The following is a 144,179-nucleotide window of genomic DNA, read 5'->3' on the forward strand; positions in this document are numbered from 1 at the left end:
AAATTGTTGTATTTTGCTCCACAGCTAGACTTGACTCTTTTTTGTGTGGGATCATTGTTCTGGTATAGAGCATATGGTTTTATTAATATTTCTTTGTAGTGCTCATAATCTTGATCTGTATAGCTCCCAGGCCTTTTCCTAGTCATCAGTTCCCACAATCCAGGTGTTCCGAGATACTTAACAAAACCACCTTTTTCTCCAAGATGAGATTCTGAATATACAATCAGATCATCTCCCATAAATGTTACTCTGAATTTGCAAATTCTATGTATGATGCTACCATCACGCTCTGTGTCGGCATATAAGCCAAAGACCTCATCTTTGTTGTCTTTAGGTGTGCTTAAATATTTTTGAGCAAGAAGACCCAATTCAATAGGATCAGGAGTAGCTTCAATTCTTCGAGGAGCAACAGGACTAGGTGTATGAATACTGGAAAGTGGGGTGATTGGATAATCTAATATGTATCTTGCAGCTACAGGTACAAGCTCTGTGATCAAATTTTGATTTTGCTCTGTAACAGTTTTGATATTTTTACCTAATTCACTAATAACATCAATAATAGGCTGTTCTGTTTGTTTGTGTTGTTCATAAATTCCTCGGTTCTGTGATTTCCATCCCTTAAATCTTTTTTACAAGATAATCTCTTAATTTAAGATCATCAATGATTGGCCTTTTCATGGTTATTTATATATGTTTCAATGTCTAGAAAATTGTTGATTTTATTTCTGTATTTGCCACTATTGGGTTTTCTTGTCATATCAATTGTGACAAACCCATAACTGTCCTGGTTCCAGCACCTACTGCAGAACTTAGAAAAATCATTGTAGCTCAAGTCCCCACCTACATATTCATCATGTATGTGTTTGAGGTTGGTATGATCTTGATGAAACACACATATAAAATTGCTGTTGTCTCGGATCAGCTGCTTCGGAATTTTAGAAAAAGTCTGTGCAAGGTAGAAGCAATCAATGTTTTTGTGTCGGCCCTGTGTAAAGAAATTTCTAACCTTCTTTTGATTATCCAGTATAATGTCATCAAACACAACAACAGAATTATCGAGACATTCATGAAGTGGGTTAACATCTGATTCAAAAGTGGCAACATCCAATCCATCATATAGTTTCATCAGCTGCTGATATTTTAATTGTTCCAAGCTCTTAGAGAAGACATACAAGTGCCTGTTTTTCCAGTCTAACCAGTTGGGTGCCAATAAAAAATTATCAATCATTAGTGTAGTTTTACCACAAGCCGATGGCCCAACAATAAGACATCTAATATTTTCAAGCAGCAACTTGCCATTTCTCTTAATCTGCTGTTCAGGTTCTGGCAGCCTCTTCATAACATCCCAGGTGCTCATATTATCACTTTGTCTGCATCGATCCAGCTGTGTTCTGGAAGTCCTAGCCATTTGACAAATAACTTGTTGCCTTTTCTGCGTATGATTTTTTCTATGAGATATGTGTCAGGCTGTTTAGTTTTGCTGAGTTCTTCTTCATAGAATCTGCCTTTGAGAATTTCTCCTCGGTGGTCTTTTATTATATATGTGTTAAGGGCCCCAGGTTTAATTTGAACCACTGTAAATAATTCAGTGCTCCAGTTTCTTGTAAAGCCTCTTTTGAATAAATGCTTATATTTGCTGATTCTTACTTGATCACCCACCTTGTATTTGGCCTTTTTTGTTGTTGGCTGCTATCTAGGATAATAAACAGTCCTGATCAATTTTTGCTCATCAGATAAAGTTACTTCAGAGGGTTTCATGTTGATTGTAGAATGGACCGAGTTGTTATATTTATGTAGAAGTTCTGGAAGAATATTAATCCATTTATAATTACCTTGAAGTGTAAATTGTTTATACATAAGATTTTTTAGGGTTTTGTTGAATCTCTCTACAATTGAGGCTTTGAGATCACTGTAACTCGAATAATGTTGTATTGACTGGCTTTTAATAAATTGTTGGAACACAGAATTATAAAATTCTTTGCCATTATCTGTTTGCAAATAGCGCGGTGATCTTCCACTCTGATTGATGATTGTCCTGATGGCTTCTGTAACACATTTTCCAGTCTTGGATTTGAGTGGTACAGCCCAGGCAAATTTTGAAAATGTGTCTATTACAGTAAGTAGATACTTGTAGCCCTTGTTGATTTTGTCTAAGTTTTTCAGCTGTCCACTTGCCATCTCAATCAAGTCGCTCTGCCATAAATCATCTATGCCTTTTGTGACTACTGGCAGTCTCTTAAAATTATGTCTGGCTTGTCTGTGTAATTCATCAACAATAATTTGTCTAGACATAATATGAAAACAAGAATATTGCAACTATGGGGTGTTCAGCAGCTGATACTACAGGATTTTCTAAATATAATGTGTCCCCTATTTGTATTTTAAATTCCAGAGAGCCATCATCTTCAGCATAGGCTGTTTCTAATGTATTGGGGTCTGTAAAATCCTCTAACTCTACACTGGTGATTTTTGCTTTGTTATCAGCATTTGTTATTCATAAGGTAGGGTAGTGGTGTGCCTGTGGTTGAAGCCAATATTTGATCTTGATTGGTCTCAGTGTGCCCCCAACAAAAAACTGGTAATAAAATTGTGCAGGGGACAGCATATATATTTTGCCACCTGGTGTAAATGGTGAATCATATTCTTTGTTGGGGATGCTGTACAATTCAAGAATTACTGTATGTTTTGGATTCTCGATTATGCCTGTTATTTCTTTTTCTGCTGTTAGCAATCTGCTTGTTACAGATTCAAGATGTTCATTGATGGTCCTAACAACATCATCATGGCCTGGCTTGATCTTTATGTCCACAACAAGTTTCTTGTATTGTTGCACAATCTCTTGAAGCTGGGTGGCAAAAACAGACAGAGCATTTGCTTGATTGGATTCCATGGTCCCGAGCTGTTGCTTGATATTAGCTACAATTTGTTGCAGATTTTCAATAACTACCAAATTTTGAATTTTGAGCAGTAAGATCATGGACCTGTCTTCTGATATCCTCAAACAGGGCATGCAGTTCATTAATATGTTGATTAGTTGGTAGAGTGGCCACTGTCTGAGTAAGTTGTTTGATCTCTGTCAGGATATTCTTGATATCTTCTGATTTCAATATCCTATTCACTGCCCTCTTAATATTTTTATGTTCCTGTGATGTAGGTAGATTTGTTACAGTATTTTGCAGAGATTCAAGTGCCAATTTCACATTGTTTAATTCAGATGCATCAGCCACATTTTGCATAGCATCTTGGAGCAGGGCTATATCAGCCTGAGAGGGTGTTGATTGTTGTAAAATTTCAAGCTTTGTTTGGATATCATCAATCAAGTGATGAAAATGAGATAGCTCAGATTCAGTGTTGAGGTTTTCAAGTTTTGTGATCTGTTGCTGGACACTAACAAGGGTATCTACAATACCGGGCAGGCGGGATTCTAGAGATTCTTGTATATTTGTCAAATCACTTTGCACTGCTGCTATTGTACCCTCAAGATGGGTTATGGTACTTTGAATTTTTCCAAAATCTTCATATGTTTCAAGTTGCAGCTTGATATTTGCAACACTCCGAGTTATTGCACTCAAAGCATCAGAAGATGGCAAGTTGTTCATAAAATTTTCAATATCTCATTTTTTTCTTTAACCTCGGCTATGCCATTGTTCAAGGGGTCCAGATTAGGTATTTGGAGTGAGTGAATCTGTTCTTTTAGAGTGGAAATCACTAGATCAAAATCTTCTTGTGATTTTATGCTTTTGACAATTGTTTGGAGCTGTGCCTGGACATTATTAATCTGTTCTTCTAATTGTTCTTTCAATTGCTCAGAGTTGTTAGCCTGGCTCTTAAATTTGGCTTGAAGAGCTGCTACAGCTTCTTCTAAATTTTGAAAATTATCTAATGTGGCCAAATCAGTATATTTCTGAAGCAGCAATTTGAGTTCAGAATCAATTTTAAGAAGAGGGTCCATGCATTGTGATTGTAAATTTGTAATTTCTAATTGAAGACTGGCATTGAGTGTGGTTTGTAAAGCTTGTAAATCACTTCTTAATTTCTTGACTCTAACATCAAGCATCAGAATCTCATCACTGTGATCTTCATGCCTTGTATGGCCAAATATATCATTAGGCATTTTTGTTTTAGTGGTTATTTATTATAGAGTATCTGATTCTTAATTCTATAAAAAAAGGTATAAGCTTGTCACATGACCCCGGGACCTCAATATATAAGCAGTCACCAGCAGAAACAGTATATACAGTGCCAGAAACCATGTTTGAGTGCTTAATTCTATAAATATTTCTCCCTATTGAAATCTTGACATTACCCTCAGGGGTTGTAATAAATTGCAATTGACCACCTACAGGTAATTGGTAATGATTTAAATTATTGTTAAATATGTACAATGTTTTACCTGTTTCATCATCAACATCTGTAAATATGCTGTTCAGATGAATAATTAACAAAGCACTCAGTTTAGATATCATATCAGAAGAGGGTTGTGGTGTTGGCAGCTCCATAATAGCCTGTTTTTTGAACCCAAATAAGTTCATAGGCATGTTTATTTATTTCAAATCATGCTCTGTAATTGTGCATTGATTGCCATTTTTCAAATCACAATGCCCCCATGGTAGAGTATGTATGCCACATGATAAAATGCATCTCTTATCATCATGTGGATCCAGAGCCACTTTTCTTACAATATTGCTAGTCAGCAAGTGATCCACACTCTGAATTCTGGATTCTGATGTTCTGATTGTGCCACATGATTTGAGACAATTTTTGAAATCCTCAAATTCAAGCTCTTTGTCCACAATTACTCTGCCAATGCCCTTGGCCTTTTTGGCAACAACACCACTACATGTTTCAAAGCTGTACATCTTGGCCCTTAACCCAGCAAATGCCACAATAACATCACCAAGTGTCTCATCTTTTAACTTGCCAGGCACCTTTTTGTTGTGGGGTTGAATCTTTGTATGTTCACTGGTATCAAAATATTCAAGCAATGCAGGCTGTGACATATCTTTATAAACATCTTCTGTTTGAATATCAAGAACAAAACTATCAGTGTCCATGTACATCAATTTTACACAATCACCATAAAAAGGTTTCAACACATCATAATACAATTTTAACATGTGTAATTTGGCCAATTCCAATATCACAGCCCCCACATAAATAGGCTTATCAAATTTGATCTTTGTTTTTTTCATGTTGAAAAGTGCCATATTTTCATCATAAATTCTTCTGTAATTGAAGTTGGGCTTTGCAATCAAATTTTTGCTCCGGCTGGGGTCAGTAATTATTTTAACATCAATATGTTTTCTGACATTTTCAATTGTTTTGCCATACACTGAATTGACCATCAATTTAAACAAGGTCTTATCAAATTGGCTCATTGCAGATGTTCGAAGCTCTGTGTTTGTATCAATATATGGCTTCAACCATCTTGAGTGCCTGAACCTCAAAACTTTAACAACTTTGGTCACTTGAACACCATGATTCATCAGGAACTGGAGGTTTTTGTAATATATGACATAATCCTGTTTCGCCTCTAGAGTCATCATCAATTTCTTCTGTTTAGAGCCAGGTGAGCACTTAACCTCGGGAATTGGGGGCAGATCAGAAAAGTTATTGTGTAAATTATCTGGAATTGTCAGATCAACCTCTAAGAAGAGGCCATAGTTACTGTCATCAAAATCCTTAAGATCTTCAATATTGAAATTTTCAACCCATTCAAGCCCTGCATATGGCAGTTTATCCATCATGGCATAACCATAGAGGCTGTTTGCATCTACATACAGTATATAATTTGATGGCAGTGCTGGATCATAATCAGGAATATATTTGTTATTTGCTCTGGCATATCTCTGAGAGCATTGCACCATGCCTCCTCTTATACATTGTTCCATAAACAGATACATATCTTGATCCTGGATCAGATCCAATTGCATTTTAGTGTTTAAAAACATTGCAGACCATGCTAGGCCCGGAGCACTGTAAAAATACATTGGATCCAGTTTATAATTTTGCATAGAAGATTTTCTGAATGCCTGAAGTATATCAGCTAAGAGGGTCACATCAAGTTACAAATATGCCATGTGATAATCACCAAATGTCTGGCATTTTAAATTGTTCCACATCAATTGGGCATGGTGATAATCTTCATCAGTGATTCCAGATCCTCTGATTTTTGCTGTAAAACTCTTGTTGTGGTGGCAGAGAACACTCATCAAATTTAGAAAAATCTGTAACATAGTCATATGGTTATACACCCTTCCGCCTAATTAATTTCAGGTCCTGATTTGGAAACAAAGCACATGTAATTTTGAATTGATCATCAGATAATTGAGTGGCCAGTGTAGCCAGGCTAGCTGATAAAATTCTGTATGAATCAAGAAATCTTAAGTGAATAGGAACACCATTAACTTTAATTATTTTGCTAATGGCAATATATTTCTCATCATTTTCAGCTAAAATATTTAAATTCTGCTTGTCAAACCCCTCGTACCTGATCAATAGATGAAAATCATAATTGGATGCTCCATGGCAAAATATAGGGACAAATTTTGGTCTCTGGATCATAATATTGCACAGGGCCATTAAGAATTTACCATCTGTATGAGAATGGTGATGAATCTTGATATTTGCATCTGAAAATTCAGAATCACATACCGGGCATTTTTCTGCATTGTTGAAATCTTCAATCTGTTTCTCTGTTAAAGGCAACATGGGTTTTGATTTTAATAAAATATTAGATGCTATGTCATGGCACTCATTTTCTATTCTATGTGCAAATTCTTTGATGGCATCTGCTCCCATGTATAAATATTCTTTACTAACCACACCACCCTGTACAACCACATAATAAAAACTGGAAGGTTCATGTAGCTGGTATGGTGTAATTGAAGATTCATCAGGATCTGGGCTACAGAATGCAAGAGGTTTGAGGTTTGATTCAAAATCACAGACTATATATGCTGGGTGTTCCAACAAGGCTTCAAACTTTTTGAATTTTGCATTTTCACTTGGCATTGGCATCTCCATATGAACAGGTTTATGGTTGCCACAGTATTTCAGATGCTCAATTAACTTGTTTTTAGCAATTTCTGCATTCTCTTCACAAACACCATTCACCATTTTTCTACCATCAAATACAGACAAACATCTTCTGCACAACTTGAATATTTTATGAGTTTTGTCTAGTTGTGTTCTGACTAAAGCTTCAAGATTATGTATCAGAGTATAATGATTTGTGCCATCCTTTTCAATTAAGAGCAGATCAATCGGAACAGCAGATTCATCATCAAGTGTACTGATTTTGAGAGGATCTATCAAGCAATTGTCACGGCCAGTAGAACAAGTAAATACATTAATAGATAATTGTTTGCCATTGATGTGCCTGGCCTTTTTTTCAAATTTATCAATATTCTGAACAGACATTGGATATTCTAAACCCTCCATTGCTTCATCAAAATCATTTTCATGTTGTTTATAATAAGTTATTCTCTGAGGATCCCTTGAAACTGGATACAAAGCAGCTAAAATACACCACAAAAAGCATTTCTCGTCATTATTTTTTATATTAACCACGGCTGTTTTGTTTTTGATATTGGCAGGTAATGGCACATAAGTGGAACCTTGTAATGGGTTGAATTCAGAAATATTAACATATAACTTGTGTGGAGAACCGCATAGGCTCCATCCAGACTCTTTTGCTGCAAATTCAGAGTGTTTAATATTCAATTGATCTATCAAACTGCTTATTATTTTGTCTGAATTTGCATTTGAATATACCGGTACAGTTTCTGTTATGTGGGGCTGTGTAAATTTTGTGCCATTTGGCTTCTTATATTGTGTAAACAATTTCAGAGACAGCTTATAAGAGCCATTTTGTGCATTTAGAATTGCCTGCACATTAGGATTTACACTGTTCAAAAAATTCTTAATGTCACATCTTGGCTCTGATACAAACCGGTGATCCCTTAATTGGCCATTAAAACTGCTATGGATGGGTTCATAGCGTGGCTGCTTTGCTGGTCCAGCATTAACAGGTGTTTCATGCTTCCTTTTTAGACCAGATGTAGATGGTTGAGGGGGCAATATTGATGACTGTGCAGAGCAAGTACCTTTACGTGTATATGTGAAGTATTGCATGCTATATTCTCTATGGCATTTAGGGCATATTTTTGTGGGAGTTCTGCATTTGTCTGGATTACAAATTTTTTGATGCTTAGCCCAATTGGGGCTGGATATATTCTTATTGCATTGATTACAATGTTTTTGATTTGGCATTTTTGTTGTTGTTTATTATATACAATTTCCTGGGGTCCAAATCAAAATTCTATGCTTAATAAAAAATATCAGTTGGGTTCAGCAGTGTGATTTGTATATTTAGTGTATGTGTGTATGTATGTATGTGTGTTAATATTTTTGGCTTTGGTATTTATATAAAATTTCTTGGTGCTCAAATCAAAACTCTATACTTAATAAACCTATGACAGGTTGTCAAAAATTCTGTCTATTAAATCAAATAGATTTGTAATTCAATTTATATAAATTTGCAATATTTTTGTGTTTAAAAAAATATGAGCAGCACTGCAACAACACACCCTTACTCTTCAACAACTCTCACAATACTGGCTGATATGCAATGCAAAATCTCTTTATATAGCCTAAGCACAGACCGCATTGAAAACATCTGAAACAATAGGCCAATCAGAATATAACACATCATTACATTATGTCATAAGCAACCAATCAGAAAACAACACATGTCTAATAATTTGTTGCTTAATATTGGGTAATAATTTGTTGCAAAACATGATGCAATATAAATAAACCAGAAATATGCCACAAGTGGACCGGAAGTGGACCGGAAGTGGGCAGAAATGGGTAGAAATGGCCAAAAATAGACCGGAAGTGGGCAGAAATGGTTAGAAATGGCCAAAAATAGACCGGAAGTGGACCGGAAGTGGGCAGAAATGGGTAGAAATGGCCAAAAATAGACCGGAAGTGGACCGGAAGTGGACCGGAGGTGGGCAAAATGGGTAGAAATGGCCGAAAATAGACCGGAAGTGGACCGGAAGTGGGCAGAAATGGGTAGAAATGGCAAAAAATAGACCGGAAGTGGACCGGAAATGGGCAGAAATGGCCAGAAATGGCCAGAAATGGACCGGAAATAAATATGTGTGAATATGGGTTGGTGTGGGTGTGTGTGTGTGTGTGTGTGTGTGTGTGTGTGTGTGTGTGTGTGTGTGTGTGTGTGTGTGTTAATACGTTTGGCGTAGTTTTAGGTGTAGCCAAAAAAAATATCAAGAGGGGCATATTTTTAACAAATTTATGGACAACAATCTCACAGAAGTGCCTTTTATAAGTGTAGGCAAATCAATCTGAGGGGGGTCATACTTTCTCAGGAAATTCCCGAGGGCATTTTTACAAAAATCTTGGATTAGACAGGGTTCCACACTTGAGCAAAAAGCTCATATGGGCATGTTGAGCTAGTTTTAAGTGTAGACAAATCTGCATGAGGGGGGGTCATACTTTCCGGCGCTGGTTGTACCACAAATCACACTACTCATATAGCTGGAAATATAACGTAACGAGACTGTTTCGTAACGTTCCCACGCTGTTTTGGAGCTTCGTCGCGTTGAAAAAGAACTCTGTAAAAAGTTCCATATGCAAGGATGAAAATCCTGTTCACTTAATAAATCAAAGAGCTGTCAACATTTAAATTTTCATAGAGGAAATGCATGGACCAATCACTTTCCTACACGACACCACACTACACAAATAACATATTAGATAAACCTTTCGGCTGGCATGTGTGCAATATGGATTAACATATTGCAAGTATGGCATATTATGTTAATAACTTCACCGTAAACTTGAAAATTATCTTCGTCACTGTGGGAGACTTTTTATTCCAAAGAAGACATCAGATTGTAATTGATGGACACAACAATATTAAAACCTTTTGGATGTTGCTTATTAAAATCATGTGGTCAAGCTTATGGCATGTGAACATTACTCCCTAGACGTCACTACGATCACTATTCGTTATCAAAGCGTAAGGGGCATTTTAATGTTATTTTTAGAAAACACATAAAAAATGAGACGATGGTTACAAGCTAGACTTCATAACATTTTACTGGTAAAATATGCGTGTATGTATATGTGTATGTATATATACAGGGTGTTTCAAAACACATTCAACAACGTTGGTAGATATCATAAAAACAAGTAACTTTTCCTTATAAACTTTACCTCGAGAGCGCTTAGTTTCGGCGTTAAAAGCGCTTTAAAACTATCCTGTATGTATTCAACCCAACACAACAATCGCCCGCTCTGGCATAACTTACAGGGGCGCGAGGCAAGGTTGCCACTAGCGTCACTTGGCGGTCTTACCTGAGCAAAATACAAAATACAAAATAATAATGATACTTGCGATGTTGTAAGAAGTATTTACAGTAATTACAAACTTACCAAGGCAAGGGATTTCCAATAATTGAGGACTGAAATTCAAGAAAGCTCATTATGAAAAGTCTCCATCCTGTTCCGACTGTCATGAAACATGAATAATCTCAAGAGAGGCTTGCGACAGATGATGAAATCGACAAACGAGCAAATGCTAAAATTATGTGGTCGCAACACACAGACTGTAAAAATTAATTTAGAAATTATATCTTGGCGAGTAGCGTAATTTCTAATAGAGGCCGTCACATAATACGGGAGCAAGCTCCTCACTGAAAACAAGATAATGCTAATGTATTTTGCAAAAAAATGAAAAATGTCGTTGGAAAATACATTAATTCAGAATACAATTAATAAAGAGTGGGCCTCCGTGGCGGAGTGGTCCTCATAGCGAGTTCCAACGAAATGGGCCTTGGTGCTTTTACTGACCTGCGCATGGATATTCTTTGCGAGTATTCCTTCGTCAATTTAATCAAATCATCATTCATCCTCATTTTAGCGATTAGCCAAAAGAAGCAGAAATGCGAAGTATAAAAACCGAATCAATCGAGCAATCAATAAATCCTTATTAGGAACTAAAGCCAAATTATCCATACTTATGTCAAATTTCGAGCTATATGGGGTGCTTAGAAGGAATAATCAGCAAGCAAAAGACAACTTAAAACGACGCAATGGAATATTCTGGAGCCGCCTCAAGGACCGATTACGTATAGATATAGGAACATGTTCTCACCACAAAGGTTTCGTATTCTAGTTCCTGCCTGGACATAGGTGTCACTGCTTCATTTGTCGTATTTGCCTGGAAAGGCAAAAATGTTAAGTAAAATAAGAAGAGTAGAAATACATGGGGGTTACCCAAGAAACTGATCCCCGTGTCAGAAACTCGTCTTCTGCAAAACGCGACTTTGAAGGTTGAATTGAAAATTGGATGCCTTTCACTACCATGTATGAAGAAAAATATATGTAATTTATGCAGTGTTTTCAGTTTTCGCTTGTTGAACATCTTTCTCTTTCGATTAATAAATAATCAACTACAAAAACACCAAATAAGGAAACTAATTCCCACATGTAAATACAGTATGAATTACGAGAATCTGTTTATATACACCAGTCATTTGATACCTTAAACGCACAGACAGGCATTCAACTCGCTGTAATTCGTTTCGATACAGAAATGAATTCTTGATATAACCTCATTAGTAGAGAATTTGAGATGACCCAGTTTGCCTAGTTAGATAGATAAAGAGCGAGAGAGAGAGATCTTGATGCAACACAGTTTTTAATTGGTATGCTCCTATGGGATTGACACTACAGTATTAAAAAATTAAAAAATCTTGAAACCCTCTGTAGAATCACCAAATAATTTTCCTCACATGCATATCACTTGTCACTGAAGTTTGATGGCAGTACTCGTTTCGTGAATCCTTCTTGCCACTTTTTTCCAGAATTCCCATTTTATAGTCGATTGTCGTTATTTCGTGACCCTGACCTCATACTGCTTTGCTCTGTGTTCCTTATGAGGGAGCTGTATATACAAATCCCGAAGTTTCTTAGTACGTTTCGAATTACTCCAATTTCGTTGAAACCTCTTTTTCTGAATGTACACAGAATACTTTACTTGTGTGAATAAGATGTTTCGTTCAAAAAATGATGTTAATTTACTTTTATTTAAATATTATCTTATAGAGCTCAACACTTGACAAAAGTATGGAAATACGTCTTAATATTAATTTTATTCTGAATTAATGTGTTTATAGTTTTCTTTCATTTTATTGCAAAATACATTAACAATTTGTTTATTATTTCTTAATTAATTGTTACAGTGTATGTGTTGCGAGCACATTATGTTAGCATTTGCTCGTTGTCGATTTGATCAACATCTGTCGCAAGGCTCTCTTGAGATTATTCATGTTGCATGACAGTCGAAACACGTTGGAGACTTTTCATAATGAGCGTTCTTGAATTCCGTCCACACTTATTGGAAATCCTTTGCCTTGGTAAGTTTGTAATTACTGTAAATACTTCTTACAACATCGCAAGTATCATTATAATTTTGTATTTTGCTCAGGTAAGACAGCCAAGTGACGCTAGTGGCAACCTTGCGCGCGCCACTGTAAGTTTTGTCAGAGCGGGTTGCATACATACAGGTAGCGCCTAAACTAAGCGCTTTCAAGATCAAGTTTATGAGAAGAAGTTACTTGTTTTGATTATATCTACCAGCACTCAAACGTTGTTGAAGTTGTTTTGCGACACCCTGTATACAAACACACAGGCTGTCCCAAAACAACGTCAACAAGGCTTGATTGCAGGTAGATATCATAAAAACTAGAAAATTATCCTTATAAAAATTACCTCGAAAATTCTGTTAGGTGACTGTAATGCACAGATTGGCAAAGAAGAGAGATTTAAACCCACGACTGGTAAAGAAAGTCTTCATGAATTAAGTAATGATAATGGTATAAGATTGATTACTTTTGCAACCTCAAAGAATTTAATTGTGAAAAGTACCACTCTTAAACATAAAGATATCCATAAATATACATGGTATTCTACAGATGGTAAAACTCATAATGACATAGATCATATTCTCATTGATAAGAGAAGGCATACTAGTATAATTGACGTACTATTAAAAGGTTAAAGAAGAACAAAGGACCTGGCATTGATTTAATAACAGCTGAGTTAATTAAATATGGTGGAAATTCCTTAATATGTCAAATTCATAAATTAATTTGTTTAATATGGAATATAGAAGAAATCCCTCAACAGTGGAGAGAATCCGTAATTGTTCCTGTGTTTAAAAAAGGTGATAAAATGAACTGCAATAACTACCGTGGAATTTCTGTACTCTCAACAACATATAAAATACAGGGTGACAAGAAATAACCCGTACAAAGTTTGACGTATCCTGCCAAGAATGTAGTGTACCGTAGCCAAATAATTGTTGTGTTATTGGATTCTCCATAGTCTTTTGTAACTGTACCTGTTATTTCGGCTTCATAACGATTAGTTTCTTTGTGTTTGAGAATTTCAACCAAACGCAGTACAATTTTGGAACTGTGGCGTCAAGGAAAGTGTCAATGTGAAATTGTTTGTTTGCTGGGTGTTCCAAAAATGACAGTCTCAGATGCAGTTCGGCGATTCAAGAAGCTCGGCCATGAAGGCGACCGTTCCGGAAGAGGAAGAAAGCCTACCGTCAACACGTCCCAGAACCGCAAGATCACCAAAAAGCGAGTTCAGCGAAATCCGAGGGTCTCCATGAGAAAAGTCGCCCGTGAGATCGGGATCAACCGCGAATCGGTGCGGAAAATGGCGAAAAAGAACCTCAACCTCAAGGCGTACAAGCTCCAAAAAGTTCAGCTTCTCACGAACGAAAACAAGCGCCTGCGACTCAAAAGATGCCGCCCTCTGAAGCGCCGGGCCGCAGGTCAGCGATGGGAGCGCATTCTCTTCACAGACGAGAAGCTGTTCACCGTGGAGCAGGCACACACCCACCGAAACGACAGGACCTGGTCTGCAGAGGTTCCCGGTACCTCAGCCATCGTCGAACACCACCAAAATCCGAAGTCGGTCATGGTGAGGGGCGGAATTTGCGCAAGCGGCAAGACGCCCCTGGTTTTCGTGGATCAAGGGGTCAAAATCAACCAAGAAGTGTACCGCTGCGACATTCTCGAGAACGTCGTCCTTCCGTGGGGCCAGCAGCACTTCGGCGATACGCAATGGACATTCCAGCAAGACTCCGCTCCGGCCCACAAGGCGAAAATGACGAAAGGGTGGTGCAGAACCCATTTTCCGAACTTCATCGCATTGACGGAATGGCCGCCCTACTCGCCGAATCTCAACCCAATGGACTACAGTGTCTGGTCGATTTTGGAGGCCAGGCTATGTGCTAAACACCACCACAGTTTGGAGTCGCTGAAGCAATCGCTGCGTCATGAGTGGAACCGATTGTCGCCCGAGGACCTGCGGCCCATCGCCAAAAATTTCAAAGCCCGTTTGGACCTCTGTATCGCCGCCCAGGGAGGCCACTTCGAAACCGGCTGAACATCTTTTTCCCAAGGTCCCATGTCATTGTTCTTCAGTGTTGTTTTGCTCAATTGTTTCGGTTTAATAAATTTATGATCATAAACATTAGTACGGGTTATTTCTTGTCACCCTGTATTATCTAACATTCTTCTAACAAGACTAAACCCATATGAAAATGATAATGTAGGTTATTATTGATGTGGATTTAAATGTAATACGTAGATCAACTACAGATCAAATTTTTCACATTAGACAGACACTTGAAAAAAAGTGGGAATATATTCAAAATGTCCATCAGCTATTCATTGATTTAAAAAATCATATGATTCGGTCAAAAGAGATAAATTATATAATATATTAGTCGAGTGTGGAATACCTAAGAAGCTTGTTAGTATGATAAAAGTATACACCAGTGAAACAGAAAGTAAAATTCGTGTGGGTATTAATGTGTCTGACAAATTTACAATTCATGATGAGTTAAAACAAGGAGATGCATTATCTAAATTGCTCTTTAATTTTGCCTTAGAATATGCGGTTAAGAAAGTAAAAGAAACTAACGAAGGACTAAAATTTAATGGTGTGACTAAGTTGTTAGCATATGCAGATGATATAGACTTATTAGGGGTTGATATAAATACAATTAAGAATAATGTTAAAATATTTTTCAAAACTGCTAAAGAGATAGGTTTGAAAGTTAACAGGGAGAAAAATAAATATATGCTTACAGGCCGTAATCAAGTGTTAGGTAATAATCAATTTTGATAACAACTCGTTTCAAAGAGTTTCCAAATTCAAATACTTAGGAGTAATATTAACAAGTGAAAATTATATTAAAGAGGAAATAAAAAGTAGGCTTAATTCAGGAAATGCATGTTACTTCTCTCTTCATAAACGCTTGTCTTCTCGTTTAATATCTAAGAAACTAAAAATTAAAATATAAAAAACAGTAATTTTGCCTGTAGTATTATATGGGTGTGAAGCTTGATCCCTTACATTGAAAGATGAACATAAATTGAGTGTATTTGAAAATAAGATCCTTAGGAAAATATTTGACCCTAAAAGGGATGAGGAGACAGGTGAGTGGAGAAGGTTGCATAATTTAGAACTACATAATTTGTATTCATCTCCAGATATTATTAGAATTATTAAATCAAGAAGACTTAGGGGGGAAGACCAAAATGCACGAATGGGATAGGAAAGAGGAGTTTTCAGGATTCTTGTTGGGAAACCTGATGGTAAGAGACCTATAGGAAGGCCAAGACGAAGATGGAGGGTCAACGTTGAGATAGACCTGAAGGAAATCGGTAGGGATGAAAAAGAGTATATAGATCTTGCTCAAGATAGGGACAGATGGAAGGCCTGAGTTGCTGCAGCCATGAACCTTCGGGTTTAAGAAGGCTAGAGAGTTAGTTAGTTAGTTATTTAGTTGTTAATAGCTTTGCATTGGACGAGTATTTTCTTGTGTGCTCCATTTTCTACAGCCTTCCTTGCTCATACAATAATCTGTCTTCAAAGATTGACATATTCTTGCGAGAATAGTTTTAGAAAATTTTTAACGAAATATGTGGAATTGTGATATTTTCTGTGCCATCTTGTACTCTATCGTTTTGTTCATATTTTTGTTTTTCTGCTGTTTCTGTTTCAGCATAAAATGGTCATTCAGTTTTGTATCTGAAACTTTACGTGAAATAAATAAATAATAATTATTTATAAATATTACTGTTTTTATAATCCATCAGAATATGCTAAATCGGAAATCCAACTTGAACTATTAATTACCGTAGTATAATAATATCTGAAGAATATTGGGAAACAAATAAAAAATGAATACAACAAAAAAGATGAACTGTCCTGTAGGGAATCCCTTCCTAGTATGGAAAGCATGTAGGGAAGTAATATTTGAAAAGTATTTATGTTCAGTATTTAATTTAATGGTCGTAAATCAACCTTCCCCAATCCATGTAAATTAACGCAAGTCTAAAACTTTTTTAAATTATGAGATTCTTGAAAAATAATAAAGTATATACGTATTTCAATTTCATCTGCACCAGCAAAAATATTTTAAAATAAATTACATAGACTATGTGTATATTTAATCACGCAAAGAGCAATATAATAATATATGGAACAAACAACAATAACTTTTTCTTGTAGGTTGACAACGACAAATCTAAAATAATTTTGTTCAACAAGCACATAATGTATTGTATGATCGTTCCGGTACGTATATATGTTACAGGCGTTTTCCAAAAGCATTTGATAAAAAATTATTCATGATGTCTTGTTAAAAAACTTTAAAGCTTTCGGTTCACACATTCTTATTTGTCGATAATGACTCGTAGGTACTTCAATAATAGGAAAATGTACGCACTAATAAGTAAATTGATTCATTGAATTTTAAATTTTGAGTGCGACAGCACGTAGACTGCTTGGCACCAGTCACACGATACATGATCCAGCAGCTTAACTTATTTAAAATACAGGGTGGGTCAAAAGTCAGGAACCATTGGACTAATGTGTTTCAGGTGCTAAGATTGTGCTGACCAAATACGAGCGTGTTGAAGTGTTACTGCTAGCTGGCAGTCTCAGTGCAAGATATGTTGCTACAGAAATCAACCGCTTACACCCCTTTAGACACCCAATCACGAGTAGTGCAGTCGTGAAGTTGCTTCAACGATTCAACAATACTGGCAGTGTTCATAATCAATCTCGCTCAGGTAGACCCCGTATGTCGTCTGAACATTCGCCTTGCTGAAGGTGGTAACATATTGAGCATATCATGTAAACAACATAGGCTGTGCTCGTGAGAGCAAATTTCCATCATGGTTTTGACGGAAGTGATTTCACCTATGTAGCTTATATCCCAGCCAAGGGATATGATTTTATATTAATGACTGTAAAGTATGAAACGATAATAATTAAAGTTTATAATATAGAAAGTAAGATTTTATGGTATTTAAAGGCTATGAATGGTGGTAATGGTTAATGGAATAGGGTCCGATTTCGATTTCGGTCGGTCCCGATACTCGAACCCATGATATGTACTGCTAATAATTATAGTGTATTGTGCATTAATAATATATGTTATAAAAGAAGTTGATCCGAGACGCTAGATGGGAGTCGGTTAACTCCACGCAGGTAGACGACAAAGGATTTTGATGAATTTACGGTCAAGGTCAAATGAAGTTAGAACGCCAGAACAAAGAAAGAACCCGGTTGACAAATCAGAAGACGTGTCGGAAGATTTTTAGAACCGGTTTTTCAAAGGTTAACCAGAACGGAAGAACAGGAGAATTGTGTGCAACACTGTACCACAGGATAAGGTGGGGATTGAACCATACAACAAAGGATGCGCGGTCGAGGTCAAACACGTATTTGAAACTGCGCGTATCTTTTAGAACCGGTTTTAGTCAATTTATATTCCGCTCATGTTTGATTCAAAGGCAAAGAATGGTGTATCCTGGAGTTTAGGGTAGAACGCTTACATGTTGGAACATGTTTCTGTCAAAGTAGGTAAAAAAAAGGATATTGGGAAACAAAATTAGATTGTATGCGAGAATTTTACCGTGAACAAGAAGAAAGAAGCGTAAGGGTTTTATCTGAACTAGGTAGAAGGGAAAGCTATAGCCTAATGTTTTCACTATTTGCTTTTATCACGGTTGTGTCAAACCTCGGACAATTTGATTATTAATTTAGTTAGCAAATTTATTTTACTCAGTGTTTTTAACATGATATTGAGTTTATTTTTTATCAAACTTTCACTTTATGTCAAATATTGTACAAGCTTTTAAGTATTTTTGCTTAAGTAACAATTAAATGTATGTAGTCAACATTTGTTATTATATTTTAGACTCACAGAGACATTTTTCAACATTTAAATTATTATTTTACAAGTATATCCTTATTTGTAGAAAAATATGACAATTTCATCTATTCAGGCAACATTTTTTTATTATATTTTAGAATAGCAAATATTTTTTTTCAACTCAACTTTTAACTTATTATTTTACACGTATATGCTTATTTTATGAAAATAACACAATTTAATCTATTCAGACAACAATTTTTATTATTTTTGATTCACAAATAATTTTCTTCAACTTTTAACTTATTATTATACAAGTTTATGTACCTAAAGGTTTCACTATTTATTTTTATCACGGGGTGTTGAACTTCGGGCTCTTTGATTATTGGTTTATATCAAACAGGATGTTCATTTAACTAGCGAATTTCTGTTAGTGCGTGATTTTTAATATAACATTGAGTTTCGTTTTACCAAACGTTTATTTTACTTTACAAGATTTTATGTATTTTTACTCAAATAACACAATATAAACGATTCTAGTATGAATTTTTATAATACTTTGGAAAGAAAAATACTTTTTCCAAGTTTCACAGGATTATTTTACAATTTCAGGTTTATTTTTGCCTAAGTAAATCGATTTAGTCTATTCAGGAAAGAGTTTTTATTACATTTTCGACAAGTTTTGTCTGTTTATTGTCAAGTTTAGGCTTATTTTTAACAAATTAAGTTTTGTTTGGATACTTTCAGAGTTTATCCTAATTTTTACTCAAATAAGAAAATTTAACCCATTTAGGCAAGATGTTTTATTACATTTTGGACGCACAAAGGGTGTTTTTTCAAGTCTTACTTTTTATTTTACAAGTGTTTGTATTATTTCTTGTTTATTGCGTTTTGTGTCCAATATTCACTAATTTTTAACTTACAGTTTGGTTTTTATGTAAATATTTTCTAAACACTAAAGAGATAGTGTAACCGATCTTGATGCACCCCTTATAAAAGTTGACCCGCCCTCGCTGGGGAAAAAAAGGCGGGAAGAGACGTTAACGTCTTTTCTAGGGAACGTTTGATGTGCGTTGCAGAGAGGACAGTCCGGCTCAAGCATTGATACGGTTAGGATCCGTGTTACGTTGGTTATTGGTTTCGCGAGCCGTGAAAAACTGTAATGGCATGATCTCTGCCGGAAAGAGAGATAGTGACTAAAGAACAAACTGGAAGTGAACTATCGGCCATAATCTCAGCCGGAAAAAGATATAGTGTCTAAAGAACGAACTGTAAGTGAACTAACGGTCATGATCTCTGCCGGAAAGAGAGATAGTGTCTAAATAATAAACTGTGTGTGAACTAACGGCCTGTGCAGTATCTCTACCAGAACCTTAGAAAAGGTTACTAAAGCAGAGAGGCTACATGTTTATTATGAACCAACGACAGGAGGATTAGGAGATTGAAGACGTCGAACTCGGTATCAGCAACATTTGTGCTTTCCCCCAACTCCCCCTAAGTGTACAACGTTAGTGTTTTTCAGCATGTTTATCGTCAAGTGAAGTAAATATTTAAGTCGTTACATCGAAGACGTAAGTACTCTGTGAAATAACCTCGAAGAACTAAGTTTGGTCTAATATCTCAAAAAATTCACACCGGAAGCTGACTAATCTGTGTATTCCGGAATCGTTTGTAAACCACAGACGTCAGATGCTTGGGCCTTTAATAAATATTAATACTGTATTTTGTGGTGTATAAATACTTAGATACTTAAATATAAAAATTCACTGCTAGTCTCCTTTTGTGTCATTGACGTTGTTCGACGGCAGAAGAATAACAAATTACACTAACAAAGAAAAAATGTTATATGTTGCCGCAACCCGGGAAATCCTTCGGTTATTTGTTGAAATACTATGTTAGATTTAAGAAATCATGTTGATCTTGGATTATTTGTGTGTAAAATATTTGGAGTTCTAAGGAAGAAAATGGAAGAAAAAGCTGTACTGTTTCATCGGAAGAGCAGGTTTCTTTTTTCTTCTCTCCCTCTCGCTGCAGCTGTAATTGATTAAGGGATTAGCAAGCTAGCGATAAGTAAGTCAGTGGTGCGAACATGGCTCGAATGATATGAAAAGGTCCCTGTTGCGGCAATTTGAGGATTTCAAACGGCGGAATTGTTTGTTCAGTCTGTGAACAAATGTTCCACAGAGATAGTGTGGGAATGAACAAATGGGAATTCAAAGATGATCAGGCTGATTTTTGCTGTGAACAATGTAAGGGTCGCGTTGACAATGAAACTTCAATTGAACTAAAAGTAGAAGAAAGTGCACAGGGTGTCCAAAAATTAACTGACGAAAATGAAGGGAATGTTAACCTCATGACACTTTTGTTATTTATGAAGCAGATTACGCAAAAACAGAATAGGAAATTGGATATCTTGTGTCATACTATGGAGAAGAATAAACAACAGCAATTTAAATTTAGAGAAGAGGATAGGCAAGATCAACTTAAATTTAGAGAAGAGTATAGGGATGAGCAGAAAAATAGAATGTGGAGGAAAGTAATCGAACTATGCAAGAAATGAGCGTTCGGCTGGAAGATAAATTGGACAAGTTAGAAGTTAAAGTATCTAAATTGGAACAGTTACGTAGTTTACATGATCATAAGCATTCTTGTCAGATTATGCATGAAGAACCAAAGACGAGTTCAGAATTCAGAGAGGAGGTTTTTGAAAGTCCAGTGAAGACTCAACACGAACAAATGAGTGTATCAGAAACAATACTGAATAAAGTTGAGGATATATTACCCAATGAGATGCAGCGAAATAATGAGCTGATAAAAAATGGAAATGAAGGTATTCCTAGAGAAACGAATGCGAAAAATGATGATCTGTTGTCCAACTTGAAAGGAAGTGTAATTTCAGACAGAACATTTCAGGAAATGATTATGATCAATAAGAGGAAGAAAAATAGAGCAAGACTTAGATATGGTTTTGTAGAAAAACTGAAAAAACTGAATCAAAAGAAACTGAAGGTGGCTAAGAATTTAGAGAGAGCTGAAGAATCGTCGAAGAAAGAAATAGGGAAAAGTAGCGAAGGATCTAACAATGCCAACACAGATGAATCAGATTCAGACACTACGTTGCCGGAGAAAAGTAAGAAGAAGGTGAAACAGAAAAAGCAAGGAGTGTATGTATTTTATGAAGATGTTGAGCATGATGCGAGGCCCCGACAGAAGCTAGACTGGAAGAAGAGAAAGAAGAAATATAGTTTCTTGAAGAAAGTTGGAAGAAGAAAAAGATTGTCTTAGAAAAAGAAAGAACAACAAGCTCTAAATATCGAACATAAATTTGTGATTGTTATATTATGTGTATGAAAAGCTGTTAATAGAAATAAGCTACTAAAAATGTATAAATGTTATCAAGAGTCAAGTAATTATAATGTAAACTGTAAATATATATATATATATTCTTTGATAGTTGTTTTGAACTAGTTATGATTCAATGATAAACTGTTCTGTTACTCATACATTTGGTAAAAGCACTGGTTGTTATTAATCTCAATATACATTTGAACGAGTGGGTATATTATGAAAATGATAACGTAGCTCTAAAATTTAATATTTCATTAAAAAAATGCGAAGAGTAAGATTTAATAATGTAAGTAAACCTCTACGTTATCTATGATTATGCACAGATAGAGTGAAGAACGAATAAGAAAGAATATCGAACATTTACGGTCAAAGGAGATACACTTGGGAAGTTCTTTAAAATGAAAGATGATATAGCGTTAATGGAATGATAAATAGCATTAATAAAAGAAAGAAGTAACAAGAGTTCTTGGACATACCGACGATAAAAGTCAGTGTTAATTAAGAAAAAACGAAAGTGCGAGAGATGCACAAAAGTTGAAAATAAAGTCGAAGGCGAACCGGAAAATAGTTCTTTAAAATAAGGTCGAAGATGGACCGGAAATTATTACAGTTGTGTATTAAAGTACATGCTGATCTGACGTAAATATGAATGTTCAAGATTCTGTTACTCACAGAAGATATATGCTATTAAGCGGTGAATCGTAAAGAAATTGGAAATTTCCCAAAATTAGTGATCTGGGCTTTATGATACTTTGTATAAGAGAAAGGAAAGTAAAGGTTATGGTAAAAGCAAGAAGGTTTACTGCCACCGTGTAACTATAAATATATATCTTCTGGGCCAATCCGATTTTCTTGTTACTGACCGACTGTGAATTAAATGTGTATGCATAATATCTCAATACAATTGAAATTAAGCCCATTGTTGAGGTTTTTGTGGTGTGTATGCATTTCTATACACGCGGCGTAGGTTTTCAATTTGACGTTGTATGCCACGTGTATATGATTTCATACACGTAATTATTCCCTTTGTGTTACCACATTTTGTCATGTTCTTTCCGAATATCACGTTGTTTTAAAATTTTGTGGTGAAATGTAGCTCGTAGCTTCTGACAATTGTTATAAAATGATTTTGCAACAGTGTCAACTGTTACAATTTAGCAACAATGCCGTAAAAGTTGCATGTTGTGTTTCTGCAGCAATGCTGTTGTAGATAGTGTTCTTTTCCTCAGTGCTCTTGTGATACAGCCCTTTTTACTAAGACCGTCGCCAACACTTGGCAGCGAGAGTCATAAGAAGGAGAAGAAAAATTAGATTGTGTTTATTGCCCTCTGTATTTCGTATGAGAAATGGATGAAGACCAGATTAGACTTTACCTTCAGGGTGATGAAAATTTCAGTGATATGAGTGGTGAAGACCTAAATTACGATCTGGACCCTGAGTATTTTCCAAGTGATGCTTCTCATGACGATTCGACTTCCTTAGGATGGGTGGACTTGGTCAAAGTACCAAAATTATCAGACTACTGGAGCACTAGTGCTTTGTATGATTTTCCTCTTCCCCGAAGTATAATGAGTAGAAACAGATTTGAACTGCTTCTACGAATGTGGCATTTTGCAGACAATTCACGTGCTGTCCCTAATGATAGGTTACATACAATTACGAACATCACCAACAAACTCATTTCACGATTCCAAGAAATATACACACCAGGGGAAAAAAATTGTGTCGACGAAAGTATGATATCATGGCGGAAAGATTTTCATTTCGGCAGTACATCCCTTCCAAAAAGAATAAATACGGAGTGAAAGTTTTCAAGTTGTGTGCCAGCAGGAGCTATACATGGAACATTATTCTTTATTTTGGATATATAAACACGTCCGGTAACATGTCAGTTCCTGAAACTGTTGTGTTTCACCTTGTAAGAGATCTTCTCGGCGAAGGCCGGCGCCTTTACACCGATAATTATTACACCAGCGTTCCTCTTCCTTATCTTCCCATTGATAATAATACCCATCTGATCGGTACAATTAGGTCTAACCGTAAATATTTGCCAGCAGATGTTGTTCAAGATAAATTGAGAAAAGGTGATGTTGTAGGAAAGGAAACTCAGGAAGTTGTGACTATTGTGAAGTGAAAATATAAGAGAGATGTGTTAGTCCTATCTACAGCTCACTCTGCTGAAGAGGTAACTGTAACAGAAAGACGTGGTTCAGAAATTAGAAAGTCTACCGCATTTGTTGATTACAATACTGGCAAGTCCTTCATTGATGTAAGTGATCAGTCAAAGATCTGTGAAAGACTACAAAATCATACAAGAAAGTTATTGAATTTATATAGGGAGCGGCTCTCGTGAATGCCTACATTCTCTACAGTGACTGCATCCAGTCCAGTAACATACACGTAAATGAATTCAGGTAACGTGTAATCCTAAGTATTCTTTCTGAACAATTACAGTAGTGTATTTAGCCGGTTCAACGCAACACTTGGTACGAGCCCTCTTTTTTTATGGATTTAACCTCAGTGGTAGCATATTTTGACGATTTTTTTGTTGATTTTATAGCGTTTGACGACTTTTCAGTGCAATTTTCACCGCATCTAATTTTTTCCCCACTCACACTTGGTACGAATGCCACGATCTTACGTGATTTAACTTAACCTATCCTTTTTTTTCTTACAATTTTTTTACGATCTTCAGTGATATAACTTAACCTATCATTTTTTTTTATTTACGCACCGACATTGGACTCTGTTTGTTTTAATATTTCAGTCGAGAAAAATAGAGGACATGAAGACGATACCTTAGGAAATAGTTCTAGTGTTTGCTACTAGATGTCGCCACCGGCGATGTGGACGCAGTGTTGCCACACTATGAGGGCACAATTTCCCTTCCCAAGGGGCAAAATTTCCCTTTTTGGACCATTTTTTCCCTTCACCTAAGCAAATGACATAATAGAATAATAATTAGTTGTGGTAGTAAAAGCAGCATTATTAGCGGTGGTGCAGTTGCGGTATTGTGGTATTTTTAATCGAAATTTCTCTTTTGGCTAAAAATGTCGGTCATGTGGCAACACTGCGTGGATGCATAAAAGAACAATTATACACAACCTTTTTCGGTTCTCCTCTAGCCGTGCGTGTTAAGGCGTTCACTCGTTCTTGTCATTGTTCGTTCTACGTGTGGCCTATAGGTTCGAACTCGGTCGTGGTCGAAAATTTTTCAGCGTGTCTAGGAGTCCTTAACAGTGTGTATATTTACTTCTCTGTGTTGAGTCTACGGATTCTGAACGGGGTTGTTTAATGTATATGTTGTTCTTGATATATATATATATATATATATATATATGGTGTTCATGTATGTATCCAAAGCACATTGGAAACAATATTCGATCATTAGCAGCGTTCAACCACTGCTGCAGAGGAGTGACCACCCCCTGTCCCCGGGGGTCCCCCCCTGTCCCTGGACCCCTGTCCCCGGGTTCCTATTCCTGTCCCTGGGCTCGTGTTCCCGGGTTTCCTGTCCCTGTTCCCGGTTAAGTTAGGTTAAGTTGTCTAATATCTATGTCTAATGTCTATGTCTCTGTCTTTGTAGGTTTTCGACAGATGGGGGTCAAATTTGGTTCCATGACGACCTATGTTCATTTTGGTATGGGTGTACAGAGGACACCAAGACTCGACCAACACACTAAACCCGACCTCTCTACGACTATTTGTTCGGAAGTTACGAGTGATCAAAGATTTTGGGGGTTGGGCTAACTTCTTACCCCTTGGCCCCAGGACCACCAAAACTTGGTACACGTATTCTCCACCTCCAAAGTCGACAGGGGGGGTAGCTTTGCTACCGGGAAGAGGGTGTTTTCCGAGTATTTTTTCGATAACTCTTACCATTTTCGAGATATTTGCAAATTTAAGATTTTTTAACACAGGACTTGGAAAATTTTCGGAACATTTTTTTTTGGTTCCATGACAACCTACGCCAATTTTGTTATGAGGAGAGAGGACACCGAGACGATGCTAACGCAAGAAATACCAGCTCTCTATGATCATTTTTTCGAAAGTTACGAGTGATCAAAAACATTTTTGGCAATTGGCCCACCCTTGACCTCCAAGAACCTCCGAAAACTTGGTACACGTACTCTGCATCACCAAACTCGACAAGAGGGTCAACGGGAAGGATATTCGCGCTATCTCTTACTGTTTTCGAGACATGTTGGAGCGTGTGTGTCATGAATGGGAATATCGCCTTGATGTCTGCAGGGGCACTCGTGGGGGGGAAGGGCACATTCAATGTCTACGAGTTGTAAAATAAAATATTTGAGTTTTTCTTTCAAATATCACCAATTTCATTTAAATACGGTTATCCAAAGCGACGTAATACTAATCTGCGAGAAGGGTTAGAAATCACGTAGAGGCTCTCGTGTAGTTGAGCACGTAATAAAAAAAAAAAAATGCAAAATACCCCAACAACGTTTCAGCTACTAGGACCTCATTACCATGAGCCTAATCCTAGTAAGCCACATACACACCTGTTCTTCGTATCGCATATGCTAGTAAGTCAGATGACATCATTGCAGGATCACATTTCCCCCAATAATCCCACCACAACACACGTCGCACATGCTAGAAGAAACAGAATCAGGATATTTTATGCTAAATTTACGGCTGCTTGTATGCAGTTATAGGCAAATCATTAAAAGAGCGCTCTAATATACAATGATTTCTCCTACCATGTAACATACAATTTAACACAACAAGTAAAATTTCGATTCGTCTATATATACCCAACAAAACTCAGAAACTGTCATACGCGAGAGCTAATATTTTGCAACAACTATAATTACCCAACACTAGCAACAAGAACAAAAAAATATATATCAATTACTTGTATAATATTAATTAGTAACTTTAGATAATATTAATTATTAGTTTTCAGTTGTAATTAATTTTTAAAAACAATTAATAACATGTTAGGTGATGATAACCAAGTGCAAAAAGCATTGCATTTTTTTTACACACAAACAAAGCACCACTTGGTTCATCGAGTCTCGGTGTCCTCTCTCCTCCCATACCAGGTCGTCATGGAACCATTTTTTTTTTCATCAATCGAAAATTTTCTAAGTCCACAGCGTTAAAAAAATCTTAAATTGCAAATATCTCGAAAATGGTAAGAGTTATCGATAAAAATATATCGAAAAACACCGCCATCCCGGTAGCGAAGCTACCCCCCTGTCGACTTTGGAGGTGGAGAATACGTGTACCAAGTTTTGGTGGTCCTGGGGCCAAGGGGTAAGAAGTTAGCCCACCTCCCAAAACTTTGATCACTCGTAACTTTTGAACGAATAGTCGTAGAAAGGTCGGGTTTAGTGCGTCGGTCGAGTCTCGGTGTCCTCTGTCCACCCATAGCAAAATAAACATAGGTCGTCATGGAACCAAATTTGACCCCCATCTGTCGAAAATTTTCCAAGTCCAGCGTTAAATTGCAAATATCTCGAATTTTTGACAAAAACCTACAAAGACAGAGACATAGATATTAGACATAGACAACTTAACGTAACTTAACCGGGAACAGGGACAGGGACCCCGGAACACGAGCCCAGGGACAGGAATAGGACCCCGGAGACAGGGGTCCAGGGACAGGGGGGGACCCCCGGGGACAGGGGGTGGTCACTCCTCCGCAGCAGTAGTTGAACGCAGCTAATGATCGAATATTGTTTCCAATGTGCTTTGGATACATACATGAACACCATATATATATATATATATATATATATATCAAGAACAACATATACATTAAACAACCCCGTTCAGAATCCGTAGACTCAACACAGAGAAGTAAATATACACACTGTTAAAGACTCCTAGACACGCTGAAAAACTTTCGACCACGACCGGGTTCGAACCTATAGGCCACACGTAGAACGAACAATGGCAAGAACGAGTGAACGCCTTAACACGCACGGCTACAGAGGAGAACCGAAAAAGGTTGTGTATAATTGTTCTTTTATGCATCCACGCAGTGTTGCCACATGACCGAGATTTTTAGCCAAAAGAGAAATTTCGATTAAAAATACCACAATACCGCAACTGCACCACCGCTAATAATGCTGCTTTTACTACCACAACTAATTATTATTCTATTATGTCATTTGCTTAGGTGAAGGGAAAAAATGGTCCAAAAAGGGAAATTTTGCCCCTTGGGAAGGGAAATTGTGCCCTCATAGTGTGGCAACACTGCGTCCACATCGCCGGTGGCGACATCTAGTAGCAAACACTAGAACTATTTCCTCAGGTATCGTCTTCATGTCCTCTATTTTTCTCGACTGAAATATTAAAACAAACAGAGTCCAATGTCGGTGCGTAAATAAAAAAAAATGATAGGTTAAGTTATATCACTGAAGATCGTAAAAAAATTGTAAGAAAAAAAAGGATAGGTTAAGTTAAATCACGTAAGATCGTGGCATTCGTACCAAGTGTGAGTGGGGAAAAAATTAGATGCGGTGAAAATTGCACTGAAAAGTCGTCAAACGTTATAAAATCAACAAATAAATCGTCAAAATATGCTACCACTGAGGTTAAATCCATAAAAATAGAGGGCTCGTACCAAGTGTTGCCTTGAACCGGCTAATATACACTACTAATTAACTCCTGGACAGCAACTCTCTTTACCTGTGCAGCAAGGCAGAAAAACTCCAACCCATCAATTGATAGACAAAGTAGGAGATAATGGAAGAAAGAAGCAAGGACGCTTGTACATTGCTACAAAATCTATGGCAGAAGTGGAAATTCTGACTCGACAGGGAGGAAGTTTGCCAGGTGGGTGAAGACAGTATGTGACAAATGTCCCAAAAATTCTTTCATGTGCCGGGAGTATTTAAAAAAAAATCATTGAACTTCCAAAGTGTTCGGTACAAAATATGTCATCCTTATATCTATACATCTATAAGGAACATAAGTTTACAAAATAAATAATATATAACGAATCGTTTTGTAAGAATTATGATGTACTAGCAATGTACTCCATAATGTATAAACGTTTACTGTGAATTCCAACCATAAAAAAAATGTATTTACACATTTACCCTTCTTTTTTGTTGTCAAAACATTCGTACTAGTGAAAAGAATACGTAAGCGTAAATAAAGTTTTGAAGATTTTTTTACTCTTGTAAGATATTACAGAAATTAAAATTATTACTGCCCCATCTTAGCTGTACGCCATTGCTATTTAAAAGTCATATAGTTTTGCTTGAACTGTGTATGCGTTTCCATACATGCGGCCAAGAATCAGGTTCTTGTTTGTGTATGGAGTAGCATACACGTGCCCCAGAAGCAAGAAGCCATGTGTATGACATATCATACACATGGCAGTCAATGTGTTAAGATTAATTTGATCGACATGGGGGATATTTTTTAAAGATAAAAGCAATAAAGTTATTTTTGGAACAATTCTATCGAAGCTCGCTCAAGTGTTTATTTCAGGTTATGAGTGTTAGAAAAAAGAAAAGCTGGTATATTTAACAAACTTACAAAACGTAAAAGAGGATGTTAATGTGATAAATTAGTGGTTATGAAGATGATGCAGTAAAATCAAAATAGAATTGAAAAAGAGTTATATGTAAAATAAATAGAACAACCGATGAAGGGATGAAGAACAGTCTGAAAATTATTGAAGGGTTTATGTAAAATGAGACAAAAGAAAATAGTTGAATGTTAAATATATGAAAAGAAAAATATTATTTTAATAATTTATGAAAGCAACTTGGTTCATACAAAGGTGATATATTTAAGTTAAAAAGAGCACTCAAAATTATTGATTTTACGTAATAGCAATTTACAGCAATAAATCATTAAGTATTATCTGATACTAAAGAAAATCTGCTTTTGATAAATGTTGTTTGAGAATGTTTTCTAAATTTGTGTAAGCATACTAGTGTCCATATAATTATATTGTATGTGGAGTATATATGATCTGTACTTGATTCAATAATTGGATTAATATGCAAGATTTTTAAGTTTGGGAGTGGAAAAATGTTTGATTTGTAAGTTTCGCTGTTATCTAGATTGGCGCCATAATGCCAACTTGCGTATTGGATGAGTAAAGAAACAAGAGAAACAAATAAATCTCTAAAGATGTTTTATAAAAGTAAATATAGTTTGTACTTTCAAAAAAGAGAAAATTGTATGTACGAGGCTAGTCTAATAATTGAAGGTGTCGTTTAGAATTATAATAGTTTTTAAGATATTATCTTTCATAAATGTCCATAAAATAACTTTTTGGAGGAGGGGGCTGCTGTAACCGATCTTGATGCACCCCTTATAAAAGTTGACCCGCCCTCGCTGGGGAAAAAAGGCGGCAAGAGACGTTAACGTATTTTCTAGGGAACGTTTGATGTGCGTTGCAGAGAGGACAGTCCGGCTCAAGCATTGATACGGTTAGGATCCGTGCTACGTTGGTTATTGGTTTCGCGAGCCGTGAAAAACTGTAATGGCATGATCTCTGCCGGAAAGAGAGATAGTGACTAAAGAACAAACTGGAAGTGAACTATCGGCCATAATCTCAGCCGGAAAAAGATATAGTGTCTAAAGAACGAACTGTAAGTGAACTAACGGCCATGATCTCTGCCGGAAAGAGAGATAGTGTCTAAATAATAAACTGTGTGTGAACTAACGGCCTGTGCAGTATCTCTACCAGAACCTTAGAAAAGGTTACTAAAGCAGAGAGGCTACATGTTTATTATGAACCAACGACAGGAGGATTAGGAGATTGAAGACGTCGAACTCGGTATCAGCAACATTTGTGCTTTCCCCCAACTCCCCCTAAGTGTACAACGTTAGTGTTTTTCAGCATGTTTATCGTCAAGTGAAGTAAATATTTAAGTCGTTACATCGAAGACGTAAGTACTCTGTGAAATAACCTCGAAGAACTAAGTTTGGTCTAATATCTCAAAAAAATCACACCGGAAGCTGACTAATCTGTGTATTCCGGAATCGTTTGTAAACCACAGACGTCAGATGCTTGGGCCTTTAATAAATATTAATACTGTATTTTGTGGTGTATAAATACTTAGATACTTAAATATAAAAATTCACTGCTAGTCTCCTTTTGTGTCATTGACGTTGTTCGACGGCAGAAGAATAAAAAATTGCACTAACAAAGAAAAAACGTTATAATAGTAGTTTTGACTAAAAGTCATTTGATAATTTACAGTTTTCAGATTTGAAGTATGCTATTTTTTGTTTTCTATATTTATTTAAGTCAGGTTATGTATGATACGTAAGAAAGTTTGTTTATTTTAGAGTTTCAACGGTAATTCGGTATTTTTTACTGTTAGGGTTGTTAAAGTTTCCTAAATATATGAGGTATATATATATATATATATATATATATATATATATATATATATATATATATATATATATGTGTGTGTGTGTGTGTGTGTGTGTGTGTGTGTGTGTGTGTGTGTGTGTGTGCATATATATATATATATGTATATATACATATTATTGATTTTGATATGATGTGATCAGCACCATGCTCCAAGTCTTTTTACTCCATATTTCCATTTTATTGAGGCTTAGTGATTTCTAGAGCCTATTTTGCAGGAGAGAAGGCTAGAAAATTTTGCTCTTAAATAACCCACAAACTTATGTCCGAATATTTTAAGCTATATTTCAGATTTATTATGTTCCACTAGAATGTCACTGCTTGCTTAATTTTTATGGCCGTAACGCTGCTTTTGTGTCTTTAGGTAAGACTTACTGGATAAAGTTCACGAAATGTTTAACATTTCGACCATTTGTCCTTATACGAGGCCAAACGTTTACTTTAACGAAAAAAATCGTGTGTCTATAAAGACTGAAATCCATAACTGGACGCTTACCAACATTGTTTTTTTCCTTTCTGTATAACCATTTAACAATATTATGACAAATCACAGGACCAGACGACGTAATCATCATATTTCATCAAAATCACTTCACATGTATCTGTTTTGGAGCAAAACAAAGCTGTGTAATAAATATCATTAAAATCGGTGACTATGAGGGTCAATTTCTGCCTCATTTGACATGGAATTACCCATATAAATTAATCTACATACGTATATACATGTGTGCGTGCGTGCTTGTGAGTGAGTATGTGTGGTGTGTGTGTTTGTGTGTGAGTATGTGTGGTGTGTGTGTGAGTATGTGTGGTTTGTGTGTGTGTTTGTGTGTGTGTTAATGTTTTTATCCTATTATGGTTCTGTTTGTTCTAGGCAAATCTAATCTACATATGTACATGAGATATGTCATATACGTTATTGTGCTATGCAAACCTCCTGAGCTATTCAGGAAACAGGTAGTTTCTTCTGCCTATGGAGTCAGCGGTTTGCATAGTGGCAATTAAAAACACGATTCGGCATGGAGGAAGAGCTCCATGGCCTAAGGAATATAGAGGTGAGACAAGCTGAGGGGTGACTGACTTGGTTTGGAAGGTAAAATATACTAATGGAGATTTAATATTAAACTGTTTGACAAGGTGTTAACATATACAGATGATGTAGACTTAATAGTGTAATATCTAAGAAACTAAAAGTTAAATTATACAAATCATACATTTTGAATACGGATGTAAAACTAGGTCCCTTACATTAAAAGCGGACCATAAATTTAGAGGATATGGAAATAAAATCCCTTGGAAAATATTTGGACCTAAAAGAGATGAGGAGGCAGTTGAGTGAAGATGGTTAAATAATTTAGAACTGCGCAATTTGTATTCATCACAAGATATTATTTGAATAATTAAATCAAGAAGACTTAGATGAGTAGGCCATGTGGCAAGAATGGGAGGGGAAAGAAGAGTTAACAGGATTCCTGTTGGGAAACCTGCTGGTAAAAACCTGTAGGAAGTTTAAGACGAAGATAAAGGGATAACGTTGAGATGGACTTCAAGGAAATCGCTAAGGGTGGAAAGGATTGAATTGATCTTGCCAAGGATAGGGACAGATAGGGCTTGTGTTGCTGCAGCCATCAGCCTTCGGGTTTAAGTGGGTTAGAGAACTGGATTTAGAATAGAAGTCTTCATAAGTATGTAAAAACAGTAATAATAATAATGATAATAATAATAATAATAACCACAACAATTTGGAATAATATTGGTTGATAATGAAATTTTAGAATTTATATAAAAGTGATTTTTTAAAAAAATATTCAATTATTGAAATTTCTGGCAATATGTATGGGAATAATTATAAATTACACACCTCCCCAAAAATTTTCCTCAATACAGCCATGAACAGAACACATTTTTATCAAAATGCTCAAACATTTTAAAGTGCTCTACACTTTCTATAAAAAAGACATATCTATTGGTACTGTGCCGAAAACAGGCAAGTAATTTTAAGGATTTTTTTTAAATACAAAAATCGATTTAAATAAAGAATTATGAAATATATTTTTAAAATAAATATTATGATATTTGTTCACCTTGGTACGAGTTCCCTCCAAACACACTTATTTTTATCATATGTCGCAGCAGATACATGCATTTATAATGCACAGATGTGTTACGAAAATAAACGTTTATAAAAAAATAGACTGAATACATAGAAATTGGGAAGTAAAAAATTATTACTCCAACTTTTCCTGACATATTCTCTGCAGTGTAAGATTGTTTAAAAATCGAAGTGTGAAAACATTCTGAAAATTCAACATTATGTATACAATTCAGATTCTGTATTTAGTACTGGAATTTTCAACACACATTATTGAAATTAATTGCTGCAGCAAAGTCCCTAATAATACATGTATACATACGGTTAAAACAAAAGAACGAGACTAGTACAAAAAAAATCTCAAGATATAAAAGTAGGCTTTTCTCGACCTATTCATAATATCAGAAGCAAGTTACATGATATTATAATTTGCTAACATAGTCAAGATATCGCTGTCGGATCATTAGACAGGTATAAGTTACAAGTGAAAGGTTTTCGTAGTTTTAGTTTAGAATCACAAACGTAATGTAAATGGAAGAAAATGAGCATGGTTAGATGTATATTGTGGTGGGGATTTAACGTTTGTATTATTGAAAATTGCATGGATGAAAGTTCTAAGTCAAATTATTTTACATTCTGATTAACGGTTGGAAGATTCATGGTGGAAATAATTACGTTTTCTGAAAATATCGTCACTTAGGGCGATCTAATTCCACCTGTTAAGTTTCAAGTGTATTAAAGTCCGATCCTTAATGAATAAAGTTCGCTCCTCCATACATCTTGCAAACAGAATGTATCTTTCATTTATCTATATATAGTATCCCACTACGTTAATATTGCAATACATTGTTCTATCTATAAAAGAAGTAAAGTGCACCCTTGTGCTATGCACCACGCCTTGAAAGCGTATAGGGGGGTGTGGGGTTAGGGTAGTTGTGTAGTAGTTGTGCTGTCTAATGTGTTTGTGTTTGTCTTGTGTAGTAGTTCCTCCATTCATATTGGGGGTTAGGCGTAGAGCTGACAACTCTGCACTGTAAAAAGCCATGTCAAGAATCAGCAATATAAGGCCATGGATGTTCCCAAAGTTAAAATATTCCGGAGGTAAAATAGTCCCCCGTTCGGATCTCCGGGTGGGGACTACTTTGGGAGGTCCCTGGACTAAGGATAAGATCTACGTTAGGAATAAGAAAAATATTAAATTAGGCACCTGGAATGTTCTGAGCCTTTACCGGCCTGGGGCATTTCAGTGTACAGTTAACGAGATAGTCAAGTATAAATTAGATGTAGTAGCTGTCCAAGAAGTTAGGTGGCCAGGAGAAGGGAATTGTAAAACTAAAAATTATACTTTTTTCTATGGTGGTACTGAAAATCATAATTTTGGAAGAGGCTTTTTCATAAATAATAGAATTATATCGGCTCTTGAAACAATAGAATTTATTAATAATAGAATATCATATGCAGTTTTACAAGGTAGGTGGTGTAAAATTATTTTAATAAACATACATGCACCAACGGAAGATAAAGATGATAATACTAAAGATGATTTTTATACAGAGTTAGAACAGGTCTTTGATAAATTTTCTCAGTATGATATGAAAATTCTGTTAGGTGACTGTAATGCACAGATTGGGAAAGAAGAGACATTTAAACCCACGATTGGTAAAGAAAGTCTTCATGAATTAAGTAATGATAATGGTATAAGATTGATTACTTTTACAACCTCAAAGAATTTAATTGTGAAAAGTACCACTTTTAAACATAAAGATATCCATAAATATACCTGGTCTTCTCCAGATGGTAAAACTCATAATCAGATAGATCATATTCTCATTGATAAGAGAAGGCATACTAGTATAATTGACGTTCGTACACATAGAGGTGCTGACTGTGCCAGTGACCATTATTTAGTAATTGCTAAATTAAGAGAAAGACTCTCAGTGATAAATCATAAGCAACAAACTCTAAAAGTTATAAAATTTGATACAGGAAAGGTTACTGATGAAAGAATTAAGAAAGATTACCAAATTAAACTGTCAAATAGATTTGATGTTTTGCAGGATTTAAATGATGATGAAAATATAAATGAAACAGACGTAAATAAGAATTGGGAGAACATACGTAATGCAGTAGAATCAGCAGCTAAAGAAAGTATAGGATACCATAAACCGAGAAAAAGTAAGCCATGGTTTGATAATGAATGTCATAATCTAATAGAAATAAGAAATCAGGCTAGACTTAGGTGGTTAAATAACTCTGATGATACAAATCTAAACAATTATAATAGAATAAAGCGAGAAGTTAACCGAACGTTTAGAAGTAAAGAAAGAGATTACTTGAAAAGCAAAATTAACGAAATTGAAACAAACAGCAAAAATAAAAATATCAGAGATTTATATAAAGGTGTAAATGAGTTTAGAAAGGGGTGGCAACCTAAAGTAAACTTGATAAAAGATAAAGACGGTGATTTTCTACCTGACCCAAGCGATATTCTAAATAGATGGAAGAACTACTTTAATGACCTTTTCAATGTCCATGTAGGAGATAAATCAGAAGTGAATGAAGTACACACAGCAGAACCTTTAGTCCCAGAACCTAACTTGACTGAAGTTAAAGATGCTATTAAAAGGCTAAAGAATAACAAAGCACCTGGCATTGATTTAATACCAGCTGAGTTAATTAAATATGGTGGAAATTCACTAATTTGTCAAATTCATAAATTAATTTGTTTAATATGGAATAAAGAAGAAATCCCTCAACAGTGGAAAGAATCCATAATTGTTCCTGTGTTTAAAAAAGGTGATAAAATGAACTGCAATAATTACCGTGGAATTTCTCTGCTCTCAACAACATATAAAATATTATCTAACATTCTTTTAACAAGACTAACCCCATATGCTAATGAAATTATAGGTGATTATCAATGTGGATTTAAACGCAACAGATCAACTACAGATCAAATTTTTCACATCAGACAGACACTTGAAAAAAAGTGGGAATATAATGAAAATGTCCATCAGCTATTCATTGATTTCAAAAAAGCATATGATTCGGTCAAAAGAGATAAATTATATAATATATTAGTAGAGTTTGGAATACCTAAGAAGCTTGTTAGTATGATAAAAATATGCACCAGTGAAACAGAAAGTAAAATTCGTGTGGGTATTAATATGTCTGACAAATTTACAATTCATGATGGGTTAAAACAAGGAGATGCATTATCTCCATTGCTCTTTAATTTTGCCTTAGAATATGCTGTTAGGAAGGTAAAAGAAACTAAAGAAGGACTAAAATTAAATGGTGTGACTCAGTTGTTAGCATATGCAGATGATGTAGACTTACTGGGGGATGATGTGAATACAATTAAGAATAATGCTAAAATATTTTTCAAAACTGCTAAAGAGATAGGTTTGGAAGTTAACAAAGAGAAAAATAAATATATGCTTACAGGCCGAAACCAAGTGTTAGGTAATAATCAAAATCTAATTATTGATAACAACTCGTTTGAAACAGTTTCCAAATTCAAATACTTAGGAGTAATATTAACAAATGAAAATTATATTAAAGAGGAAATAAAAAGTAGGCTTAATTCAGGAAATGCATGTTACTTCTCTCTTCATAAACGCTTGTCTTCTCGTTTAATATCTAAGAATCTAAAAGTTAAAATATACAAAACCGTAATTTTGCCTGTAGTATTATATGGGTGTGAAACTTGGTCCCTTACATTGAAAGAGGAACATAAATTGAGAGTATTTGAAAATATAATCCTTAGGAAAATATTTGGACCTAAAAGGGATGAGGAGACAGGTGAGTGGAGAAGGTTACATAATTTAGAACTACATAATTTGTATTCATGTCCAGACATTATTAGAATAATTAAATCAAGAAGACTTAGGTGGGCAGGCCATGTGGCACGAATGGGAGAGGAAAGAGGAGTTTTCAGGATTCTTGTTGGGAAACCTGATGGTAAGAGACCTATAGGAAGGCCAAGACGAAGATGGAGGGACAACGTCGAGATGGACCTAAGGGAAATCGGTAGGGATGGAAAAGAGTATATAGATCTTGCTCAAGATAGGGACAGATGGAAGGCCTGTGTTGCTGCAGCCATGAACCTTCGGGTTTAAGAAGGCTATAGAGTTAGTTAGTTTTTGAAGTACGAATGCACCTTATCGTAATTTTTTTCTAAGTCCGGGACCAATGTTTATATATCGCGAGCTTTGTAAACCTCTCGCGAACGATGTGCCACACACACACACATATGCGCGTGCGTGCCTCTCATTATTTCCGTATTGTGACGCAAGCAAACAAACAAAATAATAATTGTTTTTTTTTAGGATTCCTGGCCCCCATAACCTCGCCAGGGTGCGTGGTGGTGAAATCGTCACTAGTTTGGATTTGTATTGCGAATGCTGCCAGAAATTTAATCAACGTTGTTCGTTCTCGATGCTGGAATCTTACGTAGATTATTCCATGAAAAACAAATTGATAATCCTGTGCGAAGCCCCCAAAGCATTCACGCAATTTTTGATGTTTGCGTGGATAGCGACGCTCGGTCGAACGAATCTTTCAACCCCTAGAGAGAAATTGTGTTCCATCGCTCAACGCAACGTCTTCATCACGGACCAAACGCTTTCGAACGATCCAAATTTTCTGCAAAACGTTCGAGAAAGAATTCCAAAATATCGAATGTCGCTCGAGAGTGTGGGAGAGAAAAATTGAAATCGATTTTCGATTCGATGAGAGCATCACCCCAAACATTAACCATTCCGGAGCTTGCACGGCAAGAACCCGACAGTTCGTCCAAGATGGAATTGTTTTCGCACAACGTGCGAAGCATCTCATGCAAGCGTTTCCGAAACTATCGTCGTTGAACGACGCAACTTTTTAGAGGCGATATGTGCGGGTGATGCGGAAATCGAACGTTCGTGGCTTCGAAACACATCACTTGCTTTTTCTGCTCCGAACCTGCATACTGGAACGATTTGCAATTTCGCTCGCAAGCTTTTTTGTCTTTCTTGCAAGCGTGTGTGCTCGATTGGGGAACAATGTTATTTTTTCGAGGGCGCAAGAAATAATCGTTTCGCCCGCACTGCCCATGCTACCCGCTTCCGCAGCGGACGACCCCACCTCGAAAACCCCGCCGCCGCAACATCAACGGCAACTCCCCGAACCCATTCAGCTCGCATCCGCTTCCACTCGAAGCAAATCTACTTTTTTCCGCCTCCTCGGTCATGAATGAAGAATCCACCACATCCCCGATAACAATCGAATCAGAAGCAGATGCGGCGGAAGCGAGCACAGCAACATCCGCTTTGGAAGATTACCAATCCACATTATGCTCGACCAAAAAAGCTGCATTGTTGCACGTGGAATTTTCCAACCTTTTCGCGTATTATTTTTATGGAATCACAAGCACGAAACAAGTGGATACTTTGTTTCAGGCATGGTTGAGTTTCGTGCTGGTTCTCGCAGAGCGGAGCCACCCGTTTCTCACGCAATTAGAGTTTGGCCAAACCCCTTTGGGATCGAAACAAAAAAAAACGCTCGTCAACTTGCTGTTTCGGAATTTTAAACCACATCACCCCTGACGGGCGTGGAAGAGGCCGAGGAAATGATCGACAACATGCATGGGTGGAACTGTCAACGCCCGTTCATTGCCATTTGTCCCCCAGGATATTGTGTGCATCAAAAAATAAGTATTTTGTTGAAAAAAAAGTATAGCATTTTTCGTTGTACCAGGGCAACACACACACACACACGCACACACACACACACACACATGCATGAGTGAATCGGTCAACGGGGGTTCATTGACTATAGCGCTCATTGTGTTTTAACCAATAGGGGTCGCGTGGGGTGGGGTTCCTATATAACGTACCAGTTTCTCCTTTTGTACATCATTATCATAGTGAACGTCAATCGTGGCAGTTCAGTATTCTTAATTGTTTGTCTGACAGTATACATATATATCATCGTGGAAGTTTTTTAGTGAGCTACAAGTTTTTTTGAAGTCTCTCTATCTCTCTTTGAAAGGTAAGTTTTTTTTTGTTTTTTTTTCAAGTGTGTTTTTTCACGATATATATTTCTTTTGTTTTGCGTCTGAAACACACACATATTCAAAGGAGTCATAAAAATTGACACACACCTCCTACAACAGTGCACACACTGTTCGCGTCTAATATATATATGCACTTGTGGAAGGAAAAATGTCTAGCATTTTTTTATATCTATTTTTTTCCTTCTGTTTCAGTGCGCTTTCCCCTACCACCACCAACCCCAAAAAATTTCTCTGTATATATAAATAACAGAGAAAAATGGAACCGCAACCAGGCCCCTCCGGTCTTTGCGGTAAAATGACGGCATGTCGCAACTGCGGGAAGTTGATTTCGAAATCGAACATCTCAAAGCATTTGAAAAAATGTCGTCTACCGGAACATGATGTCGTCCCCCCGGCAAAGAAATCTCGCATTGATGCGCATGAAGGCGGTGCTTTGAATAAAAGTGCACGCATCATGACGTATAAATCTGGAAGTGACGAAAAGTGTGACTCGAGCACCTTCCTCGACAATGTGAAATCTCTGGTAGTTGATAAATTACAGGATTGCCTCGTTAATGTTGCAGTTAAAATTCATCTCGTCTTGACCCTGCTGTATGAGAAAGTTGTCTCGTCCAAGACAAGCACTTTCAGCTTTTACGTAGGGTGCGAAGGCTTACATCAGGGCAATCACAACGATCTTGACGAGATTGTGACGCGGCTATTTGAGCATCTGGGACAAAAACAAGAAGATTTTGAATAACGTGGAAGCGGATGGAGTCTTCGCGGTCGCAACCACATGTTGCAGCTTCGAGTGTGCAAGTTCAAAGCCTTACGCGGTCCTCAAAAAACAAAAACAAAAAAATGCTGCACCAGACATTAAAAAAAAAAGCCGTGTTAAACATAGAAAGTAATGATGCGAAGAGTTTCTTATGGTCTATCATCGCTGCACTACACCCAGCTAATAATAACCCCCAACGCCTGTCCAATTACAGACGATACGAGAGGAAATACAAGAATGTCATGCGAGGAATTTCCTATCCTGTGCCCCTGAATGAGATCGATCAATTTTAAAAAAACTATAGAGAGGGAAAAAGAGAAGATATCGATATTTCTGTGTTTGGGGTTGACGATTGCGACAACATTTGTGTGTTAAGACCTGCGAGAAGCCAGAATAATGTAATTCGACTCTTGCTTGTAGATGGCCGTTACAGTTTGATTCGCAATTTTTCTCGCCTACTAGGAAGACAGATGAGCAAGAATCACGATAAGATTGAAATTTGCGATCGGTGTTTGAGAATTTTTCGCGAGGGTAAGAAGATGAAAGAACAGCACAAGTGTTTTGGCTCCGTGAATGCAGAACCCGAAGATGTCATGCCGGAACCCGGAACCAAGATGAAATTTCAGAAACACCAGGCTCTTCTCCACCATCCCGCTGTCCTTTATGCCGACTTTGAAAGCTTCCAAGTTCCCATGACGTCTTGCAACCCTGATCCCTCTACCTCAAGCACAATGCAAATTTTTCACCACGAGCCTTGCAGTTTCTCCATTTACGGAGAAAAATTAAATGATGTCATCTTGTATTGTGGACCTGATGCGGCAAAAAATTTTGTTAAATAGATAGCGGAATGCGCAAGAGAACTTGAACCCAACCTGAAAGGCTCTTACGTTTCTCCACCTGCTCTCACAACGGAACAACAACGGAGACATGACACGGCGACAAGATGCGCGGAGTGTAACCAGGCTTTCACCCCCGAAAATCACAAGGTCGTACACTATGACCATCAGAATGGATTATTCCTGAACACCATCTGTAATTCGTGCAATCTTAAAATTAAGGAGTCGCATTTTGTTGCCGTGTTTCTGCATTACACGGAAAAATATGATACGCATCTGTTCATCAAAGAGTTGTATAATATCACGACTCGAATCAGCATCATCCCTAGAACGAGCGAGAAGTATATTGCAGTAAGAGTGTGGATCCCTCTCGAAGAAGGAGGAAGTGTGGAAGTTAGAATTCTGGACTCTTACAATTTCCTGTCCTCCAGCCTCGCCACCCTTGCATCTCAACTTGGCGACGAAGATCTTGTGGCCACCAAGCAAAAATGTTTTTCTGGGAGAGATGAAAATTTGAATCTGTTGCGTCGCAAGGGCGTCTACCCCTACGAGTACGTCAACGATTTCGACAAATTTGACGAGACGGAACTTCCACCCCGGGAGGCATTTTATTCTCATCTCACGGAGGACGTCTGTTCCGAAGAGGACTACGAACACGCTCGTAGTGTGTGGACGGTCTTCAATTGCCAAACTTTTCGTGATTATCACAATCTCTATCTTAAATTAGACGTGACACTTCTCATGGACATTTTCGAATCGTTTCGCAAGAGATGCATCTCGATCTACAAGTTGGATCCTGCGTATTTCTTCGCGACGCCGGGATTGACTTGGGAATCTATGATGAAATACACCAACGTGGAACTGGGGCTCATCGCAGAGAAAGAACAGTATGCCTTCATGGAGAATGCGATACGCGGTGGCATCGTCCAATGTCCCCGACGCCATGCTCTCGCAAACAATCCTCATATGCCTGGTTACGATGCATCGAAGCCCAACACCTACATTGTCTACTTGGATGTCAACAACTTGTATGGCCATTCCATGTCCCAGTGTCTTCCCATCAGCGACTACGAGTGGATGACCGAAGAGGAAATCTCCTGCGAGGATTTTCTCAACTGGAGCGAAAATAACGAATGGGGCTGTTTCTTGGAAGTGGATCTTTTATCCCGAAACGCTCCACGAGAAATATCACGGATTGGCCCTGGCCCCCACCAAAAAGAAGCCACCTGGAGGATCGGAGCCAAAACTAATACTAAGCATGGAGAACAAGCGGAATTACGTTCTGCACTACCGACTCTTCCAATTTTACGTGAGTCACGGCTTGCAGCTGAAGAAAATACATAGAGGTATAAAGTTCCGACAGAGCAAGTGGCTCGAACTCTACATAGCCGAGAACACGCAACGCAGAGCGCAATCAACATCGCCTGCAGACAAGGATCTGTACAAACTATTTAACAACGCCATCTACGGCAAGACGATGGAGAACGTGCGCAATTACATCGACGCAACGTTGGTCACGGACGAAAAAAAATTCGTGAAGATCGTCGCGTCCCCCTACTTCAAAAACTTCACCATTTTCGACGAGAATCTGATATTTGTCGAGAAGAACAAGAAGCAAGTGATGCTCAACAAGCCGATTGCCATAGGTGCCACCGTCCTTGAACTCTCTAAATTGCACATGTACCAATCCTACTACGATCAGTTTCAACCCTTTTATGGAGATAACATTGAAATATGTTACATTGACACGGATAGCTTCGTTTTTCTAATCCAAACACCAAGCCTCGAACATGATCTGAGTTCGATGAAGCATCTTTTTGATTTTAGCAACTTACCATCAGGCCATCACTTGCATTCGACAGAAAACAAAATGACGATTGGTAAATACAAAGATGAAGTTGGCGGGAAGTACATCAGCGAATTTGCGGGGCTTCGTGCCAAAATTTACTGCGCCAAGATTGCAGAAGAAAAAGAGATCAAGAAAGCGAAAGGGGTGGGAAAAATAAGTACCAGTAAATTTAGCATGAAAGACTACAAAGAATGCCTGTTTCAAGGTAAAAGAAAACTTAGCACAGATCATCGCATTGCGAATAAATTACACGAACTATATACGACGCGCGTAACCAAGGTATCATTGGATGACAGAGACAACAAGTTACATGTTCTCGATTGTCAAATCCACACGAGAGAGTGGGGCCACTGCAATGGAAGCGATAAATGTGACGTGTGTTAACTGTAACCCCATAGCCATGAAGTCCGCTGTCTTTTGCCATTCTTCAAAAACATACGGAGGAAAAGAGGAAAAGGGAAGCCCTCGGGCGATGAAAAGTTGGAAGTTGTTATTATGTCGTTAAGCTCGCTCTAAACGAGGCCTCATTAAATTCAACTCTTACTTTTTTTCCTTCATCGTGATCTAATGACATCATTACATGTTCGAGTCTTTTGAATTGCATCGCCGCAGATAAAATCGTCTCTTGTTTTTTTTATTCGATCTACAAGGGGGGGCACAGCATGTATAAATTTAAATAACTAACAAGGACAATGAATCTTTTTGGTTTCCGAAAGCAGACCATCATGGAAACTGCACAACAAAATTCCAATAACCTCTTACCTTCCGTGTTATCTAAACTCAACGGTCTACTGATTGTTCACCTCAACAGTATTTGGACGAAATTGGACGATGATGTGGGCAAGACTTTTTACGTCTTCAATAACAATTTACATTTTTACGAGATTCCGATCGACGGGAAACTTCGGATCACCGTGAATCCGGAGAACGAAGGGCGAAATATTAAAATTTCTAGCGGCAAGAATATTTTTCGAATGAAGCACATCAAGGTGCTTTCTAACATGGCGTACGATGTTTCAGCAGGACATTGTCTTTACGTGGAACTCCTAGGAGATTACGACAAACTCATTCCTCTCTTCGTAGAATTACGAATCGTCTATCCTATAATAAATAACCGTTAACAAAATGCCTAACGACATTTTCGGCAACACCAAGCGTGTAGACCACGCAGAAGAGATTCTCATGTTGGATATTCGAATTAAAAAGTTGAGGAGCGATTTGATCGCTTTGCAGGAGACCTTAAACAAAAGTTTAGAGTCGGAGATCGCTACGCTCCAAACGCAATGTCTCGATCCTATTCTGAAAATCGATTCCGAACTGAAAACGCTCATAAAAAATTATGTTGACGTACCTTCTTACGACAACGTTCAAAATATACAGTTGAGCGTGGATTCGCTTCAAAATGACTTGGCCAAATTACAGCAATTTCAATCGAAAAAAGAAGATTTGGAAAAATTGAAACTCGAAATCGAAGAACGAACTTCCGCAATCGAAAATAATTTCTCTGAACTTCAAACCGTCGTGAATGATATCTATGTAGAACGCTTGCATGTCGTCGTTTCTAAATTACAAAAAGAATTCACCGGCACGTTGGAAGAAATTAAATCCAAGTTACAGACATTGGAAGATACCATGACGAACCTACCATCGTCTGACGAACTGCAGGTCATCGGTAAAAGCGTCGCGAACATAAAAATTCAATTGGAGGCTTATCAAGATTTCGAACACATTCAAACCACCATCGCTACGCTTCAGGCGTCTCTGGAGTTGATCAACGAAGAAATTAAAAATATTCACGTACAAGCAAGCGCGTTGACGAGCATTCAAGACACGTTAAGCACGGTTCAGCAGAAGATCGAATATTTAGAAAATTTGAACGTCGAATCGAACCTTGCTCATTTTCATCACGTACTCGACAACATACAGGGTGACTTGGAATCGTTACGGACGAGCGTGCCTTCGAAGGAAGATTTGGAAAAATTGAAAACGGCGGTGACGGCATTATCCGATTCGAGTGACATCAAAAGTTCATTGAGCGATCTCGAAAGTACGGTGGCCAATCTCCCCACCTCCAAAGAATTACACGCTTTGAAAAGGAACATATCTCGAATGCTGAAACGACTAGAAACGGAAACGGCAAACGTGGAACAGATTCGAGATGAAATTACTTCGCTGGTGTCGACGTTGCCCACTTAGCAGAGCGTCACGGATCTTCACACGCAGTTTACAGAGATGCGAAGCATCGTGAACGATCTTACCGAGAAGAGCTCGAATTTGAATCAAGTTGAGAACCTTCAGAACATAGTCGTCAACATCAGAGATCAAGTTGGAGTGCTGGAATCCACGCAGGAATCGACGCTGGCCTCTTTCGGTGCCAAGTTGCAAGAACTCAACGAAAACTAGAAGCAGTTGAACGTGGAAGTGAAAATCAAACCGTCATTTTCTGCCGTAACGGATACCATAGTCGAGCATTTGTTGCCCATTGAAAATAAACTTGGACACGTTCACAGTAATCTACTTAGCGTCGATTGTTCACCTTGCAAGCCATCGAAATCAACAGCGTACCCAATCAACAGAGAATCTCCACGTTCGTCGAAGGTAACAAATTGTACGTGTTACATCCTTATCAACCGTACTACAAGTTTCTCCTCGATGGCACGATTCACGGCAGAAAAGCTAGCGTTCCCACCATGACGTTGATATCGAATCGTGGTGTCCAGAAAGCAGGAAACATTCCTCTGGCACGTTGGAACGAAACGCACAACATATATGAAATACACGAAGACGAAGTTCTTACCGTTTTCGACGTGAGTGCCGGCGATAATCTGATCGTTCAAAACACGAGCGAGGTGCCACCCTCTTTGAATCCCATCACGCTCGTGCTTCTCTTCAAACGTAATCTCTAAAGAAAAAAAATGTCTAGCGAAGCCATCGTCCAAGAATTGCATAAACCTGCACGCCGCAACTACGAACGTTTAGCGGTGGTAACCAAGGGCATCGACGACCTCTGGGAAAGTGACCTCGTGGAGATGAGTAGCGGCAAGTTAAAAAATGTACATAAATTGAACAAGGGCAACAAGTACCTCCTCACCGTCATAGACACATTTTCGAAATTCGCATGGGCTCTACCTTTGAAGGCGAAAACGGGAACATGCGTCACGGAAGCATTCAAATTCATTTTTCGCGAAAGCGGCAGACTACCTCGGTTTCTGCACACGGACAAGGGGAAGGAATTCTACAATGCCGTATTCCAAAAGTTTATTCGGAAACACGACGTTCAACATTACTTGACCTTCAGTGACGTCAAAGCCAGCATCGTGGAAAGATTTAATCGCACTCTGAAATCGCGCATGTGGTCACGCTTCACGCTTCAGGGAAGCTACAAGTGGGTCACCATTCTTCCGGAACTCGTTAACGACTATAATCACAAGGTGCACAGAACGATAGGCATGAAGCCAGCTGACGTTACCAAGTCCGACGAGCAGCGATTAATTTCTAGCGTTTACTGTCCAAAGTACACACCCACGACCAAAAAAGCTAAATACAAAACTGGAGACCAGGTGAGGATCAGTAAATTGAAGCGAACGTTCGACAGGGGTTTCACATGAAACTGGAGCACGGAACTTTTTACCGTGGTTCGAGTTTTACCCGGGAACCGTCACACGTATATAATAAAGGACAGTGGCGGTGAAATTTTATTGGGGCGCTTCTACGAGGAGGAACTCTCTGAAACTAAATACCCCGACACGTACCTTATCGAAAAAGTTTTGCGTAAGAGAGGTGACAAACTTTTGGTGAAATGGCGGGGACTTCCGGGAACAAGTTTGATCGATTCGAACGAAGTGATTCTATGAGTACGTGGAATGTAGTGAAACGTTTACCTGATTCGGAAAATCGAACGAAAAAAAGGAACGGCGAATTGCTCCCCGACAGCATACGATGTCTGATCGTAGGACCTTCGGGGTGTGGAAAGACGACACTGCTCATTGATAATTTTATCCTCGCACCCAATTGGTTAGACTGGGAAAACAGACACCTCTACGTATTTTCGAAAAGTCTCGAACAACCGAAATACCAGCAACTTATGAAACTGTACGAGGGACTGGGCATTGCAACTTTCGCATCTGAAATCATTCCACTGGACGATTGTCTCGAGAATTCCGTTGTGGTGTTCGACGACATGATCTTGGAAAATCAAAACGAGATTCGTAATTTTTTCACTCGAGGACGTCACAAAGGATTAGATTGTTTCTACCTGGCACAAACTTTTTCCAAGGTTCCGAAACAACTTCTACGCGATAATGCTAATTTTATTTGCTTGTTTCGACAAGACCACACCAATTTAAAACACGCACACGATGATTACGTAGGGGCTGATATGAATTACAATCTATTTTCTAAATTCTGCTCCCACTGTTGGAACCAAGGTGATTTCGGATTCGTGACCATTGACATGACTCGTAAAGCAAACCGTGGAAAATATAGGAATAAAATAAACGATTATCTAGACGTCTCAAAGGCTAACAAGAGGACAATTTCAGATTTGCAACAAGAAGAAAAAATCCAAAAAAATCAAAGGTCGTGAGAATCTAAAAAACAAAATTTGAAAAAACTTTTTTTTTTTTCAAACGTCTGACAAGCATATATAAAATCACCATTACAACAAAAAGTGAGTGTTAGAAAAAGTGGATAGTCTCAAGCGGGTGACAGCAAGAAAACTACGAGAACCGAACGTATAGGCTGAGAATTCGACGTTTCAGAAACGTTTCAACTTATATAGAAAAATGTCAAAACGTCAATTTCAAGAAGAGGACAATCTCAAGTTGCGTGAATATCTTGTGAAGCGATTCAAAGGTTGGAAATCCGAGAATCGCGAATCCTACGAAGAGAAGAAACGTAAGGATCAACCTGTGATCGATGCCATCAGCGGTCTAGGTAAAGAAATTAAAAGTGTCACGGAACAAAATAAAAATTTGATCAACGAACTCGTACCACTCGCAGCTAAAAGTTACGCTGTACCCACGCCCATTTCGAGCATTCCTTCAACGCCGTTCTACCTGAAGGAAGTACCGGCCCGACGTCGAGCCATAGGTAGCACGTCGTCGTCTTCGGATAAGATCGAGTTGGGACCTTTGGCACGAAACTACCTGAGCACGGGGAAATTCGACAAGGATGAAGTGTTCGGATTGTATCCGAGCATGGAAACCAACGAAGGCGGTGTGGTTTGGAAGATAGGGAAATCGAAAGTCACCTTCGAAGGCAACGACATTAAAGTTAATTTAGGCGATAAGAACAGTTGGACCAGGTATCCGGGTACGGTGGGACTGTGGGAAATCGTTGCCAAAAAGCAGCCGAAAGATTACACCGACGAAGATTACCAGAGTTACAGGGAAATTCTAATCATGACGGATGCCATGTACCAGAACAACGATGCCTCGCAGAATAGGGTGAAATAGAGCAGCGGCGAGAAGTACAGGAATCTCATCAAACCGATTTGGAACGATGTGAAGAGTGGAAGCGGCGTCAAACGCTACAACACGCTACCCAAAGAATTCGTTTGGGTGGACGACGTGAGGAAGGTCGTGGACCGATTGTTGGTGATAGCCGGAGAAGAAAATGCAGGCAATCGTAATTTCTACAACGAGAAGGTTGGCATCGTGGACATGATCAGCACGAAACTTTCCAACTTCATCATGAACGACGACAATGGCATAGGTTACCTCATCAAAATCATCAACACGCTGCCTCCGAGATTCTGGAACGTGGCCGAAGGAAAGGGACTCGTGAACGACATCATCAACAAGTTACCTTTCGAGATGCATTTACCTGGCTACCAGTACTGCGGACCCGGTACCAAACTCGAGAAAAGATTGGAGAGAGGAGACAGGGTGTGAATCCGTTGGACGCTGCATGCAAAGATCACGACATCGCTTACAACAACACTCGCACGGATCTGGATGCACGTCACGAAGCAGACAAGAAATTGGAACATGCCCCTTTCGAAAGATTCGTGAGCAGAGACGCTTCTTTGGGTGAATGAGTTGCAGCATTGGGCACCACCATCGCCATGAACACGAAACAAAAATTTGGATGGGGTGTGTAGGAATGAAAAAAGTTCTCGAACCGTGAAAAAAAATTTCTTCGGTATATAAATAACACTACGTGAAAAAAAAAACTCCAGTTGTGTTTGTCATCTTATAATAAAAAAAATGAGTAAACAATCACTAGACGCCCAAGCATTAAAACAAAGCTAAATTCATCAGTCGAATATGTAAAAATTCAGGAATTGGAAGTGGACAAACCTTACACGATAACTTCCGGTTCAATTGTTTCTACCCAGTATGGTCCCAAGGTGCGTCTGTTGCTCAACGGACAATACAGTCTATTTTTACCAGATCGATACGCTATCATGTTATCCGACGAGAAGCTAGCTATTTTAATCGAGAACAAAACTCAAATCGTGTACAAGGGGACAAAGGTATTTCTTGGCAAGAAAACGAAGCACGTAATAGAATTTGTTTAATCACAGACACCCACCCCCGGAATATATATATAAATAACATGACTACTATAGGGGGCCGATGAGGACACTTTTCAAAATATGCTTTATATATTTCAAAGATCACCAAAAACATAAAGAGAAATATTCAAATTCAAGGTAAAAAGTATTAAAAAATAAAATAAAAATTTTGTTATATTTTGTCACTTTCTAGAGCAGTACAAAAAATAACCAAAAACATAAAGAGAAATATCCAAAATCAGGATAAAAATTAAAAAAAAACAAGCTAAAAATTCTGGCCGATGAGGACACTTTTCAAAATATGTCTTATATAGGATAAAAATCACCAAAAATATAAAGAGAAATATGCAAAATAAAGGTAAAAGTGTTAATAAAACAAGGTAAAAATTCTGCTATATTTTTGTCATTTCTAGAGCAGGCGCCAATAAACGTAAGCTAAAAACCCAAAATCAGGGCAAAAATTGTTAAAAAAACAAGGTAAAAATTCTGCTATATTTTTGTTATTTTCTAGAGAATTTTTATTTTTGGAGGAAACCGAAATATAAATGGCGTTGTTTATTATTGTATATTATCTGATTCCGCTTTGATCTTATTATGAAACTTACACATACAGCCATTTGTTACACATATCCGATAAAAAAGTAATTAATTCATGCTTACAGTCACAACAAGAGCATTCTTGTCCATCATATTTTATATAGTGTTTCTCAATTTCTGAGACAGGGTGTGACTGATTTATTACAATTACACTCTCTACGTGAATTACATTGTGTTCATCAATACATTCATATCCACCAGTAATTTTATAAAATAAGTATAAAAGTAAACAATTATTTAATAACCATAAGGAATCGTGTCAATAACACCATCTTTTTCCGGTAAGATCACCCATTTATCGTATTCCAATTTAAATTTCTTTTAAGACCACTAAGAAACCTCTTATGAGGAAACCTCACCAGAGACTAACTCCCTTAGTTAGGTTTTTTGAAAGCTGATTAACTTACGAGACTTTACGCCCACGCCAGAGGTTTCAGCTGTGCCCACACAGGTTTAGGGAGAACTTAATCTCTCGCCAGTGACCTTCATTTACTCATTACTTGATTAACTTACGGGACTTTACGTCCACGCCAGAGGTTCAATTTCTCTATGGTATGATTATGTGGTGAAGTTTAGTTGAGATATGGAGTTATGCAATGATTTTTATCTATGATTATGTGGTGAATTTTAGTTGAGATATGGAGTTATGCAATGAATTTTTACCAGGGCTGTTATTTACGGAAGCAAAACTCCGTGTTTGGAGAAACCTGGATGTCCATCTGAGAGGACCAGCGCTGTTTTTTATTATTTTTCCCCCCAGATGGACACCCAGGTTTTTTGTCATTACTTTTTGAGGTCTGTAAGTGTACCTATAGCTTTCCACCCAGCATTTTTATCTGAATACGAGCTATAGCATCCACCCACACAGCTCTCACCTTTTAGGGGCCCCTCACTCACCCACCAATAACTCAGTAACATTAAACAGTCACGTGGAAGTAAATTTATACCCGGCCGGGTGTATAAATTTGTTCTTCCTCAGCCGGGTTCGAACCTACATTATCGGTTGAACCAAGCTTACTAGACTGTTGTCTTAACTCTCTGAGCCACAGAGTCAGGCAAGAATAATATGTTATAAATCGGTCTTCATAGTTCCAAGTGTGTGTACATCTAACAAGTTCCACAATTCTCTACTAGATGTCACTATAAGGTAAAATATTCTCACTTTGCCGTCACGGCGGCGAAGATTTGCTACGATACATATATTGCGCAATATGTCGAGCAGGCGGTCTAATTCTAAGGGGCATGGCGCCAAATTCAAAAAATGTTGTGTATATATAATGCACAGCGGTCAGAAATAAGAAATTCATTATTTTGGTTCCTATTAGATATTTCGGCAATCTGACATCAGATTTGGGTAGACCACCCATGTATTGCGGGTTGCATGTTTTCAGGGGCAAGTGTGGTGTGGTTGCATACCATCTGAAAATTTCAGGGGCAAAATGAAAAACTTTAATATTTTTGTTATTTATGAACCGATTTTGAAAATTCCAACGGATATCAAAAGAGTGTTAAAAATACTAGTTTCCTAATGTCTTGCTGGGTGCATAACTCTAAGGATAAAATTATATAAACTTGAATATCTTTCTTATTTATGAACCGGTTTGAAAAATTCGAACGAAGATGAAAAGAGAGTTAAAAATACTAGTTTCCTAATGTGGTGTTGGGTGCATAACTATAAGGATAAAATTATAAAAACTTAAATATCTTTGTTACTTATTAACCAATTTTCAAAATCCAAACGCCATCTAAATCTTTTCAGTGATTCGTTGATTTTTGATGTCATACGATAAAACGTTGTAGCTCAACATTATGATATAACACAGAGTTTTATCAGCCACATCCTCTTCGAAATCAAGAACGAGATGTAAACTGGTTTTTTGTTTATCTACAGCTTTCATTCGTTTAGTCGAGTCTATAACATACATGGGTCTTTTTTCGATGAATTCTTCAAATGTGTAATATGAGTCATCATTTACACCATCAAGTCTTTTAATCTCTGTGTACGCATGATACATTTTTAAAAATTTTCCTTTTGAAATGTCTAAATTCTTTAGAGATGAAGAAAATATTTCGTCTCTTCCGTTTTCTAGGTAAGCAGATTTTAATTTACAGTGATCGAAATATGCTGAATAATTTTTCTGGTTAGTATTATTTCTATCTGTTTGAAATACGATTATAACCCACTCTGGCGTGTCAGACATACCAGCTGTAAAAGAATTTGTTAAATCTATATCTGAAAACTTTCCACTTATAGACTTTCTAAGCGTTTTACTTTTCATAAAGCTGATAGGAAAATCTTGCTTGATTAGATCATTCTTTAACTTTATATCAACTAATGGGTCATATTTTACTACAGGCATTCTGATAACCATACTTTGAATCACTATTTTTCCAGGTTTTCCATCTTCCCAGACATGGACAGCCATATCATCATTGTTATTTCTTTTAAACGTAATTTTCAACCCTCCTTTATATAATACATCCTGAAATCCACTAAAGAACCCACCAAGAAGCCTTAGTTTGAATAATACCTCTTTTGTTTTGTTTGCATTTTTAAGTTGCCCATCTGTTTCAAATCCACACATTTTATATGTTCTTGCTTCTGCTTGAGAAAGAAAGCATGTTCCTAAAGCTGTAGAAGTAATACCTGGATAATCAATTCTGTCAACAAGATACTCACATTTTTCAATTAATATTTGAAACCAAAGATGACAGAAGAAATTGTCAACTATCCTAACTTTATCGTTATCGCTGTATTGTGTGCCATCCTCTCTAACAAGTGATTTGTATTGCATGTATACATCAGCGTTCCAAGGATGTATAAACCCATCACCTGAGTCTATTTCATAAGTAACGTCTTTATTCGGTGAATTTAAGTCACCTTTAGTCTCTTGTGTTGGTGGATATTCTTGAAAACTATACTTGATGATATTATTTTCCATTTATAATAAATAAAATTTATAATTTTTCTAAAAATCTAATGCTATTCGCAAACTTTTAAAATGACAATGACGAGACTATATCCAAAATGAATTGCATCATAATTTTCATCTAAAATAGACACTTCTATATAATCAAATTCCATATGTTGAAGTGGAAAAAATAGTGGATATGTTGGTTCGTAAATAATAGATTCTTTAAACTCTGCGTTAGTTTTAAATGATGCAATGATATCTGTATTTTTATGTCTATAAGCTCGCTTCTGCAAGTAATCATCATGTTTTAACATCATTCCCTTTGCTAAATTACAATGAATATTGATTGTATCGAATGGATGAAATTTTGGAATCTTACTTCCAATATAATCTTTATTAGGTTCCAGTTCTATATCGAATCCAAGTACTTCACCGATAGCATTGTTAAGATTCAATTTGAATGGTGATTTTATCTCAACTCGGTTAGTAACATCATTGCCTTTTATTGATATATTTTGTGAACTGAGTGGCGATTGTGAGTTGATGTATTCTTCAAGTGCGGTTATACTATATTGACCAGGTGGAATAACCAATTCGTTTGTAATATTATTTTCTTCATAGAATAATGTATTATTGTGTTTTGTTATATTGGGAGTGAGATATGTAGTATAAAAACCAATCAGTGCTACTTTTAAATTGTCATTAGTGATAGAATGACTCAAGGTTTTTTGTAAGATGGAGTTTCGTTCAGACAATTTGAATACATAGGCCATTTAGTAAGATTATTTTTTTTAAATTTAAGGTTTGTAATAGTTTTTCCAAATATGTCTATCGGCATTTAATAATGATAAAATATGTTTAATCTTGTAACCTCCATCATACATTTTTAAAAATGTAACACACAAATGACCACACGTAACTTCATCAAAACCTTGTACTCTATCGTTATTATATTTAATATTGTTATTGTTATTGTTAAGCTGATCGCTTTGATTTTTGATCTTATTAAGATAGATTACTAATTTTTTAGGAGGAACGCCCCCAAATGAGTCAAATACAAAACTTTCATCACGAACTTTAATATAACATATCCAGTGAGTACCTATATTTTTAGACACATCAAGATTAACAACTCCACATTCATAATTGTTAGGTTTAATTCATCTATCATGTAAACGCCTCTGAAGCCTTTAATATCACTACACAATTTTATGATATCATAGTTACTTAGAGGCGTAATCCTATCAAGTTTTTTGTTGTGCGTGTAACAGTATTAGTTCGCTTTCGCGTACCAGTGCCAAGTATTACGTTCGAAGGTTCAGATGTTTTTGATTCTATGATTGTATTATGTCTTTTCATTTCCGCAAGTTGTGCATCATTTTTCTGTTTATTATGAACAGCACTTGTAATAGCAGCAGCTCCTGCTGCCAATGAACCAACAGCAGAAAGTGCATCAAACAATGTGGCAAGAGTAAATATGAAGCCGCCTTTCTGTATTTTTATTCCACTACCTATTTTTAGTTTTTTGAGGTTATTAACTGCTTTCATGTATGATGCTAATGTAATACCACTCCCTATTTTGGGGAGTGCTAAGATTACACCACCACTCCCTAATTTGGTTGGACCTAAAAGTTTTCGTAATTCAGAAACACTATATAGTAGTAAAGGCAATGTGAAAATAGTACCGCCTTTTTGTATTTTAATACCACTACCATTTTTTATATTTTTAAGAAATTTTTCTGTGATCAGCAAATCTGTCATCATTTATATAATAATAAAAATTACTACATTACATTGGCATTCCCCTCCCCCAACCAACTTTTTTATTCATTACAACAGCGGTTCCTAAAGAGGTCAGTTTTTCACCAATTGAGGTATCTTTGCTAAACAATCTACCTAATGCTTTATGTTCCAATTCTTTATCAACCTTATGTCGACTTTCTAAATCTTGGTTATCTCTATAAACAATATCGTGTTCTTTAGCTGCTTCGTCTAATGGATTTATTTCTTTGTCACCCCGAGCCAATTTTTCATCCAGCTTCGTATACGGCCCCAATAAATTGTATCCGGGTAAATGTAGCTCAGGCATTCCTTTCATAGTAAGTAGATTGTTAACGAACCCTGCTCCTTGTTTATCCCAAAATCGAGGAGGTAGTATGCTAATTATTTTTATTAAGTGACGTATATTTTTAGGATTCTGTAAAATGAAATTAGTTAGCGTATCGCAAAACATTTTAATTATGCTGGCTTTCTCGTTATAAAAGTTATCGTTACCTGCCTCTTCCTCACTCATTATAACAAACAGTCTGTCTACTAGTTTTCTAACATCATTCATCCAAACATATTCTTTAGGCAAGCCTTTGTATTTGCGCAATCCACTTCCACTACTGAATTTTTTCATTCTCATATCCCATATGGGTTTAATAAATGTAATATATTTCTTTGATCTACTTGATTTACTATGTTTAGTGTTGGGGTCGTTATTCTGATAAATTACATCTGAATCGAATAAGATGTTTTCGTAATTTCTTGCGTCTTCTTGTGTTACATTTGGAATATTATTTATTGTTTACAAAGCCATTAGTCCTTCAGTTGCTTCATATTTTGTACCTTTAATAATAAGATTATCGTTGTCAAAAGTGACTTCAGCATTACCAATGTAATTCTTACCATCATTACCACCAACTATCCCAAATGACTTATCATTTCTAGTGTTTAGGTATTTGGAAACAATCGGGCCTAATGACATTGTGGTATAATTAGTTAACGCCTTAACACGTGTTTGTGCTGGTGTTTGTGTTTGTGTTGGTGTTTGTGTTTGTGCAAGCTTTGCTTCTGCAAGCTTCGCTTCTGCATGCTTTGCATCTGCATGCTTCGCATCTGTTACTGGAACAAGTGATGTGTTGTCAACAACTTTTTCAATTTTATCTCCAAGGTGATTAATAGCATCAATAATGGGTTGATCTTGTTTTTTGTATTTGTTATATATTCCTGTTTTGGATCTTTTGATACTTATAAATTCTTCAATTAATTGATCTCGTAATTGCAATAGTTTATGCGCTTCTGCAACATTCGCTTCTGCAAGCTTCGCTTCGGAAACAGATGGTTTCATTTGTTAAGAATAATTTTCAGTTCGATATAAAATATTTTGTGCTATTAAATGACGGACTGGGATATCAAAACCATTATACCTAGATCATCATTGAATCGAAAAAATAGTGAATATTTACCAAATGATGATTACATGAGGTGTATTATAGTTGGTCCATCGAAATATGGCAAGACGACTCTAATGCTAGATAACTTTTTGTTGTCACCAGGATGGTTGGATAAAAAGAACAGACATGTGTACATATACTCAAAAAATTTAAATCAACCAGAGTACGTGTATTTACAGAATCTGTTTAAAAAAGTTGAACAAGTGTTAGGCGAAGATATATGTACATTCCGTAATAGCAATGAAAATGTGGTATCACTTGATGATTGTAAAAGCAATTCTATAGTCATTTTTGATGATTTTATACAGGAGAACCAAGATAATGTGATAAAATCATCTTTGATTTTTCTACATTCTGAGAGACTATTACACACGTGGTAGACGTAAACAGATTAATTTGTTTTATCTAGGGCAGACGTATAGTAAGATACCAAAACAGTTAATTAGGGACAATGCTAATTTTCTTTGCATATTTAGGCAGGATGAAACCAATTTAAAACATATACACAAAGACTTTGTTGGTGGTGACATTGGCTTTGAGGAATTTAGCTCTCTGTGTAGTGATTGTTGGAATCAGGATTATGGTTTTATTACTATAGATCGCACATGCAAACGAGATGATGGGAAATACAGAAATAAAATAAAATATTTTATCAGAATGTAGAAAAATCAAAGATGATTTTATCAGAATGTAGAAAAATCAAAGATGATTTTATCAGAATGTAGAAAAATCGAAGATGTTTTTATCCCTTATATAAATGGGAGTTGATATTTATGGAAACACATCAAAGAATGTTGCTATCAATAGACTTAAGAAAGATTTTGACAGATTTAAGGATAAAATATTAAACGATCAGGTGTTGACTGATGTTGTGAATACAGTGGTAACTGATCTTGTGAATACAGTGGTAACTGATCTTGTAGATACAAAAATTACAAATGCAATTAATGAAATAATGAATTCAATTTATCGAAAAATTGATTATTCTGAGTTCATAAATTCAATTAATGAAACGAATAATAAAATTTCAAATGTAAATTTCCAGCTCCATAATTTAATAATGCGAAATACAAAAATTAATAAAATAAATTTAATTGGTAAGTTAAAAGGTGATAAACCAGGTATATTTAAATTTACTCACGGTACTACACAATTCAAATTTCCATACAAAGGAGCACTATTACACTTCGAATCTGATCATGATGCTCATATTCATGCTTTTATAAATTCAAATATAATTGAAAATTTTCCATATCAATTTGAAAAGTGTGATATTTTACATTTTGAACCACATAGGCTAGCAGAAATGGAAGAGCATACCGTTGTTTATATTGTTCTTCATACAATGATTGAATAATTTCAAATATAATTGAATAATTTTAATACGCAATTTCTTTGCATAATTGAATAATTTCAACATGCAGTTTTTTATGCATAATAAATGATCACATCATATTGCGTTAAATGCAAAGACAAAACTAACAGCATTAATTCTGTTACTAAAAAATCTAAAAATGGAAAGTCTTATACTCTATCAAAATGTACTGTATGTGGATCCAAAAAATCTACTTTTAAAAAAACTTAGGTGAGAGGGAACAGACCATTGATGAGAGGGAACAGATTATTGGTGTGAGGGAACAGATCATTGATGAGCTACATAAGCCAGCTAGAAAAAATTACCCTACAAGATAAGTTTTAACTTATGGAATAGACGATGTTTGGCAAGCTGATTTGGTTGAAATGGACTCTGGCAATCTTAAAGGAATTTCTAAAATCAAAAAAGTGTGCAAGTACATGATAACCATTATAGACGTCTTTTCTAAATATGCTTGGGCTGTTCCTTTAAAAAATAAAAGTGGAAAGCACGTCACCGACGCGTTCGAACACATATTGAATGAGCGAAAACCAAATAATATTCAAACCGATAAAGGCAAAGAGTTCTACAACAAGAACTTTAAGGAGCTCATGAATAAATACAACATAAATCATTATTCTACTTATACAAACATCAAAGCATTCGTTGTTGAAAGATTCAAAAAACGCTTAAAAAAATGTGGAAACAGTTCTCCATGCAAGGAAATTATAAATGGATAGACATATTACCAAAATTAGTGCACGACTACAATCATACAGTACATAGCACTATCAAAATTAAACCTGTTGATGTCAGCTTAAAGAACCAAGAGATGATCTGCAACAGTGTGTATCGTAGTGAGGCCCTAACAAAGAGTCATCCAAAATTTAATGTTGGTAATCATGTACGTGTTAGTAAGATAAAAGGCATATTCGAGAAAGGATACACAGCCAACTGGTCTACTGAGATATTTACAATTGAAAAAGTATTTAAAAACGATCCACCATATTATCATCTCATGGACTCTAAGGGCGAACAAATCATCGGCACATTTTATGAACAAGAACTACAGAAAACAAAACACCCCGATGTATACTTGGATGAGAAAGTATTACGTAAAAAAGGAAATATGGTCTATGTTAAATGGCTTGGTTTTGATAGTTCACACAACAGTTGGGTTCCTAAAAAAAATGTTGTTGTTTAAATTTGGTTGTCTATACATTGAAGTAAGGGTACAGTATTAATATAAGATAAAATTTTACCCTATTAAATGGATCAAGAAAGAAAATGCACTATTTCTAAGACTGTTAAACCTCTCAATGAGAAAGAGTTTGTTAAAAATAAATGCGTGAAAAATGGTTTTGGATATACGTGTCATGTTTGCCAAAAAATAATTAATCAAAAATGGCTTGAAAAAGTGTATTGTGATTTATGCAACAAAGATATATCAAACCTTAATTTTAAGAGACACCAAAAATCTAGACTGCATGAATTATTAGTACGATTACATAAACTAGAAACAAAAACTATACGTGAAGTTACGGTATGTTAGAAATGTATTGCTAAATTTTTTTGCATTAAATGGAGATACTAAATAATAATATTGTGCAACACAATACTTCTAATATAAATAATACTATGGATCTATATAATATAAAAACCAAGCGTGCTCTAATAAACATTGCTAAGCAGAATGGTATCAAAGGGTATAACAGATGCACAACAATAAACGAATTAAAAAAGTACATAAGAAAACAACTAACACAAGAGGCTTCCACTCATGCTGTTGATAATATAAAAGGTAGACGTAATTTAGTTAAGTTTGCTGAAGAGCATAATATAACTGGATGCAACAAATATAAAACAATCGAGGAACTAAGGGATTATATAAAACATATGCTGGATTTACAACAATTTGCAAGACGTAATATAGAATTTCCACAACCAGTTGACTTGTTAGATATTACCAAGAGTATAAATAATTTAAAACAATTTGCTAGAGATAATGGAATTACTGGATATAGCAAATATAAAAAAAGTGACCTTCGGTTCTACATAAGAACTCAACTAGAAAAATTGCCATTTACAGATATTGCCAACAGTGATGATCTATTTACACCAAGTTCTCAAACTGATAATGAGTATAACAACATATTTAACATATCACGTCCATTAGATGATACTTTGGCGGCAAACCAATCCACTGTTGATGTTGAGGATATATTTAATATCTCTCCAATTGATATTAATGAATATTACGCATCCAATGATAACTTTGTAGCTATTGAAGAATCTGTTAGACAAGGAAATGATAGAGAGCTTACAGTTTTTTCGGATGCTCGCTATAGAATAGGTGACAACAATAATGTAGATTTCTTTGCATTACATGATATTATTAATCAAATTATTGAAAAAAGAAAAGCAGTTGTTGGGTTTAGAGAAGGCGTAGATAGAATAAACGTTGTTATTGAAAATTCTAGGCTTCATAGTAAAGCTTTCTCTACAGGTTTTAGTACAACAATCAACCATGGCGCTCTGGTAAGCCATTTTAACGAAATCATGGAACAATATGATGAGATTGCTTTAGAAGATACAAGATTCTATATTCAAATAGTTAAAATGCCAACTGGTGGAAGACCTATAAAAATAATAAACCTTGCTGAAGACGTTAGAACAAAACAGAGCATACTGCAAATAAAAAATCCAAACGACAACCTGTGTGGACCGAGAGCTGTTATTGCAGCATTGACATACAAGACAAACATTATACTTGACAGGAACTAAGTAATAATGATATCGCTTATATACGAAAAGGGCGAACTCTACAAAAGGATTTACCAATAGAACTATGCAACAAAATTAGACACGATCCTGGTGCGCCGTTTGATCTAAGTTCTTTTAGAAAAGTTGAACGCTTTCTTAAAAACGTGTGTATAAAAATTGTCTGTGTCGAAAACTTTAACACCATTATATACAAAGGAATAGGTGAACGAGATATAACTATATTCTTGTACAAAGTTGAAAATCACTTTCACGTGATTACTAAAATGAGTGCGTTTTTAGGACTGTCAAATTACTGTGATCGATGCGACACACCTTATAAACACAAAAATCATAAATGCAAAGCATTATGTGTAACATGTTGCGGTCCTACTCATCTTGGTAACAAATCTGCCATATACTGCAAAGATTGCAATAGATATTGCTACAAGGAAGAGTGTTTTAGGCAGCACAAAAAAAGGTATGTCAAATAGTTTACAAATGTTTACAATGTAATAAAATATGTAAAAGAAATGAAGAGCATAAATGTGGATACGAAATTTGTGTAAATTGTAAAAAAGAAGTTGAAACAAAAACTCATCTGTGTTATATGCAGTGGCAAAAAGGTAAGGGTGGAAAATATATAAGAAAATTAAATGATGACTGTTACGTAGAAGGATGTGAAAAATGCTCACCAAAGAATGTACATATAGTAACTAAATATACCAAAAAAGAAATTAATGAACTTGCACGTGAATATATACAAGAAAACTATTATCCTGATTTTGATTACGATGAAGTAGTTGTGGATCGTTATGTTGAATCTTTAAAGAAAACTAAAGTAGATGGATATATGTACAAATGTAAAGAATGTAAAAACTACACAACCTTAAAGGTTCCACTTTCAAAAGTGAAAACATGTGATACTTGTAAAAAAAATACATTACAAAAACCTACATGCACATATACAAAAAAATATATAACAATTGATTTCGAGGCTAACCAAGAAACTGGAGAACACAAACCCAATTATGTGGTTGCTGAGTATGCTTTTGGAAATGGACAAAAGATTTATTTCAAAGATAGCGATGAATTTTGTAAGTGGTTAATATCTAAAGATCTTCGTGGTTATACAGTTATAGCGCACAACGCTAGATCATATGATTGGTATTTTGTTATGAACTACTGTATGCGAAATGGATAAAACCGTTCACAATTTATAAAGGTTGCCAAATCATGTCTATGATACTTAGGAATGCAAATATGCGATTCATAGATAGCTACAACTTTATCTCACAACCATTGAGTACATTCCCAGAAACATTTGAATTAGCCGAGTTAAAAAAATAATACTTTCCTCACTTCTTCAACACAACAGAAAACCAGACGTATATGGGACCAATACCGAATATTGAATATTATGGAGAGAGCACTATGAAAAAATGCAGTAAATGCAACCCAGATGCGACTTGTAAACATTGGCATACAAGAAATCACTTTTTACAGTGGCATGATGAACGAGCTGAAGAGAATTACATATTTGACTTTCAAAAAGAAAAGAGTGAGTATTGTGAGTCAGATGTAGACATACTTACTCATGCAGTTATAAAACTTAGACAAACATTTCTAGATACGTGTAACATCGATCCATTTCAATATATAACAATCTCAAGCAAGGGCTGAGTTTAGATACCATCATATAAAATCCGATACCATAGCTGTATTAAAAGATAGCAACCATGAAACCTATAGTAGAAAGTCTATATCATGGCTTAGAACATTTGGGGATAATATAAAACACGCTTTAAACGGTGGGGAAGAAACTATACTAGGACGGAAGGTTGATGGCTTTGATAAAACAACCAACACAGTTTATCAGTTCCATGGGTGCTTCTGGCATGGTTGTCCCAACTGTTACAAAGATGATATAATTAACAACAAGAAGCAAGAAAGCATGGGTGATCTTCATGAAAAAACAAAACGGTTTACTCAGCAATTAAAAGATAAAGGGTACAATGTTATAGAAATGTGGGAGTGTGATTGGGAACCTACATACAAAAAACGTAAACATGAAATAAAAGATATAGTAACACCAATCACCTCTAGGGTTGCTTATTTCGGTGGAAGAACAAATGCAAGTAAATTACACGCTCGTGGAAAAAAGTTAAAATATATAGATATTTGTAGTTTGTATCCATCTGTTATGTTCTATGACAAGTTTCCTGTTGGTTATCCAGTAAAAATATTACATCCTCAAAATTACGTTTCTAACTGGCTTGGATTAATTAAATGCGAGGTACAACCGCCAAAAAAATTGTATCATCCTGTGCTACCGATTAAAGAAGAAAAACTGATATTTCCATTATGTGGTATATGTTCTCATTCAAAAAATCGTGAATGCAATCACTCAAACCTTGAAAGAAGATTTACTGGTACATGGAGCACACCTGAAATTAATAAAGCACTTGAAATGGGGTACAAAATAACAAAGATATATGAAGTTTGGCATTTTGAAGAAACTAGCACCAACATGTTTAAAAGCTATATTTCTAAATTTTTAAAAATAAAATTAGAAACAAGTGAATGGGAAAATGATTACAGCACTAAAGAATTGTATGTCGAATATGTAAAAAATAGATTAGGTATCGAATTAGACATTGATAACATTAAACCTAATCCGGTTTTACGCGCCTTGGCTAAACTACTTTTGAACGCATTTTACGATAAATTTGGTCAAAGAAGAAAAATGGAAACAACAGATTATATCAACTCAGCAAAAGATCTGTATGATATATTATTGAATCCTAAACTGGAATGTATTAATCTTTCATTAATCAACGATGCCATGATTGAGGTAAGATATCAAACAAAACATGAGTGGTTGGAAGATCCTACTAAAACAAACATATTGATTGCATTATTTACAACCTCATATTCTAGATTGAGATTATATGATATGCTTGACAAACTAGGTGACAAAGTAGTTTATTACGATACTGACTCTATTATATATATTGATGATGGTACAAACACTGTAAAAACTGGTTGCATGCTTGGAGAATGGACAGACGAGTTAAGCGGTGATTACATAATAGAATTCATATCTACAGGACCAAAAAGCTATGCATATAAAACATCAAAAGGTAAAGTTGTGTGAAAAATTAAAGGATTCACATTAAATTACGTAAACTCTCAGAAATTAAATATGGCTGAAATGATAAAGATTTTAAATAAAGAAATTGATAAAATTATTTTAGAATATAACCAAATTACAAAAAGCAGAAAAACCCATACTTTGGTTAACAAAACAATTCAGAAGAAATTTAAATTGGAATACGATAAACGGGTGATCTTACCGGAAAAAGATGGTGTTATTGACACGATTCCTTATGGATATTAAATAAAATAAACTTGTACATTTATTATTTATATTTTTTTTATCTTATAAATGAATCAGTCATCACACAAATACCTAGGCGCTAAATCATTAGAAAAAATGTTAAATTCGTCGTTCGAGTATATCAAGATGCAAGATTTAGAAATAGGTAAACCGTATGAAATCACCAATGGTGAAATTGTAAATACAATGCATGGTCTAAAAGCACGCGTTACATTACATAACAAAAACAAATTGTTTTTACCAGATCGATATGGCAAAACCTTAACTAATGAATTGATGTAAGAACTTGTTGACGATAAATTTAAAATTATATATAAAGGTAAAAAACAGCTCTTTGATAAGCAAACAAAGCATGACATTGAATTTGTTAAACCATGAACTAACAGAAAATATCTTAAAACGGCATCGTATCCCTTATAAGATTACTGGTGGATATGATGAACACAATGTAATTCACGTAGAGAGTGTAATTGTAATTACTCCGTCACACCCTATGTCAGAAATTGAAAAACACTATATAAAATATGATGGACAAGAATGCTCTTGTTGCAAGTGTAGCCATGATTAATTACTTTTTATCGGATATGTGTAACAAATAGCTGTATGTGTAAGTTTCATAATAAGATCAAAACGGAATCAGATAATATACAATAATAAACAACGCCATTTATATTTCGGTTTCCTCCAAAAATAAATATTCTCCAGAAAATAACAAAAATATAGCAGAATTTTTACCTTGTTTTTTTAACACTTTTTGCCCTGATTTTGGGTTTTTACCTTACGTATATTGGCGCCTGCTCTAGAAAAAGACAAAAATATAGCAGAATTTTTACCTTGTTTTTTTAACACTTTTACCTTTATTTTGCATATTTCTCTTTATATTTTTGGTGATTTTTATCCTATATAAGACATATTTTGAAAAATGTCCTCATCGGCCAGAATTTTTAGCTTGTTTTTTTAAAATTTTTGTCCTGATTTTGGATATTTCTCTTTATGTTTTTGGTTATTTTTTGTACTGCTCTAGAAAGTGACAAAATATAACAAAATTTTTATTTTATTTTTTTAATACTTTTTACCTTGATTTTGAATATTTCTCTTTATGTTTTTGGTGATTTTTGAAATATATAAAGCATATTTTGAAAAATGTCCTCATCGGCACCCTATAGTAGTAACATGCCATGAAAAAAATGACAACTTGTATAACTCAACTTCCTCCCGAAGTGTTGCACAAAATATTTACGTTCACGTTCGACGGGGATTTAACTAAACTCATAGACTTTTGTAAAGTAACGCCAGAATTTCGTTCACCGTGCAAAATGATTTTCATGGATCACCTCCGAGAAATAAGCGGAATGAAAAAAATGTTCCGATCCCCAGAGACTCTCTTTCGAGCCGCAAACAAAAAAAATTGACGATAGGTTAGACGAGATGCACGAGTGGAGGCAGGGGAGAAGAAGATTTACCAAAGACTGGTACGCGTCGAACATTGAAACTGTCGATCTTGTAAACCACATGATAGCATTAGGCGAAGCAAAAACTTTTTTCTTTCCCAGAATACATATATATATAAATTTGATACTCGAGGACAACTTCGTGCCTCACCTGTTCTCGCAGGTGGAGGTGAGGAAACACAACACCGTCATCGACAGAATCGATTATCCAGGCATCACGTCGACGGCAGTGGGAACATTGAAATTATCCAAAACGGACGCGGCATACTATCAGGCGGGAGGATTTGAAGCGAGGACGAAAATATCAACGAGAAGTCACACGGTGCTCTTTTCCATGCGTCTGCTTCCGGGATTCTTCTCGGACTACAAGGAGATCATGTGGAAGGGAGGACTGAGGATCACGTTTCGAAGAGCGGCCAACGACAACGACGCACTGATGCGATACGCTACTTTGGGTCCGGACGGCACCACGCCGCTGCCCAACACATTACCCGAAGCAGCCAAGTGCGTCATCCGGAGCATGGAGTTGAGAATGCCGGTGGTGGAATACGAGACGAACTACGCCCTCAAGTACAAAGCGGAGATCTTGAAAAGTCTGCAGGTGCCGATTCACTTTCACGGTTACCAGTGCGTGCAGAAATTAGCGTCCGGAAGTCACATGGAATTCGACGTGACGACGCAGTTCAACAACATACAGTTCGACATGCCAGATTTCGTCGTTGTACTCTTTCAGACCGGGAGGGACAAGAATCAGGAAAAAGATTCCAGCAAATTCGACGACTGCAAGATCAAGAACGTTTATCTCAAGAACGGCAGGAACGAAGTGTTCCTGCGCGAGAACTACAACCTCGACATGACCAAAGACGATTACCTCAAACTTTACGAAGCTTACACGGCTTACAAGCGCGTGACCGAGGGAAACGTGGACATGTACTACACGCCCAGCGAATTCAAAACCCACAGACCCATGTCCGTCATCAACACCACGAAGCGGAAGCAGGTGGTGGCCAACGATCGCACCAACATCAATGTCGTCTGCGAGTTCAACAGTCCGTTGTCCGAGGATACTCTATACAGCGTCATCCTGGTCACAGAGAAGTCCTTCGTCCACGACGTGAAGAACGAGAGGGTACTAGCACAATCAGTTACAATGGCACAATACGAATTTCACTAGTTCAGATCAGTTACAATGTCAATTTCATCAGTTATCAGTTACAATGTCTTTTTTTTTAATCAGTTTTTGCACTATAGCAGGAGACAATCAGAATTTGCACAAAATTTTTGTTGTTTTTACATGAGAAAATTAACAATAAAATTCTTTTCTTTTATCGTTTCAGATGCTGTCGAACATCAAAAACACATACACATACACACACTAGAAAAAAAACATGCAACTTTATTTGTAACACACACATATTCTCCATCTTCATCAAGAAAATATTATAATAAACATAATTTTTTTATCTATCTCACAATAAAACTCTATATCCAAAATTACAACATCAAATAACACTAGAGTCGTTAGTACACGTTGCATGCATTACGGAGGTCCTCTGTAGAGTTTCATGGAAGTTTGAGAGAAAAAAAAAAAAAACACGTGAAACTCTATAGAGGTGTGGTTATCTATAACCGCAGCCGTTAGAACCTTTACTTTTTTGGTTGGGCACCACGCACCCTGGCGAGGTTATAGGGGCCAGGAATCCTAAAAAAAAAAAATATTATTTTGTTTGTTTGCTTGCGTCACAATACGGAAATAATGAGAGGCACGCACGCGCATATGTGTGTCTGTGTGGCACATCGTTCGCGAGAGGTTTACAAAGCTCGCGATATATAAACATTGGTCCCGGACTTAGAAAAAAATTACAATAAAGTGCATTCGTACTTCAAGGATGAGAAAGTGTTTTTTCTCGTACCGGCTTTTCTGCGCTGTGAAACATCGTCAGCGCAATAAATGAGGCGCGGAACGTGGAGAGAAAGTGAGTTTTTGAGGATTTGGTGCGATTTTCTTAGAGGTCAAAAAATCAGGGTTGTGGTAGAATGCACATTTACTGTACTACTTATAAGATACTAAATTTTGAAATACATTAGACAGGAAATAATTTAGAAACTTACCTTCATGTAATCTTCACTTACAAATGTCATAGCAAATTTTAGAACAAAGGCTTCTGTTCTGTTATTCATATGAATTGTTCCAGAACTGAATAAAATATTAAATTTGATTAACGTTGCATTACATGATTACAGAATATGCTAGAAGAAAAAGTTAAATGTATTAAAAATGTAAGTATTAAGTGACAACGAATTTTGCTTAAAAATAGTTTGAAATATTGCAAACCTACTTTCATCTTAGATATTTACAAAGAAATTACGCAGATCAATTTACGTAACACAGATAAATTGGAAATATTATTCCATATTTTGTTCCTTGCACCAATTCTGGCTGGGGGGGCGATATAAAACAAATGCCTTACAGGGCTTCCTCTTTTCAAACACAGTATACAAAAACACATTACATCAATATATTTTCTAGTGGATAAACTACGCTACATGTGGCTGGACAAGAGTGCTATTTCACATAACCTGGATGGTGATTCAGTTTAAGAACAATGATAAAATACATAATGGCTCTGCACAAGTTAAGGAAATACAGATAACCAGTTGTGATGATTGCATGGTTTCTGTAGCCTTCCCGATGGCGCAGTGGTATCGCTATCGCCTTGTAATCAAGTTTCATACGTTCGATACCCGGTGGAGGCACAGAGTAGTTCGCATCATATTTTAAACTGTAGGTCCAGTCCCGATTAGCATTACTGTGCATAAAGTGGACTTAAAACACCAACTCAAACCAAATCAGAACCACAGTGTTTCTCATCGCATTCAAAAATTCTCATATTATGAAGTAATTTACGTCAATGAGAAAAGCGCTGCTGATGTCTGCCCTCTACACGGCGTTTCAAAATCCTGCCTGTATCAACTCGCTGCTAAGACACACTTCAATAATCGTGAAGCAATACTACGTTGGGGCGCCTGTTATTATCTGATATTTCGGCTCTCCCGAGTCTATGGCTCAGTGACTTGATATGCATATGTAGGCATACGTGCACATCTATTCGGCATATGCACGAATGTCCAGGGATGTCGAGACTGCCACATGGAATAAGTGGGATAGCCTTTTGCTTCCTTTTATGATTGATTAGAATAGGACTAGGATTGGGAGAATTTTTTTTTTTTTTTTCAGATATTACTTAAGTCTTCCCGATCCGAGAGTGCTGGTGAGAAGTCCTAAGGGACTACATGATATCTCATATTAAAACAGAATTTGCTCGAAATCACGAACGGGTATGCATGAAAAAGGAAACAGATCGGAAAACGATTTACGGTACACGAGATATCTTGGGACTAAGAAAAGAAGTTGTGATTAGGCCTCTTTGTGAACAAAAATATATTATATCTACTTTACGTTTTTTTTGCAGGTTTCTAAATTGTCTCTACCCTTTGCACTATTACTTATTCTCTAACATTCATCTGCAAGTACAGCTCAATTTGATTAATACATTTATTATACTAGGAGTAGATAATAACTGTAAGAGATTGAAAATAACTTAAACAACTTGCTGGCACATTATTGTACTTAGGCAAAAGCAACCTTTCCTTTAGTGACAGATTGTGGAGTTTAATTTTGAATCAGTGCTAAATCAGTCTATCATAAAACCAAAATATGTAACTTTGAAATGCTTTTAAAGATTCAAATTATTTCTGAGAGTGACATATCCGTTCTCTTGTCGCTTTCACAGGTTTTAAAACATCTTTGTAATATGATACCGCCGAGATAATATCCACACAAACCGCTCCAAGACATGGATATGTAAGAATGTTGTGTTATTAAAAATACTTTCCTCTACTTTCATTTCTTCACTCTTTTCTGCATTCTGAGATTGATTGATTGGTTGAAAGTTTTATTTGATAAGAACTGATATGTCACTATCAGAAATAATATTGAATTTAAAGCATTTCAACATTACACATTTTGGTTTTATGATAGACCGATTTAGCAGTAATTCAAAATTAAACTCCACAAACTTCATGATTTGAACACATTATTGTTGAAACACACATCGATATTCTTAAAATAAAAAGACATTCCCTCATTATTAACTCTGTTACATTTCTGTCACTAAAATAAATGTTGCTTTGTGCAAAAGTGGCACAAAATGCGTAGTAAAATACAGCAAATCAAATTAAATCAAATCATTATTTTAAGGGAACAATATATGCCTCAAGTACCTAAAACAGTTCTATCCTATTAACACTGTCTAAAGGCTACCTGAAATTAACAAATAAAACATGCTAATCCAAGTTTTGTTCACAAAACGTCACCATCATAATAATCTGATAATACAAGTAACGTGATAGGTAGTGCTTCTACAAAGGCAAAATTCACATTAGTACTCTACAAGTATATCTTTGTGTAACGATTTGTTCTCTCACTGATCAATCCTGACACTACCTAGGTATATTGTAGGCCACATTAAGAAGTGTGATGTTTCTGCACTTTCAACATTTTATTTATGACATTTCTTATATATTGGGCATATTATTCCAAATTTCTACTTGTGTGGCATTGTTTCAGTTTCTACAATCATTACAATCAGTCTATATATATTGTCGCCAACAAGGTTTTTACCACCCACATTAATAAGTTATATCATCACTTCTTCCTCGCTTGGAGCTCTATTATTGCTCATCTTCTTCATTGCAATTTAAAGTTCTTCCACAGTAAGTTCATGTACTTCATGCATATCAATGTTTTTATATTGCTCCTATATATTATACTGCTCTTGATCTTGGTCTCCCTACATATTCAAACTCTCCTTAACCCGTCGTCACTGCTGGGTGACGGCTGAGCTCACTTTCTTATTGAAATGCTTGTATTTCGAGCTTCCTGGAAGTGTGAGAGACAATTCTGATCTACCTATATTTCCGAGTATCACTTTCAATGACATACCACAATCCGAAATACGAGTCATCGCTAACGCTTTCTGAGCCATCTTTAATTGAGTTCTGTCAGAGACGCGAAAAGAGGGGAAGACGGTGCTCACCCGTGAGCAACTGTATTTCGGCCTGGTTATGTGCTACAATAGATTTTATTTACTTCTTAAATAACGTAATTGAAGCATTCAAGTGTGTATAATTCATAAACAAAGTACACATACATTGCACAAACTTCCTCATCTGAGTCAAATTTAGAAAACTAAATCATTACCTATACCAAAATACGAGGGATGAGAGCCACGCTCAACCACGAGTAACGGCGTGACAGATCCTGCAGCGAGTAGCGCAGGGTTAAAGTTTTCTACCCATCTACGAGGGTCACTATTTATATTTTGAGCCTAACAATGAAAAAAACAGGAATTTGGCATTGAAAACTGCTTTATCGTTTTTCGAAGTATTCTCCTTTATGGCCAATACACTTTTGCATTCGTTCGAACCATTTGTCAAAGCAGTTTTTCCAATCTTCTTGAGACACCTCGTTAACATGGTTTTTGAACGCATCAACGGCGTCTTCCGCCGACGAAAATCGTTGTCCACGCAATTTATTCTTGACATTCGGGAACAAGAAGTAGTCATTGTGTGCCAAATCAGGACTGTACGGCGGATGACCCATCAATTCGATTTTATGACTGTTCATAAAGTCGGTTGTTAGACGAGATGTGTGACAGCTGGCATTGTCTTGATGAAGAATGATCCGACGGCGTTTGTTTGTTTTCCGTATTTGACCGAAGACCTCTGGCAAACAAAATGTTGTGTACCATTCAGATTTGACAGTTCTACGTTCCTCTAAAGGCACAGTTGGCACATGACCAGTTTTCCCGAAAAAACAGGCGACGATTTGTTTCGATCTGCTTCGAGCGCGAACAACTTTTGTTGGATTGGGTTCATCTTGAAATACAGTCGACTGCTGTTTACGTTCCGATTCATATGCATATATCCATGATTCGTCACCTGTTACAATCTTATATACGTCTTTTGAAGCACCACGATTGTATTTATTGAGCATTTGTTAGTAGTGTATATTAGTTGTTTCAACGCAATACTTTGTAGGTATCCTCTTTTTTTATCAATTGAATATCACTTTTTGACATATTTTGACAATTTTTTGTCGATGTTTTAGCGTTTAGCGATGTTTTAGTACAAATTTTCACTATACTCATTTTTTTTCCACTCATACTTGGTAGGTATATTATGATCTTATGTGATACAACTTAACCTATCCTTTTTTTACGATTATTTAATTTTTTTACGATCCTAAGTGATATAACTTAACCTATCATTTTTTTTATTTATGCACTGTTTGAACGTCATCATTTGAGGATCATATTTTGTAGGTATTTTTTTTTTATCAATCGAATATAAGTTTTTGACATATTTTGACAATTTTTTGTCGATGTTATAGCGTTTAGCGATGTTTTAGTACAAATTTTCACTGCACTCATTTTTTCCATTTATACTTGGTAGGTATATCACGATCTTACGTGATACAACTTAACCTATCTTTTTTTTTTACGATTTTTTAATTTTTTTTACGATCCTAAGTGATATAACTTAACCTATCATTTTTTTATTTACGCACCGAACTAACCTACAAGGGACTCTGTTTGTTTTAATATTTTAGTATTATAAGGTTTTCACAAATTTTATATAACCTAAAATGTGTTGGATGTTGATTTTTAGTATGTGGCAATTTTTTATGAATTTTAAAACTGCTCTGTGACCCTCTCGTTCTTCACGTCGTAGGCGAAGGACTTCTCTGCAATCAGGATGACACTGCATAGAGTATCCTCGGGCAAGGCGTCGTGGAACTCGCAAACACCCACTCTACAAAAATTCTACTATATGATCTTTCACTGGCTAAGCTAACCTACAAATAGGAATTGGCAGCACTGACTTATAAACCCACTGGGTCTTCTTGGCATGTTTTTTCATGATGTGTTGCCAGGCTATTGGGCATCTTGGCGTATACAATGTATATATTTTGAGAGGGGGTTTATAGCTTTTTATGCTGTACGAATACTAAAAACTTGACAGTGACAACCAACAGAGTAAACAAACCTACATGCAGAAACTAACAACACTAGTTTCTGACAGTGAATTTGAAATAAAATATTAAACAAAATACATGAGTAAGCACTGTGATTACAAATAATACCAGTGTTATGCCCCCCCAACTCCAACTGGACAACTGGGGAAAATAATTGTACAACAATTTGTACCTAATTGTACAATACTTGTACCTAATTGTACAACATATACACAGACATAAAAGAGAGAGCCTTCCCGCAACTTACTTCATGCACAATTTATATGATTTTACAACTGTGAAAAGAAAGCATATGTGTTCTGTATGCACATATTTATTCTTATTTTTCGAAGTTGAATGGAAGCATGTGTTTTTACGCTCTCGTAATACTGACCTTGCTCCACTGATTTTAAATTGCTTCCATCTGCTTTTTTTCTGTGTTATTTCCGTATGCACGCAACATTCGCTTTCAATAGACAGAAGGAGTGTTAGTATAGCAGGCTCCAAGTTTACAATTTATTAAATTAAACAATAATTTATGTAAGAATATACTTGTACTTAACGAACACAAAATAATAAAAGTACATGAGAATGTTTGCGTGTGTTCATGTTATATGACGACTGAGTAAGAAATAATGTTGACTCCTCGAAAGATAAAGTACTCCACGTCACCAAAAAAAATATCTCCTCTTGTCGATAAGTTGTCATGTTGTAATCAAAGGGTCCTGGGTTCGATACCTACTGGATTCCGATTCTATTTTAAACTGTATGCCCAGTCCTCTGATTAATCTATCTGTACATAGAGTAAACTTAAAAAGTCGGTTAATTATTGTTGCGATTAAGGATTAAAAAAAAGGGTAGGTGAAGTCAGATTCAAAAAGAATGCCACGTGATTATTTTGATTCAATAGCTTCGTCTAGTTTGCTGCATTTTTTGACTGCACTCACGCGTTTAGTTGGTTACACGGTGCAACCTACCTTGTTGATTTTGGGTGTCATGTAGTGTATTTGGTGTCTGCACCACGTCTTAGAGAGGTGTAATATGTGGTGTGGTGTATGACCACGTGGTGAGTGGTTAACTAATCAAATGAATGTTTAAAGCAGCAGACAGGCATTTGTTGAATCTTCTGAACTTGAACACTGCTATTTGTCTACTTGGTTGAATGTTATTTTTTTTCACCAGCCTGACACCGGGATACACCTGCACTGCAAAGAAGTGCAGCGTACTAGACAAGAATATTAAATTGCATACTGATCTATTGCATGCTAACCAAACCTCTTGGGAGGTGGGCCACGGGTCCTATGTATGTATGTATGTATGAAATGCGATTTGGGTTAGGCCAAATTTTAAATTTACAGCTTAATTAATCTGCATGCATGCTTAATGTTTGATTTTTTTGTTTCTAGTTTGACATGAGATACACACAATTTTATTTTTTGAAGTACCTAGGTTAATCTGTGACATACAACTAGCGATCGACACGACCACTTGATGACACACAGACACAGAGAGAGTGAGCAAATTTAAAATGTGATCTATCGTGAATTAAACTAAGCTCCCTCACCCACCCACATATAGCCTTACAGGTGACTCAAAAGCAGAAATTGGTCATAGCGTGACAGGTTGATCTATCGTGAACTAAACTAACCTCCCCCACTCATACATACACACTATGTCTTACAATAAGTAAGGCTGCTATATCACATGTAAGGGCTGACGGTTGCCAACACACAAAATCTATTGCAAATTTTATTAACCTACGACATAAGCCATGGACACACACACACCAAGCCTTCCAGATAGGCTATAAGCAACTCACCTCTTGCAATTGTATAACGTTTCAACGTTTATTTGTTGGAACGTTTCAACGTTTATGCAGAAAGGTTGAAACGTATTGTCACGATTAGTCGAACATGTCGCGAAAGGCAAAATAAAAAAAAATAACTCCCAAGTATGATTACAAAGCGACAACGCCATCGGCAAGACATAATTACCAGAAAATAACTGCAACCGACACAGTGAGAGGGGTCTTCATATTGTAAGGCCAGTTCATCTGCTTGCTATTAAAAAAAAATAAATGCCGAACCTTGCAGGACACCCGGGAAGCCTTGAACTGTTCTTGTTGAAACTAAGTGACACTGCTGTGAAGTAAGTCGCTCGATAGTTTTTTAGAATTCAGTCACCAAGCCCGTGGTAGCCATTCTAGGTAGTTAAGTCGATATTTCACTGGAAATAATGTGTTTTCCATTGTTGAAAAAAAAAAGCTTCCAGTTTGAATGAATAAGCTATTTCGTCCACTCCTGTTGGGTCAACTAGCAAAAAATTGAAAACAATTTCTTGAAGAGAAAAAAAAATACTGTTTCTTGTCACCAAGCGTACGTACATGAAGAATATGCATGAGTTGATTTATTTATTTCTTCTTCTCTCTTTCCGAAGGCATACGCGCTTCTTATTCAAGAACCGGAATATTTGTGCCTTTCAAATCGAATTTAAGGAGGGAGTTCCATGACAAACATATACTGAAGTTTTTAAGATGAGCCCCGCAGAGTTTTTTGCATGTCCTCTCCCAAGTTAGTGTCTCGTACTTGTGTTTTCGGTTTCCAGTATGGACAGGTTAGAAACAAGTGTAGTGAATAAGAATCCCTCAGGCCTAATCCTTAATATATATAATATTGTCATTATTATCCTGCTGAAAATAATGTTATGATAGCCGTCGCCATTTCAGAGTGGCAAATGTTTAACTCTATTAATTCTTGAATTTTATTTTAGGTTAGGCATATTCAACAAATTCTTTTTTGATTACAATGCAACAATATTTTACATTTCAACGTTTTCGTAGTCGTCTAAACATTTGAGAAAACCTTTTTTTGGTTACCGAGATGATAGAAGAAGAAGAGAGAGAATGATTGAATAATTTTGAGAACTTCTTAATATTGGACAGTGTAACCACTATGTTGTCGATGGAAACGAGGCAAGAACAACATTACCACTATGCTATCGGGGTGAACGGCATTTTTCCATTATCATTTGTGTCCACACACAAAACTTCGTGTCTGTCTGCATCCATACCTAGATCGAGAAATTCGAACCATGCCTCAGCCCCTTGTGACTTATTTAATTCTTTACACTCATCAAAATATGTGCTTAATAAAATGCCTCAATCGCACGAGCTATGGCATCCTCTGTAAGCATCCAAGCAACCACATGTATAAATTATAGTCTCCCACACATAATGCTCTTTCATGTCCAAATAGATTCGCTTCCTCCACCATCAGGGCAGTGGGAGCTCGTGTACCATGAGGGGTTGAATAAACCTAAAAAAATCAGTTGGGATGGAAAAAATAGATAGAGATTTTTCTCAGATCAGGATAGGCTTGTATTTGCTGTCCTCGGGTTTAAGAAGCCTAGTTAGTTAGTTGGTTGTTTCCCCCCTGCACCATTTCAATTTTTGAATAATCACTTGTTAGTTATAAACACACCGTTGACATCTTGTCTGATTATTTATGTGTTTGGGTTGAGGCTCCGTATTTGCTCGCAACATTTATTTTCTTCTTTTTCTTGTTATATGATTTTTATATTAGAAACAACAGATTTCCATTAACAGTATTTCATGTTATGGAAACATTTAAGTCTATACGCCATCGGGGGTGGGATTGCAACCTACGTCATCCGACAAAAATCAGGATCGGTGTTGTAACATTTAATTGCTCAGGTCATTTTTAAATATGTACAGCTATAGGTAAACATTGTAACTTGAGCCCTCAGAGTCGTAGACCGGCAAAAATACACCTCTGTTAATCGCCTCGTGTGGGGAAGAGGGACAATTGTAGTTGTTGGTGTAATGCACTTCGAAGCAGACGTGCCCCACTTTTTCAATTTCATCAAAAACAACCATTATTCATCCTCATCGTTGCCATTAGCCAAAATAGCCTCGCGTTACAATTTTCGTAGTGATCTCCGTTCGCCCCTTGGCTTTTCGTAGATTAACAAAAATCGTCTGAAGTTTGAACTCTCCATACTGTTGCAATAACCTAAATAGTGCCATTTTTCTGTTTCTGTTTGCCAACAAAGCAAATCTACAGGCCACAGGTTCGAGAAACAAGACATTTTTTAAAAATTCTCCTGCGCATAACATAGACCACCTATAGCAATGATATAATATAGATCGATTTTAACAAATATAATTCAAAGTTATGTAGTGAGATTTTGGTTTAGTATTTAATCACAACAGCAAAACAAACTCTCCATTCGCTTCACAACAGAAGTTAAGTGCATTTTGCATACATGCAGAAACATAAATTTACGCCTCTTGATGTGGTTGTTGGAAGACTATATACAATAAGACACACCGCCCCATTCTTTACAATAATAAAAATATTGAATAAGTAAGCAGTGGAGTAAAATCCTTTGTTTCATTTTGATGTGAACAAAAATTATAGTTGATCTGAACCCCTTGTCCAAATAAAGAGTAAGCTCCGGTCCCATCTGGAGACTGCAAAACTGATATGTATGTCTATTCAGAAAAACCCAAAAGTTTTAACATCCATGCACATTACCGTACTGTGGCTGTTGCGCCCCACACCCATGTGTAATGTTTTATTTCTCTTGTTGGCTGAACGCGAAGATGCTCGAGACTGCTTTCAAAAATTATTTTCGGCCTCGCTTCACGATACAGCCGTATGCATGTAAAACTAGTATATCACACACAGGCAGAGGAGCAAAAGGTAACATTTCTCTCTTCCCCTCGCTTTTGCCCATCTTCCAGTGTTCGTCTAGATAGCGTGACTAGCAAAAATATTGAAATCGAAATAAGAATTATCCGTTATGGTCTCCCTCCCTTCTTTGCATGCATGTTGCGCTGACATGTAAATAAGCGCTATGCTTTAATAAAAAAAACAACCATTGTACAACTGTATAGGTTCTCGTCCATCTCATGCCAGGGACTGGGTATATCTTGTGTACAGTTTATAGTGGCATCATATTCCTTCACCAGATATCAAACTCGAGAGACTTGCAAGACAGCTCAGGTTATAACTTACTACGAGGTCTGTTTTTTTAAAAAAATAATAATCGTCAGTCCATATGACAATGCTTGCTGTTTAACTAACAGTATTCGAATCTCTGAGGGGCCGGGGCATTCCACATTTACCTTTGCTAGAAAGCACAGTGCAATAAATATTCTTTTTAAGTTATGCAATAATTTTGACATTATATTCATGTTCATTCCCCAAGACTAGATTTATATACACAACCAACTCGCTCTTGCAATATATTATCTGATGCGACATTGTGAAAGGTTCTCGTATGTTCGCGAAACAGGAAATACACGTCATAGCTTCCGTGAATCGAAAACAAGGTTACTGGGGCACGCAAAATACCGTAAGAAGAATTATATATTCCAAATGCAGGCATCATCATTTTTCTCTTGCACAAATAGAATAATCGGGCTGAATTTCCAGTCTAAAACCACCATGTTCTGGCAGCAAGTATCAAAAACCTGTGGTAATTTTATTATATGATAGGAGGTGAGTGAAATAGTTGTTGCAAGTTATCTTTTAAACCCAGTACGTGTGTAGGAAAAACTGCGTATAAGCTGTCTGTGTGTCAGGTGGTCGTGTCGTTCGCTAGTTGTATGTCACAGCTTAACCCGTACTAGGTAATATTTTTACATGAGGTAAGTTGGCATACTCTGGTAGGGTATATGTTTCAAGCCTCTAGCTGTAGAGCCTATTTGCAAAAAAATAAGTTTGGTAACACTACTCGTCAAAAGCAGCTCAAACAGTGTTGCTAGCTGTAGGTTAATTTTCCCCGTTATACAATTGCAAGAGGTGAGTTGCTTATAGCCTATCTGGAAGGCTTGGTGTGTGTGTCCATGGCTTATGTCGTAGGTTAATAAAATTTGCAATAGATTTTGTGTGTTGGCAACCGTCAGCCCTTACATGTGATATAGCAGCCTTACTTATTGTAAGACATAGTGTGTATGTATGAGTGGGGGAGGTTAGTTTAGTTCACGATAGATCAACCTGTCACGATATGACCAATTTCTGCTTTTGAGTCACCTGTAAGGCTATATGTGGGTGGGAGAGGGAGCTTAGTTTAATTCACGATAGATCACATTTTAAATTTGCTCACTCTCTCTGTGTCTGTGTGTCATCAGGTGGTCGTGTCGATCGCTAGTTGTATGTCACAGATTAACCTAGGTAATATTAACTGTACTTCAAAAAATAAAATTGTGTGTATCTCATGTCAAACTAGAAACAAAAAAATCAAACATTAAGCATGCATGCAGATTAATTAAGCTGTAAATTTAAAATTTGGCCTCCCCCAAATCGCATTTCATACATACATACATGTGGAGGACCCGTGGCCCACCTCCCAAGAGGTTTGGTTAGCATGCAATAGATCAGTATGCAATTTAATATCCTCGTCTAGTACGCTGCACTTCTTTGCAGTGCAGGTGTATCCCGGTGTCAGGCTGGTGAAAAAAAATAACATTCAACCGAGTAGACAAATAGCAGTATTCAAGTTCAGAAGATTCAACAAATACCTGTCTGCTGCTTTAAACATTCATTTGATTAGTTAACCACTCACCACGTGGTCATACACCACACCACATATTACACCTCTCTAAGACGTGGTGCAGACACCAAATACACTACATTACACCCAAAATCAACAAGATAGGTTGCACCGTGTAACCAACTAGACGCATAAGTGCAGTCAAAAAATGCAGCAAACTAGACAAAGCTATTGAATCAAAATAATCACGTGGCATTCTTTTTGAATCTGACTTCACCTACCCCTTTTTTTTAATCCTTAATCGCAACAATAATTAACCGACTTTTTAAGTTTACTCTATGTACAAATAGATTAATCAGAGGACTGGGCATACAGTTTAAAATAGAATCGGAATCCAGTAGGTATCGAACCCAGAACCCTTTGATTACAACATAACAACTTATCGACAAAAGGAGATATTTTTTTTGGTGACGTGGAGTACTTTATCTTTCGAGGAGTCAACATTATTTCTTACTCAGTCGTCATATAACATGAACACACGCAAAAATTCACATGTGCTTTTATTATTTTGTGTTCGGTAAGTACAAGTATATTCTTACATAAATTATTGTTTAATTTAATAAATTGTAAACTCGGAGCCTGCTATACTAACACTCCTTCTGTATTTCATTAAACTATTGAAAGCGAATGTTGCGTGCATGCGGAAATAACACAGAAAAAAAAGCGGATGGAAGCAATTTAAAATCACTGGGGCAAGGTCAGTATTACGAGAGCGTAAAAAACATGTGCTTCCATTCAACTTCGAAAAATATGAATGAATGTGTGCATACAGAACACATATGCTTTCTTTTCACAGTTGTAAAATCATATAAATTGTACACGAAGTAAGTTACGGGAAGGCTCTCTCTTTTATGTCTGTGTATATGTTGTACAATTAGGTACAAGTATTGTACAATTAGGTACAAATTGTTGTACAATTATTTTCCCCAGTTGTCCAGTTGGAGTTGGGGGGGGGGCATAACACTGGTATTATTTGTAATCACAGTGCTTACTCATGTATTTTGTTTAATATTTTATTTCAAATTCACTGTCAGAAACTAGTGTTGTTAGTTTCTGCATGTAGGTTTATTTACTCTGTTGGTTGTCACTGTCAAGTTTTTAGTATTCATACAGCATAAAAAGCTATAACCCCCCTCTCAAAATATATACATTGTATACGCCAATATGCCCAATAGCCTGGCAACACATCATGAAAAAACATGCCAAGAAGACCCAGTGGGTTTATAAGTCAGTGCTGCCAATTCCTATTTGTAGGTTAGCTTAGCCAGTGAAAGATCATATAGTAGAATTTTTGTAGAGTGGGTGTTTGCGAGTTCCACGACGCGCTGCCCGAGGATACTCTATGCAGTGTCATCCTGATTGCAGAGAAGTCCTTCGCCTACGACGTGAAGAACGAGAGGGTCACAGAGCAGTTTTAAAATTCATAAAAAATTGCCACATACTAAAAATCAACATCCAACACATTTTAGGTTATATAAAATTTGTGAAAACCTTATAATACTGAAATATTAAAACAAACAGAGTCCCTTGTAGGTTAGTTCGGTGCGTAAATAAAAAAATGATAGGTTAAGTTATATCACTTAGGATCGTAAAAAAAATTAAAAAATCGTAAAAAAAAAGATAGGTTAAGTTGTATCACGTAAGATCGTGATATACCTACCAAGTATAAATGGAAAAAATGAGTGCAGTGAAAATTTGTACTAAAACATCGCTAAACGCTATAACATCGACAAAAAATTGTCAAAATATGTCAAAAACTTATATTCGATTGATAAAAAAAAAATACCTACAAAATATGATCCTCAAATGATGACGTTCAAACAGTGCATAAATAAAAAAAATGATAGGTTAAGTTATATCACTTAGGATCGTAAAAAAATTAAATAATCGTAAAAAAAGGATAGGTTAAGTTGTATCACGTAAGATCATAATATACCTACCAAGTATGAGTGGAAAAAAAATGAGTATAGTGAAAATTTGTACTAAAACATCGCTAAACGCTAAAACATCGACAAAAAATTGTCAAAATATGTCAAAAAGTGATATTCAATTGATAAAAAAAGAGGATACCTACAAAGTATTGCGTTGAAACAACTAATATACACTACTTTTGTTTGCACCAATTGACGCGAGCGTCTTTTTGAGTTTTTGTCAAATTGTGTGGGATCCAACGAGAACATACCTTTCTCACAGCTAAATGATCATGTAATATTTTATATATGCTGGTGGAACTAATGCCTATGATTGCCTTAATCTCACAGTATGTCAATTGACGATCTTGCAGTATTAGGTTTTGCACAGCATCAATGTTTTCTTGAACAACAACTGATTTTGGACGACCTTCGCGAATCTCGTCGGTGAGCGAATGGCGGCCACGGTTAAATTCGTTATACCAGCGTTTGACAGTGACAAAGGATGGGGCTTCATCGCCAAATGTGGAAGTAAGTTGATCGATGCACTCTTGTCTTGATAATCCACGTCGAAAATCGTAAAAAATCATCGCACGAAAATGTTCACGAGTTAATTCCATTTTATTGTTGTCGCGCAATCTCCAAGGCAACATAAACAACACAAATGAAGCTATTGACAAAACATTTGAAGTACGTTATGGTCAATAATGGCAGACGATTCCGTGCAAACGTCAAATCGTGCCTAACTTCAATCAGTGTTGCCAAGGCTCAAAATATAAATAGTGACCCTCGTATTCAGTATGTGGTTCTTTCCAACTATAAATTCACCATTCTTAGACTTACGACTTTATATTCTTGGCTAAAATTCTATTCTGATTATACTAATTGCTTTATAGAATTTTCATGTTGCACTTGTTGATTATATTACTCTAATCTTGCATATTCTTTTGCGCATAATTTTCTTCTTTTGTCTGAATTTTGCTGGCATACTTAAATACTCATACCTCTCCGCATTTAGGTTTTTCTGTGTAACAGTCTCTATCTCTCCAGCTTTGTTCTTCTCTTCTACTGTATAAAGTATAAAATTTATAATTTATTTTGCATATCGTAATACAGAAAAGTATAAATTTGCAGGGATATAACAAACCAAGATAAATATTTTATGTGTTTTTCAAGTGGCTTTTTCAATATACTTATCAATGGTGTTGGTCAATATTATGTTAACTTTTAAAATATATTCTTCACTCATGTTATTTATTGGACAACATTACTATTTATTCCTTACGCGTTGCAGGAGAGGTCACTACTTTTAAAATTTCCTAAACAATCCAAAATCGAAGGATAATAATTAAAAATATAGAAATATTTGCAAGTTTACTTCTTTGTATCAAATCATTTCAAAGTACTAATCTTGCACGTCATATCTTCTTCAGCAAAGGTCCTTACAGGATCTATCTCCAATGCACTGGAAGAAGAACTGGCTGAAGAAATAGAGAATGTTTTAAATTGCATTTTATGCAGAGATAGACTTATCTGAACTGGATCTACAGTTTAAAGTGAGATCAGAAACGTTCTGGACCTCAACTTATATTCGAATCCAAGCAATTAAGAAAATCTGTAATCAGCCATTAGCTTCTTAATGAATGAAAGTTGAAATAGTAAGTTTTACTACATAACGAGGTATGTTTCAGAAAGCAACAGGTTGTTGTAGATGTCAGGAAGTATTTATAATGGTCGATCGATCTACAAATAGAAGACTTTTAAAATTCGTTCCTCACTCTGTGTATCTTCTGCATGGAAATAGAATTCTGGTGTTATTTCTTTACGAAGTAATCGGAATTACTCATCTACGTTATGAATTTGTCTTTACAAACTGAACTGACCGTTCATCATGAACATCCATCCAATCCTGAACTTTCTCGTTGCAACTTTTGCCTTGAGAATAAGGAAGCCTGTACATGGATTTTACACAAAAAACGCGAAGAACTTATGAATGAGGCTCTACATCTCCTGAACATGAGTGATTCCAGACAAAAATAACTTACAGAGCTGGCATGTATTAACCTTGAGGGCCAGTAGTATAAATCGACAACACTGTCCTTTATAATAACATATTATTTCCTTTGTGAACCACCTATCTTCAGCACTCCAACACAATAAAATAAATTAACATTGTACACATAAATAATCGAACATTACCGTGTTTGTTTTGATCCAATTATAAAACAATGATTCTGATTCGAGGGAAGTCTCTGGAACTGCTTACAACAATCAAAATCCATTCCATTGAGAGAACAGTTATGGAAGATATCGGCGCATGGTCTGTAAAAATACAAGAAGGTTTGGTGTTGAAACATCGAAACTATCGTATTGGTAGTTGTAGATCTTACCTTTGTTGCTGTCGTTTCCTTAAAAGTTGTAAACCCTACTAGAATTACTTTGTTATCGATCTGTCCGCTGAGTAGTTTACTTGAAATTTAGACTGACAAATGCTCAAATATATTGTTCGAAATACATTCCTAGAGATAATATAATTCCAATAACTTTTCATATTAATAAATTCCTGCAATAGTAGATAGAATGACACAGTCTATTCTTGATGAATAACTATATGTTAGAAGGATCATCATTTCCAAACACAGTATATTAAGTCACGTTTTCTTAAATATCAAACGGTGATTCTACATGTAAATAGTAGGGAAAGCCCGTTACTACAACAGAAAGTGTTGCATTCTCAAAAAGTGCACAAATCTGCAACCAGATTTTCTCTAACTCCTACCGTTTATGAGATAGACCTACATCCGGTCGCTATTTTGGAAATTCCGAACATTGATTGTATTGACACTTTTACTCACATCCAAGTGCGCATTGCAAATCTGTAACAAGATTTTGTCTAACTCCTACCGTTTAAGAGATAGACCTACATCATGTCGCCATTTATGGAATTCCGAACATTTGTTGTATTGAGATTTTTACTCATATGCAAATGTACATTACAAATCTGCAACCAGTCTTGTCTAACTCCTGCCGTTTAAGAGATAGACCTACATCATGTCGCCATTTATGGAATTCCGAACATTTGTTGTATTGAGATTTTTACTCACATGCAAATGTACATTACAAATCTGCAACCAGTCTGGTCTAGCTCGTTTCGACATAGTAGAGAGAAATTGCCGGTTCTGTCCGGTCAAAGTGGGCGTGGCAAATATTTGGAGGTTAAATGAACCTAAATCACTAACAAATGCATAAAACCGAGCAAAAAACTCTCCAAATAAGCTTATTTATATCTTATTTTGACCCTGGCTTCAAAGATTAGAGGGACTCGCCCCGAAGATGAGGCTTCTGATTGGTCGATTTGGTCCTCTCGCCTCAAAGACGAGGCCCCTGATTGGTCGGGGGGGTCTTCTCTCCTCAAAGATGGGAGGGACTTGTATTGATTGGCCGAGAGCCAGGAAGTAGGTTAAGGACGAGATCCGAGAGGATATGACTTACCCCCAAGTAGGCCCTGATTGGGCGAGAACCTGGAAGGAGGTCAAAGATGAAAACTGAAAGGACTTCCCCAGTAGGGCTCTGATTGGCCGAAAGCATGGAAGGAGGTAAACGATGAGATCCAAGAGGGTATGGCCTATCCTCCAGTATGCCCCTGATTGTGTGAGAACCTGGAAGGAGGTAAAATATGAGAACTGAAAGGATCTCCCTAGTAGGCCCCTAATTGGAGGGTGGAAGACAACTTGTTTGGCTCATGTCGCCATTTTGTGGACGATAATTGCTTTCAGCCGTCGATTGGCCGAAACAGGGTGCGAGACCAAATGCAAAGGCTTGTTGCTGGGCTCGATACTAAAAATAAAATTTAAAAGATAACCATGTCTATGAATTTGTTCGGGTTCAGAAAGCAAGCAATGAAGGCACCCATCCAGCCTGCATCACTATAAATGAGCTCGGACAAAACTGTTACCTAATACATTTTCTAAACTCAATGTCGTTTTGACCATTCTGCTGACCAGCATTCTGACCGATTATGACGAAAACGTTTACAAAACTTTCTACGTTTTCAACAAAAACTAAAATTTTTAAAAGTTTCCGATCTCCGGCAAACTACAAATCAACATGTATTCCGAGATCAAAGGGAAGGTCAAAGTTTCAACGGCCAAGACCATTTACCGTATCAGGCACGATAGGATGCACAATGGGGCTGCCTACGATTGACAGTACATCGAGCTTCTGGGTGATTGGATGTAGTGAATAAGGCTCTGGATTCGCTTCAAAGTACTGTGGCCACCTTGCCCACGCCGCTGGAACTGAAAGCGGTGAAAAGCACCGTGAACTGAATACCAAAATCAGACGACGTCAAAAATACCCAAACCGAAATCAAGCAACTTCGTGACACAGTCGTAGTTTTGTCCACCAACCAGAACGTTACCGACGTTAACGTGCTATTTGCTGAGATTAGGACATAAGTCCACGTCCTCGTGACTCAAATTTGAAAGTTGGCGCTTTTGAAAAGCTTGCTGCAGATCGTCTTGAACGTCAAGCTCCAGATCGGCACCGTCAAAGCGAACCAGGAATCGGATTTGGTAGATTTCCGTACCAAGTTTCATGATTTGAATGATCCATTCAAGCAACTGTACGTCAACGTGAGGATCAAATCCGGATACGTCGAGGTCTTTTGAACCATTGTAGTAAACCTGCAACTCTTGCTCAGCAGATTGGACGTTTCGGAGTCGCGTCATTTGTTCTCCGTCGCGATTGTCAGGCTTCACAGCGTTCCGAATGTTCTAGGGTATTGGACGTACAAACGCGCCGGTCATGTTTACAAATTATTGTCTTACACGCAGTCACACGAATTCTTCCTCGATGGTACCGTTCGGATTCCCAAATTTATATACTGGTCTCTTTACCATAAACAGAAAGGTTGTGTTATTCAGAGCGCTTAAAATTAACAATAATTATCCGATTTTGACGTCAAAAGTGGGGACATACTATTCTCCGAAGTCATACAATTGTACACGGAGGAGAAACCTTTTCCCGTAATCTTTTCCTTCCGACAAAATATTTCACTCAATGTCTACTCAAGCGATCGTTGACAAGCTGCACAAACCTGCACGTCGCAACAACGAACGGCTAAGGGTGGTCACCAAGGGCATCGACGATCTGTGGCAGGCGGACCTCGTCGAAATGAGCAGTGTCAATTTGAAGAATTTGCATAAAATCAACATTGGTCACACGTACATCGTGAACGTCATAGTCACTTTTTCCAAATTCATGTAGACCTTGCCGTTGAAAGTCAAGACGGGGCTTGCCTAAGGAAAGCCTTCGACTCCATCTTCCGCAAACCGGCAGACGGCCACACTTCCTGCAGACAAACAACGGGAAAGAATCCCACAACTCGACCTTTGGCGAGTTAATGAAAAACCATTATGTCCTACACTACTCGACGTTCAGCGACCTGAAAGCCAGCATCTGGGAACGGCTCAATCGCACGTTGAAAGCAAGAATGTGGAAACGCTTCACGCTTCAGGGTAACTACAACTGGGTCGACACACTGCGGGATTTAGTAAACGACTACAACAAATGGTTCCACCGCACGATGCACATGCAGCCTGCTGACTTCGATATATCCGACGAGGCACATTTGAACTCCATCTTTTACTATCCCAAGTAACCACCTACGACCAAGAACCCGAAATACAAAGTAGAACACCAGGTGGGGATCAGAAAGTTGAAACGCAGGATCTAGAAAGCCTTCACCATAAACTCGAGCACGGAAGTCTTCTCCGTCGTTTGAGTCATGCCGGGAACAAGGCACTTGTTTCAAACAAATTATGCTCGCGACAAAATCTTGAATAGCTATCGAAGACGAGACACTGGGACAGTAGTGTATGTTAGCCGATTCTGCAACCCCTATTTTTATTGATTTACCCTCAGTTGTATCATATTAAGACGATTTTTGTGGATTTTATGGCATTCGATGATGTTCCAATACAATTTTCACCTCGACTCGGTTTTTCCTACCTCACCCTTTGTAGTTATGCTACGATCTTACGTGATATAACTTAACCTATTCATTTATTCACGAGTTAGATAACATACAGGTTGTTCTCTTTCGCTCCAGTTGTATGTAGTAGATTATTAAGGTCGTTTGAAAGTAACAATTTGTACGAATCTCACCATAAGTACGAAGGGCTCTTAGAGTAATCATCTACGATGTTTTCTTTAATTTTTCACGAAGGGTCATCAGAGTAATATTCAACGATGCATTTTCTTACACTGACCGCTTCTATTTTTATTTTTACGACCTTTTACGTGCTTAGCTAACCTACGTATGCATGTAAAAGAAGAAAACAACATTTTTGAACAAGTATAACCGTTTTCGAGTTCCTGTCGCCGTTTTGAATTTCTTCCAGACAGGGAAGACACCGAGACGATGTTAAGGCAAATTTAAACCCATGTCTCTACGATCATTCCTTCGAAAGTTTTGAGCAATGAAAAAATCTGGCAATTGGCGTTTACACATACTCTATGTTACCGAAATCGACATGTGGTCAACGGGGGAGATTTTTCGAGTAATTTTCGCGATATCTCTAACTGTTTCTGAGATACGTCTACTTTCGGTCGTAATTTTTTGTTTCGGAAGAGTGGCGGAATTTTTATTGGCGACGACAGTAGCAAATTCGGATGTTAGAATTTTCTAACAACTTTTTTCAGTTGCCATCCGCCAACTGCCATCAGAGTCCGCCCACGTAACACATATGTTATCCAAAAAGTATGTCCCTTCTAGAATCTGTAACACATATGTTAGAAATAGTTTTAGGTACAATTATCGAGGGTTTGCGACACTTATATTTGTATATTGAGGTTGAAACACTGACAGTTCGTTCGGGAACATGTGTTTACGAAAATTCCAAATCCCCTCCCCTCCTTTCTCAGAATATGTCACGTGTTTGGGCTCACCCAAACATGTGTTGGCTCGACACTTGACACACACAATGAATGCTTGGTATTTGCGATAATCTTTTCCTCCAAGTTTCCAACGCTGTGATTTAGTACTGATAAGGCACACATTCTTCTTTGTGTTTAGACCTGGTGATCCAGGTGAAGTAGTGGCGGGGAGGGTTAGGGCAAGGAGAGAGGGTATTGGATGAGGTTTGGCGGTGTCAGCTTTCTGACGCCTCTATGTTAGAAATGCAATGAAGCTTGACGATGGCCAGAGGCTAAAAGCATGAGTCTAAAGCGTGCGTCTATCCAGAAGTATAGACAAAACAAACGATTGCAAACGCTCCCTTCCCTCTGTTAGGAAAGACCTCAAAATAAACAGTTCGTATCATATAACAGCTCATCGATTTCCCTAACACACAATCGATTCCTTCCGGACATATTTCCTCAAAGAGACGAGTCAACAGGGAACAAATAGATTCACAGTAGCTACACAAGATGCAAGTGCCAACGATAGAAAGCAAAAGTTCGGGTTTTCTCCCCAAAGTAGTTGGAGAAGAGGGGGCAAACTCCAAATTGTTATGATTTTTTCATTGAAATTCGGGGGGTGCAGCCCCCGCCCGCAACCCCCCTTACGGTTGGGGCATCCAAATTTTACATGGTTGCATGCACCGGTGTATTACCTGCAAAACAAAAGTTATCCGAAGTAGATTGGTCCCATAGTGTCAGTTATAACAACTTTATGAATAATATGCAAATTGGCTAAAATTCGCTTGAGTTTTACGTTTTGCCTTATTATTCAAATTGTATTGCATCCACGAACATGAATCAAGTTTCAATCTGTTGCAGAAGGTCCATTCTTTAAAAAAAGCAAGTGTTCCAGTTTTCTCCCAAAAGTAGCTGGAGAGGAGGGGGTAAACTCCACATTTTCATGCTTTTTTCATTCAAAGTCGGGGGAAGCAGCCCCCGCCTGTAACCCCCGTGCGGTTGGGGCATCCAAATTTTACATGGTTGCATGCATTGATGTTCTGCCTGCAAAACAAAAGTTATCCGAAGTAGATTGGTCCCATAGTGCCAGGGTTATTACGATTTTTCTCCATTATGTATACGAATTCAAATTTCTCGCTCAAAGCCTCGGCGACACTTTGCTTACTTTCGTCAGACCACGGGGCGTAGTAAGGGTTACGCTGCACATGGTGTTGTCATGGAGTGGATTCTAAAATTTGCAAACTAATTTGAAGTTGGTGCGATTGTTGACCTCAACTTGCTTTCGCCTCGATGTGTTGATTACGAACATGGGACTATGGGCTTTGATTTCGCTTGGAGTGTAGTACATGTTCAGGTTACCCATGAATACCCTTTTGTACGCGGTGTACGCTTTGTAAAGCTTGGGGTAATAGTTGGTGTTAATATCTAGGTTGTAATTTTGGCACTTGCGAATTTTTCAGGATTTCCACTTTGTACTTCAGGTTTCGTATTCTACCTCTGGAATTGTCAACTCGATGCTCTGAATGAAGCATTTGGCTGCTTCGGGTAGGGTGTTGGGTAGTGGAGTGCCGTCGGCGTTCAAGTTGCTGTATCACATCAAAACATTGTTGTCGTTCGAGGATCTGCGAAAAGTGATTCTCTCAAATATCCTTCCCATATGATTTACTTGTAGTCTAAAAAAAAAAGCCTGAAGTAGGCGCATTTGAAACAGTACCGTGTGATTTGTTGACAAGATTTTCGTTCCCACTTCGAATCCTCCTACCTGGTAGTAAGCGGCATCTGTTTCAGATAGTTTCAATGTTTCCACAACCGTTGAAGTGATGCCTGAACGATGAACTCTATTGATGATCGTTCCGTGTTTTCTGACTTCAAATTGCGAGAACAGGTGAGGCACGAAGTTGTCTCGAAGTTTCAAATTTGCGTTGGTCGGAAATGCTTCTCCTTTTCCCTTTTTACCACGCTGAATTTAATCTTTAGTCCGAAAATGGTCAACCAGTGTACCATCGAAAATATAGGCGTAGTCTGCCGATTAAAGTCCATGTGGTTTTAGGACCTTCACACTTTTATATGAGGATGTAAACGCTGACAGATGTTGAGATCAGAACATGTAACCGTGAAGGAATCAAATCGACAAAGCAAATAAGAGGGGTTGGGTTGGCAACGGCCCTAACTTTCAATGAGAAAATCATAAAAATGGGTAGTTAGCCCTCTTCCCCCGCTCTTTTTGGAAGGGAGGAGGAGGCGTATTTTAGCCTTCCTTTCAAAGAATGGTCCTTTCTCAACCGAATGAAAGTCATTTCATGTTCCTGGGTTCATTACATTACAGCATATGTGAAAAACTCCCCATTTTATGATATTTTTCATAGAAAGTTGGCGGCCGCGGCCCACCCAACCCCTCTTATTTGATATGGCGTTTCCATTTCTGCTCAGTTGCATGCCCCAATGATCTAGCTGAAAAACAAAGGGTACCCGAATTAGATTGGTCCAATAGTCTAGGATTATAATATTTTTTCAAATAAGTGTACGAATTGGAAATTCGCGCCAAAAGGCCTAGGCGAAACCTTAAAACAATGTTATAACTCGTAGACTATTTGACCAATCTACTTCGAGTAACTTTTGATTTGAAGCTAAAACATCAGGGCATGTACTTGTGCAGTAATAAAACCGCCAAAGCCAATAACAGGGGTTGGGTGGGCAAAGGCCCCCAACTTTCAATGAACAAATCATAAAAATGGGGAATTTGCCGCTGTTTTCCCGCTATTTTGGGTAGAGGAAAAAAATGTTAGCCTTATTTTCAACGAATGGCCCTACTCAACCGAATGAAAGTCATTTCATGTTTCTGGGTGAATTAAATTATAGAATATGTGAAGAAACTCCCCATTTTTATGATTTCTATCATTGAACGTTTGGGGGCCACAGCACACCCAACCCCTCTTATTGGCTTTGGAGTTTTGATTCCTGCACGGTTGCATGCCCTGATGTTATAGCTGCAACACAAAGGATACACGAAGTAGATTGCTCAAATAGACTCCAAGATATAACGTTTTACTGAAATAAGTGTAAAATTTAAAAATCGCGCGCAAATGCGGCGTCCAGAGAGAGACTACTTTCGAAAACCCGCTCGGCGGTCTAAAGGTTAACGTAAAGGTCCGCTCTGTGAGGATGATCGAATCCGTCTCCAAAGTTGATGTCCACCTTTATTTCTCGGTTCGGTTCGTTGACATTGGCGAACAAACGACAGTTGGGAGAGAAAAATTGCAATTCGTAACTCGATTTGCTACATTCTAGTTATTTATATGTTGATCTCAACGATAGCCGTTGTCGTGGCTCCTACGAAATCCACAACTTCACCTTCTTCGTTGGTCAACACCAATTGTAAATGATCGATTCTGTTGCAACACACCGGAATGTATATCGGTGGCGAGGGCATGAAGTTGATCGGTTCCATGAATTCTGAACTTATTTGGTTTGAACGTCTGGATGATTCCCGTTTATTTGTGACTACCGGTTTTTTATCATGATTTCTGCAACGTTGCAGTGCAAATTCAAAGTCTCGATGATCAGAAATTTAGGAATGTTGGTGGCGAAGTACTTGAGGCCAGGTTCGTGTTTGGTGTTGTTCTCGAAACCTAAAAGCTCTCCGATCGTACCCAGGTCCACGGTTTCTGTTGCGGATAGCAACTCAACTGTGTGGTCACGGAATTTTAAGAGAAAAATACTCCTTCTGGTAATTTAGCTTGCATGATGGGCAAATTGTACTGTCCCGGCATGATGTTGATTTTCTTGGTTTCCGATCTTGATAGTGTTCTTTTGTTAGGTCACATTTGGAATCAGGTACATGCTGTAGAATGCACGAAGGGCGATGGATTTAGGATAGACGATATTGTCGTGCAACGTGAGTTTCAATACTGAAGTTTTCTTTGTGAGATTGAACACTCCCATGATTTTTCAGGTTCCACAATACTTTCTGGAAATCTCGAATTGACGGGTTATATTTTCGGGACAAAAAGACAAGCATGGAAACGCAAAAATGACAGCAGTTCACTTCCTCGAAACCTTGCATTCTTTCGTCGTTGTAGTAGAGGTTTGAAGCTTTGAGATATTTTACTAATCTCCATAGTGGAACACCTCCGAAAGAATAAAAAACGTAACGTTATTGTTTGAATTTTTGAAATAACATATCCAATGTGTGCCTGGATTTTCGTAATTGCCGAAGTTGACGACTCCGCCCTCTTCTTTTTGTTACATCGGAGGGTAAGGAATCTGACATGAAATTTTCTCTCAAGTATTTGATTCCCAATGGTTCGATTACAGATTTAATGGCGTGGTTACTGCTTGGTTCTTCTACTTTTTTTAATTTTTCTCAAAGCATCGATTTTTTTGTCTTGACGCCCTTACATATATTTTACATTTCCAGGTTTTGGAGTTTCTGTTATACCAATTCCACCTTGTTGTTTTTCGCATAGATTTGGGTTTTTGCTATGGCAGCACTAGCAACTGCTAAACTTTCCACTGCTCCTAAAGCCGCTAGAATTGCTGGAATGCTGAATATAAAACCTCCCGTGTGAATTTTTTTTCCTGGAACGCTGCAAACTTTTCAATTAAAGAGTGCAGAGCAACAATTTCATTCCGTGACCTTTGGAAAAGGAAGAAAGTTTGTTTACTCACCCATCGAGTGCATTCGGAGTTCAAAGATTCGAGTACGTTATTTTGTACACGATAACCTTGGGGTTGATGTTGATGCTATGTTATATATATATATATATTCTGGAAAAAATAACTTTTTTTGTTTCACTCAGGGCAAGGATGTGATCGATAATACAGGGTGTCCCACGAACGGCGCAACTGGGAATTAAGAGTGGCGTTACTTTGTAACCGAAACCTGTACATACATAAGTCATACACCAAATGTTATCCCTGTCCAAGTAGATATTTTTAAACATACAAACAAGAAACGGGGTGCAGTGTTGTTCATGCAGTGTTGCCAAATCTAAGTGAAAGTGTAAATTTATTTTTCCACAAAGCATGGAAAATTGCATGTCAAACATTCGTACGGAAATTTGGACGTCAATTTTCACCTTGGGTAGGTGTACTATTTTGCCATCTATAGTTCAGAGAAGAAAACCGATCGTTTTCGCGTATAGCCAATCCTGAAATGCCTCGTAAAGGCGTACCAGTCCAAATGGGTGTTTTAAAAAGATATGAGGTACAGTGGAAACACTGTTGATGTTTGAAGGCAACAAAAGTTGTGTTTAGTGATGGTCTATGACATGGAAATACTGGAAACAGGAAAAAAAAAAGAAATTGAAAATTATGGTGAAAAAAGTGTTACTTACCTACTCCTGGTAACCCTGCAATGCAATAAGAGCGCCCACAGAACGAGAAGAAAAGAATAAGTTAGTTATGTACTCAGAACTGTTTGAACCGTGCATTTCGCATTGTTCGTAGGGGAAGATTAGAATTGTTCTGTGAAATGAAGTACTCTTTGGAAGAGGGGGTGTTCACTGTGGAACATTATTTTTGTTCAAAATCGTACGCTAGTGTAAAAACTGTGTTTCGCGAGAAATATCCGAATAACAGTGTTCCAGAAAATTCGACGATATATCGACTTGTTTCCAGATTTCGTGAAACAGGATCAGTTAATGACAAACCCTACCACAGACAACCACCAGTTTTGACACAAGGTGTGCTGCAGGATGTGGAGCAGAGAATATCACAATCTCCCAGGAAATCTGTTCGTAAACTTACTGCACAGTCAGGTGTATCAAAGACAACAACTCATCGAGCGTTAAAACAATTGCACCTACGTGCATATATGGTACAGGCTGTGCAAGAACTGAAGGAAGCAGACAAAGGTGGACGTGTAAGATACTGCCAGTGGTTTAGAAATTTTATTAGAGACAATGGTGTGAATATTTTGGATAAGTTTTTTTTCACGGATGAAGCATGGTTCCACTTAAATGGATATGTCAACAGTCAAAATTCTCGACACTGGTCAAGTAACAATCCCCATTTGTTACATGAACAATCACTTCATCCACAAAAGATCGGTGTGTGGTGCGCGATTTCGCGGAGAAAAATAATCGGTCCATTCAACACAACAGTTGACGGAATAGTTTATCGTGACCTTATCACACAGTTTATTTCTCTGTTGGAACGTGATGAACGTGATTGTTGGTTTCAACAAGACTCCGAAACATGTCACACGTCTAATGAAACTTTAGACATGTTGGCAGAGTTTTTTGGTGATCACATTATAAGCAAAAACTTATGGCCCAGTCGCTCCCCGAATCTGACGTCTCCAGATTTTTTTCTGTGGGGTTATTTGAAACAAACAGTTTACATTAATAACACAAGAACATTTGATGATCTAAAAAATAAACATTTGCACAGCCATTAACAATATAAACCAATCAACCTTGCATAAAGTTGCTTCCAACATGATAAAACGTGTTGATGAATGCCTCAGGGAAAAGGGTTGTCATTTTCAACATCTTTTGTAAAGCTACACTGGCTGTTACGCGCATTGAATGGTTGCCAGGAGTAGGTAAGTAACACATTTTTCACCATCATTTTCATTTTCTTTTTTTCCTGTTTTCAGTATTTCCATGTCATAGACCATCACTAAACACAACTTTTGTTGCCTTCAAACATCAACAGTGTTACCACTGTACCTCATATCTTTTTTAAAACACCCATTTGGACCGGTACGCCTTTACGATGCATTTCAGGATTGGCTATACGCAAAAACGATCGGTTTTCTTCTCTGAACTATAGATGGCGAAATAGTCCACCTTCCCAAGTTGGAAATTGACGTCCAAATTTCCGTACGAATGTTTGACATGCAATTTTCCATGCTTTGTGGAAAAATAAATTTACACTTTCACTTAGATTTGGCAACACTGCATGAACAACACTGCACCCCGTTTGTTGTTTGTATGTTTAAAAATATCTACTTGGACAGGGATAACATTTGGTGTATGACTTATGTATGTACAGGTTTCGGTTACAAAGTAAAAGTTTGTTATTTTTTAATTTATTTTTTACAATCGGTTATTTATATATCGTGAGAGTCGAAGAAGAAAGTTCATGCTTCGGACAACGCAATGAGGTGTGAGACGATTCTACCTGTTTCCATGTTGGATCTGTACCAATCATCGCTATAACGTTTCATTATTTGAATTGCCTCGTAAAGCTCATCCAAACTTTTGTCCAACTTTTCCTCTGGAGTCTGAATATACTCTTGTTTGCTGACGACTGTAAACTTTTCAAATAAATCTCAACCACACAAGATGCTGTGATTCTCCAGAATGCTATTTCCGAACTTGCCACATGGTTTAAGCAGTGGAATCTACAACTTAACCCGCAGAAATATCCCTCCCTCACAGTCTCATTAAAAAAGAACAAAATACATTCTGATTATGTTCCTGAAAACAATTATATCACTACAGTTGCGACCCAAAAAGATCTAGGTGCTTTCATAGATGAAAAATTGAACTTTAAGCAACGCATCGCAATAACAACTAAAACTGCAATTCGCCTCTTAGGCCTCCTTTACAGATTCAATGAAATTGATACTCCAACTTCTCTTAGCCTGTTTTTAAAGTCATTAATTTCTCCGATTCTCGAATACAGCTCTCCACTCTGGGCCATAGCTTCCAATACAAATCTTTCTAGCATGGATTCCGTCCTCAGCTTGTTCGTCATATAATTCCTTCTCTGCGGCATCTTCAGAAACCTCACATCCTGACTATTTTGAACATCCAGTTACTGCAGACCCGACGCGATATGGCCGATATGAATTTTTCTATAAAATCATCAATGTAAAATTAAGATCTGAATTTCTGCTTACAGAATTCAACGTCAGAGTTCCCTCTCTATCAACCCGAAACAATGAATTCTTCAAAACTCTACCGCTAGACTTTCGCTTATTCAGCGCGCTCTATTCCACAGGCTGTCCCAATTATACAATAAACTACCCACAAACATAGACATTTTTGCCCCTGAAATCATTATTTAGATCTTCCCTAAAAATGAATTAGTAAATCTTTGTTTGTTTCCTTGTTTATGTCTTATGTTTATATTTAACTTTTCTTGTTTTTACTTAAAACCATCTTGAATTGTTATTCCTATTTGATAGAGTTTTCAGTGTAAAATGGCCTTAAAAGTGCTGTATCTGAAACTTGGAATAAATAAATAAATAAATAAATTGGATGTCGATATCTTGCAATCTTTTTGTGACACATATTTTCCGAAGATGCTCCATGAGAACTATCTTGCAGGGTGTTCTAAATTCCGAAGTTATTTTCGCCAAGTCGACAATCCAGTCACCTCTGACGAACGTAATCGTAAATATTTTATGCAACATTTCGGGAGGAAGTTGTGTTATTTGAAGCTGTGTCATTGTTTTATGTGGTGTTATTCATAGAACCCATCCCAATTTTCTTTTTGTGTTCATGGCGGTGGTCGTGCACAAAGCTGCAACCCGTTGCCCCAGAGAAGCGTCCCTGCTTATGAGTCTCCCTAATGCTGCATGTTCCAATTTTCTATCTGCTTTGTGACGTGCATCTAGATATGTTTAAGTGTTGTAAGCGATGTCGTCATTTTTGCATGTGCCGTCCAACTGATTCACTCCCCTGTCTCCTGTTTCCAAGAGTTGTTCCAGAAGATCAACCTCTGCGAAGAAACCGCATTCCCTATCATCGAAATTGACAACATTAAACGCAGTAGGATCAACCCATACGAAGCCACCAAAGGGAAGTTTCTGCATCATAGAGTGTTCGTATAAGTTATTGACATCGATGTAGAAAATATATCTTGAGGTTCGGTTTGGATCATATTGTTCCTCATCCATATACGTTATTGGCTTTGGCATATCTCTGAGTGTATTGAACCATGCCACCACGTACAGCACTGTCGATAAAGAGAAGCATGTCTACGTCCGATATCAATTCCAGCTTAATTTTTGTTTGAAGAAACATGGCTGACCAAGACAAACCTTGAAGACTATAGAAGTATGCGGTGTCAAACTTATAAATATGTATGTATAATTTGCCAAATGCTTGAAACACGTCAGAGAGGATAGCTACATCAAATTTCAGGTACGCGATATGATACTCACCAAGTGTCCTACACCCTAATTTGTTCCACATCAATTCTGCATGTTGGCATTCTTCATCTGTAATATCTGAACATTTGAGTCGACTGTAAAATTTTGACCGTGGCGAAAGTGATTCAGCCTCAAACTTGAAACGATCGGTTTCATACTCGTAGGGATACACTACTTTTCGCCTAACGAGTTCTACGTTCAAATTAGGATAACTAGCGATAGTGAATATTAATTGATCATCGGTGAGTTTGCTTGCAAGAGCATCGAGGCTAGCCGAAAGAATAATATACGAGTCGAGAAAACGCATCACGATGTTTTTTTTTTCGTCCCAGGAATCCACACTTGTATGCTGATACTGATATATGGCTTCTCATTCTAGGGCAAGACACCTATAGGTTGTATCATAGCCAAGATGCATAACCAGGATGTGAAAATCATATCCGCTGCTTTTGTGAAATAATATGGGGACGAATCTTCTTTTGGGTTTTCGAGTTTTCAAATTACACATATTACATAATGGACTTATGTAGTTTCCGGTGAAATGGTCAGGGTGGAATATTTTCTAATTATCAACTGTGAAATATAGATCGCACAATGGACAGACAACGGTTGCATCGTGATGTTGCAATTCGGTAGCAGTTATCGAAAGCATCGGTTTCTATTTATGTACCACGCTGCCAATTGTGTCAATTTACTCAACCATTTTATCCAAGAAACGTTCGACAACATCAGGACAACAATATACACAAGGGATATTTGTTATAACAGGTGAATCACGCCACACAACCACATATCCGAAATTGGATGCTTCGTGTAACTGATAAGACGTGGTAGAAAAAAGTTCGGGATCCGGTTCGCAATAAGAGAGTGATTTGAGGAAAGCCTCAAGATCTGCAATAATAATAACGGGATGCTCTAACATTGCGCTGCTCATTTTAAATTCTTCGACCGTATTCGTTTCCGGTAAAATCATACGCACAGGCTTGTTAACACCGCAATAAATTTTATGGTCGGCACGTTTTTGAGTAGTAATTTGGCGTCCAGTTTAATTTCGGTGGTTGGGTTGATTTTGATCGTCGAACACGGTTAAGCACCTTGGACAAATCTGGGTATGATGTTTATGATTGGTTGTTTGACCGCTGACCAATCGGGAGAGTCAACGAATTAGACATTAATGGAAGTTGTCATCATTGGCAACAAGAATCAGGTTAAGTTCCACGGCTTCGGCATCATCAATATGACTTATCCTAAGGGGATATATTATATGTTTGTCCGATGTGTAACCATACACGTTTAAGGCTAAGCCATTGCCTTCCCCGTCTCGTTCCCGGGTTTCCAGCTTCGCTATATTAGAATTAACAACCGGCTATTTGATACTAGACATTACAGTTCTAAGCTCGGTCTCATACTGCTTGTAATGTGTAACCCGCTATGGATTATTTGACCGATGAACAGGGTGCAGGGCCGAGAAAACACGTACCAAAGAAAGCACTTTGCATCATTATTTTGGATAATCAACACGGCTTTCTTATTTTGAATGTCAGGTGGAAGGATAATGTAACTAGATCCCGAAAGGTGCTTGTATTGCTCCAATTGTATGTATAAATCTTGAGGGATTCTCGAAAGAGGTGTGAAATGACTCACTTTCAACTCTAAATCATGATGAACTCCAAACAATGTCCAACCTGAACCATTAGCCTCGAACTCATCGTGCTTTTTTACATTTCGTAAATTAGACGATCGCAAATAACGGGAAGGTGTCTATCTCGTTATCGGAATTCCAATATTCAGAAGATAAAATGACATAAAATGTAATCGGACCGTTTTTGAGTCAATTTTTTCAGAAGGTTCACTACAGAAGATTTCATTTCACTCAAGGCGCTACTGATGTCAGAGCATGCTTCTGATCTGAAAATATGGAAGACTTTGAGTTGTGTACCTAGAGCAGTTCGACGTAGTTTGTCTTCAATCAGCAACTTACTCTATTTTGTCTTGGGTGCATGAGTTACAGCATTATCAGTTTTTGTTTTCAGAGGTGGACGTTTTGCACTTTTGACTAGTCGTTGCTGCTTCGGGAATTGTAGCATTAGATGACGCTTTGCAAATCTAAATATGCCTATTAGGTTGTTAATGCTAATTTTCTATCCGAATTGAGGACAGGGCTTAGAAGGTAACAAACGATTTATTCCTGAACCTGTTTCGCTACACCTTGCCCTATATACTGAACAATTGTTTCTTCAGATTAGCTTCCCACAAGTAACACATCCGGTTTTATCATTTTTATAAGTGAAACTGGTCGATGCCATTTTTAATACGCTTTCACACAGATCAAAGAGAAGAAAAAGTCATGTAGAAAAAATATAATTTTCAGATATGTTATTTATATAGAATTTCTCGGGGACAACACGTAACACCCGATCATGTATAAAATTCAATGTGGTCGAAAAAACTAGGAAACACCTTCAAAGAAACTCTTTAAACTTGAAATAATTGGTCAAATATAGCTTTAAAATATGTTAAAGAAATATGATCGCAATTACGATAGAACCTTCAGGTATATGATTTATATAGAATTTCTCGGGGACAACAAGTAATATCCGATTTTGTAAAAAATTTAATGTGGGCGTAGAAAAAAGGAACACCCAAAGCACCTTCTAAAATGACTCTTTAAACTTGAAATAATATGTTGAATATATATCTTTAAAACAAGTTAAAGGACTATGGTCGGAATTACGATAGAATTTTAGGTATGTTATTTACATAGAATTTCTTGGGGACAACAAGTAAAATCCGATCATGTTAAACATTAGATCTAGTCGAAAAACCTAGGAAACACATTCTAAAATGACTCCTTAGACTTGAAATAATTTGTCGCATGTAGCTTTAAAACAAGTTAAAAGACTATAGTTGCAATTACGATAGAATTTTTAGGTGTGTTATTTACATAAAATTTCTTGGGGACAACAAGTAAAATCCGATCCTGTAAAACATTCAATCTAGTCGAAAAACCTAGGAAACACTTTCTAAAAAGACTACTTAGACTTGAAATAATTTGTCGAATGTAGCTTTAAAACAAGTTAAAGGTCTATAGTTGCAATTACGATAGAATTTTCAGGTAAGTTTTCTTTTATAGAATATCTCGGTAACAAAAGTAAAATGGAAACATGTAAAAAAATTCAATGTGCTGAATAAAACAAGGAGATGGCGTTTCATAAATGACAATAAAGAAATACATATTTTAGTGAAATACGCATTCCTTGTCGCTAGAATGCCTTTGTCGTTGCAAGTCACCTAACCCATTCACTAAGAAAAGAGATAGAAAATGTTGACGTACTGAAAAAGTTGTCAGAAAATATTCCAACATCCCAGTCTTGCTCATAGATAGCTCTGTCGTCGCCTATGAAAATTCGAACATCTGAGTTTGGTTCTGTAGTCGCCTATCAAAAATTCTGAAGCCTTCCGAAAAAAAGCAACCGGAAGTGGACGTATCTCGAAAACGGTAACAGATATCGCAAAAATAAGTCGAAAATCTCCACCGTTGAATCCCTTGCCGATCTCGATAACATACAGTACACTTGCAAAATTTAGTGGTACTGAGGTTAAGGGGTGGGCCAATTGCCAATTTCTTTTCTGATCGCACGTGACTTTCGAAGAGACGATCGTAGAGACTTTTTTTACGTTAACGTCTTCTCTGTGTTCTCTGTTCTCCCCTAACAAAATTGGCATAGGTCGTCATGAAACCAATTTTACCCCCCTCTGAAAATATTCTAACGCCCGTGTTAAAAATCCAAAAATTGCAAATATCTCGAAAACGGTGAGAGACAGGGCTAAAATGAAGAGTACGGATACCAAGTTTGGTGGTCCCATGATCAAAGGGGAGGAGGGTTTGGTTTAAACACCAATTGCCAATTTCTTTTCTCATTGCTCGTAACTTTCGAACGTATGATCGTAGAGACATGAGTATTTCTGCTATAACATCGTCTCGGTGTCCTCCCTGACTGGAAGAAATTCAAAATAGCGAACGAATTTCGAAAACATTTCTCTTGGTAAAAATCTGTTGAGTACATATATTTTAGCGGTTCAAAGCCATACTTGGTAAGAGGCCTATTGTTTTATTAATTTAACCACAATGGTAAACCTATTTTGATGATGTTTTTGTTGATTTCATACTATTGCAACTCTTTCATTTTTCATCTCGTACTTGGTATGAGTGTCATAATTTCTTTCGAGTTAAAGTACGTAACGCCTACACCCACCTACACCTACACTTACACCTACACATATTTAATTCCGGTCTCATTAGGTCTACTTGCGGTCTACTTCCGGTTTACTTCCGGTCTACTTGACAGACACCTGTGTGTTTTTCCGCTTTCTTTAAGTATAAGTAGTCATAGAGGGGGCACAACAGCCACCCCACAAAAATCTAACAATTTCATAGTGAGCTCTCTTAGTGTAATGTAACTGAAAATCATTATTTTAGCTGAATTTCCAAGTGTAAAACACTGAAAATTTGTTTTACGCAAGAGCTTAAATTCCAATTTTATTGTATACAAATTCATTTATAGTTCCAGAATTTCAAAAGACACAGTTCTACTGCACTTGCCTGGCGCTGGGATGCACCTGCACTCCACCATATGTCTAAAAGTGTAGCGAAATAGACGGGGCTAATAATTTCTTAATTGCAATTATTTTTCCAAAGAAACTTCTGCAACACAGAAATGTTGGAATGAATTTTCATGTAACCTAGTTGTTTTCACTAAGAAAAAATCAATAGTTTTGCATTCCAAATATTCCCCGAGTGTGCGTACGCGTGTGTGTGTGTGTAGATGTGACGTCGAACTGTTAAGAATGTTAAGTCAATAACGCTAGATTGGGAATGTCACGACCTTCCCTTTTCTCTATAAAAAAAGAGGGAGAGGATCATGTAACTTGCTTCGCTAAGGGGAATTTCCTGAGAATTCTTTTCATTCTAAATATTCCTCTGTGTGTGTGTGTGTGTGTGTGTGTGTGTGTGTGTGTGTGTGTGTGTGTGTGTGTGTGTGTGTGTGTGTGTGTGTGTGTGATGGTGTGTTTGTGTGTGTGTATGTCTATGTGTGTAGAGATTGATGTGCTTATGTATGTGTGTAAACATTAAGGCATTGAACTGTTAAAAATGTTACATCGCTAATACTGCCTTGGGAATGAGTAGTGGTATTGGGGGAGTACCACAACAGAAAATGGGGCTCGCCTTAATGGATTTTTCTCGTAAGGCATGAGCCCCATTTTCTCGCAGTGTTGCTAACTTCTTACTCGAAAAAATCACCAAGGTTTTTTTTTAGTCTAACCACCTAAAGCAAGGAGCTGGCAATCTTGCTTGAGGCTTCTTAATGGTTTGTTTTTGTAAGGCATAAGTCTTATTTTCTCGCAGTATTGCCAATATTTTACTCGAAAAAATCACCAAGGTTTTTTTTCGGTCTAACCACCTAAAGCAAGGGGCTGGCAATTTTGCTTGAGGCTTGGTTTACAGTGCATAAAGCAAGGTTGCCAACCTACTGCTTTTGCCATAGCTTTTTACAAAAAAAAGATAGAGGAGAGAAAGAGAGGGAAGAGTTAAACAACCGATAGTTTACCTACAGCTTTTTTGTCTAACCTAGCCTCAAGCAAGGAGCTGGCAATTTTGCTTGAGGTTTGGTTTACAGTGCATAAAACAATTTTTGCCAACCTACATATACTAAACAAGGAGAGTTGGTACTGCCGTAAAAGAGAGAGGTGGGTGGGTGGATGGCAACACAAGCGCGCGCGCGCGTGCGTGTGTGCGTGTGTGTGTATAATATGTAGCATTATTATTAACTAGTTGGCAATTTACTTCCAACTAAAAAAATAGAGATGTTGACGTTGCTGTAAGATGAAGAGAGAGGGAGAGAGAGATTTATGGCCGGCAACAGTAATAAGCGAATGCGCCATATCGTAATTTTCCAACTCCGTATATCGTGATTTTTGTAAACCTCTCTCGGGGAAACGATGTGCCACACACGCATGCACGCGCGCGCGCGCCGTATTCTTAAATAACTAACAAGAACAATGAATCTTTTTGGCTTCCGCAAACAGATCAACATGGAGACTGCACCGCCAAATTTCAATAACCTCTTACCTTCCGTGTTATCTAAACTCAATGGTTTACTGATCGTTCACCTCAACAGCATTTGGACGAAACTGAATGACGATGTGGGCAAGATGTTTTATGTTTTTAATAACAATTTACATTTCTACGAAATTCCGATCGACGGGAAACTTCAAATCACCGCGAATCCAGTGAACGCAGGCGAAATCAAAATTTCTACCGGCAAGAACATTTTTCGAATCAAGCACGACAAGATGCTTTCTAACATTACGTACGATGTTTCCGCAGGAGATTACCTGTACGTGGAACTCCTCGGAGATTACGACAAACTTATTCCTCTCTTCGTAGAATTACGAATCGTCTATCCTATTATAAATAACTGTTAACCAAAAATGCCTAACGACATTTTCGGCAACACCAAGCGTGTAGACCATGCAGAAGAAATTCTCATGTTGGACATTCGAGTTAAGAAGTTGAGGACCGATTTGATCGCTTTGCAGGAGACCTTAAACAAAAGTTTAGAGTCGGAAATCGCTACGCTCCAAACGCAATGTCTCGACCCCATTCTGAAAATCGATTCCGAACTGAAGACGCTGATAAAAAATTATGTCGACGTACCTTCTTACGACAGCGTTCAAAATATACAGTTGAGCGTGGATTCGCTTCAAAATGATTTGGCCAAATTACAGCAATTTCAATCGAAAAATGAAGATTTGGAAAAATTGAAACTCGAAATCGAAGAACGAACTTCCGCAATAGAAAAGAATTTCTCCGAACTTCAAACCGTCGTGAACGATATAGACGCAGAACGCTTGCATGTCGTCGTTTCCAAATTACAAGAAGAATTCACCGGCACGTTGGAAGAAATCAAATCCAAGTTGCAGACTTTGGAAGATACCATGACGAACCTACCATCGTCGGACGAACTGCAGGTCATCGGTAAAAGCGTCGCGAACATAAAAATTCAATTGGAGGCGTATCGAGATTTCGAACATATTCAAACCACCATCGCTACGCTTCAGGCGTCTCTGGAATTGATCAACGAAGAAATTAAAAATATTCACGCTGAAGTGAGAGCGTTGACGAGTATTCAAGACACGTTGACCACGGTTCAGCAGAAGATCGAATATTTAGAAAATTTGAACGTCGAAACGAATCTCGCTCATTTTCATCACGTACTCGACAACATACAGGGTGACTTGGAATCGTTACGGACGAGCGTGCCTTCGAGCGAAGATTTGGAAAAATTGAAAACGGCGGTGACGGCACTATCCGAATCGAGCGACATCAAAAGTTCGTTGAGCGATCTCGAGAGTAGGGTGGCCAATCTCCCCACCTCCAAAGAATTGCACGCTTTGAAAAGGAACATATCACGTATGCTGAAACGACTGGAAACGGAAACGGCGAACGTGGAACAGATTCGAGACGAAATTAGTTCGCTGGTGTCGACGCTGCCCACTTCGCAGAGCGTCGCCGACCTTCACACGCAGTTTACAGAGATGCGAAGCATCGTGAACGATCTTACCGAGAAGAGCTCGAAATTGAATCAAGTCGAGAACCTTCAGAACATCGTTGTCAACGTCAGAGATCAAGTTGGAGTGCTGGAATCCACGCAGGAATCGACGCTGGCCTCTTTCGGTGCCAAGTTGCAAGAACTCAACGAAAACTACAAGCAGTTGAACGTGGAAGTGAAAATCAAACCGTCGTTTTCTGCCGTAACAGATACCATAGTCGAGCATTTGCTGCCCATGGAAAATAAACTCGGACAAGTTCACAGTAATCTGCTCGGCGTCGACACTAAATTCGCTAAACTGCATTCTCTGCAAGCCATCGAAATCAACAGCGTACCCAATCAACAGAGAATCTCCACGTTCGTCGAAGGTAACAAACTGTACATGTTACATCCTTATCATCCGTACTACAAGTTTCTCCTCGATGGCACGATTCAGATAAACGAATTTTCGTACTGGTCTCACGGTAGAAAAGCTAGCGTTCCCACCATGACTTTGATATCGAATCGTGGTGTCCAGAAAGCGGGAAACATTCCTCTGGCACGTTGGAACGAAACGCGCAACATATATGAAATACACGAAGACGAAGATCTCACTGTTTTCGACGTGAGTGCCGGCGATAAGCTGATCATTCAAAACACGAGCGAAGTGCCACCCTCTTTGAATCCCATCACGCTTGTGCTTCTCTTGAAACGCAATCTCTAAAAAAATGTCTAGGCAAGCCATCGTCGAAGAATTGCATAAAACCTGCACGCCGCAACTACGAACGTTTGGCTGTGGTAACCAAGGGCATTGACGACCTCTGGCAAAGCGACCTCGTGGAGATGAGCAGCGGCAATCTGAAAAACGTACATAAATTGAACAAGGGTAACAAGTACCTCCTCACCGTCATAGACACGTTTTCGAAATTCGCATGGGCTCTACCTTTGAAGGCGAAAACGGGATCGTGCGTCACGGAAGCATTCAAATTAATTTTTCGCGAAAGCGGCGGCAGACGACCTCGGTTTCTGCAAACGGACAACGGTAAAGAATTTTACAACACCGTATTCCAAAAGTTTATTCAAAAACATGGCATTCAACATTATTCGACCTTCAGTCACATCAAAGCCAGCATCGTGGAAAGATTCAATCGAACCTTGAAAACACACATGTGGAAACGATTCACGCTTCGGGGAAATTACAAATGGGTCGACATCCTGCCGGAACTCGTCGACACCTATAATGATACGGTACACAGAACGATAGGCATGAAGCCAGCTGATGTTACGAAATCTGACGAGCAGCGTTTAATTTCTACCGTTTACTGTCCAAAGTACACACCCACGACAAAAAAAGCTAAATACAAAATTGGAGACCGGGTGAGGATCAGCAAATTCAAACGCACCTTCGAGAAGGGGTTCACAAAAAATTGGAGCACGGAACTTTTTACGGAGGTTCGAGTTTTACCCGAAAACCGACACACGTATATAATAAAAGATAGTAGCGGCGAGATTTTGAAAGGAAGATTTTACGAAGAGGAACTCTCTAAAACGAAACACCCCGACACGTACCTCATTGAGAAAGTATTGCGTAGGAAAGGTGACAAACTGTTTGTCAAATGGCTGGGACTTCCGGAAAAGAGTTGGATCGACGCGAACGAAGTGATCTTGTGAGTACGTGGAACGTGGTGAAGCGTCTACCGGATCCGGAAAGTCAAACGAAGAAAAAGAACGGTGAGTTGCTTCCCGACAGCATTCGCTGTCTGATCGTAGGTCCTTCGGGGTGTGGGAAAACCACACTGCTCGTGGACAATTTTCTCCTCGCACCGAATTGGTTAGATTGGAAGAATAGGCACCTGTACGTGTTCTCGAAAAGTTTGGAGCAATCCAAATACCAGCAACTGATGAAACTGTACGATGGTCTGGACATTGCAACGTTCGCCTCGGAAATAAAACCACTCGACGATTGTCGTGAAAATTCAGTTGTTGTGTTCGACGACGCCATCCTGGAAAATCAAAATGAAATTCGCAACTTTTTGACGCAAGGTCGTCACAAAGGAATGGATTGCTTCTACCTAGCTCAAACGTTTTCCAAAATTCCAAAACAGTTAGTACGCGACAACGCTAATTTCATATGTTTGTTTCGTCAAGATCACACCAACCTCAAGCACGCGTACGATGACTACGTAGGCGGAGACATGAACTACAATCAATTTTCGGAACGCTGCTGCTCTACTTGCTGGAACGGTGACGATTTCGGATTCGCGACGATCGACATGACGAGGAAACCCAACGACGGAAAATACAGAAACAAAATCAACGACTTTCTAAACGTTGCAACGTTGTGAGAAACGACGTATATAAATAACGTCATGACGAAACGAAAAATCGAGGACGAAAATCTCAAGTTGCGAAAATACCTCGCGAAACGCTTCAAAGGTTGGAAATCCGAGAATCGCGGATTCTACGAAGAGAAGAAACGTCAGGATCAACCTGTGATCGATGCCATCAGCGGTCTAGGTAAAGAAATTAAAAGTGTCACGGAACAAAATAAAAATTTGATCAACGAACTCGTACCGCTCGCAGCTAAAAGTTACGCCGTACCCACGCCTATTTCGAGCATTCCTTCGACACCGTTCGAACTGAAGGATGCACCGGCACGACACCGAGCTATAGGTAGCACGTCGTCGTCTTCGGATAAAATCGAGTTGGGACCTTTGGCGCGAGACTACCTGAGTACGGGGAAATTCGACAAGGATGAAGTGTTCGGATTGTATCCCAGCATGGAAACCAACGAAGGCGGTGGTGTGGTGTGGAAGATTGGGAAATCGAAGGTGACCTTCGAAGGCAACGACATTAAAGTCAATTTAGGCGAGAAGGATAGTTGGACCAGGTATCCGGGTACGGTGGGACTGTGGGAACTCGTTGCCAAAAAGCAGCCGAAAGATTACACCGACGAAGATTACCAGAGTTACAAGGAAATTCTGATCATGACGGATGCCTTGTACCAGAACAAGGACGCCTCGCAGAATAGGGTGAAATCGAGCAGCGGCGAGAAGTACAGGAATCTCATCAAACCGATTTGGAACCAGGTGAAAACAGGCAGCGGCGTCAAACGCTACAACACGCTACCCAAAGAATTCGTTTGGGTGGACGACGTTAGGAAACTCGTGGACCGATTGTTGGTGATAGCCGGCGAAGAGAATGCAGGCAACCGTAATTTCTACAACGAGAAGGTTGGCATCGTGGACATGATCAGCACGAAACTTTCCAACTTCATCGTGAACGACGACAAGGGCATAGGTTACCTCATCAAAATCATCAACACGCTGCCTCCGAAATTTTGGAACGTGGCCGAAGGAAAGGGGCTCGTGAACGACATCATCAACAAGTTACCTTTCGAGATGCATCTACCTGGCTACCAGTACTGCGGACCGGGTACCAAACTCGAGAAAAGATTGGAGAGAGGAGACAAGGGTGTGAATCCGTTGGACGCCGCATGCAAAGATCACGACATCGCCTACAACACCACGCAGACGGATCTGGACGCACGTCACGAAGCAGACAGAAAATTGGAGCATGCAGCTTTCGAAAGGTTCGTGAGCAGAGACGCATCGTTGGGTGAACGGGTCGCCGCACTGGGTACCACCATCGCCATGAACATGAAACAAAAATTGGGGTGGGGTATATAAATAACATCCAGTAAAAAAAAACTTGATATATAAATAACACACATCATAAAAAAATAATTTTTGGTATATATAAATAACACACATAGTGAAAAACAATTAAATTTCTCTCTAACACTCTGAAATTTTTTGATATGACTACTGAAAAAATGAGCGATCTCCAAGCATTAAAACAAATGCTAAATTTGGCAGTCGAGTATGTAAAAATTCAGGAATTGGAAGTCGACAAACCTTACACGATAACTTCCGGTTCAATTGTTTCTACCCAGTATGGTCCCAAGGTACGCTTGTTGCTCAACGCACAATACAGTCTATTTTTACCAGATCGATACGCTAACATGTTATCCGACGAGAAGCTATCTATTTTAATCGAGAACAAAACTCGAATCGTGTACAAAGGGACAAAGGAACTTCTTGGCAAGAAAACGAAGCACGTAATAGAATTTGTGTAACGACTGCGAGGCCGTAAAAAAAAATCTCTGAACATTTATATATAAATAACATACCGTAAAAAAACTACACGAGAAAAAATCTCAGAATATATATATAAATAACATACCGTAAAAATAACACATAGAGCATCAACATGAAGCCCAAGGGTGTCGTGTACCAGATACCATACTCCAATCTTAAAAATCTAGGTGTCCTCGATGGGTTACTCACCAAGAAATAACGCGAGAAGAAACGTTCTTGCTTGAGCAAAGGACACGGAATGAAATTACTTCTCAGCACACCTCAATTGAGACGCTTGCAGCGTTCGCGGAAACAGCAAAAGGTCGGAGGTTTCATATTCAGCATCCCGGCCATCCTGGCAGCATTGGGGGCCGTTGGAAGTTTAGCCGGCGGTAGCGCTGCCATCGCGAAAACCGTCATCGACTCGAAGAAGAACAAGGCGGAATTGGAAGAACAGAAACGTCACAACCTGGCCATGGAGAAAAAAAGAAGCAAGGGCGTGATGAAAAAGTTTAAAAAAAAGAAACAACGGCACTCACCAACCGAGATATTGAATCTCTGATCGGACCGTTACGAATCAAACACTTCAGAGGAGTTTTCATGTCCGACTCGTTACCTTCAAGCGTTAAAAGAAGAGAATGCGGAGTAGTCAACTTGGACGGTCAAGAAAATCCAGGCACGCATTGGATATGTTACCACAAAAATGATGATAAAGCATTCGTTTTCGATTCTTTCGGAGGTGTTCCACCTACAAATTTAATTTATTATCTGAAGACGAACAAAACCTCTATATACTACAACGACGAACGCATTCAAAATTTCGAAGACGTGAACTGCGGCCATCTCTGCCTCTCCGTGCTCGCGTTTCTCTCTAAAATAAATAACCCTACGATCGAGGATTTCCAGAAAGCATTGTGGAACCTCAAACAGCATCACTAGGATGGGCGTGTTCCATCTCACGAGCGAATCTTCAATCTTGAAACTCACGTTGCACGACGACATCGTCTATCCTAAATCCGTGGCTCTGCGTGCATTCTACAGCATGTACCTCATACCTAACGTCACGCAGCACAACAAAATTAGCGTCGGAAGCGAACACATCGTCGTCACGCCAGGACAATACAATCTTTCCACTTTGCAAGCTCAATTACCCAAAGGCACGTACTTTTCTCAAAATTCGGTCACGCACAGAGTGGAAATCCTATCCGCGACGGAGACCGTGGACCTGGGCACCATGGGAGAACTTTTAGGTTTCGAGAACGACACAAAACTCGAAGCTGGCATCAAGCACACGGCAACCAACATTCCTAAATTCTTGGCCATAGAGACTCTGAACGTACACTGCAACGTGGCGGAAGGCATGATCACGAAATCTTCGGACGGATTGTTAGGAAGTCACAAGCAGACGGGAATCATAGCCACTTTCAAACCAAGTTCCGAGTTCATGGAACCGATCATCTACACGCCCTCTTCGCCGATCTATTTTCCAGTATGTCGCAACCGCATAGACGACATAGAGTTGGTGGTGACGAACGAGAAAGGAGACGTGGTGGATTTCGCAGGTGCCACTACGACGGCCATCGTGGAGATCAACGTATAATAAATAACACACATAGTGAAATGGAACAAATCGAAAGTTACGAATTGCAATCTTTCCCTCCCAACCGTCGCACGTTCGCCAATCTGAACGAAGCGAACAGGGAGATTGAATACGACGTGGACGTAGGGGATGGGTTCGTTCATCCTCACAGAGCGGACCTCTACCTTCAATTCGACGTGGTGAAGAAAGAAAACGGAGACGCGTTTCCTGCAGCAGCAAACTTGATACTTCTGGACAACTTCGTGCCTCACCTGTTCTCGCAGGTGGAGGTGAGGAAACACAACACCGTCATCGACAGAATAGATTATCCAGGCATCACGTCGACGGCAGTGGGAACATTGAAATTATCCAAAACGGACGCAACGTACTATCAGGCCGGGGGATTCGAAGCCGGGACCAAAATATCGACGACAAGTCACACGGTGATTTTTCCCATGCGTCTGCTGCCTGGTTTCTTCTCGGACTACAAGGAGATCATGTGGAAGGGAGGACTGCGCGTCACGTTTCGAAGAGCGGCCAACGACAACGACGCACTTATGCGATACGCTACTTTGGGTCCGGACGGCACCACGCCGCTGCCCAACACTTTACCCGAAGCGGCCAAGTGCGTCATCCGGAGCATGGAATTGAGAATGCCGGTGGTGGAATACGAAACGAACTACGCCCTCAAGTACAAAGCGGAGATCTTGAAAAGTCCGCAGGTGCCGATTCACTTTCACGGTTCCCAGTGCGTGCAGAAGATGGCGTCGGGAAGTCACATGGAATTCGACGTGACGACGCAGTTCAACAACATACAGTTCGACATGCCAGATTTCGTCGTGGTGCTCTTTCAGACCGGACGCAATAACGATCAGGAAAAAGATTCCAGCAAGTTCGACGACTGCAAGATCAAGAACGTTTATCTCAAAAATGGACGTAACGAAGTGTTCCCGCGCGAGAATTACAACCTCGACATGACCAAAAACGATTACCTCAAACTTTACGAAGCTTACACGGCTTACAAACGCGTGACCGAGGGAAGCGTGGACGTGTACTACGCGCCCAGCGAATTCAAAACACGCAGGCCGATGTTCGTCATCAACACATCTAAGAGAAAGCAGGTGGTGGTCAACGATCGAACCAACATCAAGGTCGTGTGCGAGTTCCACGACGCGCTGCCTGCCGATACTCTGTGCAGCGTCATCCTGATTGCAGAGAAGTTTTTTGTGTATGACGTCAAAAATGAAAGAGTGACCGAACAGTTTTAAGTAAAAAAAAAATCACATAATTCTCAAAAATTATACTGACCGCAGGTTCAAATATTAGATTAACCTGCAACGCAATGTTTAGGATGTACTGAGAGGAACACCTTCTTACATTTGTGAGAATAATCTGGAATAAAAAAATAATAAAAAAAAACAAATTAATTTTAATGCATTTATAATAAATCACACTTGAACGCACAAAGGAACTTCCCCTTTGGCCCTGCGTGTGCCCAATATTCACCCCGTAGGGCGCGGCAGGGTGTTAGTCCCGCTAAAAATTCCAAACGTCCACGTGTTTTTTTTTTAGCATTTGAAGATAAACAAAATATTGTTTATATTTTAAATTAGAACTTCTGTTACATAAATTGTTTTTTTTTCATACATACATACATACATGCCATTTACCACATTCTAAGCTAATTTCTAGATGATGGTAGCCCCATGGGAGCGTGTGAATCCCACATTTCAGAACGCAAATCTTGTTGTCGCGTGCGTCCAGGGCAACCTTTCTCACCTGGTTGGTTGTCAACACATGGTCGACGCTCTGGATGCGCTGCTCCACTCCTGCAATTGACGTCCCATTTATAAGGGCTTTGACGTAATCCGCGAACTTGAGGTCCTCTCGGACGACCCGCCTGTCCACACCCTTAGCCTTTTTCGTGATGGATCCTTCTGCCCGAATAGCATAGGTTTTGGAGTGAAGACCGGCATCCTCGAGCACCAGATCACCTTTCTTCTCGTCTTTGAGTTTGCCAGGCGCCAGGCAGTTGTCGAAGAGGTCAACCAAAGATGGAACCGTGGCCATGTCCTTGTACGCGTCGGCTGTATGAACCTGATATATTAAACTGTCCGTGTCTATGTAGAGAAGCGAGATGTTGTGGCCGTAGTGTGCACGTAATATGTCGTAGTACGTCTCGAACATGTGTAGCTTGCTCAGATCCAGAACCGCGACTCCAACGTAGATGGGCTTGTTGAGCCTCACCTCACCTCGATTCATGTGAATCAGAGCCAGCTGCTCATTGTAAATGGTGCTTGATTTGAATAACGGGTTTGTTGCGAGCCTGCGACATTGTGCTTTGTTTGATATTAACCTCACATCTACACGATTTCGCACATTCTCCATAGTTTTCCCGAACACCGCATTGTTCATTAACTTGAAGAAATCGCGATCGAAATCAGAAGTGGCGACTGTGCGATGTTTGGTGTTGAGCTCGATGTATGGCCTCATCCATGGAGAATGCTCGAACATCAAAACTCGATGTACCGTGCGGACGGTAACCCCTCGCTTCATCAACCACCGGAGGTTTTGGTAGTGCAGGACATAACGCTCTTTGGGCACAAAGTCCATGATGAGCTTTGCTTGGTTCGAGCCGGGTGGGCATTTGAATTCCGGGACTGGCGGAAGATCGCAGAACAAATCCTGCACCTTCTCGGAGAACTCGATGTCCACCTCGGCAAAAAATCCACGCTCCGAATCGTGGAAACCTTCAACGTCGAAGTTGGAGGGATCGGCCCACTCGAAGCCTCCAAAGGGGAGTGGCTTCATCATGCAGTATCCGTAGAGGTTGTTGACGTCCGTGTGCATGATGTAGCTGGACGGTTGCGAAGGGTCGTAACCGGTGGCCATGTGGTGATTGTTGGCGCGTGCGTATCGCAGCGGCACCTGGACCATTCCACCCCGCACGGCACGTTCCACGAACAGCATCATGTCCACGTCCGAAAGAAGCTCAAGCCTGATTTTCGTAAGAAGAAGCATGGCCGACCAAGCCAGTCCGGGAAGACTGTAGAAGTATGCAGGGTCCAGCTTGTAGATGGCCTTCGCAGTTGCACGAAACGCCTGGAACACGTCGGCGAGGAGCGTCACATCAAGTTTGAGGTACGCATCGTGGTAGTCCCCGAGATTTTGGCAATCCAGCTCGCGCCACATGGACTGAGCATGGTTATAGTCGTCCTCAGATATGTCCGAGCCTCGCAGCTTGCTATAGAAGTTTGCTCGAGGAGGTAGCGACGTCTCCGCGAACTTGCTAGGGTCCGTGACGTATTCGTAGGGGTAGACCCCCTTACGCCTGAAGAGACCGGCGTCCAAGTTCGGAAAATTCGCAGAGGTGATGAGTGTTTGCTCGTCGCTGAGTTTCCCCGCGAGAGCATCGAGGCTGGCCGGGAGGAACCTCAGGGAGTCGAGGAAGCGAAGCTCGACGGTAGAGCGTGATCCCGGGATCGACACTCGTTTGCTCAAGCTAATGTAACGCTCCTCGTTCTGCGCCAGGACGTTGATTCGCATGTCGTCGTACCCCAAGTGAAGCACCAGATGGTGGAAGTCGTACACCGAGCCATTGTGAAAAAACACAGGGATGAAGCGCGGGTCCCGGGCCATTAGGTTGCAATCGTTGCACCAAGGACCAACATACCTACCGTTAAAGTGATCGTGGTGTTGGACTTTACGGTTGTTGGCAGTGTACTCCTCGACGCAGACAGGGCAAGCGATGGCCTCGTCGTGTCTACGTTGATCGTCGGGGGACAGTGGGAGCATAGGCTTGCGGGTCAACAGTACCTTCCCTATCTCGATGGCCACGACAACCATCCTCGCGAGGAAGTGTTTAACTGCGTCGGGACCGCGATACACGTAGGGCTCGGGGGCGACGTGCTGGTCTCGTCGCACCACAACGTATGCGAAACTGGATGCCTCGTGGAGTTGGTAAGGGGTGGTGGAGGAAACTTCGGGATCGGGATCGCAAGTGGACAGGGGCTTGAGGAAGGCCTCGAAGTCCGCGATGATGATAGCGGGGTGCTCCACCATGGCACCATGCATGTGGAAACGCTCCACGGTGCCAGGTTTGGGCAAGACTGCCACCCCAGGCTCGTTGGCATCGCAATAAAATTTGTGGCGAGCGAGCTTCTCTGCAGCGATGTTGGGACCTCTGATGCGATGGTAATCCTGCTGTTCTCGATTATCAAATGTGGACAAGCACCAGCGACAAACTTCTATGCTACCATGATGCTTGCTTTTTTGGCTCGAAACAAGTCTAGAGAGGGAGCGAATGAGGGTGTAGTGGTGATGGGTCTCGTCCTTGATGAGCAGAAGGTGAATTTCCTGCGCACCATCGTCGTCTACATCGCTCACCCGGATAGGGTACACCACATTTTTGTCGGTGAGGCCGTAAACGTTGATAGCCAACCGAGGGTTGTGTGTACGGGTCTCGAACTTGCGAATGTCCGAAAGCGTCACCGGGTAGTCGATTCCAGCCATAGAATCTTTCAGTTCCGACTCGTAGGGTAGGTAGTGGTTAACTCGATGTGGATTGTTTTTCCAGTGGACAGGGTGCAACGCTGCAAGCACCGACCATACGAAGCACTTGGCGTCACTGTTCTGAATGTTCAGGACGGCCGTCTTTGCGCGATGGAAGATGGTAAGGGGACGTAGCTGGAGGCGGAGAGAGGCGTAAACTTGCAAAGTTTGACGCGCAGTTCGTGAGGCCCGCCACACAGCGAACCCCCCGAGCCCTCAGCTTCATGTTCTTCTTGTTTAACCACCAGCTCCTCGGCAAACTTGTTGTAGATGACCTCGAGGTTGTCGACATCCGCCAGATGCAGCGTCTTCGTTTTGGTGTTGTGGCAGAAGCTGCAAATTTCATCGGACGGCTTCTTGTACTGGCAACGTAGCGATGCGTAGAATTTGGTGGAGTGCGTTGAAAGCGCATCACCGAGGATGGAAATTATCTTAGCTCGCTTCTCCTCTAAAAAGCTACGAACGTCGCATAAGCCCTCCGAAGTGAGGACAAAATCCTCCAACAAATGCTCGAAAGCAGATTGGTTCGCTTTCATCGCAGGCTTGACGCGTTTCGTGGGTGGTGCATTGATGGAGGCTGCTTCTGCCTTCCTCTTGGTGGAGGTCGAAGGCTGAGCCCCAGATGTATTTTCGCTTAGACAAGTAAGCTTATGCTTCTTGGCATACGCAATTGTGAAGCGTATATTGCATCCGGAACACAGTTCGGTGGCAGCCAAATGCTTGCCTGGCACGTAGGTGCGACAATGTCTTGCAAAATGTTTGCTTGATATGTTTGTTTTTTTGCACACAGGGCAATTTTTCATGGAGCGCATTTTTTTAGGGGTATGATTATTTATGTGTGATCTGTTGGTGGTAGAGTGTTTACGAAAAATGCCTTATGAGAAAAATTTTGTAAGCTAATTCTAATTAGCGTTAGTTTGGGGGGGTTATTTATATATGGGTAGTGCTTATTTTTGCTACAAGTAAGTGTAAGTGGCAAGTAAGCTGGTGTCGCTTGAAGTTGTCAATAGAAATATTTTTCCCACACTTAGAGCACAGTTTGGTCGCACATATTTGTTTTCCCGGCACACAAGTACGACAGTGTCTTTGAAAATGTTTACTTGACACAGCAGTTTGGTACGTAGGGCAATTTTTACAGAACGTATAATGCAGAAATTTTTTGGGGGTATGTTATTTAATATCCAATGCTGTGCAATGCAAAATATAATTCTTCACTTTTTTTTTTAACTATTCTCTATGATCTTACTTGGGTTTTTTTGTTTTTCGCCAAATTATATGCTTCTAGTCTCCTATACAATACAATATACGTACAATATTGTCAACAGAATCATATTTGAGCAGGTCGCTTGTCACCTAAACACTACAGTTTACAGGTTGGTAAAATCTGGCATGAAAGCAGATAATACGCTTAAGTCTTATTTATATGTAATTTTCACAGGGGCGTACAATATTGTCAACAGTATCATATTTGAACAGGTCGCTTGTCACCTAAACACTACAGCTCACAGGTTGGTAAAATCTGCATGAAAGCAGATAATACGCTTAAGTCTTATTTATATGTAATTTTCACGGGGCGTACAATATTGTCAACAGTATCATATTTGAGCAGGTCCCTTGTCACCTAAACACTACAGTTTACAGGTTGGTAAAATCTGGCATGAAAGCAGATAATACGCTTAAGTCTTATTTATATATAATTTTCACGGGGCGTACAATATTGTCAACAGTATCATATTTGAGCAGGCCCCTTGTCACCTAAACACTACAGTTTACAGGTTGGTAAAATCTGGCATGAAAGCAGATAATACGCTTAAGTCTTATTTATATGTAATTTTCACGGGGCGTACAATATTGTCAACAGTATCATATTTGAGCAGGTCGCTTGTCACCTAAACACTACAGTTTACAGGTTGGTAAAATCTGCCATGAAAGCAGATAATACGCTTAAGTCTTATTTATATGTAATTTTCACGGACGTACAATATTGTCAACAGTATCATATTTGAGCAGGTCCCTTGTCACCTAAACACTACAGTTTACAGGTTGGTAAAATCTGACATGAAAACAGATAATACGCTTATGTCTTATTTATATGTAATTTTCACGGGCGTACAATATTGTCAACAGTATCATATTTGAGCAGGTCGCTTGTCACCTAAACACTACAGCTCACAGGTCGGGAAAATCTGACATGAAAACAGATAATACGCTTAAGTCTTATTTATATGTAATTTTCACGGGGCGTACAATATTGTCAACAGTATCATATTTGAGCAGGTCGCTTGTCACCTAAACACTACAGTTTACAGGTTGGCAAAATCTGACATGAAAGCAGATAATACGCTTAAGTCTTATTTATATATAATTTTCACGGGGCGTACAATATTGTCAACAGTATCATATTTGAGCAGGTCGCTTGTCACCTAAACACTACAGCTCACAGGTTGGCAAAATCTGACATGAAAGCAGATAATACGCTTATGTCTTATTTATATGTAATTTTCACGGGGCGTACAATATTGTCAACAGTATCATATTTGAGCAGGTCGCTTGTCACCTAAACACTACAGCTCACAGGTTGGCAAAATCTGACATGAAAGCAGATAATACGCTTATGTCTTATTTATATGTAATTTTCACGGACGTACAATATTGTCAACAGTATCATATTTGAGCAGGTCCCTTGTCACCTAAACACTACAGCTTACAGGTCGGGAAAATCTGACATGAAAACAGATAATACGCTTGTGTCTTATTTATATGTAATTTTCACGGGGCGTACAATATTGTCAACAGTATCATATTTGAGCAGGTCCCTTGTCACCTAAACACTACAGCTCACAGGTTGGCAAAATCTAACATGAATGCAGATAATACGCTTAAGTCTTATTTATATGTAATTTTCACGGGCGTACAATATTGTCAACAGTATCATATTTGAGCAGGTCGCTTGTCACCTAAACACTACAGCTCACAGGTTGGCAAAATCTAACATGAATGCGGATAATACGCTTAAGTCTTATTTATATGTAATTTTCATGGACGTACAATATTGTCAACAGTATCATATTTGAGCAGGTCGCTTGTCACCTAAACACTACAGCTCACAGGTTGGCAAAATCTAACATGAATGCAGATAATACGCTTATGTCTTATTTATATGTAATTTTCACGGGGCGTACAATATTGTTAAGAGCGTCAGTTTCCGTAGAGCTCTTTTTTCCATCTCCCCTATATACAGTGAAGCTGTAGAAGACACAATTAGCTAACCTAGCATACAACATACTTTCCTAATTAATATGGATATTGTCACACATTCCTCTTATTGTAAATAGAAAAATTATGTACGGTAAATGTTTTGTACATTATAGGGAAAAAATGCAAAATATCCCCCAACTTTAATTCGATCCACCTCTGAATCGAATTTTTACATATTCTCACGCCGGCACATATGTTCTATTTTGCTTCTTTTACTTGCCCTTGCTTAATTAACTCTCGCTAATTAGCATTTTTTTGGAAGAAGTCAACTAGAACAACATATGGCGGTATGAGAAATATGCAAATCAAGAAATATTTTAGCAATATAAGGGCCCTAGCAATTAGCTTCGTCGACTAAGAGTACTCTTTTAAACATCTTCAGCTAGATCGTATTACTACGTGAGGACGTTTAAAATGTTTGGGTGTTGAAAAAGTTTGACCCTACTTTTTATTTCTATTGTTTGCTAATAGATGGCGCTGATAGTACCTCCTCTCTCTCTCTCCCCTCTTCTCCTCTCCCCCCTCTTCCCCCCTCCTCCTGTGGGTAGGCAACACCAACAAGCATCAAATAATAATTTCGAGCCTCAAATAATAATTCGAGCCTCGTCAGTGTTGCCAATTCCTATTTGTAAACCTTTACTTTTTTTTGGTTGGGCACCACGCACTCTTGGCGGGGTTATAGGGGCCAGGAATCCTAAAAACAACAATTATTATTATTTTGTTTGTTTGTTTGTGTTATAATATAAGTGTGTGTGTGCGCGCGCGCGCGCGTGCATGCGTGTGGCACATCGTTTCCCCGAGAGAGGTTTACAAAAATCACGATATACGGAGTTGGAAAATTACGATATGGCGCATTCGCTTATTACTGTTGCGGGCCATAAATCTCTCTCTCTCTCTCTCTTCATCTTACAGCAACATTAACATCTCTATTTTTTTAGTTGGAAGTAAATTGCCAACTAGTTAATAATAATGCTACATATTATACACACACACGCACACACGCACGCGCGCGCGCGCTTGTGTTGCCATCCACCCACCCACCTCTCTCTTTTACGGCAGTACCAACTCTCCTTGTTTAGTATATGTAGGTTGGCAAAAATTGTTTTATGCACTGTAAACCAAACCTCAAGCAAAATTGCCAGCTCCTTGCTTGAGGCTAGGTTAGACAAAAAAACTGTAGGTAAACTATCGGTTGTTTAACTCTTCCCTCTCTTTCTCTCCTCTATCTTTTTTTTGTAAAAAGCTATGGCAAAAGCAGTAGGTTGGCAACCTTGCTTTATGCACTGTAAACCAAGCCTCAAGCAAAATTGCCAGCCCCTTGCTTTAGGTGGTTAGACCGAAAAAAAACCTTGGTGATTTTTTCGAGTAAAATATTGGCAATACTGCGAGAAAATAAGACTTATGCCTTACAAAAACAAACCATTAAGAAGCCTCAAGCAAGATTGCCAGCTCCTTGCTTTAGGTGGTTAGACTAAAAAAAAACCTTGGTGATTTTTTCGAGTAAGAAGTTAGCAACACTGCGAGAAAATGGGGCTCATGCCTTACGAGAAAAATCCATTAAGGCGAGCCCCATTTTCTGTTGTGGTACTCCCCCAATACCACTACTGGAATGTCATGAGTTCTTCTCTTTTCTTTATAAAAAAGAGAGAGAGGGTCATGTGATTTGAGCTGAATGGCTATCTAAGGGGAATTTCCCGATTACTTGTTTTTGTCTCGAGAATTCTTTGCATTCAAATATTCCTAAGTGTGTGCGTGAAGATTGATGCATTTACAGCTATGTGTGGCATTAATCTGTTAAGAATGTCCCATCAATAATACTAGTTCAGGAATGTTATGCCCCCAACCTTTTTCTATATAGGAGGTTATGTGAATGTGCTGATTTGTTGACTAAGGGGAATTTGCAGATTAGTAAATTGAGGTTATAAATGTAAAGGTTTTGCTAATATGCAATGCAAAAGCTCAGAACTTTTCTCCCTCAGGGATTCGAATCCTGTTAGGTTAAACAGCAAAAAAATTTCACAGCAAGAATTCTTATATTTACTGACGACTTTTTTCAACAGACTTAATAATAAGTTATAACCTGTGTTGTGATACCACTATAAACTGTACACAAAATATGCAGTTCCTGGAATGAGAAGGATGAGGCTTATGAACCTCGACTTATACAGGTGTACAATCTGACAATGAATGGATGTTTCTTTTTATTAAGCATAGCAGTGTGTTTTCGCTTATTTTAATATCAGGCAACAATGTTAGAAAGTGTGTGCATGGCACCAAGAATAGAATTTAAAATCACTAATGTGATATGAACCCCCTTTACTTGTGTGTATTTGAATATGAAAGTGAGGTACTTTGAATAATTGAGGAGAACAATCACAAATAAACTTGCAACGGTATTGGGAGGGGTCACGAGTTCAAACTTCCGACGATTTCTGTTAATCTGCTAAGGCCCAGGGTGTACGGATATCAGTACGAAAATTTGTAAAAGAGAAGACGCAATTTTGGCTAATGGCAACGATGAGGATGAATAATGATAATTATGATAAAATTGATGTGTGACACTTAGAAAACAAAACTTCAAAGAACTTCAAATTGTATTGCACTTAAGGCTACAATTGTCCACCCTACTCCCATACAAGGCAGTTAACAGAGGTATACTTTTGTTGGTTTACGACTCTGAGGGCTTAAGTTACTATGTTCACCTATAGCTGTACATATTAAAAAAGAAATGACCTGAGCAATAATACAGGGAGTCCATAAAGTCCTGCAAGAAACTAAAACTCTATAACTTGAAAACTATTAAGTTTATTAACAAAATATTTTGTGTGTACTTACAGCAAGGTTCAAAGTTTATTTCCTGCTTGTTAGGTTCATCGCCAAACCTCCAATTGTGAACCATTCACGTCCAAACACTGTTGCAGTATTTTTGTGAAACCGAGAATTGCGTGCTGACGGTGCTCTCCTGGGATATTCAGAATCACATTTCTTATTTTTTTCTTTTAGGTCATCCAGATTAGCTGGTTTCTGTGAATACACCTGGGTCTTTACATGTCCCCACAACCAATAATCGCAAGGTTTCAAGTCTGGTGTTCTTTCAGGCCTAGGTGTGGGCCCTCTTCGGCCAATCCATCTACCTTGAAATTTTTCGTTAAGAAACTGCCGAACTTGTAGGGCCGGGCCTTCACCTTCTTGCGTACGATCTTGTGTAATGTTGACTTCGGTATTCCCAGTTCCAGTGATCTTCGTTTCAGCGATTTCATTGGACTCCGATGCACGCTGTCCTGCACTGACTTAATCACATCGTCACTCGATTATGGCCTTCCACTGCGTGGCAAATCTGACACACTTTCCGTTGCCTTGAACTTTTCATACCATCTCTTCATACTTGAATTTGCTGGAGTTGGTTACCCATATGTTGTCTGGTACTTTCTCTGCACTGAAACACAAGATTTTAATTCTGCAAACCACAGAACACACTGTGCCTTTTCCTAGATGGACGCCATCTTAAGTCAGATGATCACGTGATTACCAGTGCAAGCGTCACTGAGCAGTGTGGCCAGAACAAAACTTTAAACTTCCACCCTTCTCACCCAAAAAATGTGTATTGTTAAACGCAACAGCTAAAAAGTTATAGAGTTTTAGTTTTTTGCAGGACTTTATGGACTCCCTGTATATAACAATACCGATTCTCGCTTTTGTTGGATGACGTAGTGATAACGTTGTTGCAATCACACTTCTGATGGTGTATAAACTTAAATGTTTTGCATAACATGAAATACTGTTAACGGAAATGTGTTGTTTCTAATATTCTATATAGAAAGCAGATAACAAGATAAAGAAGAAAATAAATGTTGCAGGCAGATACACATATATGATCAGACAGGATGTCAACGATGCATTTATAACTAACACGTGAATATTCAAAATTCGAATAGTGCAGTGGGAAACAACTAACTAACTAACTCTCTAGACCTTTTCAACCCGAAGAGAGCAAATACAAGCACAAGTGTAAATAATTAAATAAGTTACAAGGGGCTGAGACATGGTTCGAATCTTTTGATCTAGGTATGGATGCAGACAGGTACTAGGTTTTGTGTGTAGACACAATTGATAATGGAAAAATCCCCTTCAACACAATAACATAGTGGTAATGTTGGTCTTGCCTTGTTCCCATCGAAAACATAGTGGTTACACGAAAGAAAGAAGGGAAAAAATTAAAACACTGTCCTCTATTAAGAAATACTTCTCGAGATTATTCAACCACTTTTTTTCTCTTCCTATCTTCGTAACTAAAAAATGTTTTGTCAAACGTTTGGATGACTATAAAAATATTGAAACATATGATGTAATAATAAAATGTTGTTGCATTGTAATCAAATAAATTTGTTGAATATGTAGAATATGGTAGGATATATCTTAAAATTTTATAAGCTATTTTTATGGTATTCTCTCTCTTTCTCTCTCTCTCTCTCTCTCTCTCTACTCTTTCTTAAATTTTCATCATCATAGTTAAAATTAATCCAAGAGAAAATATATATTTTGTGTTGGCGTGGGAAACATGCAATGAAAATGCATGATCAATAGTTAAGATCAAAACTGAATAAACAGTGAGGGTGATACACGCAAGCTTCTAGGCATGTGATTTGCACAGAATTAAATACAAAATTGAGAGATGGAAGGCTTTTGTTGCTAAATTTTGGGTTTTGAGAAGGCAATAGAATTTGTTGGTTAATACGGAGGTAATTTGAAACTGCCATCCTCGAGGCTTCATGATGCAAGCCTCGCCTTCTAAAAATTTATTTTCGACATGATTCTTGCTCTTGTTACTTTTCACAGATAACATCAAAAGCTGTGACATGCGATTTTCTGGCTCCTCTACTTACAACACAGGCACTCATGTTTCTTTTTACATCGCAACGATGAGGATAGTTAGTATTATATGGGTTTTGGTGAGTCTCAGACCTCCAGGAGGGCCTCCCCCATGGCGCAGTGGTAGCGTCATTGCCTTGTATTCAAGGGGTTATGGGTTCAATAACCTGTGGAGGCAAAAGTGGTTCCGATCCCACTTTAAACTGTAGGTCTAGTCCCGATTATTCTTTCTGTGCATAAAGTAGACTTAAAACACCAACTCAAACCGAACCAAACCAGACCTCCAGGAAAAATAAACTTCTGTAGGAATTTTTGTGTAGTAGTGAGACATGCTAGCACCATAAATTGAACAGCACATAACTTAGATTTTCTTGAAAAGCAAGCAGAAGCTTTTGGAAGCAGTTCGAAGACTGAAATGGCTATGCAAGGACACTTCTGTTTGCCTTTCAATAAAATCTAAGTTATGTGCTGTTCAATTTACGGTGCTAGCATGTCTCACTACTACACAAAAAATCCTAAAGGAGTTTATTTTTCCTTCTTCCATTTTTTCCATTTTATTTAATTTAAAATTGTATGAAGCTTATAGTGCATTTAAAGGAGTAACTGAAGGTAATATAGATATGTATAATAATCCAGATGAGTTCATAGTTCACAGACCAATGTTTTTAATTATTGCATCAAAAAGAAAATTGGTAGTTATAAATGATCGAACTAATATTAAGTTAATCTGTGAATTTCATGAGACTCTACCAGAAAATACAATATGCAGTGCTATTTTAATAGTAGAGAAGTCTTTTGTTTATGATGTGAAGAAAGAGAAAGTAATAGAACAATTTTAATAAAATTTTATTATTTTATTATTTACTTCAGAGCTTTTCTTTTAAGGGACTCAATAAATGTATAAAGAATTAATTATATCACATAAAAAATTAAATAAAAAACAAACAAAAAATAATATTTGCATCAATTCTTAATTTTACATTTATGGCATTGAGCTCTACGTTACATATTACATGTTACAATGTTCCAATAAATATTTAAATGTTTCGATAAAAAGTCTACAGTGGTCTACATGCTTGGTGTAACCGAATATGTTGTTATAGTTATTTAAGTTTTAATTTTTTAAGGGCATTGCCTACAATGTTCATTAATTTCTAAACGATGGTGTAACATTTTTCCTAAGTTCATTGCGGGCATATCTTACTAATTTCTAAATGATAGTGTCCCCAAGGTAGTGTGTGAATGCCACAAGACAAAATACACCTTTTGTCATCACGAGGATCCAGAGCTACTTTTTGAATTTTATTCGTTTTAATACATGGTCCTTACTTTGAAATATTCTTTCAATTTTTAATATTGATTTATGCGATTCCAGACATTCAACATAGTTTTCCAAAACATGTTTTTTACTGTATCTTTACTTGTTCCCTTAGCTTGTTTAGTAACACTATTTTCCGTTTTCACATCATACATTTTTGCTCTAAATCCCACAAATTCTAAAATAATATCACCATTTTTTTCATCTTTTAACATGCCTGGAACTTTTTTGTTGTAAGATGGAATTTCAAATTTGTTTGGCTGAAGATAGTTAGAAGTATCTAAATATTTGGACAGTTTCGGATTTTTCAAATCTTCGAAAAAATTAAATGTCTGAATGTTATAAATAACACTATCCCTATCTATATAGAGAAGAGAAATACCATTCTTGGAGAATGGTTTCATTATATTATAGAGTAATTCAAACATATGTAGTTTAGATAAATCTAGGATTGCTCCAACATAAAAAGGTTTATTGAGTTTAATTATTTTATTTTCCATAATAAAAAAATGATAAGTTTTCATCCTAAATTTTTCTAGACTTAAATACGGGTTTAGCCACTGGTTTCCTACACTTATCTGACACTAATTTTACGTCTATGTGTTTTCTTACATTTTCCATTATTTTCCCGTATACAGAGTTATTCATTAATTTAAAAAAGTCGCAAGTAGCATTAGTTCTATGCTGAGTATTGGTGTCAATATATAATTTTAACCACTCTGAATGTTTGAATTTGAGAATTTTATGAACATGTTTTACACAAACCACCTTACCTATTAGTAATTTTAAATTTTTATAGTAATGTTTGTATATATTTTTGGGCTCTAAAGTCAACATAAGCTTACCAGGTGCATGCTCAAATTCGGGTGCAGGTGGCAAATCTGAAAAATATTTATGTAAACTATTCGGGAAATCTAAGTCAATTTCTGCAAAAATCCATATTCTTCATCATCAAAATTAACTATGTCTATTTTGGTAGAATCAACCCACTAAAAACCACCATAGGGTAATTTTCCCATAATGGAATAACCGTAGAGATTATTAACGTCAGCACAGAAAATATAATTAGAATTATAACCATCAGTCGTGTAAATATTATTTGCTTTAGCATGCCTTTGTGTACACTGAATCATCCCTCCTCGTATACTCCTCTCGATAAACAGTAACATATCTACATCTGATACAAGTTCTAATTTTACATTTGTTTTCAACAGCATAGCTGCCCAGCCTCAACCAGGCAGACCGTGAAAATGAACTGGATCGAGACGACAAATAGACATAGATGTTTTTCTAAAAAAATGAAACACATCCGCAGAATAGTTACGTCTAGTCTTAAATAATAATCGTGATAGTCACCAAATGTTTTACAATCTAACTTATCCCACATTAATTTCGCATATTCGTATTCCTTATCTGTAATATGCTCTTCTATAAGTTGACTGTAAAACATCTCTTTAGGAGGAAGGATTCTATCCGAAAATTTGGAAAAGTCCGTAACATAGTCATATGGATACACTCCATTTCCTCTAATTAATTTTATATCTATGTTCGGAAGCATGTTACGAGTGAACCTAAAATTTTCATCTGATAGTTTGCTAGCTAGATTGTCTAAGCTGGCTGAGAGAAAATTATACGAATCTAAAAATCGCATCTCAATTTGTTTACCTGTTTCAGGAATAGTTACGTCCTTACTAATAGAAATATATTTCTCCTCGTTCTTTGCTAGAATATTTATATATTGCTTATCGTAACCCAAACATCTAATCAGATGATGAAAATCAAAATTCGAACCATAGTGAAAGAAAATAGGAACACAGTTAGGTTTCTGAATCTGGAGGTTGCTCGATTGACATATTTTCGAGATGATTTTTCCCGAGAAGTGGCAGTGATGGAAAACATTTTTATTACTCTCTGTATATTGCAAATTGCAAATTGGACAAGTGACGGCATTATAAAATTCTCGAATTTCTTCAATAGGTGGCAAAAGCATCGGTTTAGATTTTTGTAACACAAGACCAATTTTCTTAGTTTCTTGCACCATTTTCTCAAGAAAATGTTTAACTATGTTAGGTCCTCTGTATACATACGGTTTGCTATTTTCGTTGTCTTTCCACACCACTATGTATCCGAAACTTGATGCCTCATGAAGTTGGTACGGTGTAGTTGAAGATGCATCTGGTTTCGGATCACAATAGGCAATCGGTTTCAGAAATGACTCGAAATCTGCAAATATGCATACCGGATGTTCTAATAATTCTTTGAATGACTTAAATTGTTCTACTTCATTCAGTTTCGGCATAATCATGCGTACAGGCTTGTTGTCACCGCAATATTTTTTATGTTCTTCAAGTTTTTGAGCAGCATCAAATATGGTTAGGCATCTTCGACAGACTTTGATCTGGTGTTCATACTTTGTTGTTTGACTTCTTACCAAACGAGAAAGTTTACGAATGAGGCAATAGTGAAAGTTTTTATTATCCTTAATAAGTAAGAAATTGATGACGATAGTAGTATCATTATCAATAGTATTATTCTAAGAGGATATACCAAATTATTTGCTGTATAGGCATACACATTGATTGCCAAGGATTCATTCGCTTGTCTTTCAAATTTTGGTATGTCGGATATAGCAACAGGATACTGGATACCTAACATAGCATATTCAATCTCGTCTACATATTTTGTATAATGACTAACCCGATATGGATGATCTATCCAATGAACCGGTTGAAGTTCTGCTAAAATGTACCACATAAAACACTTATTGTCAGTGTTATGAATGTTCAGCACAGCTCTCTTATGCTGAATTTCTACTGGTAGTGGAACGTAGCTGGAAGCAGAAAAAGGCATGAATTTGCTTACGTGAATAATTCACATTGAAGGATTTCCGCATAGAGACCATCCCGAACCTACACTCTCGAACTCGTCGTGTTTCTTAAAAAGTTCTTTGGAAATTTTAGAATAAAAGTCGATCAAATTATCAATGTGTGCCAACTAAAATATTTGGTTTTTCGTTCTGTGATAAAAAGTAGTTGTTGTTCTATTGGCTTTCTCATATTCAGAAAATAGAACAACATATACCATTATAGAGTTGTTTTCCAGTTTATTTTTCAGAATATTTATGATAGATATTTTCTTTTCACTCAAGAAACTAGAAATGTCACAGCGTGGGTTCGAAGTAAAACAGAAATATTGGAGTTGGTCATTGAATGCAGATCTAAACGGCTTTTGATTAGGCAACTTAATTTGTTTGGAAGTAGAAACTTCAGCTTTAGGATGATCAATTTTTCTTTTCAATGTTCTATGTCCGGTTGATACCTTGCAAATTTTCAGGTGTTTACTTAAATTAGCAATGCTAATTTTTTTTTTTTCGTATTGAGGACAAGACTTAGTAGGTAACTTTATTGTTGAACATGTTTCGCTACATCTTGCTCTATGATTGTTAACATTAATTTTGGATATTAATTTCCCACAAATTGCACATTTGATGAACTTTCTAGATAGCATTTTTTTAATATGCTTTTCTACAGAAAACGCAAATCGAAAAAATTAAGTAAATAACAATAAGACTCACAATCGACTCAAAATTCAATGAGATAATTGCAATAATTGATAGAATGTAACTTAAAAAAACAATAGTTATATTTATAATAGAATTTTTCAGCTCAGATATTTATACATAAATTTTCACGGGAAAATACAAAAAAACGCACAATTAAGTCAAAACTCATAAGACCACTTTATGTAAACTGGTCTTTAAAGAGGTTGTTTTCACTAACGAACTCTAGGGTTAAATATAAGAAGTAGAGATGACGTCAGGCGTGATCTGATTGGTGCTGCACAAGACGAGCTCGAGTGTTCAAGAGCGACCAGGAAGGCTGAAACACTCGAGTTCTGGGTAGCACGCCGATCAGATACACTGCACGTGCACTAGCGTTATTCATGTAAGGTAGAGTTCGTTAGTTCTAATTGGTATTTGGTATGTGTCTTTAATTTAACTTATATGAGTAATGGAACGATAGAATGGTTCCAAAATATTTTTGTTAACATTATAGTTTTCAATTTGTTTTCAATACCGTGCAATAAAACTCATGTTAATATATAACTTTATCTGGTTTCTTTGAAACATGCTGGTTTTAATTGTAACATCTGTATTTTTCAATGAACATTCTCGAGACGCATAGGACTCTCTATAGCATGCTCCACTGCGCGGTCACATCAGCCTCGTTTCCTCACGGGAGTTTGCTTTTCTCGAAGGAACCGAGGGTGGTGAGAAGAGAGAGCATGGTTGATCGTGTGTTTTCAGAGGCATGTTCATTTGACCTTGCATACCAGCTGTCGGTTTGCTCTGCTCGTTACATTGAAAAATGCCAGTATTCAATCTGTTCATCGTAAAAGAAAAGGAAAATTTAATTGGATATGGAACAGAAGGGGGGAGATCTGAAAATTGGAATTTAGTATTTAGTATTAACGTATGTTTCTAATTACAGATACACTATTTGCAATATAAAGAAAATGGATGGTATGAATTCTTTATTAACCTTAGATCAGGTGGGAGACTCGGATCTCACGCAATACCGTGAGCCTTTTTCTTCAACTCGTAACAGAGACCAGCGATCTGAAGGTAATGAGAATAATCCTATTAATGTACTCGACCAAAGAAATGTAGAGGTACAACCTAGTTATAGGGTTCCTATCAGGACTTCCTGGGTAAATAGACGCCCTCGTCACAATTTAATACAGTTCTCTGATTCGGACGAAGAAGTTAGGCTTAATATTAATGAAAGAAGTAACAATAGTGTTATTTTTTCTGATGGTGTGTTAAGCAAGTTAACTAGTCATATTGCACAGAATACGTTAGTTCAAGCTATTGCTGATGTTCCGCCCGTGGTATCCGAATCTTCGGATAATATATTTCAATTTTTGCTAGCAATAGAGAAAATTGTGGAAAAGGGGTTGTTTCCCTTGAGAGAAATCATGTTGTCAGTGTTAAATAAAGTGGGACAAAGATTGTATAGTTTATGGTTGACGTGTATATCGAAGAACAGCATGTGGCGAGAAGTTGTAAGGAAAGTGCTGGATACTCATGTGACGTCTTTGGGACGTGAGAAGCTCATTACGAACTATGTATTACGCAGGCAGGATAATTGGGAAGACCCAGTAGAATTTTTAGAAACTAGATTAAGGAGAGCCCGAGTTTTGCAAGTTGCGTGAACAGATGCGGAATTTTGTGCCTTGTTGGTCGAAAGACTGTTGCCTAGATATTCCGAGAAATTTCTTATAATGAGTGAAGTTCCCGACTCTCTTGAAACATTCAAATCGAGTCTAAAAAGAATGCAAAAACATCATGTTATTGCAAGTGAATTTTATGCCGAAAAAAGACAGGAAAAACTTGTTTCCTTCCCCTTGCCTAAAGACAAAGTTCCTATGCAATGCCGATTTTGTACAAACTTTAATCATAAAGAATCAAATTGTCCCCTTAAAAGACAGGCCTATATAATGAAGAGAGATCTTTCGAAAACTATAAATAAACAGGGGCTGCAAGCAGTTTTCATTGACTGTTCTGTGGAAAAGGTACCAGTGTTGGCTTGTATTGATACAGGTTGCTCTGAGAACATTATTAAAGACAGTATTTGGCAATTAATTAAAGATAAAAGAAATTTTCACGAGCATGACGTAGATATCAAAGTTACCGGGGGTAATTCGTCCAGTTTACATCTTAATAAGAGAGTGACAGTTGGAGTTCAAATTAATGAAATGTCGTGGCCAGTTGATATGTACATTGCTAAAAACTTACCTGTAGACTTAGTTCTTGGCCTAAAATTTCAAATTCGAACTGGAATGAATATAAAGTTAAGTGATGGTGTAGTGCAGTTAAAAAGCAGAAATAAGATTGTGCCTATTAAGTGGAATGGTGATAGTTTACTTAAAGGATGTACAATATTTCAGGAAAGTGTTTCTACTCCTCAATATTCAAATGGACAGACGATTCGTCAAGCAAGTGGATACGACGACCGCCGGGAACAAGTTGGAGTCCGGAAAAGAAGCAGACCAGGAACCCGAGAACACTTTGGCAGGCCTAGAAGACATCAAGGGACACATCTGGGAATGCAGACTGCAAATATAGGCTATTATGAGCAAGAACTAGGTAAGCTGAAAAAGGAATTTTCTGACGTACTTACTGATAATGATATAGGATGTATAAAGGATTATGAATATCATATAAAGTTAAAAGATACAACTCCCGTTAGAATAAATCCATATCCAGTAACTCGTGAGAAAAGATTAGAAATTGAATCAATTGTTCAAGATTTATTAGAAAAGGGAATTATAGAAGAGTGCCAAAGTAACTATTGTTCACCTTGCTTCATAGTGAAAGGTAAAAACAATAAAAGTAGGCTTGTTTGTAACTACTCTGAAGTCAATAAACATATACTATTTGATGCCTTTCCTAACACGGTGTTGGAGGAAAGTTTGATGTCAATTAGCCAAGGAAATGTTTATAGTGTGCTAGACATAAAAAAGGCTTTTCATCACATTAAATTAACTGAGGATTCGAAAGCACTGACTGCCTTCGGGACCTCCTCGGGATTTTACCAGTACACTAGGATCCCATTTGGTCTTAAAATTGGCCCTAGTAGCTTAGCCCGAATTATGTATAAAATTTTGGGTGACTTGAAAGGTAAAATTTTGGAATTCTATTCAGATGATGTAATTGTGTTTAGCCCAGATAAAGAGACACATTTGAGACACCTTCGAATTGTATTCGACAGATTTAAGCAATGGGGGGTCACCATCTCCCCTACTAAAAGTCAGTTCATGAAAGTAGAAATTCAATATTTGGGATTCATTATTAAATCAGGAAAACTATGCATGGACCCAGATAGAATAGCAGCTATACATAAACTTCCACCTCCTAAAAATATGAGAGGTTTAAATAGACTTTGTGGGTTTCTCTCTTACTTCAGCCGATCTATTCCAAATTTTCATGAAATAATGGCACCTTTGTATGATTTAAAGGTTAAAGGAGTTAAATTTCAGTGGGGACAGTCTCAACAGTCTGCCTTCGACAAACTAAAGCAATGTTTTGAAGATTTTGTAGTTCTGAAACTACCCGACCTCAATAAACCCTTCACAGTACAAGTAGATGGAAGCCTAAAAGGGTTTGGATGCACGTTGTTGCAGGAAAATGAACAAGGTCAACTAAAACCTGTTTATTTTCATTCCAAACGGTTGAAAGAGAAACATAAATCAAAAACTATATATGAAATAGAATTAATGGGTTTAATGTTAGCTATCGAGAAATTTGGTTTCTATTTAAAATTAAGACCATTTACGGTTCAGATGGATTCCCTCAGTGTTACATGGATGATAAGGAGAGCTAAGAAATATCCATTGTATGCTCGCTATTTACAAAAGCTTTCCGAATATCAGTTTGAAATCTCTCACATTTCCACCACGGCTAATGTTATAGCTGATTTCCTCTCACGCATTTACAACAGTCAAGAATTTGATACAGAAAGTTTAGAACTTGAAGAATTGCAACATGTAAATTTGGGAATGTATTTTCATCCATTATTCTCTTTATCATTTGATTTGGAACAGAAAAAGGATAAAGTATTGTCCCGAATCATAGATAAAATAAATAACAAAGAATTGGTTCCAGATTATAAGTTAGTTAATAATATTTTGTACAAGAAAACTCGTGCAATAAATCAAACGTTTAAAATGTGTGTGCCAGAACATTTACAAAATTCGATAATCGATTATTTTCACTCGAATGTAATTGGTGGATCCCATTGTTATTGGGTAAAAACACTCAAGAAAATACAGTCTAGATTTACGTGGGAAGGTATGAAAAATCACATTCAACGATTTGTAAGTAGTTGTGATGTTTGCCAAAAGGCAAAGAAAAGAAATGTACCTGCGTCTAATTCTTTGATGTCAGAAATCATAAAATTACCCTTGCAACGTATCTTTATTGACGTAATAGGTCCGTTACCAATGTCTGGTGGAAATAAGTTTATATTAATAATGGTAGACGCCGCTACTAGGTTTTGTGTATGTCACGCAATGGCTAAGATTAGTTCTAAAATGTGTGTTAAATTACTACATAAAACATTTATGTTACTAGGAGTACCTTATGAATGTGTAACTGATAATGCAGCTTATTTTAAAAGTCAATATTTCACCTCATATTTATACTCCATGGGAATTCGTCATATTACAATTTCGCCATACCATGCGGCGGCAAACTTGAGTGAAAGATACATATCTACTATTAAAAGTTCCATGCGAACTTATATACACAACAGACAAGACAAATGGTCAAGTGTTTTACAAGAAATTGTCTTTAGTATCAATTCAGTATATCATGAAACCTTAAAGATGTCTCCGGCAGAATTATTTTTGGGTAGGAAGTTGTACTCTCCTCTGGAAGTTAAGTGGCAATTTATCTTGTCGGATGAACATCTTGAAAAACAAGATTTAATAAATAAATGGGAACTTGCCATTGAAAATATGGTTAAAATGTGGCATAAGCGAGACAAAATGTATAAAAAAAAATTTTCAGACATAAGATTTTCGGTAGGTGACTTAGTTTTAGTAGAGACGCATGAAATCTCTAGTCTAGCACAAAATATAACAAAATCATTGAGTATGAAATATGCTGGACCTTATAAGATAATGAAATTTCTAGGGGGTAATAGTGTTTTGTTAGAAAAGGTAAATGACTCCCGAAACGTTCGTAGAGCTCATGTTAGTCAATTGAAAAGGTATCTGTCTCGCCTTCACGATTAAAACTCCTCAGGTTTTTTTTTCTTTATCGACGTGCTACCCAAAACACGTGTCAGAACTCCTTGTCTTGCGTCTTATCTGTGTAACCATCTGTTACTTGTAGAGGTCTGCTGTATAGGCATGTCTTTATTTCAAGTTGTACCTGTCTAACTGACTCAAGGTCAGACTTTGAAATCCTTTCCGGAAATGTGTGACTAAACGAAGGTTAAAGATTACGTAATCTAAAAATCCAAAAACAATGTTGGAAATCCATTAATGATGTGTCGACACATACATTTGTAAATAATTTGTATACTAATTATTTTTATATGTGAAAGCAATCAAAATAATATACATATGCTTGATTTATAAATGTTATACAGGGTGTTCATACAAGTTACGAAGATACTGTTCTCGATTTTGTATATTTCAGATGGGGTCTGTACGCCTAGCTTTATGTCGCGACACACAACATCAGATTTATTGGAATAACGGCGCTGGCTACCCAGAACATACTTAAATTAGAATGGTATCATAACTAAGGTGTAATTTTTGTAAATTACCCCCGAGTGGGGGAGGTTAAGACCACTTTATGTAAACTGGTCTTTAAAGAGGTTGTTTTCACTAACGAACTCTAGGGTTAAATATAAGAAGTAGAGATGACGTCAGGCGTGATCTGATTGGTGCTGCACAAGACGAGCTCGAGTGTTCAAGAGCGACCAGGAAGGCTGAAACACTCGAGTTCTGGGTAGCACGCCGATCAGATACACTGCACGTGCACTAGCGTTATTCATGTAAGGTAGAGTTCGTTAGTTCTAATTGGTATTTGGTATGTGTCTTTAATTTAACTTATATGAGTAATGGAACGATAGAATGGTTCCAAAATATTTTTGTTAACATTATAGTTTTCAATTTGTTTTCAATACCGTGCAATAAAACTCATGTTAATATATAACTTTATCTGGTTTCTTTGAAACATGCTGGTTTTAATTGTAACATCTGTATTTTTCAATGAACATTCTCGAGACGCATAGGACTCTCTATAGCATGCTCCACTGCGCGGTCACATCAGCCTCGTTTCCTCACGGGAGTTTGCTTTTCTCGAAGGAACCGAGGGTGGTGATACTCAATCTATGTGAAAAAACCCACGTAATTCAAATTCAAAATAAAATAAATATTTGTAAAAAGTTTAAAAAAATAATTAATAATTACGAAAAGATTATTAGCTACTTTATTTTTATAGAATTTTTCCGGAGATTATAATAAATAGTATGTAGCTTTAAAATAAATTAAAAAACTTAGCTTTTATCAAAAAATGAGGAGCACTGCAACAACACCTCCGTACTCTTCAAACACTCTCACGATACTGACTGATCTGTAATGCGAAAACTCTTTAAGTAGCCTAAGCGCAAAACCATTTTGAAAATATCTGAAACATAAGCCAATCGGAAGACAACACAGTAGCAAACAGGTATCTGTCAAGTAAACCGGAAGTAGACTGGAAGTTACCCGGACGTAAACCGGAAGTAGACCGGAAGCAGACCGGAAGCAGACCGGAAGTAAATATGGGTGGCTGTACTTGTAGGTATGAGTGGGTGTAGGCATTACGTACTTTAACTCGAAAGAAATTATGACACTCATACCAAGTACGAGATGAAAAAATCACAGATTTGCAATAGTTGCATTTTTAATGGCGAGCAGTTTATATCCTACCACATTCTACATATTCAAAAATTTTATTTGATTACAATGCAACAACATTTTATTATTACATCATATATTTCAATATTTTCATAGTCATCCAAACGTTTGACAAAACATTTTTTAGTTACGAAGATAGGAAGAGAAAAAAAGTGGTTGAATAATCTCGAGAAGTATTTCTTAATAGAGGACAGTGTTTTAATTTTTTTCCTTCTTTCCTTCGTGTAACCACTATGTTTTCGATGGGAATAAGGCAAGACCAACATTACCACTATGTTATTGTGTTGAAGGTGATTTTTCCATTATCAATTGTGTCTACACACAGAACTTAATACCTGTCTGCATCCATACCTAGATCAAAAGATTCGAACCATGTCTCAGCCTTTTGTAACTTATTTAATTATTTACACTTGTGCTTGTGTTTGCTCTCTTCGGGTTGAAAAGGTCTAGAGGGTTAGTTAGTTAGTTGTTTCCCACTGCATTATTTGAATTTTCAATAATCACATGTTAGTTATAAATGCATCGTTGACATCCTGTCTGATCATATATGTGTATCTGCCTGCAACATTTATTTTCTTCTTTGTCTTGTTATCTGCTTTCTATATAGAATATTAGAAACAACACATTTCCATTAACAGTGTTTCATGTTATGCAAAACATTTAAGTTTATACACCATCAGAAGTGTGATTGCAAAAACGTTACCACTAGGTCATCCGACAAAAAGCCAGAATCAGTATTGTTATATTTTATTGCTCAGGTCATTTCTTTCTTTAATATGTACAGCTATAGGTGAACATAGTAACTTAAGCCCTCAGAGTCGTAATCCAACAAAAGAACAGCTCTGTTAACTGCCTTGTATGGGGGTAGGGTGGACAATTGTAGTTGTTGGTGCAATACAATTTGAAGTTCTTTGAAGTTTTGTTTTCTAAGTGTCACACATCAATTTTATCATATTTATCATTATTCATCCTCATCGTTGCCATTAGCCAAAATTGCGTCTTCTTTTTTACAAATTTTCGTACTGATATCCGTACACCCTGGGCCTTAGCAGATTAACAGAAATCGTCGGAAGTTTGAACTCGTGACCCCTCCCAATACCGTTGCAAGCTTATTTGTGATTGTTCTCCTCAATTATTCAAAGTACCTCACTTTCATATTCAAATACACACAAGTAAAGGGGGTTCATATCACATTAGTGATTTTAAATTCTATTCTTGGGGGCCATGCACACACTTACTAACATTGTTGCCTGATATTAAAATAAGAGAAAACACAGTGCTATGCTTAATAGAAAGAAACATCCATTCATTCACAACACAGGTTATAACTTATTATTAAGTCTGTTTAAAAATCGTCAGTAAATATGAGAATTCTTGATGTGAAATTTTTATGCTGTTTAACCTAACAGGATTAGAATCAGAGAGGGAGCCAAGTACTGAGCTTTTGCATTGCATATTAGCAAAACCTTTATATTTATAACCTCAATTTACTAATCAGGAAATTCCCCTTAGCCAATTAATCAGTTCAAATCACATGTATAAAGAAAAGAGAATTGCATAACATTCCCAAGACAGTGTTATCGATGTAACATTCTTAACAGGTCAGTGCCTTAATGTTTACACACATACATAAGCACATCAATCTCTACACATATACACTCACACACACACACATACACACAGGAATGTTTAGAATTAAAAGAATTTACAGGAAATTCCCCTTAGCGAAGCAAGTTACATGATTCGCTCTTTTTTTATAGAGAAAACGGAAGGTCGTGACATTCCCAAGCTAGTATTATTGACGTAACGTTCTTAACAGGTCGACGTCACTTCTACACACACACACACACACGCACGCACACTCGGGGAATGTTTGGAATGCAAAACTATTGATTTTGTCTTAGTAAAAACACCTATGTTGCATGAGAATTCTTGCCAACATTTCCGTGTTGCAGAAGTTTCTTTGCAAAAATAATTGCAATTAAGAAATTATTAGCCCCGTCTAGTTCGCTACACTTTTAGACATATGGTGGAGTGCAGGTGCATCCCAGCGCCAGGCAAGTGCAGTAGAACTGTGTTTTTTGAAATTGTTAAACTATAAAATAATTTTTATAGATTAAAATTGGAATTTAAGCTCTTGCGTAAAAAAAAATTCAGTTTTTTACACTTGGAAAATCAGCTAATTTCATGATTTTCAGTTAAATTACACTAAGAGAGCTCACTATGAAATGTGTAGATTTTTTGGGGGGTGGCTGCTTGTGCCCCCTCTATGACTACTTATACTTAAAGAAAGTGGAAAAAACCCACAGGTGTCTGTCAAGTAGACCGGAAGTAAACCGGAAGTAGACCGCAAGGAAACCGGAAGTAGACCGGAAGAAGACCGGATTAGACCGGAAGTAGACCGGATTAGACCGGAAGTAAATATGTGTGCTTGTAATTGTAGGTGTGGGTGGGTGTAGGCGATACGTACTTTAACTCGAAAGAAATTATGACACTTATACCAAGTACGAGATGAAAAAATCACAGAGATGCAATAGTATAAAATCAACAAAAACATCATCAAAATATGTTTAGCATTGTGGTTAAATTAAACCTCCAGTCGCCAGTGTTATTGCGCTTGAAAGTCAGTTGGGTGACAATTGTCCCCCGTGCGATTAACGGCGTTATGAATGAACCAAAGCGTCCACGACTCTGTAATAACTCTCTTATTTTGGACGTATTGCTTGGTGAGAGATCGGATGAGGACGATGTGGTGGAGAATTATAGTGATGAATGTAGAGATGACCATTTAGATGTCCAGAACGATCTCTTTGACACCGAAGAAGCAGATGAGCCATAAAAGAACCAAGTGAACAATACCGAAAATTGGCCTGGCGCCAAATGCGGAAGAAGAATACAGTGATGAAGAGGACATCCCATTTGCAAATTTATGCATGGTAAGAGACCAGTTTAAAAATGTAATGAAGTGGAAGAACTATCGCCTTAGGCCAGAAATGTACGAACCAGAGCTGACAACATTATTTTGCGGCTCCCAGGACCAACTAGACATGGTAGGGAAGCACGCAGTGCCCTTGATTGCTTTGTACTTTTTAACGTTATTGGAACTATAGCTACATCAACCAACATTTATATTGACCATGTAAAGGAGCATTTTAGCCGAGACAGGGACGCCGAACACACTAATGTTTATTGAAATTCGTGCTTTCATAGGCATTTTGCTACTAACTGGCTGTTTGGTGAGTAACAGGAAATAAAAAACTAAGCAGGTGCTGGCCAACTCTGCACGGACTGGTGTGGAAGTCTGTTATCTTCCCAAGAGTGTGAATAGATTTCATTTTCTCATGCGATGTCTTGGTTTTGATGACATCAGAGATCGTTAGAAGCGAATAGAAATTGATCGGCTTGCACCTATCAGAGAAGTTCTAGAACTTGTGGGGCAAAACTTGTGGTGAACGCCTCAATCATTTACAAGTTCAACAATGCTGCAGCTTAACCACCTGCAAGAATAGAATTCCTGAAAGGATTTGCTTTGGAACTCATAAAACCACTGATTGAGAGTCTAATCCAGCTTCCTTTCATCCCTGTACATCTGAAGAGAAGAGGAAAGGCCCTTCTTGTAATCGAAGAAACTCTTCAGCCTGAACGCAGACAACAAGGTAACAGTAGAGGTTGCTGCTATCTGTGTGGGAGGGCGAGACAAGACAACCAGAAAACATTGTGAAAAATGTGGAAGTCATATCTGTAGTGATCTTTCATCAATTGTTTGTACTGAATGCTTCGAATTGGAATAAGGTAATACAACCATTGCAACTGTAAAATATTGCTGACTTCTTAGTATTCTTATGTACAAATATATTTCTGTAGTTAGACATTCATTTGAATCTTGAAACAAAATAAGGACATTATAGGCCTAGTTATTACATTGAAATTTTCAACCTAAAATATGCGTAAAAAATATTACGAGTAACAAACATTGTTGTGACTATACTCTTTCTATATGTAAAATGCACGGTACGATTTAGCGATTTCTTTTGTCTTGTAAAAATGACCAAAATATGTTAATATATATGTTTATGGATTCTCAATAAAGCTGTCTTTCAGATGAGCAAGGAAATTTACAATGTTACCCTTCATTAAAATAAGTTATGGTAGCCTAAAGTTTAAGATATTTTTTCGATGCAAAATTTTGTTAAAGAGCGATTTGGTAATTTTTCTTTACAACACCTGTTTGATACAAAAATAGTAGAAAAAAACACTTTAAGTGTCACTAGAATAAATTGTAAATATAACAAAACAAAAAAATCCACCATAGTAGTGTAATTTGTGCTACAACCAGCACCACTTACAAGTGTACAAATGATGAGCTCATATAATTAAACAGGACGATTTGCCCACACTTAAAATTATGCCAAGATCCTCTTATTCCCTATTTCTTCAAGTGTAATATGCTCTTAATTCTAAGAATTTTGAATCCTAGTGTACAAATGATGAGCCCCCTCAGATTGATTTGCCTACACTTATAAAAGGCACCTCTGTGAGATTGTTGTCCATAAATTTGTTAAAAATATGCCCCTCTTGATATTTTTTTTGCCCACACCTAAAACTAAGGCTAACGTATTAACACACACCCACACCCACCCACACCCACCCACACACACACACACACACCCACACACACACACATGCATCATGTTGTGCAACAAATTATTATCCAGCATGATGCAACAGACAAGAGCTCTTGCATCATGCTGTGCAACAAATTATTATCCAATATTATGCATGTGTTGTTTTCTGATTGGTTAATTATGACATAATGTGATGATGTGTTATATTCTGATTGCTTTGTTGTTTCAGATGTTTTAATCCATGCTTAGGGTATATAAAGAGATTTTGCATTACTCCTCACCCAGTATTGTGAGAGTGGCTGAGGAGAACAGATGTGTTGTTACAGTGCTTCTCATACTTACAGGCCTCTTTGGTTTAATTCTTATTATTCATATTAAATATATTTCTGGTATATTGAGCAAAAGGGCTTATATTTTGTATAAAAAATCTGATATTTGTTGCATCCAGCTTGTTTGTTGTAATCCACTCATATTTAGAGTCAGGCTTATATTTGTCCCAGCCTGTTGTACAAAAATCAATACATAACACTCAGCGCTAGGTCATTGTCTTTCTAGACATGCATGTCTGTGCAGGCATTTGCGGAAGGTCAGTGTAGATCAATATTTATTCTCTTTTTCCACTTGTGGGTTATTAGCTTTACAACCTGTCATAATAAGCATAGAGTTTTGGTTTAAAACCCAAAAAAATTTATATAATAAACTGAGAATAAAAATTAATAATATTAACATATTAAATATACACAAGAAATAAACAAAGCACACAGCTGAACAAAATATATATATATATTAAGTACAAAATTCTGAATTGAACCCCAGGAAATCTTATATAATAAACCAACAAGAAAAATGCCAAATCAAAAATATTGCAATCAGTGTAATAAGAATATATCCAGCCCCAATTGGTCAAGACACCAAAATAATTGTGACCCAGGCAAATTCAGAACTCCCACTAAAATATGTTCTAAATGCAATAAAATATTTAGCAAGGCATATTTCAATAGACATGTGGGTTCTTGTTCTGTACAGTCATCAACATTGCCCCCACAACCATCTACATCTGGTCTGAAAAGGAAGCACGAAACACCTGTTCATGCTGGACCGGCAAAGCAGCCACGCTATGAACCCATCCATAGCAGTTTTAATGGCCAATTAAGGGATCACCGTTTTGTATCAGAGCCAAGATGTGACATTAAGAATTTTTTGAAGAGTATAAATCCAGATGTGCAGGCAATTCTAAATGCACAAAATGGCTCTTATAAGCTGTCTCTCAAATTGTTTACACAATATAAGAAGCCAAATGGCACAAAATTTACACAGCCCCACATAACAGAAACTGTACCGGTATATTCAAATGCAAATTCAGACAAAATAATAAGCAGTTTGATAGATCAATTGAATATTAAACACTCTGAATTTGCAGCAAAAGAGTCTGGATGGAGCCTATGCGGATCTCCACACAAGTTATATATTAATATTTCTGAATTCAGCCCATTACAAGGTTCCACTTATGTGCCTTTATCTGCCAATATCAAAAACAAAGCAGCCGTGGTTAATATAAAAAATAATGACCAGAAATGCTTTTTGTGGTGTATTTTAGCTGCTTTGTATCCAGTTTCAAGGAATCCTGATAGAATAACTTATTATAAATAGCATGAAAACAATTTTGATGAAGCAATGGAGGGTTTAGAATATCCAATGCCTGTTCAGAATATTGATAAATTTGAAAAAAAGGCCAGGCACATCAATGGCAAACAATTATCTATTAATGTATTTACTTGTTCTACTGGCCGTGACAATTGCTTGATAGATCCTCTCAGAATCAGTACACTTGATGATGAATCTGCTATTCCCATTGATCTGCTCTTAATTAAAGGGGATGGCACAAATCATTACACTCTGATACATAATCTTGAAGCTTTAGTCAGAACACAACTAGACAAAACTCATAGAATATTCAAGTTTTGCAGAAGATGTTTGTCTGTATTTGATGGTAGAAAAATGGTGAATGGTGTTTGTGAAAAGAATGCAGAAATTGCTAAAAACAAGTTAATTGAGCATCTGAAATACTGTGGAAACCATAAACCTGTTCATATGGTGATGCCAATGCCAAGTGAAAATGCCAAATTCAAAAAGTTTGAAGCCTTGTTGGAACACCCAGCATATATAGTCTGTGATTTTCAATCAAACCTCAAACCCCTTGCATTCTGCAGCCCAGACCCTGAGGAATCTTCAATTACATCATATCAATTACATGAACCTTCCAGCTTTTATTATGTGGTTGTACAGGATGGGGTTGTTAGTAAAGAATATTTATACATGGGAGCAGATGCTATCAAAGAATTTGCACATAGAATAGAAAATGAGTGCCATGACATAGCATCTAATATTTTATTAAAATCAAAGCCCAAGTTGCCTTTAACAGAGGATCAGATTGAAGATTTCAACAATGCAGAAAAATACCCGGTATGTGATTCTGAATTTTCAGATACAAATAACAAGGTGAAACACCATTCCCATACAGATGGTAAATTCTTAATGGCCCTGTGTAAAAGCTGTAATATTAAGATCCAGAGACCAAAATTTGCCCCATATTTTGCCATGGAGCATCCAATTATGATTTTCATCATTTGATCAGGTACGAGGGGTTTGACAAGCAGAATTTAAATATTTTAGCTGAAAATGATGAGAAATATATTGCCATTAGCAAAATAATTAAAGTTAATGGTGTTTCTATTCACTTAAGATTTCTTCATTCATACAGAATTTTATCGGCTAGCCTGGCTACACTGGCCACTCAATTATCTGATGATCAATTCAAAATCACATGTGCTTTGTTGCAAAATCAGGACCTGAAATTAATTAGGCGGAAGGGTGTATATCCATATGATTATGTTACAGATTTTTCTAAATTTGATGAGTGTTCTCTGCCACCACGACAAGAGTTTTACAGCAAAATCAGAGGATATGGAATCACTGATGAAGATTATCACCATGCTCAGTTGATGTGTAACAATTTAAAATGCCAGACATTTGGTGAATATCACAAGGCTTATTTAAAACTTGATGTAACCCTCTTAGATGATATATTGCAGGCATTCAGAAAATCTTCCATGGAAAATTATAAGCTGGATCCAATATATTTTTACAGTGCTCCGGGCCTAGCATGGTCTGCAATGTTTTTAAACACTAAAATGCAATTGGATCTGATCCAGGATCAAGATATGTATCTGTTTATGGAACAATGTATAAGAGGAGGCATGGTGCAATGTTCTCAGAGATATGCCAGAGCATATAACAAATATATTCCTGATTATGATGCAGCACTGCCATCAAATTATATACTGTATGTAGATGCCAATAGCTTATAAGTTATGCTATGATGGATAAACTGCCATATGCAGGGCTTGAGTGGGTTGAAGATTTCAATATTGAGGATCTTAAGAATTTTGATGACAGTAATTATGGCCTATTCTTAGAGGTTGATCTGACAATTCCTGATGATTTACACAACACATTTTCTGATCTGCCCCCAATTCCTGAGGTTAAGTGTTCACCTGGCTCTAAACAGAAAAAATTGATGATGACTCTAGAGCCGAAACAGGATTATGTTATATATTACAAAAACCTCCAGTTCCTGATGAATCATGGTGTTCAAGTGACCAAAGTTGGAAAAGTTTTGAGGTTCGGGCACTCAAGATGGTTGAAGCCATATATTGATACAAACACAGAGCTTCGAACATCTGCATTGAGCCAATTTGATAAGACCTTGTTTAAATTGATGGTCAATTCAGTGTATGGCAAAACAATTGAAAATGTCAGAAAACATATTGATGTTAAAATAATTACTAACCCCAGCCGGAGCAAAAAATTGATTGCAAAGCCCAACTTCAATTACAGAAGAATTTATGATGAGAATATGGCACTTTTCAACATGAAAAAAACAAATATTAAGTTTGATAAGCCTATTTATGTAGGGGCTGTGATATTGGAATTGGCCAAATTACACATGTTAAAATTGTATTATGATGTGTTGAAGCCCTTTTATAAGAATCGTGTAAAATTGATGTACATGGACACAGATAGTTTTGTTCTTGATATTCAAACAGAAGATGTTTATCAAGATATTGCACAGCCTGAATTGTTTAAATATTTTGATACCACTGAACATTCAAAAATTAAACACCACAACAAAAAAGTGCCTGGCAAGTTAAAAGATGAGACACTTGGTGATGTTATTGTGGTATTTGCTGGGTTAAGAGCCAAGATGTACAGTTTTGAAACATGTAGTGGTGTTGTTGCCAAAAAGGCCAAGGGCATTGTCAGAGTAACTGTTGACAAAGAGCTTGAATTTGAGGATTACAAAAATTGTCTCAAATCCCAGAGTTTAATCAGAACATCAGAATCCAGAATTCAGAGTGTGGATCACTTATTGACTAGCAATATTGTAAGAAAAGTGGCTCTGGACCCACATGATGATAAGAGATGCATTTTATCATGTGACATACATACTCTACCATGGGGTCATTGTGATTTGAAAAATAGCAAACAATGCCCAATTACAGAGCATGATTTGAAATAAATAAACATGCCAATGAACTTATTTGGGTTCAAAAAACAGGTTATTATGGACCTGCCAACAGCACAACCCTCTTCTGATATAATATCTAAACTGAGTGCTTTGTTAATTATTCATCTGAACAGCATTCTTACAGATGTTGATGATAAAACAGGTAAAACATTGTACATATTTAACAATAATTTAAATCATTACCAATTACCTGTAGGTGGTCAATTACAATTTATTACAACCCCTGAGTGTAATGTCAAGATTTCAGTAGGGAGAAATATTTATAGAATTAAGCACTCAAACATGATTTCTGGCACTGTATATACTGTTTCTGCTGGTGACTGCTTATATATTGAGGTCCCTGGATCATATGACAAGCTTATACCTTTTTTATAGAATTAAGAATCAGATATTCAATAATAAATAACTACTAAAACAAAAATGCCTAATGATATATTTGGCCATACAAGACATGAAGATCACAGTGATGAGATTCTGATGCTTGATGTCAGAGTCAAGAAATTAAGAAGTGATTTACAAGCTTTACAAACCACACTCAATGCCAGTCTTCAATTAGAACTTACAAATTTACAATCACAATGCATGGACCCTCTTCTTAAAATTGACTCAGAACTTAAATTATTGCTTCAGAAATATACTGACCTGGCCACATTAGATAGTTTTCAAAGTTTAGAAGAAGCTGTAGCAGCTCTTCAAGACAAATTTAAGAGCCAGGCCACCAACTCTGAGCAATTGAAACAACAATTGGAAGAGCAGATAAATAATGTCCAGACACAGCT

This window comes from Lepisma saccharinum, chromosome 10, assembly GCF_977018435.1.
Source record: "Lepisma saccharinum chromosome 10, izLepSacc3.1, whole genome shotgun sequence".
NCBI lineage: Eukaryota > Metazoa > Arthropoda > Insecta > Zygentoma > Lepismatidae > Lepisma > Lepisma saccharinum.